This window comes from Muscardinus avellanarius, assembly GCF_963383645.1.
Source record: "Muscardinus avellanarius genome assembly, chromosome: 16".
Lineage (NCBI taxonomy): Eukaryota > Metazoa > Chordata > Mammalia > Rodentia > Gliridae > Muscardinus > Muscardinus avellanarius.
In genome coordinates this window covers 2248847-2362034 of record NC_137802.1, presented here as the reverse complement: position 1 = coordinate 2362034, position 113188 = coordinate 2248847, and the positions used below count along the sequence as shown (strand labels likewise).

The 113188-nt window shown below is 54.6% G+C and overlaps 5 protein-coding genes across 10 annotated transcripts; 1 reads left to right on the top strand and 4 right to left on the bottom strand.

Annotated features, from left to right (window-relative positions):
• Nucleotides 1-2598: 2598 nt before the first annotated feature.
• On the bottom strand, nt 2599-4639 carry RPS15 (ribosomal protein S15). Its single transcript, XM_080712551.1, has 4 exons — nt 4636-4639; nt 4353-4438; nt 2842-3076; nt 2599-2739 (listed from the first exon to the last, which is right to left on the bottom strand). The coding sequence occupies exons 1-4, from the start codon at nt 4636-4638 to the stop codon at nt 2626-2628; spliced, it is 438 nt and encodes a 145-aa protein (XP_080568677.1). The 5' UTR covers nt 4639; the 3' UTR covers nt 2599-2625.
• A 2675-nt stretch (nt 4640-7314) lies between these two features.
• On the bottom strand, nt 7315-39313 carry DAZAP1 (DAZ associated protein 1; the record flags this gene model as incomplete). Of its 6 annotated transcripts, none has more annotated exons than XM_080712353.1 (12): nt 7315-7490; nt 9178-9354; nt 11313-11453; nt 11706-11735; nt 12869-13022; nt 15464-15546; nt 18834-18882; nt 19915-20025; nt 22817-22882; nt 23151-23317; nt 24034-24074; nt 39285-39313. In XM_080712353.1, 12 exons carry the CDS (start codon nt 39311-39313, stop codon nt 7315-7317), a joined length of 1224 nt encoding a protein of 407 aa, XP_080568479.1. The 6 variants fall into 6 exon arrangements, with proteins under 6 accessions (XP_080568479.1, XP_080568480.1, XP_080568481.1 ...); XM_080712354.1 differs by having other exon boundaries at nt 7315-7487; XM_080712355.1 differs by having other exon boundaries at nt 19915-20022.
• Nucleotides 39314-44501: 5188 nt separating this feature from the next.
• On the top strand, nt 44502-47588 carry GAMT (guanidinoacetate N-methyltransferase; the record flags this gene model as incomplete). The annotated part of the gene is made up of 6 exons (XM_080713442.1): nt 44502-44682; nt 45549-45694; nt 45870-45933; nt 46548-46615; nt 46701-46811; nt 47448-47588. The coding sequence occupies 6 exons, from the start codon at nt 44502-44504 to the stop codon at nt 47586-47588; spliced, it is 711 nt and encodes a 236-aa protein (XP_080569568.1).
• A 1105-nt stretch (nt 47589-48693) lies between these two features.
• On the bottom strand, nt 48694-54519 carry NDUFS7 (NADH:ubiquinone oxidoreductase core subunit S7; the record flags this gene model as incomplete). Its single annotated transcript, XM_080713891.1, has 7 exons — nt 48694-48791; nt 49747-49835; nt 50749-50795; nt 50863-51042; nt 53707-53824; nt 54141-54212; nt 54515-54519. The coding sequence occupies 7 exons, from the start codon at nt 54517-54519 to the stop codon at nt 48694-48696; spliced, it is 609 nt and encodes a 202-aa protein (XP_080570017.1).
• A 9868-nt stretch (nt 54520-64387) lies between these two features.
• On the bottom strand, nt 64388-93876 carry PWWP3A (PWWP domain containing 3A, DNA repair factor; the record flags this gene model as incomplete). Its single annotated transcript, XM_080713890.1, has 14 exons — nt 64388-64445; nt 68524-68612; nt 69696-70132; nt 71319-71369; nt 71745-71820; nt 75342-75402; nt 76873-76949; nt 79776-79846; nt 83858-83951; nt 84933-84999; nt 85543-86437; nt 91914-91984; nt 93120-93205; nt 93820-93876. 14 exons carry the CDS (start codon nt 93874-93876, stop codon nt 64388-64390), a joined length of 2190 nt encoding a protein of 729 aa, XP_080570016.1.
• Nucleotides 93877-113188: the final 19312 nt, after the last annotated feature.

Sequence of the window (113188 nt, the reverse complement as noted above, 5' to 3'; positions counted from 1 at the left end):
TTCCTGTCTGGAGCCCAGGCAGGTCGATTCAGAGAAGAGTCATGACCCAGGGGTTCCAGCTCCTCCTCCAGGCCCCCTCAAATCCCCTGGACAACAGCACCTGTAGCTGCATAGAGCTGTCCAACTGGGCGACAGGCAAGGAACCTGTGTGCGGTGGCCTGCCAGAGCTACACACCTGTCACATCCATTGGAAAGTACCCATCCCCTGGCCCACAGCCATCTGGACATGGCGCACCAGGTCAGATAGATGCTAAGCCCGGGGCTTCCCCTGGCGCTCTGCGCACAGGCTCCTCTGGACATCTGCGTGGTTTAGTTGGGGCATGCTCCAGGCAAGGCCAGGCGCCAACCAGTTCTATTTGCAGGCGGCAGGAGGGCGGAGAAGGCTCCCGGTGGCCGTGGGTGTGGGTGGGCCTGTTCACTCGTCCCCAACCTGCTGCTCCCACCCTAGAATCGTGCTGCGCGAGCAGCCTGTCCACACAGACCTTTTGTTCCAACAGGTGGGGCTGGGGGCTCAAGATTGTGTTTCCCTGTGTGGTATCTCTTTGTGTGTGCCATCGACAAGTGAATCCAGGGACGTTCCATCTTGGAAGTATACCCCTAGCCTTATTTTTATTTTTTGCAGGTCTGGGGATGGAACCCAGGGGCATTCAACCTCCAAGCTACCTATTTTTTACCCCAGCCCTATTTTTTATTCCTTATTTTGAAACAGGGTCTCACTGAGTTGCAGAGGGCCTCACTAAGTAGCTGAGGCTGGCCGCGAAGCGATCCTCGGTCTCAGCCTCCTGAATGCTGGGATTCCAAGCGTGCGCCACCACGCCCGGTTTATTTTTAATAACAGGGTTTCACTGAGTTGCAAAGGGCCCAAGTATCTGAGGTTGTCCGAGAACCAAGATCCTCCCGTCTCAGCATCTCAAGTACTGGGATTGCAAGCGTGCGCCACCACGCCCGGCCGGGGTCTGAGGCTTTATTAATGAACACTAAAAGTAAGGTTCCAGGGCAAGCGCACCTCAGTGGCTACCCGTGTGCCTCGCAGGCGCACCCTGGACACTAGTTTCCCATCACTGCAAAACCCGAGCTCTCGAGGCGTGTTGGAACTGCGCCTGGATTCCCACTGCTCTCACGCGACAGTAGCTCCTGTCCTTCTGAAACCCGCCAAGGGTGTTTTTGAACCTGCAAACCTCCTGCCTAAGCCTCCCAAGCACTGGGATTACAGATCTGTACAACACTTCCTTGCGTATTTAAATAATGAACCAGCTTTTATTTTATTTTATTTTTGGTGGTCCTGGGGTTCCTGGAAGCCCTCCTACCTCCGGGCTACACTCCCAGACCTACTTTTACATTTTTATTTGGAAACAGGGTCTCTTAAGCCAGTGCGATCCTCCTGTCTCAGCCTCCCAAGTGCGGGGATTACAAGCGTGCGCCACCACGCCTGGCGTGAACCAGCTTTTAAAATGAACTGGAAGCCAGGCGTGGTGGTGCACACTTGTCATCCCCGCACTTGGGAGGCTGAGACAGGAGGATCGCATAGGTTCGAAGCCAGCCTCAGCTACTCAGTGAGGCTTCCAGCAACTTAGTGAGACCCTGTTTCCAAATAAAATATAAAAAAGGTCTGGGAGTGTAGCCCAGAGGCAGAAAGCCTGTGGGCTCCACCCCCAGTACCACCAAAAAAACAAATAAATAAAAAATAAAAGGAACTGGGTTTGGGAGGCTGAGACAGGAGGATCAGGATTCAGACAGCCACGGCTACTGCTTAGTGAGGCCCTTGGCAACTCAGTGAGATTGTTTCAAAAATAAAGGATTAGAGCCGGGCATGGTGGCACAGGCTTGTAATCCCAGCACTTGGGAGGCTGAGAAGAGGATTGCATCTTGAGACCCCGTAGCCTGAGGCCAGGATCAGACACACACCACCATGCCTGGCTGCTCTTCTTGCTATACTGGGGATGGAACCCAGTGACATTCTGAGCTACACTTTCAGTCCTAGTTTTTCTTCATTTTGAAACAGGGTCTCATCGAGCTGCAAGGGGCCTCACTAAGTAGCTGAAGCTGTCTGTGAACTGCAACCCTCCTGTCTCAGCCCCGCAAATCCTGGGATTCAAAGTGTGTGCCACCACGCCCGGTTTGAGCTTTTCAAAATAATTGGGGTCAGCATGTAGCTCAAAGCTAGAACATCCTTGGGTTCAAGGCCCAGCAACAACACTCCATTCTACTCGATTCCAAAGACAGCGTGTCCAGAGCCACCGTTCCCTGTACTCAGGGCGGGCTACGCTGGCCCGATGCTGTGGGACACCAGGGCCTCCTGCCTGCTCCCATCCTCCCTCCACCAGCCTCAAGGCAGCACCGCAGTACCCCGCCGGCCTGCGCCTTCCCCTCACGAAGGGGACAATCGTGTCAGGAGTAAGCGGGGTCAGACAGGCATGCCAGGACCCTGCTTCCTGGACACCCTGGTATAACAGGGGGCCACCAGAGGCCAAGCTGGAGCTTGCCAGGGGCACCCCCCACACTCACCCGGTCTGTGCCAACCAGCGCCCATCATACCGTGAGCCCCCAGGCCCTCCCAGAGACGCAGGCACTGAGGGACAGAGCACGCAGGACCAGAGCCGTGTGTCCCTTTATTACCCAGGAGGGCTACTTGAGGGGGATGAAGCGGGAGGAGTGGGTGGCGCCGATGCCAGGCCTGCCGTGCTTCACCGGCTTGTAGGTGATGGAGAACTCGCCCAGGTAGTGGCCAATCATCTCGGGCTGCGGGGGGCCAAGGACAGGGCGGCGTCAGGGGCACAGGGGCGCGGCCGGCCCCAGCACCCCACCCGGGCCGCGCTCCCCCACTCGCGCTCCCCCACTCACCTTGATCTCCACCTGGTTGAAGGTCTTGCCGTTGTAGACGCCCACCATGCTGCCCACCATCTCCGGCAGGATGATCATGTCGCGCAGGTGGGTCTTCACCACCTCGGGCTTCTCCATGGGCGGCGCCTCCTTCTTGGCCTTGCGCAGGCGCTTGAGCAGGGAGTGCTGCTTGCGCCGCAGCCCCCGGTTCAGCCTTCGCCGCTGGCGGGCGCTGTATAGCTGCATCAGCTGCTCGCTGGGGCAGAGGACAGGCGCGGTGTGGTGACCCGATCCCCCCACACCACCCCAAACCCCTGCACCCCAACACCCGGGCTCCCTATGCTGCACCTAGCAACAAGGCCACAGGGCCACCGTGGCCAACACTGCAGCTCAACCCAACTCAGGAGGCACCAGGAGGCTGCGCAGAGTCCAGGGAAGGCTTTTTGGTAGTACTGGGGATGGAGCCCAGGGGCATTCTACCTCCCAATTACACCCCTAGTCTTAGTTCTTGTTTTTTATTTTTGGTGGTACTGGGGGTGGAGCCCAGTGGCTTTTCTACCTCCGGGCTATACTCCCAGACCTATTTTATATTTTACTTGGAAACAGGGTCTCACTAAGTAGCTGAGGCTGGCCTCGAACCTGCACGATCCTCCTGTCTCAGCTTCCCAAGCGCGGGGATTACAAGCGTGCGCCACCACGCCCTGACCTTACTTTTTACTCTTAAACCAGGTTTCACTGAGTCGCATACGGCCTCACAAGGTAGCCGAGGCTGTCAGAGAACCACGATCCTCCTCAGCCTCCCGAAGGCTGGGAATACAAGTGCGCGCCACCACCATGCTCATCTTCACAGCGGGTCTTAAAACCTGCCACTCCAGCCGGGGTGGTGGCATTTGCCTGTAATTTGAGCACTTGGGGGTCTGTAACGGAAGGACCTCAAGATCTGAGGACAGCCTCAGCAAGTAGTGAGATCATGCTTCAAAATGAAAAGGGGCTAGGCGGTAAACAGCGCCTATTTCAATAACCAGTACGTTCAGATAAGTCAGTCGGGCGCAGTGGCGCACGCTCGTCATCCCAGCATTCGGGAGGCTGAGACAGGAGGAACACGGTTCGCAGGCAGCCTGGGCTACTTAGTGAGGCCGTCTGCAACTCGGTAAAACCTTGCTTCATAAAAAGAGTAGAAAATCGGGGTGGGAGGTAGAATGCCGCGGGTTCCATCCCGGGTGGCGCAAAATACAAATAAGCAAGCCTCCCACCCGAGCCTAGGCGTAGCCAGCACCCGAGGACCCCAGACCCGGGGCTGGCCCACTCGCTGCCCGTGACACTGCGCCTTGAACAAGGGGCGTTCCACCGGAGCTATGGCGCCGGCCCCTTTTATGACTTGCTTTGAAACAGGGTCTCGCTAGGTCGCAGTCTCGCTCCCCCGCCGGGGCGGGCCTCGAACCCGCGGTCTTCCCGGCTCCGCCCCACAGTGCGGGATCGCAGGCGTGCACCGGCTCGCCCAGGCTCGCAGCCGCCCATGCCGGCCCCCTTACTAGGACATGTCCAGGAGCTGGTCCAGGTCCACGCCGCGGTAGGTGAACTTGCGGAAGGTCCGCTTCTTCTTCTGCTCCACTTCGGCCTGCGCGGGCGGGTCAGGGGTGAGCGGAGGCCGGGCCCTGCGCGCCCTCCGCACACCCGGCGCCCCCCATCAGCGGCCCCGCACGTCGGGAGCGGAGCCCCGCAGCCGCCAACCACGACTCCGGCCCGCGCAGAACAGCCGGAGCTCGGATGGAGGCGGATGGGCCGGCCGCAGGCGCGCCAACCCCCCCTACTCACCATCTTGCCGGTTCTTCGGAAAAGGCCGCCCGGTCCGCGCCTGCGCAGTTATCGCGAGGCAGCCTGGCCCCGCCCCTCGGCCGCGCGCACTTCCGGCTTCCTGCGGCGGACGCGCGCCCCCTGCTGTCCGGAGGGCAAAGCGCAGGCGCGGTTGTTAAAGGGGCCGCCGCCTAGATTTGGGAACACTTTCCAAAACGCGCGGTCTTTGTAGACCACACTGCTTCGGGTGCGAGGTCGGTAATCTGCACACCAGTACGCATCTCAGTGAGTATGTATGCAGTTTACTGGTGCGACTGGGTGTGGTTTGGGCGCTCAGGGACCAGGCCGGGAGGCGGACAGGAGGAGCAGGCGGCTTGGATGAACCTTCCCAGACCAGACTCTCTGGGTATGGTGGCGCACGCTTGTGATCCTAGGAATGGAGAGACTGAGAAAGGGCGATCGCCGCTTAGCGACCTGGCCCAACAATTTATTGAGACCGTTTTAAAATAGAAAATAAAGCTGGGCGTGGTAGTGCACGCTTATGATCCCGGTACCTGGGAGGCTGAGACAGGAGGATCACATGGGTTCGAAGCCAGCCTCAGCTATTTAGTGAGGCGCTCAGCAACTTAGTGAGACCCTGTTTCCAAATAAAATATAAAATACGTCTGGGAGTATGACCTGGAGTGTAGAAAAGCCCCTGGGTTCCACCCCTAGTACCACAAATAAACAAAACTTTAAAAAATAGGGCTGGTAGTGGAGCTTAAAGGTAGAATACTCTGGGTTCAAACCCAGGACTCCCCCCACCCCACACACACACATGCACAAAAACTCACACAATTGAAAAGTCACAGCACATAAGCGGTAAGAAGAGGCAGGTATGAGAGGCAGCTGTAAACCTAGGCGGTAGCAGCAGAGGCGCCGTCTCCCCAAGGCCCCATCGCCCAGCGCCCTTTCTGCCCGTGAGCCAGCCCCTCTTGCACAAGGAACAGTACTCGGAGCTTGGCCGGAGGAAATACTCAGGGCAGGGAAGGCAAGCGGCTGCGGGGAGCTGGGGCGTCGAGAGCACCCCCAACATTGGCCACAGGTCCTTACAGCGCGTTGAGGGGGGAGCCAACCCCAGACCCGAGGCTCGGTGGTGGTGTGAAGACCTCCTGGAGCCTGGGGTGAGTGAGCCCCACTTCCAGTGCACCCCACCCTCAAGACCAGCGTTTTGGGGGACTGGCCTGGATAAAGAGAGCATAGATTAAGGGATAGGAAATGAATTTTTTTTTTCTGAATACTGAGGATGGAACCCAGGGGCATTCGACCTCCATGCTACACCTGCAGCCCTATTTTTTATTATCTTTATCTTGAAACAGTGTCTGAGTTGCAAAGGGCCTAAGAAGCCGAGGCTGGCTTCAAACCTGCGCAATTCTCTGGCCTCAGCCTCCCAAATGCTGGGACTGCATGTGTGCGCCACCACGCCCTGCTGAGTGTGGTCTCCTTTTGTTTGTGTGGTGCTGAGGCTGGAACCCAGGGGTCGTCTACCTCCGAGCTACATCTCCAGCCCTACTTTTTATTCTTGATTTTGCCACAGGCTCTAAGTAGCTGAGGCTGGTTGCGAACCTGTCTCAGCCTGAGTGTGGTCATCCACATGGACGCTGCCAAGGATGACCCATGCAAATGCCCAGATTCCGAGGGTGTGCCACCTGCCGTGGGAAAGATGTGGTACCAAGCCCAAGCGCCCCCAAGTGGGGCGATGCCGGGGCGCTAAGCTGCAGTTGGGCTGTGGCGGCCACAGCCTGCACCCTAGAGCCAGCTGAAGGAGACCCCCGATGTCGCCCACATCACACCTGCCAGAACCCCCGGCCCCAAAGCCCAGAGAGGGCTGGACACCCCTCCCTCAGGCCTCTGCCCACCATGCCCGAGGTGGGGCTGGGGTCTGGGTCCACGCACCAGGAAGACGCGCAGGCAAAGGAGAGAAAGAATGGACGCCACCGGGTTTCTAATCCAAACGCACTTTTCTTTATTCAAACCAGGGTCAAACTGGTCAGGGGCTGCCCCGGAGCCGCGGGCCCCACGGAGGGCTTCCAGCAAGGCCTGCGCGGCTCAGGTCGGGGCGCCGCACCGCACCCCCACCGCGCGCAGCCACCACTGCCAAGAGGCCAGCCGGCCAAAGCAAGGAACAAACACAAACACAAACACACGCAGTAGATTCCTCTTTAGCTCCGAGTTCGTGGACCAAGTCCCACCCTAAGCCTGGAGCGCAGGGACCAAAAACGCCCCCGCTCCACCAGTGCCGCCGGAACCCTGTGTTTAAATTAAAAAATAAGCCAGTATACATTGTAGAAAATTTCTCTTAAAAATCTCACAATTTGTAAATGTATATTTTTTCTTTAACATAAAAGTTTACAATATACGGTAAAACAAAAGACTCAGGAAAATAATTTCAAAAAAAAAAAGGAAGAAAAAGAAACCTGAAGTTTTGAATTAAAGCTGAAGACATTTTTTTAAACCCTGTTGTTGAACCAGTGACTTTTTTTTATTGTGCCGATGGGTCAGAGAAAGAAATATACTTAAAAACTTCAGTCCAGAGCCCACAGCCGCCTCCGAAGCCTCCGCCCCCCAGGTCGTGCCGCTGTTCTTTACGTCTGTGATTGTCACGAGTCCACAAGTTGGGGTCCTGGTCTCAGCCGGTGCAGGTGGCCGCGCGGCGCGCGACTAGCGTCGGTAGGGGTGGAATCCTTGCACGTTATGGTTCTGACCTCGCCCAAAGCCACTGCCGCCGGCGGGGGGGCCCCCGGACCCTGGCACCGAGGGGCCCCCGTAGGAGGGGGGCTGCTGGCTGGGGTCCGAGAAGCCCTGTCCAAAGCCACTCAAGTCCTGCCCGTAACCTGCTGGGGGAGAGAGTCGGTCAGCTCTGGGTCAGGGTGCCCCACCTGGCTGGGTCCCTCTGAGCACCCCGCTGCCTGGACTGGTCTCTGAAGAGAGAGGCGATATCCAGCGTGGGGCGGGCACCGGTGGGACCTGGAGCTCTGGCGGGGCCGCCTGGGCGGGGAACAAGCCCTGGGAGTTTTTGGTTTTCAAAACCATGTGTGCAGGACCCACCAGAAAGCAGCAGCCTCCAGTTCGCTCATGGGCCAATTGATCTGCCCCTTCGCCTACCTGAGCCTCTTCCCCACGGACTGGGAAGACACGGGCATGTGCGTGTGTGTGCGCACCTTCGGGTCTGGGACACACCGTATCTGGCGCCCAGTGGAGACCAAGGTGCTAGAGCTTGCTCACACACACGGCACACGGTTTCCAACAGACGAGGCAGGCCCTAGGTGCAGACCACAGCCCGCACCGCCCACCTGCCACTCACAGCTCTGGTGCCGGCCCCACAGGGTGCCGCCTGCGGGGAGGCTCTGACTTCACGACTATAGCCTAACTTGGTACTTAGCACCACCACCTGTGGCAGCCCCCGGGCATGGGAGCTAACTGGCAGGGGCAGGTCCTGGGCCAACCTCACAGGGACTGCATCAGCTGAGCAGCCCTTCCTCCCGAAATAAGACCCATATGCCCACACTGCGGCCCCCACAGGCAGGAGAAGTTTCTGGAAGGGGGCGCCCTGTCTTCAGGATGGACCTGGGCCCTGCAACTCGGGCTCTGGTGCTCTTGGGCCAGCTGAGCGCTGGTGGTCAACTGAGAGCCTCGGGCTGGCAAGGGGCCCATCCCGGGGGCACCGCCGATGTCCACCCCCGCCCGGGGTGGCAAAGGACGCCACGCCGGCTCCCGGGTGCAGCAGGGAGGACTGTAGAGAGGGGCGCACCTACCTAAGCCACATCACTGCTCAGCCTGACCATAAGAGTGTAAACAAAGAACGGGCCCGAAGCCCGGCGGGTCTCGAGAATAGGTACCCAGGCCTGGCGAGAGACGAGACCAGGGTGACGAACCCACGGTGGCCCGGGGAGGCGCGAGCGGCAGACACGGCAGGCGTCTCAAGCGCCCCGCAGCCGCGACGCGGGCCGTGCTGAGTGAAGAAGCAACATGGCGGGGCCCGGGCTGCCAGGCCCCCGGCCCACCAGAGCGGGCAGCCGTCCAGCCGCGAGGCTGTCCCGGGCGCAGCCTCTGCTGGGGCAGGAGCTTGGCCCTCAGGACAGGCGGCCCGCATTCTCGGCCCTACCCGTGCCAGTGCCCGAGGCGCGCAGGGAGCCACCAGGATGCGGGCAGGTCCCCTCAAGGAGGTCACTCTCCCGGGCCGTCCGTGCAGGGCAGCAACACACAGCAACGGGGCCCGGCCTGACCCAGCGCCTCCCCGGCAGCCACCTGGAGTCGGCCACAGCTCTGTCCCAGCCAGGGCCTGCTAGACCCGAGCTGCCTCCTGGCACAAGGCCACCCCCAAGGGGGGCTACTGACATGCCAGAATCAAAATAACCAAGGGCGCAGCGCCGGGGTCCCACCCTTACCAAAGGCCTCACTGAGGGCACAGGGAGAGGCGTGAGCCCCAACCGTGACCTCAGCCGTCTTGGCGTGCGGCCCCTGCTGCCGGGAGGCTAGCGAGCAGGAAGTGCGCGAGGGGAGGAGGCACTGCGGACCACTTACCATACTGACTATAGGGGAAGTCTGGCTGCGCCGCTGGCGGTTTGCTCATGTCGGGGGCAGCCTGAGACGGAGGCGGCGGGAAGGCCAGAGGAGCAGCCCCAGGAGTGGCAGGCGGAGGAGGGACCCCGGGAGGGGCAAACTGATCTGGCGGTGGGGGTGGAGGCCCATAGCCAAAACCTGCAGACACAGGAGAGCAAGGCACAAGACGGTGTGGGCACAGGCCGCGGACCCAAGGCTCAGCCCCGCAGGAGCGGCCAGATGGGAACTCCATCTAAAACCCACAGAGGCGTGGATCCTCGCCCCGGGCCACCCCTAAACCCAGTGCAGAGGCCCTCAGGCCTCGGGACCACAGCACACAGCTGCAACAGGGCGGCATCGATGCAGTGAGGACCTCCACTGCTGGGGGTTGTTCAGCTGTTCTTTAGAAAGGTGGCCAGAAAGCTCCCAGCAAATGCAGCACAGAAGGAAGGCGGGCAAACCCCCAGAGCCAGCTGCGGAGTGGGGCCGAGCACGGCAGGCTGACGGAGACCATGTGAACGAGGCGGGCCTCAGCCTCCGGTTCTGCCTGACTCGTCTTTAGAAACAGAGGGGCTTGGTCTAGGCCACGGAGCGGGCCCTTCCCCAGGGCCAGACAGCAGCCCTGAGCTGTGCAGTTCCGGCCTGGCTGCACGTGCTGTCCAAGCAGCCCAGAGAGACCGGCGCCAAGTGCGCAGGCTAAGGACTCTACAAAAGCCGCCGCCGCAGACTGCACTGGAATGACGGTCTCGGTCGATCGGGTAAAGGAGCGAATGGCGAGTTGCTGGTTTCTCTTTTCGTTTGAAATGGGAAGATAGAAAACCCAGTTAGCCATGTGGGCCCTGGGTTGCTTTCTAAGGAGGGTGCCAAGTTCCCCTACCTGGACGATGGGGAAGCGTGGCTGGTTTATTCAGGCACTAAGGATGGAACTCAGAGGCATTCTGCCTTCAAGCTACACCCCTAGCCTGGTTTTCTTATTTGGAAACAAGGTCTCACTAGGTTGCTGAGAACCTCGCTAAGTTGTCGGGGCTAGCTTCAAACCTTTGATCCTTTTGTCTCAAACTCAAATCTTCAATTACAAAACAAAGCATAGGAAAATCAATTAAAAAAAAAAGTTTTGCTTGGGCGTGGTGGCGCACACTTGTCATCCCAGCAATGGGGAGGCTGAGACCGGAGGATCACAGTTCCCGGACAGCCTCAGCTACTTAGTGAGGCCCTCTGCAACTTAGTGAGACCCTGTTTCAAAATAAAGAATAAAAAACAGGGTTGGAGAAGCCATGTGTGGTGGCGCACTCTTGTAATCCTCAGTATTTAGGAGGCTGAGACAGGAGGATTGCAGGTTCGTGGGCAGCCTCAGCTACTTAAGTGAGGCCCTCTGCAACTGAGACCCGGTTTCAAAATAATTAAAAAAAAAAAAAAAAAACAGGGCAGGGGGTGGAGCTCGGAGATCGAATGCCCCTGGGTTCCATCCCCAGACCCACCAAAACCCCCCAGACTCTCCTGGCACTGGTGGGCCCGGGCGCTCCACCTGCGCCGCGCCCCCGCCCTTTGGACTCTGTTCTGAAGTTGTGCTAGCTTGCCGGGGCTGCCTCAGACCTGCAATTCTCCTCAGCCTCAAACACACTGGAGTCACAGGCAGGCTAAAATACCTACTTCGTATGTGTGTCGCACTGGGGACGGGACGCAGGGCACTTTACTTCTGGGCTACACCTCCATCAATATTTTATTCTTTTATTTCGAAACAGGGACTCACTAAGTTGCGGAGGGCCTTAAGTTGCCAAGGCTGCCTCAAACCTGTGATCCTCCTGTCTCAGCTCGCTAAGCACGATGATTGCAGGTGTGTGAAACCACTCCCCGCTCAAATGCCCAGTTCTGATTAAAGAACAAGGGGTGAGTCCAGACCTCTGGCCTCCTGAGCGCTGCTGCTGAGGGCGAGGGCGTCAGATATCAAAGTTAGTTCCTGCAGAAACCCCGTGACCTCCTTCAGCGTCAGGAGCAGCCAAGGGCGGAGGCCCTCCGCGGGTGCCTGCGCTCGCGCTTCATTTGCCCGTCCAGGCAGGGCTCTGGCAGCAGCAGGCCGGGCAGCTGACCCTTCCCAGAGGGGCCTGGCCCAGACTTACTGAACTGCGGCGGGGCGCCATAGCCCTGTGGGAAGCCCTGAGGAGGAGGGAAGCCGCCTGGAGGGGTGGACACGATGTAGGAGGTGAACGGTGGTGGCGGTGGGGGGGCTCCTCTTCCCGCAGGCGGAGGTCCGTAGCCACCTGTAACACGTAGCATGGGGTGAGGGATGAAGAGCGCCAGAACACGCCCTGGCCACAGCCCAGACCCAGCCTGGCAGGGCCTGCGGCGCCCCCCGCCTTCCTCACCGGAGAGGAAGAGAAAGGAAACGACCTCCAGGCCCAGGACACACTGACAACAGCTTTCCCGACCGCAGCAGGAGCAGTGTAAGCCCCGCGAGTCGGCCTATGATTTCAGATTCTGCGCTTTCCCTTTCTCTAATAGCAAGGACTCACCAATTGCCTGTCCTGCTGGCACCCACATTCCTAGACAAGAAAACAGAAGAGAAGGGTTGGTGCTGAGTCCCCGAGACTTGATGCCAAATAGCTGCCAAGAGCAGGCACCACAGACGGGGCCGAGCCCGGGGGCCTCCTGAGGCTCAGAGCCCAGGGACACAGGCGGCCCAGTGCTCATGAGAGCAGCACCAGCCTGAGCCCGAGGTGGGTGAAGCCTTTCCTGAGCCTGCGCAGAGGGCGCCTCTCCAGCGGCACCCTACCTGCCGCCTGGTGCTGCTCTGCCGGTGACTGAGCAGAAGAGATCCCAGCTCGGATGGAGGGCACCAAGATACCGCTAAAGCCTCTATACACTTAAAAACACAGGGACAGAACCCATGGTGTCCTGCAACACCTGTGGCCTGCCCGGCTGAGAATGTGGTTCGGCGGTTGGCAGGTGTGCGACCCTGGCTTCCATTCCCATCAGCACAACAAAAGAAACAGAAAAGGAGGAAAGAGGAGAAAAGTTCCCAGGGGAACCCACAGGTCAAATATTTCAGAAAAACGGAGAAGACCCCATGAGCGCAGGCGAGTGGACAGGACCTATCAGAACCCTGGCGCGGCGGCACAGAGCCCAAGCACAAGCCGCCACCAAGCTCACTGGCCGGGATCTGACACAGGTGGCCACATGCCAGCTGGCCGTGGGGCACACTGGTCTGCAGGGCACACGCAAAGCTCCGAACGCACCCCACTCATGCTGCCCGGAGGTGCTGCCAGTGCATCGCTCTTCAGGACAACTGGGTCTCGCTGACTTCTGCCTGCCCACTTGGGTGGGTCGTGCCCCTTCTTACAACTGGGGGTGTGGGCAGGGTGACAGATCCACTCAACACGACATGCCCCATGACAGCAAAACCCACTGCCCAAGCCCAGGCAGGCCCTGACTGCAGCCACCCTTCTGCCCAGTCAGGGACACAGTAGGTGCCTTCAGGAGCCAGGGGACGGCCTCCCAGGGCCCGCGAGCAAGTCTCTGCCTACACCTTGGTGGGGCTCCTGGAACCCACTTGAGTGTTTGAGGGTGCCGCAGGGGAAGCGCTCCCATCTGCACCTCGGGGCCGCAGGAGCCCCGGTCCTGAGGACCCCTGGCCGGCCGGCCCGCCCGCCCTCGTGCCGCGCTCGCAGAGCCTCACCTTGCGGGCCGTATCCTTGCTGCCACGTGGGAGGGGGCTGGCCTGCCCAGCCGTTGGCGGCATTGGGCACGACTCGGCTCCCCCACTGGCTGGCACCGGGCTGTCCTGGCGCTTGGCTTTTGCTGTCCCGAGGTTCGGCTCGTTTAACTTCCACCTAAACAAACCAAGCTGTGGTTTAGGGAGAAGCTGCGGCCCAGCGCCCCTTCCCTTCAGACACACCCTCAGTAACTTATGACTAACTTAGCATCTTACAACTTAAGACTAAATACTTAAACTATAAACCTTATTTAGGCCAGTAGGGTTTTTTTTTCTTTTCTTAAAAAAAAAAAAGTCTTGCTCTTTAAATTCTTTTGTTTAAAAAATGTTTCTCAGGTACATCAGATACAACCGTGAGACGCCTGCGCCCCACTGTGGATGGCAGGAGGGCCAGGAGCCCTTGGAGGCGTGCGCGCCGGGCCTTCACCCGTCAGGACAGCAGCGCCTCCCTCATGGCCCTCAACTCACGGGACGACAGGAGGCCAGTGCCTTCCAGCCCCACCCCCGGCACTTCACCACATACCTGAGAAACACAGTTGGTTTTGACTTAGATTTTTATTTAAAATGTCTAATGGAAGATAAAGACTTACCTTCCCCAGGCTAACGCTTAAAGAATCTCAATGAACTCAAAGGAATGTCAGAGGGAATGGATGTGATAAGAAAATCTTACATTACATCTAACAAAAAAGTAACAAACATGCAATAAAATGGACATTTGAATCAGTAAGCAATCTTCATACTGTGTTGGGCAGCGGCCCGGACCTCTTCCCTGAGGGGCTGGACATCGGAAGCGGCCGGCCTTGCTTTGTGTGTCTTTAAAACATGGCAGACCAACTAAAAGCCTCCAGCTCTAGGACTGCCTCGGCTCCAGGGTCCCGAGTCTTTACTTTCATGATGGGCTTTAATGAGAGCAGAGAGACCGTGAGTCCACCCAGAGTCATCCTTGGGGTCTGCCTGGAGAGCTAAGCATTCCGCACTCAGAGTTCCTTCAGCCCGCCTGTGAGAGAACAAGCAGGAAGCGCCGCAGAGGCGCAGCGTCCCCTCCGGGCCCAGGCAGGACGCTGCGACGGGAACAGAATCCCGTCAGCGCACAGCAAGACCAGGGGGCTGTTTTAAAGAACTCAAATTAATGAGTCTTCACACATGCTCCTTAGGGGAGTTTGGATCCTGCTTACAAAGCAAAGAAGTCCTTGAAATTAAAAAAACCAAAAAACCTTTTACCCTTTCCTATCGGCTCACAGGATGCAGTCACCTGGCACTTGGGGTTTAACTGCCACACTGGATCCGAGCTCTTTGCAAGAGGAAAGCCCCTACTGAGGGTTGAATGCTGACCAGTGAAGGTCAGGGGTGGACAGACAAGCTGGCCCCCTGCACAGCCATCTAGCTTGGAGGCCGAGCCCGCTCTGAGGTCACCTCAGCCATGAGTCAGGTTTGGCTGGGGAGCCCAGGGGAGGCGCCTGAGGACAGAGTAGGCACACATACTGCATAGCCCTTTCTGCCCCACATGTCTAGGCTAGGATTTCTCCAAATTCTCAATATCAGAGGGCCTTAAAATACTGCCCAGAGTCCCTTGAACTCTGCTCCTGTCATGCTCCTTGCAATCTGCACTCCTCTTACACTAAAAGCCATAAGCAGTCAGATGCGGCTTGTCTCCTTCTGCTAGGTCCAGATGGAATCAACTAAGAGCTGGGCCATCTGTATACAAGAAGAGCCCGGCTCCTCTGCTGCCCACGGTGCTCTGTAGAGCGATGGCGGGCAGAGCAGCACGGCAAGGGCCCGCAGGAGCAGCCGTGGCCGCGGCTGAAGCCAGGGCTGGGCCCCCTGAGGGGCGGTGCGCCAGCAAGGGCGAGGCCGGCAGCCACCGAGAGCGAGTGGGGACCAGCAGAGGCGGCCGCGGAGCCTCGGCGAGCCCTGGCGCTCCACTTCTAGGCCTGCCTTCCTACGCTCCTAGGGTGGCTCTCGGGGCCCTGGCAAAGCTCGCAAGCGGGCGGGGCCCGCGACCTGTCCCAGCGTGGCTGTGGCAGCAACACAGTATGAAGATGAAACAACCAGAGGTCACTGACTGCGCGGTGTTAGGTGCTATCGAGAGCATGTGGCTGGTCCCGGAGTTTCACAGTAAGTGACCCAGTTTAAAAACCAATCCTTCATGATGTTTCACGGTGCTTTCAGTTTTAAGTGGAACCTCGGGTCTCGGAGGCCCTTGCTCATCACATTACAGGTCAGCATTGCACAAAGGGGCGGGACAGACATCTGAAGGAGTGGTCGCTGAAACCAAGCCTGAGGCAACGCTGCGATCTCACTGGAGGCGCCCGCCCGCCCGCCCGCCCGCCCCGCAACCCGCGGCCCGGGAAGGGCCTCCAGGAGTGAAGCCAAGGGATGCCACCTGCTAAGAAGGCTGGGACCCCACGGCAGAAGCAGGCCAACCCCGCACAGCCAGGGCTCATCGGACAAATTCACCCGACATTCTCTTCAACTACGGAGTTTTCCATTCCAGTGAAATCCCTAAGTTGCCTAAGACTTGGTTTGGTCTTAAGGTAAAATAAAACTACAACTACACACTTTTTTGCCCATGATGTCGTGAAAATGCATGTTGACAGCCTGGTCCACTGATTGTTCGTCCTCGAAAGTAATAAATCCAAAACCTAGCCAACGACGAAGAGTGAATCAAGGTAGCAGGGCGTTGTGACACAAAACAGGGTGATGACAGTATAGGGCGGCCGAGGTCGCCCCGGGTTTCAGCTAAGCCTGTGTGGAGGGACTACAGCCGGGCCGGCTCCTCCCCAGCCACTGAGCAGCGGACAGACAGAGCTGACTGAGGTCCCCGCCCGCGCGGGCGTGGGGGACTCCGTGCTCGGGTTCTAGTCGGGGGCAGGGACGCATGTGGAATGGGAGTGCGCGTCTTAGCAGCAGCCAAGATGCGGCTAGTGAGGCCTCCACAGGAGACGTGGCAAGTAAAGCAGCGGCCTGGGCCTCCCTGCCCTGGCTCTCACCGTGAAGACGGCTGCGAGGCCCCGGGAGGGAGGGCACCTGCAAGAGCCCGCCTCAGTCAGGGGTGTGTGTGTGCGTTTCTGCTTCTCTGAAACCCAGGGTTCTCCCCCTTGGCTTGCAATCTGCTTTGCAGCTAGTGCTGACAGCAGCCATGTATCGTTCTAAAGCGTTAAACGAAGTACAGTGTCTACACAGCGAGCCTCGCTAAGCTTACCCAACGCTGTTGGCTAAGCCCAAGGAGTCCTACCGCAAGTAATACATGTATGCTTATATGCATATACGTGTACAGGTAAATAAACAGGTAATACACAAAGATACAGGCCACAACGGGTTCCAGCAGGTCAAATTCTGCTGTCAGCAGCAAGAGCAAGAGGCACTATGTAATCAAAAAAGAAAAATTTACAGGAAAAAAAAATTTAGCATTTCCCAAACACGAGAAAGTGGCAGTATAAACGAAGTTTGGTTGGTCTGGGTGAGCACGGCCACCCGGCTAATGGAGTGTGTCTCGTCCTCTGCGCACGAGTGACTGGGTCTCCCGCCCCCAGCCTCAGCGCAGCACCCTGGAAGGCGGCCCGATGAGCCCCGCACCTCCCAACGGCCGGGCTTGGGCACTGGGAAGTGAGTGGCAGGCAGCTGCCCCAAGACCTCAGAAGAACCAAGATGGGCACGGGAAGAGCTGGGAAGAGCGGGGACCCGGACAGAGGTACCACTTGTGCAGGGGCAGGGGTGGGCACAGGGCGCCACGAAGCACCACACAGCAGAGGGGCAGCGCAGGACAGGCACCCCGTGCATTGGGACGGAGGCATGGGTCGGCGGGGGATAGGCAGGCAAGAGGGCCCTGGCAAGGTGCAGCCCACTCACGGGGCCTCTCAAGCTGATGAAATGGGGACGCTGGAGCTGCAGTGAGTGGGACCGGGAGGGGAAGGGGGGGGGACCATAAGCAAAACTATGGACAGGAAAAGGATGAAACGGAGAAGAAGGCAGCTCAGGAATGTGCGGTGACAAGATCACCAGCAAAGGACCCGGGGTTCAGGACCCTTCTGATCTGTTCTCTGAGCACACGTGTGTACCCAGGCGTGACTTTGCACACCCGCACACACTGGCAGATGTACCAGGACAGGGAGAGGGAAGGTGGAAGGAACCATGAGGACAAAGCACACAGAAGAGACACGGGCCGGAAGGGACGAAGCCCAAGAGCAAGGAGTGCGCGAGGCAGGCAAGCCGAGGCCAGCGAGCGAGCCACGGGCTGGGAACGCGCAGCACCGATCTCAACCAATTCCAACCCAGAGACGCTAGTGGGGAACACAGTACACTGTCTCCATTCAACTGAGCCAGGGAGGAGAAGAAGGGCAGAGGGAGAGAGACCAATCTTAGAGAATCAGCAAAGCCAAGAAGACAGAAACGTGCTGTCTGGAGGACCTGCTAGCCTGCCCTCTGGATCTGGCCCAACAGGGACACTCGGCAGCCCAACGGCTGAAGGCGGCCCCGGAACGTGGGTCCCTGTGCCAGGCCCGGAGCTCTCTCCATGCCAGCTCCTGCCGCTCGCCCACCAGCGTGGCCTCAGAAACACTAGCTACACCCAGTCCAGGCTGGGAAGGGACGGTCAGGAGAGCAGGCGACAGCTCTGTACAGCTGGGGTGGGGCCGGGTGCACCTAAGAGTAGCCCTCATTGCTGAGCACCCAAGTTTCACAAGATTAGAGGCGATATTCGGAACACAACACAGGTGGTGAACAACATATTAGAAAGTTGACATTTTCTCAAACAGCAGGAGTGTCTGAAGCCACAGGGCTGGCTTGGTCCGTGTACAGTGCAAGAGGCGGTGTCGTGGGTAAGGAGCCCAGGGCGGGCTGTCTAGGAACGATCTGTCAAGAGGCGGCAGCGGGACAGAAACACACTGAAACTTCGTTTACACCCCACTGGAGCAAAGCCGCTCCCTCCTCTGACTGCGGGACGGGCCTGTACCTGTGTGATATAATTTAGCACCTGGAGAAGAGAAATCTAAAGAGATATCGTTAATCACAAACAATTCACAGAGAGAAAAGGAAAACAGCTTACTTAACATTACTGTACTTTACTACGAAACACTTAAATACGTCACTAAGCATGTATGTCTATGTTAAAGTAAGACTTAACAGCTTAATCACACAGTGAGAAGTATGTTCCTTAACCATGGAGGAAGAGGAGGATGGAGGTTCAAATGGCAAACTATTCTCCAGCATGGCGGGCGCACGCTGTGGGCTGGCGCCGCTCGGCACTACGGGGTGGCCTCGCCTGGCCTCAGGCAGGCGGTGCGTGTGGGACGTGCGGCCGGCAGGCCTGCTCGCACAGCTGGCGCCAAGCGGCTGATGAACCAAAAACGAATGGGCAGCAGCACAGAGCAGCCACAAAAGGAAAGAAAAGCAAAAACGAAAACAAGAAGAAAAGGGCATGAAAGTGGGTGCGGTCGCCCGTCCCCAAGCCAGCCTGGATGTCCGTGCAGAAGCCGGGGGTGGCGCCCGGGGCCGGGGTGCTGCCGCGCCTCCTCCCACTGCCCGGCTCAAGGGGCAAAATGAGGAGAAAGAAAAAGGAAAAAAAAAGGCATGGATGGCTAAAAGGAAGCTCGGGCTGGGCTGGGCAGCGCCGCGGCTGGCACGTGAGTGGGCTGGCCACGCCACGCTGGTGAGGACCGAGATGACACAGGCGTGAGACAGGCCGAAGCACCACACTCCCCAGCACACTGGAAAACTCCACGAGAACACGCCGAAAACAAGGTGTGAGGTGGGACCTGGGAAAGCACGGCGGGCCGAATGGGGCTGGAGGGCTATGATTTGGCAGTTTGTCTCCAATTCGTCCTTCCTGAGCACCGCTCCCTATGACCACACCTAGCCTGTGTCGGGGGTGAGATAGTTTGCCATCTGAGGGGAAGGGGCACAGGCCAGGACAAACTAGATCTGCCGTTACCTCGAGGCCTCTGCTTCTCCGCGTCATAGATCATGACCACCTCGGTGACCTGGAAGGGAGGGAGAGGGCAGCGTGAACCGTGGGAGCGCCGCCGGAGTATGGGAAGTGCTAGGGCAAAGGACCCGGTGTCCCAACACAGACAGGAACAGGGCACCATCTGGCCTGGGGATGGGGAAGGCACGTGGACACAGCCCAGGAGGGGTAATCATTACTCTGGCTCATGTCCTAGCAGGGCAGGATCCGGGACCTGCAGTACCCTTCCACTCACACTTTGGATGGCCGGAGCATCCCTTCCTGGTCATAGAGAGCTGAGCCCCTGCTTTTCTCCCCTGGCCCAGTACCCTCTTGCCTGCCTGGCCACAGCAGCATAGCTCATAGCCACGCCTGCTACGCCAGGTGGTGGGAGAGGCCAGGCAGGACCACCCCCCTCAGGATGATGCCACACTCCCCCAGGCCTCCCGATGCCAGTCGGCTGAGCACCTCACACTATCGGACCCGCCAGGGTGCAGAGCTCCCATGTGATTCCCAAATCCAAGTTCCCAAGGATTTTAGTCTTTCCAGAAAACAAAACCACACTCAGGAGAGCAGGAAATGGGTCACAACATCTGCCATGCTGGGGATGCTTGAAGGACGGGACTAGCTCCCTTCCAGACGGCGAAAGTCTGAGGCAAAGGAACGGCAGGCCCCGGTCTGCAGCTTCAGGGAAGAAAAGATGCTCGCCTAGGTGGGCTGGGCTCAGGGTGGGCCTGGTCGAGGACAGTGCAGCTTCCTAGGTACAGGCTGGCACCACAGCCAAGCCGAGCTCTGTCCTCTCCCTCCAGCTAGCAGTGATGCTCCTGATTGCAACAGTTAACAATCGGAGGGCCATTTATGAGGTCAGCTCGCCTAACTTCCTGGCTAGGAAAGCCACAGAAATACTGCTGTGATCATACATGGCGTGAAGGGGAAGGCTGGGTTTTGACCTTTTACGGAGGTGAGGCCAGGGATTCAGGGGACACCACAAAGCTCCCAGCATTAGCAGTGTGCAGGTGCACCTCCGCCCCAAGGCCAGCCAGCGCGGCTGCGGTGCAAAGGAACTCACCACTCCGAACTTCTTGAAGTATTCCCTGAGCTCTGTCTCACCACAGTTGTGAGGAATCCCACCGACAAAGATCTTATTTGATTTACTGTTATCGCTCCGGGGTCCTTTCTGCTGTGTCAAGAAGGAGAGGGGTTAACTCACGGAGGGACCACAAACTTCCCCCAAACTGGGCATGCTACCATCTTTGGATCCGCTGTGAGAGCCAGCTGAAGCCAGACCAGATCACTCAGGAATGCACTGAGCCCAACGAACAACCCCAAACACTGAGCTACACTGATCCATTTCTCTGAAGACCCATGAATACAAGAACTTAGGGCATTTTTGCAAGACTGCATTTCAGAGACGTGTTAACACAAGATACCATACATCCCCCTCAGTTGCTCTGAACCACAACAGTCACAAGATATGAGAGTCCTGCGAACTGGGCGGTGGTTTAGCTCGATTCCCAGCTACTCAGGAGGCTGAAGCGACTGAAGGATCTCTGCAGTGCGAAGCTGGGGGTTTCAGAGGGGTGCGGAAAAAAGTTTCAAGGGTCACAGCTCAGCTGGGCATAGTGGCACAACGTGTCATCCCAGTACCTGGGAGACTGAGAAAGAGGATGGCAGGTTCGTGGCCAACCTCAGCAACTTAGTGAAGCCCTGTTTCAAAAGAAGAAATAAAAATTGGGCTGGGGATGTAGCTTGGAGGTAGAATGCCCCTGGGGTAATCCCCAGTGACACGACACAACACACACACACACACACACACACACACACACACGTGTCATAGCCTAGACAGCCAAGCCACCGCATAAGCACCTGCTGCCTCCCACCGCCAACCCAGCCCGATCCCCAGTGCTGGGCCTACTAGCTTTGCCCTGCAGGGTGTCTAGCGTGTCTACTCCCTCCTCCCTGCCTTCACACCTAATCTCCCCTTTATTTTTTCCAAGGATGTGTGCTTTACATTGTCCCAGATGCTTTGAATTAAGAGACTAAACTTTTGGGGGTTTCATAAGTGCACATGTAGGTCAAGAGTCATCAAGACAAGCAGTTAGAGGGCCGGGCGTGGCGGCGCACGCTTGTAATCCCCGCGCTTGGGAGGTGGAGGCAGGATTGCGCAGGTTCGAAGCCAGCCGCGCTGGCTTAGGAGACCCTGTTTCCAAATAAAAATATATATAAAATAATAGGTCTGGGAGTGTAGCCCAGAGGTAGAAGGGTTTCCAGGAACTACAGTACCCCCTACACACACACACACACACACACACACACACACACACACACACACACACACTAGTTCACAGAAGCCTCAGCTACTTAGTTGGGCCGTCTGCAACTCAGTGAGACCCTGTTTCAAAGCAAAGAATAAAAAAAAAAATAGTGCTGGGGTGTAGCTTGGAGGTAGAATGCTCCTGGAACCAAAAAGAAAAAAAAAAGCCCATTACATCTTATTTAGCTCTAAAGAAACTAGAAGAGTTAATAACCAGGCAGAACTTGATTAGATCTGGAAAGAATGGCCTGGACAGAGGCATTGTGAAGCAGTTCTAGGAACGGGAGCGCAGACTGGACGCGGGTAACGATGGGGCATCCACTTGTCAGCGAGGGCGCTATGTAGACGAGCAGACACACACGCATGCGTAGCTGGCGGAGTTCTGACAGCAAACGCAGGGAAGTACTTCGGAGTTTGCTGTGCTAGTTTTCTAACTCCCTCTCCTCGGAGCTTTCTAATAAAGCTGGGAAGAGTCTGTGGCGGGCTCCGGGCTGTGCCACGCCCTGCTGCCCAGGCTCAGTCCTGCGGAACCTCCGGGAGGCCGAGCGCGCTCCGCCTGCGCACTGTAGCTCTAGGAGGCAGAACTTGACAGAGCGCCCGCCAGCCGGGGAAAGGGGCGCTGTGGGGATCAGCAAGGCCTGGACCCTGAGCAGATGCCCCCAGAAAGCCGCCTGGCCTGCCAGCCAAGTACGGGGGGGGGGGGGGGGCACAGCTCAGAGGACCCCACGGTCACGTGAGCGTTATTAAAGTCAGTTCACCCCAGCCTTCCCTCATCTGAGGACACCGTGAGGGGAGAGCCAGCCATGACGGGCAGGCGGTGGGCATCTGGTGGCTGCAGCAAGTCACCCGGCCAAGGAGAGAGCTCAACAGTGTGTGGGGTGGGGGACATGCCTCGGCCACACAGGGGGAGTCAGGGGCAGACGTCAGCGGGGACAGAAACAAAAGTTCCTGATAAGAAATGGCATGATCTTCATTTTCTCCTTAAGGTAGTCTATTAATCTCTTCAAGCTGGGCGTGGTTGTGCACGCTTGGAATCCCAGCATCTGGGAGGCTGAGACAGAAGGATCGTGCATCGCCTCACCTACTACTTAGTGAGGCCCTTTGCAACTCAGTGAGACCCTACTTCAAAATAAAGAATAAAAAATAGGGCTGGGGGTGTAGCTCAGAGGTAAAATGCCCTGGGTCCCATCCCCAGGACTGCAAATAAATAAATAAATAAATAATAAAATAGGAAACCAGGCGTAGGGTCACACACGTACAATCCTATTACTCGAGAGGCCAAGGCCAGAGAATCACAGGTTTGTGGCCAGTCTCAGCAACTAGTGAGGCTGTTTCAAAATAGGAAGAATAAAAAACAGGGCCGTGGAGCTTGGAGGTAGACTGCTCCTGGGTTCAAACTCTAGTGCCACACATACATGCGTACACACACAGATTAGGACTGGGGGCATGGCGCAGAGCTAGAACCCGAGGTTCCATCCCTAGACCCACAAAAACAGAAAAAACAAATTCCTTGGCTACAAGATAAAACACAGCACAGGTAACTCTCAACTGTTCCTAGATGACTTCTGTTACTCTTAGTATGCAAAAGCAGCAGAAAAAGGCATATTTCCCCTTTAAATTTGGACAAAGAGGAGGACACCCAGCCCAAGCCCCTTACCCATCCTTCCTTCGGCCGTGTTCGCTCTGGCTGCATCCCCCGCGGTGTGCATGGCTTCGGGTCAATCTGCAGGAAGTTTCAAACCAGCCCACTGTGAACATGGGCTATTTTCTCTAGAAAAGAAGGCATTCCCAACAGCAGCCGGCTGCACAGCACGCTAGCCCACACCTGCCACTCAACTCAGCCCAATTTTAGTCCCAAGAGCCAGTCCAACCCTTTAAATGAACCCACGGTAAAAGAGACTCTAAAATAAGCATCAGAGTTCAATGACAGAGTGAAGGCAAAGGAACGAAAAGGAGAACCCAGGCAGCGGAGGAGGAGGCGAGGCACTTACATTCCGGCCGTCCAGGGTGTGTGGTCTGCTGGCCAGCACTGTCCCCACACAATTTGGGTCTTTAAATTTGACAAACCCAAAACCACGGGACTGGTTGGTTGTTTTATCTTTCATGATCACACAGTCTACAACTTCGCCATACTGGGAAAAGTAGCTGCGCAGAGTCTCTGCTCAGAGATTGGGAACAAAAACACAAACACACACAAACCAGGGCATTAAGCAGCCACATGGCACAGCTGGGGTGTGTGCACGCACCCTGTGGGTGCACACACGCACGCGCAGTCACGTGCTCTAAGCCAGGCCCTCAGCCTTACCTGGAAAGGCCTGTGGTGGGCCACCTGGGAACTAGCCTAGCAACTAACTGCCGGGGTTTAGGAAAGAGTCCAGGGAGGGACGTGCAGATGAACAGGGAATTCTACATGGCAGGCATGTTGCGTCCTCGAAAATTAAAAAGGGGCCAAGTGATCACAGCAATGGCAAGAGGTGACATTCTGACTCCACAGGACAGAGAGCAAAGCTCAAGGGAACGAAAAGGTGCAACTGAGACCAGTAACCCAGGAAGGCTGCCTTTATTACCAACTCTGCCCTGCTTGACCTGACTCGGCGATCTCCCCAGCAAAACCCTAGCCCTCCACCCCAAGTGCGCAGTTCTGCCTCCACAGCCTACATGTGGCTTGGAGCCTGCACACTAAGTTCTCCCCTGGAGGAGAGATTAGCACCAAGTTAACAGTTTCAAAGCAAACACGCACGCTCTCTCTAGCCCCGGCCAACTCCCAGTCAAATGTCCCCTGCCCAGAAGTCACAACAATGTCAAAGGAATTGAACAAATTCAAGACAGTAGCAAGAAATAAGGCCAAATGGCCCAGGGGCCTGCAGCACCTACCTTGCGTTGTGCTCCAGTCCAGGCCGCCCACAAAGAGCTTCCTGCAATTCAACAAAAGACTCAGAATCAACTTGGTTCTCACCTCAGAACACCCCACCCCAGCATGTCAGGCTGGGTCGGATTCCAACACAGAAGGGGCACGTGCGAGCCTGCTCCTTACTGGAGCACAGGAGCTCGGAGCAACAGGACAACGGTCCTGTCCACACTGCTCGCAGCCATGAGAAATGACCTGTCACAGAACCCACCACACAGTACCAGGAAGAAAGCATCCCGGTGACATCAATCACCACCGCCTATACAAAGCCATGTTACTTCCAAGTGGGGCCTAAGAATGCCTTCCTGCTCTCGCAAATATGAGGGGAGAAAAGAAAAAAAAAAAAAAAAACCTGAGAAAGCTAGATATACACAGTAAGCTAGAGGAAAAGCAGACACCTGAGACACCTGTCCGCTGGGTGTGATGGCACACATCTGTCATCCGAGTACTTGGGGGGAGGCATTTGTGACAGCCCAGAGGCTCAAAGTCACCCACTGATGGGCGTTGCCTGGGGTCTGCCTTTGGTTTTTGTGTGACATACAAAATGCCCTTGTGAGCCCCCTCCCCATACTGGGGGTGGAGCCCAGGGCCATTCTACCTCCAAGCTACACCCCCAGCCCTACTTTTTAGTCTTTTTTTTTTTTTTTTGGCGGGTCTGGGGATGGAACCCAGGGGCATTTGACCTCCGAGCTACACCCCCTGCCCTATTTTTTATTCTTTATTTTGAAACCGGGTCTCACTGAGTTGCAGAGGGCCTCACACAGTAGCTGAGGTTGTCCACGAACCACGATCCTCCTGTCTCAGCCTCCCGAAGGCTGGGATTACAAGCGTGAGCCACCATGCCCGGCTTAGTCTTTATTTTGAAACAGGGTCTCACTGAGTTGCAAAAGACCTCACACAGTAGCTGAGGCTGGCCGTGAACCATGTTCCTTCTGTCTCAGCCTCCCGAATGCAGGGATTACAAGTGTGCGTCATCACATCCAGCTTGCAAGGGCCAGGTGTGTGTTTGTTTTTGCGGTACTGGGGATGGAACCCAGGGACATTCTACCTCCAAGCTACACCCTTAGCCCTATTTTCTATTTATTATTATTATTATTATTATTATTATTATTAGTTGTTGTTATTACTTTGGTGGTACTGGGGATGGAACCCAGGGGCTTTTCTACCTCTGGACTATACTCCCAGACCTATTTCTTTTATATTTTATTTGAAAACAGGGTCTCACTAAGTTGCCAAGAGCGTCACTAAGTAGCTGAGGCTGGCTTTGAACCTGTGCGATCCGCGTCTCAGCCTGCCAAGCGCTTCTATTCTTTATTTTAAGACAGGGTCTCACTGGGTTGCAAAGGGCCTAAGTAGCTGAGGCTGTCTGTGAACTGTGATTCTCCTGTCTCAGACTCCCAAATGCTGGGATTACAAGCGTGTATGCCACCATGCCCAGTTGCGAGGGCCTGTTTAAAAAAAAGAAAAGAAAAAGAAAGGGCTGGGGTGTATCTTGAGGTAGAATGCCTCTCAGTTCAATCTCTAGTACAACAACAAAGACACCCGTCCCACTCAGGATTCCAGCTGTCAGGAAGGGTATCCTGTCTTCACGAACACGGTCACCAATGCCCCCGATTCGCAGCTGGCGCCCCACACCCACATCCTCACTCCAAAGAAGCCAAGTGGCCGCTTGGAACAGAGGCATGGGCCCTTTCATCAAGACTCCTGTTTCCAGCTTTCCCGCTTCCAACAGGGTTGGACGTAGCCAGGGTGAATGAAAACAGCCAGGAGCAAATGCTCCGTTGGGCTTCGCTGGAGCCAGGGCCTGACAGGAACTGCGCTTACCTTTTGTCATCACAGGCACACCTGAGACATGATGGGGCTCAGACATCATTCAAGATCCCCAAACAAGCCAGACACTGGCGCACGCTGGTAATCCCAGTACTTGGGAGGCTGAGACAGGAGGATCGCAGGTTCATGGCCAGTCTCAATTAGCGAGGCCCTCAGAAATGTGAGATCTTGTTTCAAAATAAAGAATAAAAAATAGGGAAGCCAAGCGTGGTGGCACATGCTTGTAATCCCATCACTTGGGAGGCTGAGACAGGAGGATCGCACAGGTTCAAAGCTAGCCTCAGCTACTTAGTAAGGCTCTCAGGAATTTAGTGAGACCGTTTCCAAATAAAATATAAAATAGATCTGGAAGTATAGTCCAGAGGTAGAAAAGCCCCTGGGTTGTACCCTCAGCATCACAAAATAAATAAATAAGTAAATAAAAATTAGTGCTGCTGGGGGTGTAACACACACTTGTCAACCAGTACTTGGGAGGCTGAGACAGGAGCGCAAGTTTGCGGCCAGCCTTAGCAATTTAGTGAGACCCCGTTTCAAAATAAAAGACAAAATAGGGCTGGAGACCCAATACTTGGGAGGCTGAGACAGGAGGATCACATATTCAAGGACAGCCTTAGCCAAGTAGTAAGACTCTCATCAACCTAGCAAGACCCTGTTTCCAAATAAAAATAGGACTGGGGGTGCTCAGAGGTCGAATATTCCTGGGTTCAATTCCCAGTGCCACACATACACACACACACACAGGGCCAGGGAGCTGGGCATGGTGGCCACTTTACCACTTATACCCCTAACCTGCCCTTCTTTTGGGGTACTGGAGATCGGATCCAGGGGTGCCCTACCTCTGAGTCTCTTTTTATTTTGAAACAGGGTCTTGCTAAGTTACCACACTCTGGCCTCAAACCTGTGATCGTCCCGTCTCAGCTTTCCAAGTACCCGGATTACAGGTGTGCACCACTGTGCCAGGTCCTTTTTCTTTTTGAGACAGGGTCTCCCTAAGCCCCCCACAGTAGCCTGGAACTTAAACGCTCCTTCCTCAGCTCCAGAGTAGCTGGGACTCTAGGCAGGTGTCACCACATGCAGCCACACTGGGCTCTGAGACAGTTACTGCCCGTCAGCACCCAAGAGAGCTTGGAGCCAGAGGGCGCTTCACCAGCCACACAGCTCCTGCGGGGAGCTGCCAGAGAGCCCTGCAAAGGCTCTGCACCCAGCTCTCAATCCCAAGACAGCGGGCCTATGCAAATGCCAGCCTCGCTATGTCAGCTCTTGTGTTGAAAAGGGTCCACCACAGCAAATTTTTTGTAATACTGGGGATTAAACCCAGGGGCATTCTACCTCCAAGCTATGCCCCCAACTCCATTTTTTTTTTAATTTATTTTTGGCCGGGTATGGTGGCGCATGCTTGTAATCCCCACACTTGGGAGGCGGAGACAGGAGGATCGTGCAATGTTTGAAGCCAGCTGTGCGTGCTGGCTTAGGAGACCCTGTTTCTAAATTTAAAAAAAATATAAAAAATAGGTCTGGGAGTGTATCCCAGAGGTAGAAGGGCTTCCAGGAACCCCAGTACCACACACACACACACAAATTATTTTGAAACAGGGTCTAAGTTGTGGAAGGCCTCACTAAGTAGCTGAGGCTGGCAGCAAACCCGCAATCCTCCTGTCTCAGCCTCACAAGTACTGGGATTACAAGCGTGTACTACCATGCCTGGTTCGTTGCTACTTTTTTTTTTTCCTCTAAAAAAGGGGAGTTAAGCCGGGCGTGGTGGCGCACACTTGTAATCCCCGCGCTTGGGAGGCTGAGACAGGAGAATCGCACGGGTTCGAAGCCAGCCTCAGCTACTTAGTGAGGCTTTCAGCAACCTAGTGAGACTGTTTCCAAATAAAATATAAAAAAGGTCTGGGAGTCTAGCCCGGAGGTAGAAAGCCTCTGGGTTCCACCCCCAGTACCACCAAAAAAAAAGGGGGGGAGTTAATGTTTAGTATAAGAAAACAAAAAACTTCACCAGAAATGCACCCACTACCCCCCCTTCAAAGTGTCACATAAACCGGTGACCTCGCCCACTCCCTGCATGTTGAAGCAACTGGAAAGGACAGAGCCGGCTCAGGCCTCCTTGGAGACAGAGCTGTAGGGACGCGTTCCAAGGGAGACATGCTGACCAAGCAGTCACAGGAAGCCCAGGTTTAGGCCTCATTAACTTAAAACCATGCGTCTCCCACGCAGTCTGAACTGGGCCACAGAGTGCGAGGCCAGGCCAGGTCTTGCTGCGCCCCACTCCTCACAGGCCCAGTGTAGCCCTCTGTGGGAGGGCTGCTGACATCCAAGGAAACCAAAACAGCAAAACCCCTCCACTGAGAAAGGCCAGCTCGCATTCAGCATAGCTTCAAACAAAAGGTGGCGAGGTGGTGGCGAGCGGGCGCTCCCTCCAACAGCATCCTCCCCTGCAGCAAGGAACTGGTCAGACCAGTCCAGGCTCTGAGCCTCATTTAAATTTCAAAACTTAGTATTACGGGGAAAGGCTAGGGATGCTGTTATTGGCAAAAGCAACAAAACTAGGACAGAATTTAAGGGTCAGAGAATACTGTGGCGTCAGGTGCTGTGTTCATTTAAGAGGATGTCTTTGATCCGGGCGTGGTGGGCACGCTTGTAATCCAGCATTCTGGCTTAACTCCCAAAACAGTTCTAGAAAGAATGCACACAGAGCATACAGAAGGCGCGGCAAGGCGGACACGTGCAACAGGGTCAACATTAGCCAGCAGCAATGCACCAGGCAGAGAACACCATGGGAATGTCCGCTACTGTGTAATTTTCCTGTAAATCTGAAGTGGTACACACCTGTGAGTGTGTTTACTGGAGACTGAACCCAGGAGTGCTCTCCTTAGCTACCCTAGTCCTATTCTATTTTGAAACAGGGTCTTGCTAGGTTGCTGAGGCTGGTCTTGGGCCTGTGATCTTCTAATCTCAGCCTCCCAAGTACTGGGATTACAAGTGTGAGCCACCCTGCCCATCAAATATCTATCTATAATTTTTTGGGGGGTGCTGAGGATTGAACCCAGGGGCATTCCCCCAAGTCCTATTTTTTTTATTTTGAAACAGTCTCACTAAATTGTGGAAGGCCTAAATTGCTGAGGCTGGCTCTGAACCTGCAATCCTCCTGTCTGAGACTCCCAAGTGCTGGGATTACAACTGTGCTCCACCACACCCAGCTTGTGATTGACAATTTTAAACTATGAAGACTTTAATTACTAAGAAAATGACATAATTTCAGTGTATCTGAAACAGTCTCATCACTCATGAAACCTGACAGACACAGGAGGTACTTCTGGGAACTCTGCACCACTTGCTCTGAGGGGAAGAAAACTCCCACCGGCATGTGCGAAGAAGGCCCTCCATGTTTGTCTGTCCTCTACGTCTGCTCAGAAGGGGCCCCCAGTGAGAAGGAAGCCTCCTCCCCAGTCTACAAGAGGAAGGCTCCAGAAGGTCCCACAGAGCAGATGTGCCTCTCCAGGGAAGAAACCAACTCCAAGGGTATGCCACAACGTCCAACCTCTGAGCCTCGGTGCTTTAGTTAATAAGAAGGCCCTGCTGCCAAGCCACCAGAGGTGAGCGCGAAGCTGAGGCCAGGCCAGGCCTTGGGCGTGCTGTTTCCTAGACCAGCTTGCTAGTGGCCCAGCCGCTGCTTTGCACTCATCAGCAGTGCCCAGCTTGCTCAGACTAAGCCCCTGGCACTGGGTTGTCAGGGTGTGAAGGGGGTACTTAGGAGCCGGACTACCAAGATTAAGCGATTAGCACAAAGCTGTCCTCCCAGGCTGCGCCTCTGCGGGGCCCATGGGTGGGGGCCACGGAGCAACAGTGGCCTCTCTCAATGGGAAGTCAGGGGAGTCAGCTCGGTTTCCCTGCGTGGCCCAGAGTTAGGGCTGCCGGTCCCACCGATCTGACCAATGTGTCCTGTGCCAAGCAAGCGTGGCACCCAGGCTCTGACCGTCAGAAGCCCACTGGCTCTGTGCCCCAGAATACTGTGCCCTGAATACTCAACACTGGGTTCTTAGCCCATGGCTTCTATGTGGAAAGGGCTCTGCAGCAGTGGCCCATGGCACTCGGCTAAGAGTCCTCCTCTTCTGCAGACTAAAACCGAAGCCTGTTTGAAGGTGACTTCCCTGCTTCTGCTGTGAGCTTTAGGGAGACCACACGGAATTCATGCCAGAAGACTATCACTAAGGGCTTCCCTGGCCCTGGCTGACCACAGAGAGCTCTGGTCTTTTTCTTCTGAACATGAACAAACAAAGCCAACACGTGGCCCTTCTGGCCCTCCAGGTGGAGGCTCTGGGACTTCAACTCGCAGTGTGCAGCCACTCCTTGAACCTAGTGACCTGCAGTCATTTCTCCAGAGGGAGGGAGGCAGGCTCTAGGAAGATGCAGAGCGCTGCCCAGGCACAGCCCAGCTGTCCAGTGTGGCTCCTGACACCTGAGGAAAGGCACTTCCCCCTCCTGCAGGGGCGCGTGACACGGGAGAAGCCCCAGGACCGTACAGGCGGCGACAGGCTGCCCTGAGTACTATCACGTAAGTGGCCACCCACCTAAATCACCATTCACAGCTCTCGCGTGACTTAAACACGTACAGTGGCACAACCACTTGTGACACCTTCCCAAAAAACAGGTGCCACAGGCTGGGCCTGGATGAAAAGTACAGATGACAGAGCTGCAACGGGCAAGAGACAGTGGGCTCTGTCCCAGCCTCCGTGCCCCCTGGAGAGCGAGGCCTAGGACGCCCCCGCCTAGCTCTTTCATTCTGAGGTGATCCTGTAGGACCACAGTGCTCCCATGGAGTAGGGGCGCCCCTGGCTGGCATGGGGGAGCCAGAGTGCTGGCTTTTTTTTTTCTTTTGGTGGTACTGGGAATGGAACCTCTGAGGCATTTTACCTCTGAGCTAAATCCCCAGCCCTATTTTACCTTCTTTATTTTGAAACAGGGTCCCACTAAGTTGTGGAGGACCTCAGGAAATAGCTGAGGCTGGCTGCGAACCTGCGATCCTCCTGTCTGAGCCTCCCAAGTACCAGGACTACAAGGGTACCCGGCTCAGTGCTGGCTCTTTAAGCACATGGCCTACTTCCAGTCAAAATCAGCCAGGTGAGAGCCAGGCGTGGTGAAGCACACTTGTAATCCCAGTACTTGGGAGGCTCAGACAGGAGGATCACACAGGTTTGAAACCAGTCTCGAAGCCAGCCTCAGTTTCTCAGTGAGGCTCTCAGCACTCAGACCGTTTCAAAATAAAATATAAAAGATAGGTCTGGGAGTGTAGCTCAGAGGTAGAAAAGCCCCTGGGCTCCACCCCCAGTAACACACACACACACACACACACACACACACACACGCACGCACGCACACACGCACCAGCCACACATGATGCCACATGCCTATGATTCCATACTTGGGAGGCTAAGACAGGAGGATCCCAGGTTTGAGAACAACCTCACCAAGTGGTGAGACTCTCATCAACCTAGCAAAACCTGTTTCAAAAATTAAAACTAGGGCTGGGGGTGCAGTTCAGAGGTCAAATGCCCCCCCCCCACCCGTTCAGTCTTCAGTACCAAACACATACAAAACATCAAACTAAAAGGGAAGTCAGAAGTATATTCCCTAGTTCACGAACAATTTTGCAGGATTCGAACTAGCCCAACAGAGGAAACAAAGCCTGAAACCAAAAGCAGCAAATGTGGGCATCCACTGCAGCCAGGCCACAAGGAGCAGATAACAGGGCTGCGTGCGCGGACACAAGCACACACCCGGCCAGAGCTGAAACCACAGAGGTCAGCACAGCCCCCGCGCAGAGGTGACTCGCAAAGGCGGGAGGCAGCAAGACATTTCCAATCTGTGGCTCACTCCAGGCAACTGCCACCGAGGGGCCTTGGTGTGTGGATGTGTGCAGCAGCCATGACGGGCTGCTCCTGCAGTGAGGTGGGTGGAGGCCAGGAAGCTGCTCGGCCTCCTGCAATGCCTAGGACGGTCACTCCAGAGAATGATCCAGCCCTGTGTCCGCAGTGCGTCCAAGGAGAAAGGGGAAGATCTTTCTAGATCACTCCAAAATAAGACGGGCATGGGGGGACACACTTGTGATCCCAGTACATGGGAGGCTGAGACAGCAGGACTGCAGGTCTGCGGCCAGCCTCAGCTACTTAGTGAGAGCCTGTTTCAAAATAAAGAATAAGCTGGGTGTGGTGGGGCACGCTGGTAATCCCAGCATTTGGGAGGCTGAGACTGGAGGATCAGGGTTGAGGATAAGGGTTTGCGGACAGCCTCAGCTACTTAGTGAGGCCCTCTGCAACTTACTGAGACCCTGTTTCAAAATAAAAGGAAAAAAAAAACAAGGCATGGGGTGTAACTCGGGGGTCAAATGCCCTTGGGTTTCATCCCAAGACCCTGCAAAAAAAAAAAAAAAAAAAAAAAAAAAGAATAGAAAATAGGGCTGTGGCTGTAGCTCAGAGGTAGAATGTCCCTGGGTTCCATGCCCAGTACTGCCAAAAAAAAAAAAAAAAAGAAAAAGAAAAAGAAGTCAGGTGTGGTGACACACACTTGTAATCCCAGCATCCAGGAGGCAGAGACTGGAGGATCGCGGTTCGAGGACCACCTCAGCTACTTAGTGAGGCCCTTCGCAACTCAGTGACATCATTTCAAGAATAAAAAAAAGACTAAAAAATAGATCTGGGTGTAGCTCGGAGGTACAAAGCCCCTGGATTCCATCCCCTGTACGGTACAGTAAAAAAAAAAAAAAAAAAAAAAAAAAAAAAAAAAAAAGGCCGGGCGTGTTGGTGCACACTTGTAATCCCAGCATTTGGGAGGCTGAGACTGGAGGATCACGGTTCAAGGACTGCCTCAGCTACTTAGTGAGGCCCTCCGAAACTTAGTGAGACCCTGTTTCCAAACAAAGATTAAAAAAAAAAGAGGACAGGGGGTATAGCTTGGAGGTGCAATGCCCCTAGTTTCCATTCCCAGTACCAGAAGAAAAAAAAAAAAAAAGGAAAAATAAAAACTAAAAAATAGGGATGGGGGTATAGCTCAGAGGTAGAATGCCCCTGGGTTGCATCCCTAGTACTGCAAAAAATAAATAGTGCTGGGGGCATAGCTCAGAGGTAAAATACCCCTGGATTCAATCCCCAGGACTGCCAAAAGAAAAATAAATAAATAAAAATAAAGAATAAAAAAAAAAAAAACGGGCACAGTGGTGCACACTTGTAATCCCAGTATTTAGGAGGCTGAGACAGGAGGATCAGGCAGGTTCAAAGCCAGCCTCAGCTGCTTAGTGAGGCTCTCTGCAACTTAGTGAGACTCTGTTTCCAAATAAAATAAATGCGAAAATGTTACACGAGCAACCCAAAAAGGTCATCTCTGCTTTCCACACACATTAGGTTTCCCAACATGGTTAGAACAATCTCTGAAACAGATCTGCCCTGCTTGAGGTCACAGAGACATCAAAAAGCACATCCTAAGCCCAGTGTGGTGGCGCACACCTGTAATCCCAGCAATGGGAGGCTGAGACAGGAGGATGGTGGTTTGCTGACAGCCTCAGCTACTACTTAGTGAGGCCCTTTGCAACTCAGTGAGACCCTGTTTCAAACAGTAAAGAATACTAAATTGTGCTGGGAGTGTAGCTTGGAGGTCGAATGCCCCTGGGTTCCATCCCCTGCACCTCCTCTCCACTCCCAGCCTCCCTGTGGGAGCTCAAATTCAAGGGTGTCTGCTTTCAAAGCCAACCCAAGCTTAACGTGAGAGGTTGAGACAGGAAGATCACAGGTTTGAGACCAGCCTCAGCAAGGCCCTGTTTCAAAATAAAAAGTAAGTCAGGCATGGTGGTGTATACCTGTAACTCTAATACTTGGAAAGCCCAGACGGGAGGACTGCAGGTTTAAGGCCAGCAACTTAGCGAGACCCTGTTTCAAAATAAAATATAAGACTGGGGGCTAGCCTGGAGGTAGGATTTCCCTGGGGGCACCACGAGATAAATAATGAGGCTGGGGTGTAGCTAGGAGGTGCAATGCCCCGGCTTCAATTCTAAGAACTTGGTGGGGGCACTCCAAAACAACCAAGCTCTCTGCCTGGGCGCTACTCACTGCAAGAACAGCGCTGCTGTGGGCTGAGTGAGCACCAGGGTCGCTCCTGCTGGACAAGTGTCGAGGGGTACGATCTCTGAGAGGTCTGCCAGAACCCGCGTGGCCGAACTGGTGCCTTTTTCACAGGAGTGGGCTCCCGACATAAAGGACGAGTCCGAGCTCTCCTGGCCCCTCCCTCCCCTGCTCACCCCACTGCCAGGTGCCACCTTCTGCCAGTCATGATGCCACAAGAAGGCCTCACCTGATATGGCCGCTAGACCTTGGCCGGCCAGTCTCTAGAACTGGAACAAACCAAGCTCTGTTCTTCAACAACTGCCCAGCCTCAGAATTCTGTCACAGCCGCACGACGCTCAGAGAACCTTCTCGACACTTGTCTTCTGCAACCGCCCAGCCCAGAGGGAGCCGTACCACACCCCGAGGTCTTCCACCAGGACTTTCCTTGAAGATGGCCGTGTCTATCTTACCAGGCAGATGGAGCTGCTGAATGTACCGCCGCAAGCCGTGCACACGCTCCTTGTCCCTGGGGCGGCGGGACACAGCAGCCTGCGCTCTCGAGGTGACTACTCGGAACCTTTTTTCTTTTTTTTTTTGTGGTACTGGGAATGGAACCCAGGGGCATTTTGCCTCCAAGCTACACCCCCGGCCCTAGTTTTTATTCTTTTTATTTTGAAACAGGGTCTGAGTTGCAAAGGGCCTCACTAAGTAGCTGAGGCTAGCTGCGAACCACGATCCTCCTGTCTCAGCCTCCCAAGTGCCAAGCCTGCCCCACGGCGCCCGCTTGCTCAGAACCTCTCTGTCCACCTGCAACGTGGGCACGAGTCTCCAACTCCTACCCACTAGTCGCCAGGCACCGGCAGCCACGCCGGGCATGGACGACTGTGTCCAAGAGTCTCAAGGGGAGGGACCGAAACTGAGGGTGACTTCCCTAGGGCCGGGCAGGGCAGGCTCAGACCGTGCCACCCATTGTCCTGGGCCCACGCCCGCCCACCTGGTGCACGGCGCTCAGCACAGCTAGTAAGGAGTGTGCCGCACATGAAGCTCTCACTGTCTCCACAGCTCCGTGTGCCCTCGAGAGCCAGGCCTCGGCCTTCTTAGGCTGACTGAGAACCAGATGCAGAAAACACTGGAGCTGAGCACAGTGACACAGGTGGGAGGCCGAGACAGGAGGACCACAGGTTTGAGGTCAGTACACAGCAACACAGTATGTTTCAAACTAAAAAATAAAAGAGGGCCAGGAGTGGGGGCGCACACTTGTAAGCCCTGCACTTGGGAGGCCAAGACAGGAGGATGTGGGTTCGTGGCCAGCCTCAGCTATTTAATGAGGCCGTTTGCAACTCAGTGAGACCCTGATTCAAAACAAAGAATTTTAAAAAATAGGGCTGGGGGTTGTAGATCAGAGGTAGAATGCCCCTGGGTTCCATCCCCTGGCGCCATAAAATAAATAAGTAAATAAATAAATAAAAATAGGGCAGGGTTTATACCTCAGAGGTGAATGTTCCTGGGTTCAAACCCCAGCACCACACACAAAATAAACACTAAACACACTCAAGGTGCCTCATTCCACTTCTGCTCTCACATCTGGTTCTTCTTTTCAGACCCAAACTCAAAGCGAAGCTTCTGAAAATAATGTCCCTTGACCTCCTTCCCACAGTGCTTCTGACCTAAGTGCTCAGGACACCGGGTCCTGAGGCTGACCCCGGAGCCAAGCCATTTTGTGCAGACCGCTCAGCAGGTCCCTCAGTCTCCCCTCCGCTTCCTTCCCCTCACCGAGAAGACAGACACGGTGCTCTGGCCAGAAGCAGCCGTGTCACTACAGGAGGTGCAGCCCCTTCCTGCACACATGCACGCGAGGCCGTAGGGAAGTGTGTTTCTCCAGGGACACATGGAGCCTCAAATCCTGATAGTCTGCCTCCCAGATAAAAAACGAAGACATACCAGGCATGGCAGTGCACGTTTGCAATCCCAGTACTTGGGAGGCTGAGACAGGAGGATCACAGGTTCATGGCCAGCCTCAGCTACTTAATGAGGCCCTTCCTGACTTAGTGAGACCTTGTTTCAAAAGAAAGAATAAAAAACAGGGCCGGGTGTGTAGCTTGGAGGTAGAATGCCCCTGGGTTCCATCTGCCCAAAAAAAAAAAAAAAAAAAAAAAGAAGACCTGCTTCAATCTGAGCATGCCCCGCCACACTTTCACCATCAGTCAACAACTGCGGTCTCCTCACAGGAAACTGCCAGGGACCTGTTTTCAGAGAGTGTAACAGGGTCACAGGCACTTTCCTAATGTTTAGGCCAACTGCATACAGCAGGAAGCTCAAAAGTAGACCCAGGAGCTGGGTGTGGCGGCGACCCTTGCGATCCCCGCGCTTGGGAGGCTGAGACAGGAGGACGGCAGGGTGGAGGAGTCTCAGCAGGTAGTGAGATTCGTCAACTCCTAATTACACCTTATTTCCAAGTAAAAATCAAACAGAGCTGGGGGGAGGGACGTAGCTCAGAGGTGGAATGCCCTGGGTTCAATTCCCAGTGCTATAAAAAAAAGAAAAAGAAGAAAGTAGACCTAGGACTTCCCCACAACGTGGGAACAGGTTTCCCATATACGATGCAGACCTCTTAGTGTTTCTTGGCTACAGATTTCTCCTTTCAAAGGAGCAGAAACTTCTGGGGCTATCTATGACTTAGAGCTGTAAGGCTTAGAGTGTAGTTCAGTGGTACACCTGCGTGGGATGCACGTAGCCCCAGGTTCCATCCATCTCCAGCACCATTAAAAAAAACTTTAGGCACAGCGATGCGCACCTGCAATCCCAGTACTTGGGAGGCTGAGATAGGACTGACCGCAGGATCAAGAGCAGCCTCAGCGATTTAGCAAGACCACAACTTAGCAAAACCATTTCAAAATAAAAAGGGCTAGGGGTGTAGCTCAGAGGCAGAATGACCCTGGGATCAATCTCCTGGACCACCAAAGGGGGGGATGCTGGGAGTGTAGAATGCCCGAGCTCACCCCTCAGTATCAAAAATAAATAAACTTTAAAACTCAGGTCATGAATGCCAGACGTGGTGGTACATTAATCCCTGCGCTTGGGAAGCGGAGATAGGAGGATCGCGCAGGTTCGAATAAGGCCTCGCTGGTTTAAGAGACCCTGTTTCCAAGTAAAATATAAAATAAATAGGTCTGGGAGTGTAGCCTGGGGGGTAGAAGGGTTCCATCCCCAGTACCACCAAAAAAAAAAAAAAAAGGAAAAAAAAGAAAAAAAAACCCCTCAGGTCATGAGCTGGGTGTGGTGTCAGGCACTTGTAATCCCAGCATTTGAGAGCTGAGACAGGAGGATCATGGTTTGTGGTCAGCCTCAGCTACTTAGTGAGGCCCTTTGCAACTCAGTGAAACCTTGTTTTAAAATACAGACTAAAAAGTAGGGCTGAACCAGGCGTGGTGGCGCACGCTTGTAATCCCAGCATTGGGGAGGCTGAGACAGGAGGATCGCGGTTCGCGGCCAGCCTCAGCTACTTAGCGAGCCCTCTGCAACTCAGTGAGACCCGGTTTCAAAATAAAGAATAAAAAATAGGGCAGGGGGTGTAGCTCGGAGGTCGAGTGCCCCTGGGTTCCATCTCCAGACCCGCTAAATAAATAAATAAATAAATAAATAAATAATAGGGCTGAGACTGTAAGTCAGAGGTAGAATGCCCCTGGGTTCCATCCCCAGTACCGGAAAAAAAAAAAAAAAAAAAAGAACACTCAGGTCATATGGTTAGATTCAGCAGGGTGTAGAGAGAAACATAGCCAGATTGGATCCCAAAGTCCTAATCCTCACTCTGCCACAGAGATACCACCTGGCTGCCAGCAAGGCTCCCTTGGGGCCCCGGCACCTCTCTCAAGTTCCTCATGGCTAAGACTTGGGATGCCTGGTGGAAAGGACTCAAGCAGATCAGCACCCTGAAACGACAGGGTGTCTAACCAGGCGTGGTGGTGCACCCTCTCATCCCAGCATTTGGGAGGCTGAGAAAGGAGGTTCGATGTTTGCAGACAGCCTCAGCTACTTAGGCCCTATGCATCTCAGTGAGAACCGTTTCAAAATAAAGACTAAAAAAAACAGGGCGGGGGGGAGTGTGGCTCGGAGGTAGAATGTCCCTGGGTTCCATCCCCAGTACCACAAAAAGAGAAAGAAAAAAAAAAATAACAGGGCGACTCCCTGTAGCCCTACCTCTCCTTGATCAAGTAAGCAGGGGCTAAAAAAATTCACCTGTGAGCTCCCTTCTTTCCCTTAGGCTGCTGAGTAAGACCTACACTACCCCGAGTGAAAACGGAGAGGTGCCCTCTGTCCTGAAGGCCCCAAGGCCTCTCTCCCGGGACATGGGAAAGTGACTGGCACACAGGCAGCCTCGCGGGCCCTTTTCTCCCAGCTCCCAGCTCCGCCCAGGAACGCTGCAGTTTGCCGCCCGCACAGCACACCCAACTTGCAGAGTCCTGAAGAAGTGTCTGGACACATCCCCTAACGAGAGTGTCTGGAAACCAATGGCCGCCTCCGGGGGGGCTCGGGGAGAGCCTCCCCGACACGCGTCCACAGCGTGGACCTGACTGTCCCCGCCAAGCCGAGCACTAAGAACAAAGTGCCGGCTGGACGGGGTGGCGCGGGCTCGTACTCCCGGGACTCGGCAGGCTGGCTGGACGGGAGGATCCCAGGTTCACAGCCAGCCGGGGCTATGGAGGGGGCCCTCTGCAACTTAGTGAGCCCCTGTTTCGAGATAAAGGATGAAATTAAAAGCCAGGGCTGCGGTGGAGCTCGGAGGTCGGTGTCCCTGGGTCCCTCTGCGGTGCCACAGCAGCGCTGTTGCCAGCCGCGGGCACGGCGAGGTCCACGCGAGACCCGGCATGCACCCTCCATTCCTCTTCCCGGAATGGTCGGCCGGGAACCGCAGGCGGCTGCGGGGGGCGGGCGGCCCCTGCCTGGCGCCGGCCGTAGTCACGGCGGGCTCGGGCGCACGCAGGAGGCCCGCGGCCCCGGATCTGAGCCCGCCGCCCGGGCGGGGGGGCGCCGGTGACCTTGGCCCCGGCCCTCGGCGCCCCCGGCCACGTGCGCCGCCCGCCGGCTTCCCGCCCGGGCCCGGGGCGGCGCCGGGGTCCCCGCGGCCGGGGAAACAAAGGCAGGGCGCCCCGCCGCGCCCGCGCCCGCGCCCGGCCGGCGTGACCTTGACGGGCGGCCCCGCCCGGCCCGGCCCGCCCCGGGGGCGGCGTCTGCGCCGGCGGCGGGCGGGGGCGCGGGCCCGGGGCGGCGGCGCGGGCCGGCCCGCCAGTCCTCACCCGATCTCGTCAGCGCCCGAGTTGTTCATGGCGGCGGCGGCGGCGGCGGCGGCGCTCGGCGTCCCGCGGCCCCCTGGCTCGCTCCCGCCTCCGGAAGGTCACCCGCTCGGTCGCCCAGCCGGCAGCCGCGGCCCGGATCTGCGCAACGGCGGCGGCGGCGGCGGCGGCGGCGGCTGCTGCCTCCTCCCCTCAGCGCCAACGGTCACCGCGCGTCCCCGCGCCGCCGCGCCGCCGCCCTGCGCACGCCCGGGCGCGCTCCCGCACGGGGCCTCCGGGGGCGGGGCCAGGGGCGCGCCGCGCGTGCGTGCGTGCGTGCGTGCGGCGGCGCGGCCCGCGCAGGCGCAGTCTCGGGCGGCGCGCGGCGCGCGGCGCCGGGCCGGGCCGCGGAGCGTGCCGGGAAGTGGAGTCTCCCGCCGGCCCCAGCCCCGGGAGCGGGCGCGCGGTTCCCGGCCACGTGCGGGCGTGCGCGTGCCCGGACGTGCGCGTGCGCCCCGCGCCGGCCCCCCCCCCCCGCTCGCGCCTGCGCAGGCGCGGCTGCAGTTTCCTCCTTGGGTCTGGGCCGGCAGAGCCCCGGGTTCGCGACCGGCTGCGGTGCGGAGAGCCCAGACCCGCAGCCCTCCGGTTGTGCAGGGCGCCCCGCACAGTCACGTCGCGCGCCCCGGGTTTCCCTATTACCGGGGACCGTAGAGAAGGGTCGAAGTCCGAGTCACTTGCCCAAGGTCACGCAGTAAGAACCCAATTGGGATTCACAATTAGACAAATTCTACTGTTGACCCCGCACGCTGTTAGCAACGGCCAAGGACTATTTTAGGTCTTCCCCTCCACTGTCTGCTGAGATTCTTCTCTAGGGGAACATTGGATGAGGTTTTGGCTGTCGCACGTTGGAGGAGGTGCTTGCTCCCCATTAGGTGGGGACCAGGGGCTGGCCACATGCCGCAGTGGACACGGCTCCCCATCACAGGGCGACACCTCCGGGCCCCTGTCATCAGTAGGAGGTGGACAAGCCCAGTCTGTGCTTTTTGTTTTTTTTTGTACTGGGGATGGAACCCATGGGCATTCGACCTCCGAGCTACACCCCCTGCCCTATTTCTTATTCTTTTTTTTTTTTTTTTTGTGTGTGTGTGTGTGTGTGTGTGGTACTGGGGTTCCTGGAAGCCTTCTACCTCTGGGCTACACCCCCAGCCTATTTTATATTTTTTTTATTTGGAAACAGGGTCTCTTAGGCCAGAGAGGCTGGCTCCGAACCAGTGCCATCCTCCTGTCTCTGCCTCCCAAGCGCGGGGATTACAAGCGTGCAGCACCACACCCGGCTTGTTCTTTGTTTTGAAACAAGGTCTCATTGGGTTGCAAAGGGCCTCACCAAGTAGCTGAGGCTGTCCTCGAACCGCGATCCTCCTGCTTGGGCTCTCAGACTCCCGAATGCTGGAATTACAAGCCTGAGCCACCACGCCAGGCTAGTCAGCGCTCTCCTCCTCCTCCTCCTCCTCCTCCTCCTTCTCCTCCTCGTCCTCCTCGTCCTCCTTCTCCTTTTTTTTTTTTTGGGGGGGGGTACTGGGGTTCCTGGAAACCCTTTTACCTCCGGGCTACACTCCCAGACACTTACTTTTTATATTTTCATTTGGAAACAGGGTCTCTGAAGCCAGCGCGGCTGGCTTCGAACCTGTCAGTGCTATCTTGAATAGATGTCCCCAGAGGGTTTGTTTTTCTGGTGTTGGAGATTGAACCCGGGTGCAATCTACCTAAGAGCTACACCTCCAGCCCTACTTTATTTTTATTTTGAAACAGGGTCTCGCTCGGTGTATGAGTCTCACTACTTGTTGAGGCTGTCTTTGAACCCGCGATCCTCTTGTCTCAGCTCCCCAAGTCCTGGAATTAGGTGTGCAGTACCACACCTGGTCCTATGTGGTTTTATCAAATGTGATGACTCCTGAGTCCCCCCTCAACCTTGAGGCCCATTGATAACTTGATAATTTAATTTAGTCATCATCCCCAAATTACGTAAATTGAAATCCAGACAAGGAATGAAGGAACCAGCTCACAGGAATATAGTACAAAACAAAACACATTTAAAATTCACTTTGCAAACCGGGCGTGGTGGCACACATTTCTTTCAAAATCAAGAATAAAAGCCAGGCGTGGTGGTGCACACTTGTCATCCCAGCATTTGGGAGGCTGAGACAGGAGGATCCAGGTTTGCAGCCAGCCTCAGCTACTTAGTGAGGCCCTTTGCAATTCAGTGAGACTCTGTTTCAAAATAAAGAATAAGAGCTGGTGTGGTGGCTCACGCTTGTAATCTCAGCATTTGAGAGGCTGAAAAAGGAGGATCGCAGGTTCGCGGCCAGCTTCCACTACTTAGGCCCTCCACAACTTAGTGAGACTCTATTTCAAAATAAAGAATAAAAATAGGGCTGGAGGTGGAGCTTGGAAGTAGAATGCCCCTTAGTTCCATTCCCAGTATGACAAAAATAAAAATAAAATAAAATAGGGCCGTGAATGTAGCTTGGAAGTAGAATGCTCATAGGCTAAATGCCCAGGACCAAAAATTAATAACTGATGAATAAAATAGCCAGGCATGGTGGTGCAGGCTATTCCCAGTACTTGGGAGCCTGTGACAGGATTGTCTATTCAGCTGGGCGTGGTGGCGCACACTTATAATCCCAGTACTTTGGAGGCTGAGACAGGAGGATCGCAGGTTCGAAGCCAGCCTCAGCAGCTTAGTGAGGCTCTCAGCAACTTAGTGAGACCCTTTTTCCAAATAAAATATAAAATAGGTCTGGGAGTATAGCCAAGAGGTAGAAGAGCCCCTGGGTTCCACCCCCAGTGCCAAAAAAAAAAAAAAAAAAAAAAAAAGCCAGACTCAGGAATTTAGTGAAACCTTTTAGCAACATAACAAGACCCTGTTTCAAAAAAAAAAAAAAAAAAAAAAAAAGCTGGGCATGGTGGCGCACGCTTGCAATCCCAGCATTCAGGAGGCTGGAGGCTGAGACTGGAGGATTGCAGTTCAAGGACAGCCACAGCTACTTAGTGAGGCCCTCCACAACTTAGTGAGACACTGTCTCATAATAAAGAATAAGAAATATGGCAGAGGGTGTAGCTCAGAGGTTGAATGTCCTTGGGTTCCATCCCCAGACCTGCAAAAAAAAAAAAGAAAGAAAAAAGAAAAAATTTAAAAATGGGGTGGGGAAGCTGTGGGTGTAGCTCATAGATTTCAGTCCCCTGGTTTCAATCCCCAGCAGCACCACCAAAATAAATAAATAAATTTAGTAGGGGAGGGGTGTGGCTGTCCTCTCGGGGACTTTCCCCACTGTAACATTTTGGAAGTCAAAATAATTAGTAACTAGTTACAGTTTGTTTTCTTTTTCTTTTGCAAGTCTGAGGAGGGCCCGATTCTGCCTTGCAGGTGCATGACAGTCAGAAAAGGAAGGTTTGAGTCCAGCCGTGGTGGGATCACTTGTAATCCCAGTACTTGGGGAGGCTGAGACAGGAGGATCGCAGGTTCAAAGACAGCTACTCAGTGAGACCCTGTTTCCAAGTAAAGAATTAAAAAAATAAGGCTGGGGATGTAACTCAGAAGTAGAATGCCTCTGGGTTCTAGCCCCAAAACCACACACACACACACACACACACACACACACACACACACACACACCCCATAAGGGGCCGCCTTATGGTTCTTCCAAGCAACTCCACTCTGATGAGTCTATTCCCTGAAACACAAAGCTTGCCTGCAGGCAGACTACCCCAGGGTACTCCCAGGCCATTATTAAAACACAAAATTTGTAGCAGCCCACATGCCCATCCTTCGGGGACTTGGGGGCCAGCGGATACAACCCACAGGATGTGGTTGTAAGAAGGAAGCCAGGCACAAACTGCTGATAATACTATGTTTTGAAAAATATAGACACCAAGCTAGGCGTGGTGGTCCATACCTATAATCTCAGTACTTAGGAAACTGATACAGGAGAATTATAGGTACAAGGCCAGCCTCAGCAACAGTGAGACCCTTGGTCGCTTAGCAAGACCCTATCAAAATAAAAATTAAGCCGGTCATGGTGGTGCACGCTTGGAATCCCAGCACTCAGGAGGATCGTGGTTTGTGGCCAGCCTCAGCTACTTAGTGAGGCCCTTTACAACTCAGTGAGACCCTGTTTCAAAATAAAGAATAACATATAGGGCTGGGGGTGTGGTTAGAAAGTAGAATGCCCCTGAGTTCCATCCCCAGTACCCAAAATAAATAAATAAATAAATAAATATTAAAAACCGAGCATGGTGGTACAGGTTTGTAATCCCAGTACATGGGAGGCTGAAACAGAAGGATCACAGTTTCTCGGCCAGCCTCTGCAACTTAGTGAAACCCTGTTTCAAACGAGGTATAAAAAAATAGGGCTGGGAGGCGGGCGTGGTGGCGCGTGCTTGTAATCCCAGCGCTGGGGATTCAAGCTTGCTCTCGGGGAGGCTCAGAAGGGCCGCGCGGTGCCCAACCCTCCTCCTCCGCGCTCCGGACTCCGGCCGCCAGAGGGCGCGGGGTCGCTGCGCGATGCTCCCCGTCCGCCCCACCGCCCCGGAGGCTCCGCCCCGGCCCAAAGACCACGCCTCCAAGGGCAGCGGCCCCGCCCCGGCTAGGCCACGCCCCCACAGAGACGCCACGCCTCTCCACTTTGAAGGTCCAGCCCCGGCCCAAAGACTACGCCTCCAAGGGCAGCGGCCCCGCCCCGGCTAGGCCCCGCCCCCACAAAGACGCCACGCCCCTCCACTTTGAAGGTCCAGCCCCGGCCCAAAGACTATGCCTCCAAGGGCAGCGGCCCCGCCCCGGCTAGGCCACGCCCCCACAAAGACGCCACGCCCCTCCACTTTGAAGGTCCAGCCCCGGCCCAAAGACTACGCCTCCAAGGGCAGCGGCCCCGCCCCGGCTAGGCCACGCCCCCACAAAGACGCCACGCCCCTCCACTTTGAAGGTCCCGCTCTGGTCCAAAGACTACGCTTCCAGGACAGCGGCCCCGCCCAACAAGACCACGCCCCGCGATGAGGCCACGCCCTCAACTCCGCCCAGGACCAAACACAACGCTTCCAGGACCGCGGCTCCGCCCAGAGGCCCCGCCCCCACAACAGGCCACGCCCCTCCGAGTGGCCACGCCCCGTCCGCTCCCGGCCGGCTCAGAAGGCCTCGCCCGGCTCTGAAGGCCTCGACGCAGCCCATCGCTCCGCAGCGGCCGCAGCATGAGCCGCCCCGCCGCCGGCCGGCTCTTCGCGCCGGGAGAGGACTGCAGCCCGGCATGGCGCGCGGCGCCCGCAGCCTACGACGCGTCCGACATGCACCTGCGCATCCTGGGCAAGCCCGTGATGGAGCGCTGGGAGACCCCCTACATGCACTCGCTGGCGGCCGCCGCCGCCTCCAGAGGTAGCCCTGGCCCGGGAGGCCGGTCCTGGCCCGGGGGAAACTGAGGCTGGCTGCGCTCCGGCCCGCTGTCCGCCGACTGTCGCGCGCGGTGCAGAAGCCCCGCGTGCCTCCGTTTCCTCGTTTGGGGAATGGGGCTGCGTGCTGGTGGGGCAGCTGAGTTAGTACAGGGGAGGGGAGTGGCGCGGACACAGGGAACTTCCTCTTCAGGGAAGCAGGCCCCCGGCCCCGCTTCCTGGGTCTAGTCGGGGAACAGGCCCCGGGACGCGCACGCTGGGTGGGAATTCGGTGGCAGCTCGCGGCCCGCAGCGGAGGCGGACGCCTGCCCAGGACCACCGAGGCCCCACCCCCGCGATGGCTAAGAATAGCCCGGGAAAGGCGAACCGGGGAGACAGCTGTCCAGTGCGGTGGCTGTGCACTGCGAGGCCGGGGCCCCCGGGACGCCTGGAGGTCCCCAGCCCCAAACAGGTCCCTCCAGGGGCTGAGCGTGTGGCCTCAGTGTTCCCAGCTGGCAAATGGGCTGAGCGCGCGGGTGCAGAGTGGGGCGAGGGGGCCTCTAGGCGCTGCCCTCCCGGGTGGCTGCAGGCCACAGGCCTCATCCCAGGCTTCCCCCTGGCCAATTCCACCATGCAGAGGGAGGGATGGGGACAGAAAAGTAACCAACTGGAGAGATAAGGGCCACCAGCACAAACAGCGTGGGCTCAAAGTCCAAGGCGCTGACCTCCCCGGGGCTGGCCACAAAAGCGCTGGCCAAGGCCCCCGGCCGGAGCCCACGCGGCTCTCAGGACTGCTGTTCTGCCCGCCCACGGTGGCTCGCCAGGCAGCGCCCCGGCGGCCCCCGGTGAAGCCTGGCCCCTTTGCCTGCGCAGGAGGCCGGGTCCTGGAGGTGGGGTTCGGCATGGCCATCGCGGCCTCCAAGGTGCAGGAGGCCGCCATCGAGGAGCACTGGGTCATCGAGTGTAACGACGGCGTCTTCCAGCGGCTGCAGGACTGGGCCCCGCGGCAGCCGCACAAGGTGCCCCTCTGCCTGTGGCCCCCATAGGCCCCGCGGTGAGGGCCCAGCCCAGGAGCGGGGAGGCTGGGCGGCCGCGGGGGGGGTCTTCTCCCTTAGGAGACCTCCCGCCCGTCCTCTCAGCAGGTGGGATCTTGGGGCCTCTCTGACCCTCAGCCTTTTCTTCGCCCTCTCCAAGGTGGTCCCCTTGAAAGGCTTGTGGGAGGAGGTCGCGCCCACGCTGCCAGATGGGCACTTTGACGGTAAGGGTGCTCCGGGGGCTGGCAGAGCGGCGTGGGTGCGCGCGCATGCGCCCTGCGTTCCTGCCCCTTCCAGTCCAGCGCCTGCCGGGTTCTACCATCCGCCGCCCCCTCTGTTTGCGGATGCCTCTCCTAAATATGTGTGGTGGCACACGCCGGTCACCCAGCCTTTGGGAGACTGCAAAGGGAGGATCACAGTTCGAGGACAGCCTCAGCTACTCAGTGAGGCCCTCCGCACCTCAGTGAGACTCCCTATTTCAAAATAAAAACTAAGCCGGGCATAGTGGCGCACGCTTGTCATCCCAGCGTTTGGGAGGCTGAGAAAAGGAGGATCGCAGCTCACGGCCAGCCTCAGCTACTTAGCGAGGCCCTTTGCAACCCAGTGAGACCCTGTTTCAAAATAAAGAATAAAATATATGGCAGGTGGGGGTAGCTCAGAGGTAGAATGTCTCTGGGTTCCATCCCCAGACCCGCAAAAAAAAAAAAAAAAAGCCCCTCTGGTGTGTACTTTGGGGCCAGCACGGGCTTGCACGCAGGCTCCTGTGGGAGTGCAGGCCGGCGGCGGCCCTGGCTCCCGGAGGCTGGGGCCCTGACCCGTGGCCTGTGACCCTGTGCAGGGATCCTGTACGACACGTACCCGCTGTCAGAGGAGACCTGGCACACACACCAGTTCAACTTCATCCGGGTAGGCCGCAGCCCCGGGGCAGAGGCGGGGGAGGCGGTGGGCACCCCGTGGGCACCCGCTCCCTCCTGACGCCGCCCCTCCCCAGAGCCACGCCTTCCGCCTGCTGAAGCCGGGAGGCGTCCTCACCTACTGCAACCTCACTTCTTGGGGGGAACTGCTCAAGTCCAAGTACTCGGACATCAACACCATGTTTGAGGTGCGTCCCCAGAGCCTGGCAGTGACCGCAGTGCCCTGGCCCACGCCCTTCTCCACCTGCCCGCTCTGTGGTCTCAGGGCCTCTGCCCACCTTGCTGTCTGAGCGGCTTCCCAGGGAGCCGGCTGGCCGGCCTTCTGAAAGCGAATCGGCAGCCAGTGTCCCTTTTGTCTTTTGTTGTGTACTGGGGATGGAACCCAGGGGCATTCTCCCTCCGAGCCCTATCCCCAGCCCAATCTTTTATTCTTTATTTTGAAACGGGGTCTCACTAAGCTGAGGAGGGCCTCACTGAATAGCGGAGGCTGGCCATGAACCTGCGGCCCTCCTGTCTCAGCCTCCCAGTACTGGGATGACAAGCGCGCCCCCACGCCCGGCTCCTGTGCCCCTTTTCTGTCCTGGTTCTTTTCCAGTGGCATGTGCTGCGGCGGTCCTGGGAGACAGCTCTGTGTAGGCACCCGTGGGTGGGCCTGGCATTTGAGAACGCCAGAGTCCCGTCCACCCTGGGCCAGTTCCCATGTGCCTCTGGGGAACCGTGGCCTTTGCGGCCCTGGCACTCCCAATGCTGTCCTGAGGGATGGGTCTCGGGGGTGTGGTGTGAGCCCCGTGGCCCCACGGCGGTGACTGGACCCTTCCTGCCAGGAGACGCAGGTGCCGGCGCTGCAGGAGGCGGGCTTCAAGAGAGAGAACATCCGCACGGAGGTGATGACCCTGGTGCCCCCCGCCGACTGCCGCTACTACGCCTTCCCGCAGGTGATCACGCCCCTGGTCACCAAGCAGTGAGCCGGGCCTCACCACGCCCTCAGTGCCTTCTCATCTGGGTTGCCCCTGTGCTGAACCGGCACCTTCCCAGCCTAGGCCCCTCCAGGCCTTGGGGCGAAATAAAGGCCAATCCTCAGACCACCGTGTGAACGCGGACCCTCCGGCCCAGGCCCGTGCCAGGGTGGCCAAGCTGGGAGCCAGGAAGGGAACGCCAGCGCCGACTGCAGCTGGGGTCCTGCAGGGGTGGCGGCCAGGCCTGGAGGTGGTGGGAGATGGCAAAGAACCCCAGGAAGTCCCGCCCCGCCATTGTCCCCAGGGGATACTGGCCCAGCTGGTCATCCAGGGCTGTCAACACCTCCCCACCAGCCCTTGACCTGGCACCCACATCTACCCACCATGGGACCCCATGCTGAGCACAGAGCCAGTGCCCCACGCCCTCCGACTGGGCCGCTCCTCCCTTCTCAGGGGGTCTTTGTCCTTGGGCTGCGCCAGGCACCATCTCCCACCTCTGCCGGGATCCAGGGGTCCCCCAGCCTATCCCTGGCCATCTTAACACACACTGGGAGGCGAGGAGGGTTTGGAGAACCAGGGTCTACACAATATGGGTCAACCGCACATGAATGAATGTCTCTTGAACAGGCTTCAGACAGCAGAGAGCACTTTGTGTGGGGGGGACACAGCCAGGGGACCCCCGAAGCCCTGCTGTAATGGCCCCCAAAGGGGACTAGCTGGGCCCAGGCTCTGTCCTAGGTGAGGAGGCAGCTGAGGAGGGGTGGGCTCTCTCCAGCTGCTGCCCTTGAGGGGGCGGAGACCCCACCTCCCAGCCACGGCCCCTGCTCCCAAGGTCCCCCTGCTCCCAGGGTGGGCCAGAGGGGCTGGGCGGAGGTGTGTACAAGGGCAGGCTTCCTGCAGCGACTGTGGGGCCGGGAGGAGACAGCCGGGGGCCCCAGCTTCCTGCTTCCCAAAGCACACCCTCTGGCAGGGGAATCGCTCGTGTGGCGCAGAAGCCCTGCGGGCGTGAGACCCCACTCCCCAGCCGCCTGCCCCCACACACACGGCTCGGTGACTTGAGGGCAGTTTATTCGTGATCTCGGGATGGCGGTGGCGCAGCACGGCCCGCGGCGCGCTACCTGCGGTACCAGATCTTGAGCCTCTTCTCACGCTTGATCTTCCGCTGCAGCTGCAGGATGCCGTACAGCAGCGCCTCCGCCGTGGGCGGGCAGCCTGTGGGGACCGGGCCTGAGTCCAGGGCGGCCCCTGACGGCGGGGCCCGCGCCACCTGGCCCAGCTCAGAGGGCAGAGCCCCGTGAAGGATGAGGTCCTCCCCGGCTGGGTCTCCCTGGGCGGCCTGGGGCCCCACTGAGCGAGTGATGGCACCCAGGAGGTGACCTCCCAGCCCCACACCCCACCCTCAACTCGGTGGGGGACAGATGGCACCTGCCACACACACAGATGAGAACGGGGCCGGGGAGACGGGTGCAGGCAGCAAGCGCCAAGAGGATCGGGAGGTGGGCCCTCGATGGCAGGCCGCCAGGAACCCTGACCACGGACGTGCCTGCTCTCCAGACCTGGGGTTGGCCCTGCTCCTTCCCCACAGTGGAGAACGAGAGCTAACTGGACATCTGTCCAGGATGAGCTGTTTCCTGGCCACCATCAAGGTGAAGGCCCTCAGTGCTGGGCGCACCCGCGGGTCACCCGGGGAGGCCCAGGTACATGCCAGCCTCGGCCGGGCATGGCGAGGCACGCTTGCACTTGGGAGGAAGCAGCGAGGCTCTCATCAAGCTAGCGAGAGCCCGTTTCCAAAGAAAACAAAACAGGCCGGGTGCAGCTCCGAGGTAGACTGCCCCTGGGCTCCATCCTCAGGACCACAAAAACAAAAAACTGATGGACAGCGGCCACTTCAGGGCCATCTGATTCCCAGACATAGGGCCTCATCTGCCACTTGGGGACTTTTTATTTATTTTTTGTACTAGGAATGGAATTCGGGGGCATTCTATCTGAGTATCCCTAGTCCTTTATTTTTTACTTTGAAATAGGGTCTACTAAATTGCTGAGGCTGGCCTCGAACCTGCGATCCTCCTGTTTCAGGGGGGCCGGCCTGGGGTCTTGCTGTTCCCCGGGACCCAGGAGTCTGCGCATGGTGGGGCGGTGGGCACGCTGCGGGAGGCACAGCCCTCACCTGGCACATAGATGTCCACAGGCACAATACGGTCGCAGCCCCTCACCACCGAGTAGGAGTAGTGGTAGTAGCCCCCTCCGTTGGCACAGCTGCGGGGAAGGGCGAGAGGCAGCTCCTGAGACAGCCGATCCCCAGCCCGCCGTCCACCCCAAGGCCTCCCCAGCCCCGCCTGCAGACAAGCAACCAGCAAACCACCGGCCGCCCAGAAGCTTCTGTGGCTCTCTGGGCAGGAGCCAGCGTGTGGCCTGACTGTGAACTGTTCAGAGAGGCTTCTTTTGTGTGTGTGGAACTGGGAATTGAGTCCAGGGGCGTTCTACCTCCAAGCCACACCCCGGCCCCGCTTGCTTATTTCTGCGGTAGTGGGGATGGAACCCGGTTCTGTTCATCTCTCCCTGAGCTGCGGAGGGCCTCGCCAAGCGGCCGGGGCTGGCTGCGCACCTGTGACCCGCCTGCCTCAGCTTCCTGACTCCTGAAATTACAGGCGCGCACCGTCACGTCTGGCTGGCGAGCAGCTTTTAATGATATGGGAAAGCTGGGCGTGGGGCGCACTTGTAATCCCAGTACCTGGGAGGCTGAGACAGGAGGATCGCAAGTTCACGGCCAGCCTCAGTGACTTAATAGGGCCCTCTGCATGTTAGTGAAGCCCCAAAATGAAGAATAAAAATAGGATGGGGGTGTAGCTCAGAGGTAGATTGCCTCTGGGTCCAATTTCCAGTACTGCCAAAAAAGAAAAAATATATATATGTAAGAGAAGGCTAAAGGATACAGAGTAGAAAATATGGAAGGAGACCCCCCACAGTGTGGCCCCAAAACTCACAAAGGAGAGGCAGTGGCCTGCTGTCTGCAGCCCGGCCTGGGCACTGAAGGAAGCGCTTTGCGGGTGGCAGCTGCAGCCCGGGGCACACCCAGGAAGCCGCCCGAGCAGCAGAGCAGCCCCTGCGGCTCCGTGTGAGCTGAGCCTGGGTGATGGAGCACGGGGCAAAGGCTGCGGCCCGCACTCACCTCCCCATGGACACCACGTAGCGGGGCTCCGGCATCTGGTCGTAGACCTGGAAGAGACGGGGCTGGGTCGGCGTGTGCTGGGGGCCTGGAGCCCAGGGAAGGGACAAGGCCTACCTTGCGAAGCGCCGGTGCCATCTTGTTGGTGAGTGTGCCAGCCACTATCATCACGTCGGCCTGGCGGGGGCTGGCGCGGAAGACCACGCCAAAGCGGTCCATGTCGTAGCGGGGCGCCGCCATGTGCATCATCTCCACGGCACAGCAGGCCAGGCCGAAGGTCATGGGCCACAGTGAGCTCTGGACAAGGGTGGGCGCAGATCAGGAGAGGCCCAGGCGGGCTTCCAGGCAGAACAGCCTAGGTCTAAGCCTTGCTCCCCCAGGGTGGCAGCCTGCCGACGCCATGGGGCTTTGGCCTCCCAGGCTTCTCAAGACCACCCTACGGCCCCCCAAAACGGTGCACCCTGCACGCTAAGGCACACCAGCCCCTCATGGGGGCTCAGCAGCCTCACATGGCGGACACAGGTCTAGACCCTGGGATGCTGCCCATGGCACAGGGCCACATCTTCAGCCTGCCGGAACCTCCCTTCCCCAGATCCTGCTCGCCCTGAGCCTCCATCCGAGACCCAGAAGTAGCAGCCACGCCCAGCGGGTGTTAACAAGGGTGGCACAGCCCGGGCAACAGAGTGGAGATGGGCCACCCCTCGGCCATGGGTGGACAGGTCTCAGCCTCCCAAATGCCGGGATGACAAGTGTGCGCCACCACTCCCGACTCCAGGCACCTGTTTTGAAAGGTGCAGCTCCAGCAAGATGTTCACAAGACCTGGCTGGTGGTGCCAAGGAGGATCTTGGTTCAGAGCCAGATCAGCTACTTAATGAGGCCCTCTGCAACACAGTGAGACTCTGTTTCAAAATAAAGAATAAGCCAGGCGTGATGGCACATTTGTAATCCCAGCATTCCGGAGGCTAAAACTGGAGGACCATGGTTCGGGAACAGCCTCAGCTACTGCTTAGTAAGGCCCTCTGCAACTTAGTGAGACCCTGTTTCAAAATAAAGAATAAAAAATAGGGCAGGAGGTGTAGCTTGGAGGTCAAATTCCCCTGGGTCTCTTTCATCCCAGACTAGCAAAAAAAAAAAAAAAAAAAAATAGGGCTGGGTGTGTAGCTAGAGATAGAGTGCTCCTGAGTTCCATCCCCAGTACTGGGGGAAAAAAAAAAAAAAAAGCCAGGCATGGTGGCGCACGCTTGTAATCCCCGCACTTGGGAGGTGGAGACAGAAGGATCGCACAGGTTCGAAGCCAGCCGCGATGGCTTAAGAGACCCTATTTCCAAATAAAAAAGTATAAAAATGGGTCTGGGAGTGTAGCCCGGAGGTAGAAGGGTTTCCAGGAACCCCAGGACCACCAAAAAAAAAAAAACAAAAAAAAAGAGCTGGGGGTATAGCTGGAGGTAGAACGGCCCTGGGTTCAACCCCCAGGACCACACACACACACACACGCACACCACTCATAAGGGCACTGTGTATGTGGCACAAACACACAAAGGCAGACCCGGCATCACCCATCAATGGGTGACTGTGAGCCCCGGCTGTCACGCTGAGCGCTGGGCACTGAGCCGAGCTGCCAGGCCCCATGGAGCCCGACACCCAGATGTGCACATGTGTGGGGCGCAGGGCATGGCAACGGTGCTGTGGCTGGCACCGTGGCAGCAGAGGGCTGCAGGGAGGGCACTGAGAAGGACCCACTCTTCTAGCATACATGACTTTTCCAGTTAAAGAAAATCAGCTAGCCAGGTGTGGTGGCGCACGCTGTAATCCTAGTAGTTAGGGGGCTGAGACAGGACGATAGGAGGATCGCAGGTTCGAGGCCAGCCCCAGCAGCTTAGCAAGACCCTCGGCCACCTAGCAGGGCCCTTTTGCAAAATAAAACAAAATCAAAACCAGGCATGGCGGTGCACACCTGTAATCCTAGTACTTGGGAGGCCGAGGAAGGAAGGTTGCAGGTTCATGGCCAGCCTCAGCTACTTTGTGAAGCCCTTTGCAACCTCATGAGACCCTGTTTCAAAATAAAGATTAAAGAATAGGGCTAGGCTGGGCCTGGTGGCACACACTTATAATCCCAGCATTTGGGAGAATGAGACAGGAGGATCGCAGGTTCAAAGCCAGCCTCAGCTACTCAGTGAGGCCCTCTACAACTTAGTGAGACCCTGTTTCAAAATAAAGAATAAAAAATAGGGTTGGAGGTGTTGCTCAGAGGTAGAATGCCCCTGGGCTCCATCGCCAATACTGAAAAAAAAAAAAAAAATAGGGCTGGGGTATAGCTCAGAGGTAGAGTGCCCCTGGGTTCAATCCCCAGTACTGTTAATAATAATAACAATAACAATAATAATAATAATAAAATAGAAGCCAAGTATGGTGGCACACACTTGTAATCCCAGTACTTGGGAAGCTGAGAAAGGAGGACCACAGGTTCCAGGACAACCTCAGCAAGTAATGAGTCTGTTTCAAAATACAAATAAAAGCCGGGCGTGGCGGCGCACAATTGTCATCCCCGCGCTTGGGAGGCGGAGACAGGAGGATCGCGCAGGTTCGAAGCCAGGCGCGCTGGCTTAGGAGACCCTGTTTCAAAAATAAAATAGGTCTGGGAGTGTAGCCTGGAGGTAGAAGGGTCCCATCCCCAGTACCACCAACAAAACAAAACAAAACAAATAACAAGGGCCGGGGTTGTCGCAGAGGTCAGGAGGACGGCAGACCCGCGGGCCTCCTCGCCGGGCTGAGGGAGAAGGAAGGAGAGCAGCTCCGGCTAGTGAGCAGGGCCGGGTGGCTGCGCGAGGCGGGTGAACCGGCACGGAGTCTCAGGCTGCCAAGGGCCCCGCGGAGTCCGGCCGCTCCCCTGGCCCTGGGGGCGCACGCCTCCTAGGAGGAGGCCCAGGACCGGCGGGTCGCACGGTGCGCCGGGGACTCACCCGGCGGGCCCAGTTGATGAGGTCATCCAGCTTGGTCACCACGTACTCGCCCCGGCTCCTGGGGAGGTCAGCAGGCTTGGGGACCAGGGTCTTGGCCTTGGGCACGGCAGGCTGGGTGCTGGGCGAAGGACACACAGGCACAGCGCGTCAGCTCTGTGGGCCCCACAGAGGGGGGCAGTGGCCACCCACAGCCCCGCCCAGAGGGACCGGCCAGTGGCTTCCCACAGAGACCAGGTCATAGGGAGCACCCTGGGGACAGACAGCACCAGGTGAGCCGAGGCCCACAGGCCCCGCGGGACGGAAGCAGCGCCCTTGGGCGTCTGGGGACCGCAGGCGGGCTGCCAGGGGACACGCGGCTCTGTGCGCGCGTGGCCGGCCAGGCAGCGGCAGCGAGGGTGTGGGGTGCGTGTGGCCTCCGCCGGAGGCCAGCTCACCTGCTCGGGCCCTCACTGGCCACGCTCTGATGGACTCCCCGCGCCTGCACAGCTGCGCCCACGCCGGAGCGGCTGGAAGACGGAGCAACCGTCAGAGGCAATCCAAGGCCCCAGCGAGCGCTCCCAACCAGGGCCCTCCCGCTCCGCTGCCCGCGGCGCCCGTCTCTCTCCCTCTCTTTCATCTTCCGTTGTGGTTCTAAAGTATTAAACCCAGGGCCGCTTTACCTCCAAGGTATACACCTGGCCTAATTTGCTTTATTTGGAAACAGGATGTCACTAAGTTACTGAAGGCCTTCTTAAGTTGCTCAGGCTGGCCTCGAACCTGCGCTCCTCCTGTCTCAGCCTCCTAAGGGCTGATAGGAGGTGTGTGTTACCGCATGTCGCTCAGCCCTCTTTTTTTTTCTTTTTTCTTTCTGCCACTGGGGATGGAACCCAGGGGCATTCTACCTCCGAGCTACACCCCAGCGCTATGGTACTTTGTATTTTGAAACAGTTTTGGTTTCGGAGGCTGGCTTCAAACTTGTGCTCCTTCCTGCCTCAGCCTCCCCAGTACTGGCTTCACAGGCGTGCCCAATGCACCCAGCCTCGGCCTCCATTTCCTTCCTCAGACCACTGGCCAGAGCCCCAGGGCCACAGGGCCCTGGCTCCGACCTCTTGACAATGGGCCACACTCTTACTAAGCGCTTCCTCCAGGGAATGCCCAGCTGGCCGATGGGCCGGAGCGTCCAGGCAACAATGGTCCTGGCACCACCTACAGAAGGGCACACTGAGAACCGGCCCTAAGGACACGCAGCAGCTCCCCTGGCAGGGTCCTCCCACTGTCCGAGCTGTCCAAAGCCCGGCACGTGACTGCATCCAGCCAGGGCTCGTAAGAAACCAGGCTGGCCCGGGCAGCGGTAGGAGCTGAGGGCTAGCAGGGCAAGCACGGGGCAAACCCTGGCCCTGCCAGCCTTGGCCACCCACATTCCATCCCCACAGAGGGCCCCGCAGGTCAAGTGCTGTGAACAGAGCAGCCGGTCCTGCCCCAGCTTGCTGGGGAGGGGGTGAGGAGGGCGGTCAGGCACTCACCGCAGGCCGAGGATCCGGACACACAGCAGGCTGGGGGCTGCAGAGAGAAGGACAGAGAGGGAGCAGTGAGTGGACAGCGGCAAAAGCTCAGGCCCCAGCGGTCTCGGCTGGCAGGGTCCAGCCTGCAGGGGCCTCCCTGCAGGCTCTCCTCACCCTGGGTCTGGCCTCAAATCTCACTTAACAAGTGTTTGGTAGCAGAGCATGGCGGTGCACACTTGTAATTCCAGTACTTGAGAGGCTGAGACAGGAGGATCAAGGGATCGAGGCCAGCCTCAGCAACTCAGGGAGACTGTTTCAAAATAAAAAATGAAAAAGAACTGGTGGTGTAGCTCAGTGGTAATGTTCCTAGCTTCAATCCTTAGTGCCCAAAACAAACAAACAAAAATAAGGAAAAGCAGCAGGTCAGAGCCAGGGTGCAGTGCTGCACACCACAAGCCCAGCTAATCAGGAGGCTGAGGCGGGAGAATCGCCAGACTGAGCAAGCCTGGACAATTTGGTGAAACCCTGTTGCAAGTGCAGCTCAGTGCTAGAGTGTGCCGGGATTCACTGCTGGGGGTTAAAAAAAAGAAAAAGGAGCCTGACTGGTGGCACGTGGCTTGTAACCAGGACTTGGGAGGCTGAGACAGGAGGATCGCAAGTTCGTGGCCAGCCTCAGCTACTTCGTGAGGCTTTCTGCAGCTTAGTGAGATCCTGTTTCAAAATAAAGACTAAAGAATAGGGCTGTAGCTTGGAGGTAGAATGCCTCTGGGTTCAATCCCAGCACTGCCAAAAAAAAAAAAAGGACATCAGGACACAGACACACAGGGCAGGCGACGTGAGGGCCCTGGAAGATGACACCGTGTTCAGGCCAAGGAGAGAGGCCCCGGAAGGAGCCAGCCCCACGCCGCCGCCGCCGTGACTGCCAGCCCAACACTGCAGGATGATGAGTTCTGGGGATGGGCACGCCGATGGGCACACCGCACAAACTCTGGGGCTGGGATTTGGGGCCCAACTGCGGCCGCTCACCGCCTTCTCCACTCTCATCCCGTCCCTGCAGCCTCGACCTTGACCAGGGTCTTGGTTCCCGTGGCCCCATGCGGCTGGAAGCCTGGAAGGCCGTGACTGTGGCCTTCTTAGGCCTGCACCTGCCCAGCCCTGGGTGCTAGCAGGAGCTGCCCCTCCCTAGGCCCCGATTTCCCACCTGAAAACGGGGTGCCCTGGATAAGCTCACAGAGAAGCGCCCTGCTGAGCCGGGCGTGGGCGCGCACACCTGTAATCCTGTAATCCCAACCCTTCGGAGCCTGAGACCACAGGGTTGCAGCCGAATGCCAGCCTCAGCAACAGCGTGGCCCTCAGGAACGTAGCAAGTACTTATTTCAAAATAAAGGATAACCCAGGAATGGTGGCGCACGCTTGTAATCCCAGAGCTTGGGAAGCTGAGACAGGAGGATCTCACGGGTTCTAAGCCAGCCTCAGCTACTGAGGCCCTCTGCTTTTTTTTTTTTTTTTTTTTATCGGTCTGGGGATGAAACCCGGGGCATTCGACCTCTGAGCTAAACTACCTACCCTATTTTTTTTTTTTTTTTTGGTGGTACTGGGGTTCCTGGAAGCCCGTCTATCTCCGGGCTACACTCCCAGACCTATTTTATTTTTGGAAACAGGGTCTCCTAAGCCAGCACAGCTGGCTTCGAACCTGCGCGATCCTCCTGTCTCTGCCTCCCAAGCGCAGGGATTACAAGCGTGCGCCACCACGCCCCGCCTACCTACCCTATTTTTTATTCTTTATTTTGAAATCGGGTCCCACTGAGTTGCAAAGGGCCTAAGTAGCTGAGGCTGTCCTTGAACCGCGATCCTCCGGTCTCGGCCTCCCAAATGCTGGGATTACAAGCCTGCGCCACGACGCCTGGCTGGCCCTCTGCAATTTAGTGAGATTCGGTTTCAAAATAAATACATATGAAATAAGACTGGAGGGTGTAGCTTTGATGTAGAATGCCCCTGGGCTCAATTCCCAGCACCACAAAAGACAAAATAAGATCTTGCTGGACGCGGTGCTGAAGTACTTTGGAGGCGGAGACAGGAGGATCACAGGTACCAGACCACCCTCAGGAAGTTGGCAGGACTCGCAACACCCTACCGAGACCTTGTTTCAAAATAAATACTAAAAATGGCTGGAGGTACAGCGGCTCAGAGGTAAAAAGGCCCTGGGTTCAATCTCCAGTATCAAAACAAAAAGCCTGGGGTGTAGCTCAGAGGTACAATGTCCCTGGGTTCAATCCCCATTATCAAAAAAAGAGACAAAGGAAGCACCCAGAACAGTGTAGTGCCTCTAAAGCGTAAAGATCCCACGCCTCTGATCAGACCTTTGTGGTGTGGGAGGGGGGTCTCGCTACGCTGCCCAGGCTGACCTGGGAAGCCGGGTCCTCCTACCTTGGCCTCCCAAGTAGCCGAGACAACAGGTGCACACACGATGCCTGGTTTGGGGCCAGGCTTTCTTTTTTCTCTTCTGGTATTGGAGACTGAACCAAGGGGCATTCTACTTCTGAGTGACAGCCACAACCCTATTTTATTTATTTATTTTTGTGGGTCTGGGGCATTTGACCTCCGAGCTACACCCCCTGCCCTATTTTATATTTTTATTTTGAAACAGGGTCTCACTGAGTTGCAGAAGGCCTCACTAAGTAGCTGAGGCTGGCCGCGAACCGCGATCCTCTGGTCTCGGCCTCCCAAATGCTGAGATTACAAGTGTGTGTCACCACGCCCGGCTTTTTAGTTTTTAATTGGGAACAGGGTCTTGCTAAGATGCTGAGGCTGGCCTTGAACGTGTGCTGTACTGGAATTACACTATAAGCATGCACCACCACAGCCAGCCTGGACTGGACATTTTTATTTTTATATTTGGTGGTCCTGGGGTTCCTGGAAACCCTTCTACCTCCGGGCTACACTCCCAGACCTATTTTACACTTTTTTTTTTTTTTTAAATTTGGAAACAGGGTCTCTTAAGTTCAAAGCGGCTGGCTTCGAACCTGCGCGATCCTCCTGTCACCGCCTTCCAAGCGCGGGGATGACAAGTGTGCGCCACCACGCCTGGCTGGACTGGACATTTTTACCAAATGGCCTCAGGTGAAGATTCAAAAGAGCCACGAAGGGGCAGTTTACAGAAAATAAACAACTTTTTTCTTTTCTTTTTGCCCTACTGGGGATGGAACCCAAGGGCATCCTAACTCCAAGCTACACCCCTAACATATATATATATATAAAAATTTTTTTTTTTGCCCAGTACTGGGGATTGAACTCAGGGGGTGTTCTATCTCTGCGCTACATCCCCTTTTTATTTTATTTATTTTTGCACTACTGGGGATGGAAACCAGGGGCATTCTACCTCTGACCCACTAATTTTTATTCTTTATTTGGAAAGAGGGTCTCACTTAGTAGCTGGGGCTGTCTGCGAACCACGATTCTCCTGTCTCAGCCTCCCAAATTATAAGCACGCTCGGCGATTTTTCGGCTTTTGAAATACAGTGTCACTAGGTTGCTGAGGGCCTAAGTAACTGAGGCTGTTCTCGAACCTGTGTCCCCCAAGTCTCCACCTCCCAAGTACTGGGATTTCAAGTTGTTGTTTTGCGGTACTGGGGGTGGAACCCAGCGGCTTTCTACCTCTAAGCTACACCCTCAGCCCTATTCGTAACTCTTTATTTTGAAACAGGGTCTCACTGAGTAGCAAAGGGCTACGTGGCTGAGGCTGTCCTCACCGCGATCCTCCTGTCTCAGCCTCCCGAGTGCCGGGATGACAAGCGTGCCGCCACGCCCGGCTCCGCAGTCAGATTTTGAGACAGCATCTGACAACTGCGTCTTAGTCTGCGGGCCTTCTGTGCAATCCGAGGGGTTCTATTCCATGCATTTAATGGCTTGATCTGAGGGGGTCCACAGGAGGTCAGAACGCGGCCCCGGAGGGCAGGCGGGAAGAGCGGCAGTGCGAGGGCGCGGTGCCCACGCGGCCCAGGGCTGGCGAGGAGGGCACGAGGGCAGGCGGTGGCCGGGGCCTGGGTCCCATCACTGCCCGGCCCCGCAGTCCGCAGCCAGTCGGTGGCTGACGCCCGGCTCCAGGGGTTAGAGCGCGTCCTGGCCTCGCGCGTGCAGCCCCGAGGCTGGGCCCCGACCCCACCTTCCCGCCTGGAGCCTGCCCACCCGCCCGGGCTGCAGACCAGGGCGCCGCGCCCGCCACGGCCTCGGCCAGACCCCGCGCCCCGCGCCCCCGGCCCGCGCTCACCCGCCAGCGCCGCCATGGTGCCCTCGGCCTTCAGACAACCTCTGCGGTCCGGCTTCCGTAGCGCTCCGGGCGCCCGGGGCCGTCACCCAAATCGGCCCGGAAGTCCGAGCGGAAACCAGACCTCCGGCCCTGTCGTTCCGCCGCGTTTACCGCCTCGGCGCTCGTGCCCGCGCCGCGCGCGTGCTCGACCACCCACCCACCCACCCGCGGGCACCGGGAGCTAGGACGTCAGAGGAAGGGCTGCAAAAGCAAAAAGGGAGGCTTCCTTCTTTTAAACCCAGGAAACAAAATAATTTCAGCGCGTCCCTGGGTGGGCTCGAACCACCAACCTTTCGGTTAACAGCCGAACGCGCTAACCGATTGCGCCACAGAGACGACGATGAGAAAAACCTCCCAGCAGAGTCCTACGAGGCATGCGCACTCAGCGCGCGCGCAGCAAGCTCCGCATGCGCAGAGTGATGCAGTATGGGGCGGAGTCGCAGTGAGATTACGTCCGAGTCCTCGAGCCGAAATAGCTCAGTTGGGAGAGCGTTAGACTGAAGATCTAAAGGTCCCTGGTTCGATCCCGGGTTTCGGCAGGAGTTTTTGACTCACCAGACTGATTTTGTGTCCGATCCAAATTGATCTAATACTCCCAGCAACTCCAAAGTCTGCTTTTCCTTATCCTGGAAGCACCCTGTCCATCCCACTGACTATAACTGTGTCTGGTACTAGGGACTTGAACTCTGTTCTGAACCGGCCTAAGACTCTTGCTGAATTGTTGAGGTTGGTCTTGTACCTGCAATCCTGCCTCAGCTACACAGTCCTAATCCCAGTATTTGGGGGGCTGAGCCAGGAGGATCACAGATTTGAAGCCAGCCTCAGCAATTTAGTGAGGCTACCGGTAACTCAGCAAGACCCATTTGCAAATAAAAATCAAAATGTATAGCTTGGAGGTCGAATGCCCCTGGATTTCATCCCCAGACCCCCCCCCAAAAAAAAAAACCCCACTAGGTTGCTGAGTCTGAGTTGTTGAGGCCGCTCTCAAATCTGCCATCCTCCTGTCTCCACCTCACAAGTACTGGGCTGAGAGCCGTGTGCCTCCCCGGCCTGGGCCATGTCTTTGGGTTCGCCTTCCCCTGGACAGCTGTGTGACCCCGGCCGGTTGACAGCTGTGTGATCCCGGCACGTGGCTGTCACGACGCGGGCGGTGGGGGCTGCTGTCTTCCAGGACAGACAGAGTAGAGTCAGCGCTGGGAGGTCAGGAGCTCAAGGGCCCCCAGAGAGGCCAGAGGTCAGAGGCCAAGACACAGGGGCACCGCCTGTGACCCCGGCCACCTGTGGCGTTCTGACCCACCATGAAAGGACACCTGGACGTGCTCAGCCGAGCCACAGACGCCAGGTGAGAACCCGTGTCCCACGAGATCTCGGAGTGATTCTTTACAGTGAACAGAGTCGGGTGCGGCCAGTACATGGCTGCCTGATGAGGCCTTGGGGGTCCAGGTGGACGGAGCACAGGAGGAGCCCAGCTCAAGGGTCGCCTGCCGCCCAGCGGGAGTGCTTCTGAAGGCGGGAGGACCAGCAAGGACGGAGGGAGGACGGAGAGGGATGAGAAGCACTGGGCGGCGGACAGAGGCCGAGGGTGGACCCGCAGCCTCGCACATGCCAATTTGTGTTTGGTACTGGGAATTAAACCAGGGATGCTCTGCTTCCAAGCTACAACCCCAGCGTGCGTGTGTGCGTGCGTGTGTGTGTGTGTGTGTGTGTGTGTGTGTGTGTGTTTTACTGGGCATTCTATCTCTAAGCTACACCTCCAGCCCTATTTTTTATTTTGGTGGTACTGGGGGTGGAACCCAGAGGCTTTCTACCTCAGGGCTAGCCTCCCAGACCTATTTTCTATTTTTCTGTGTGTGTGTGTGTGTGTGTGTGTGTGTGTGTGTGTGTGTGTGTGTGTGTGTGTGTGAGAGAGAGATTCTGGGGTTCCTGGAAGCCCTTCTAACTTAGGGCTACACTCTGAGACCTATTTTTATATTATTTTTTATTTGGAAACAGGGTCTCTTAAGCCAGTGCACCTGGCTTCGAACCTGCGCGATCCTCCTGTCTCCGCCTCCCAAGTGTGGGGATTACAAGCGTGCGCCACCACGCCCGGCTCTATTTTCTATTTTATTTGGAAACAGGGTCTCGCTAAGTTGCTGAGAGCCTCACTAAGTAGCTGAGGCTGGCTTCGAACCCATGCGATCCTCCTGTCTCAGCCTCCCAAGCGCGGGAATTACAAGCGTGCGCCACCATGCCCGGGTCTCAGCCTTATTTATTTATTTATTTATTTATTTATTTATTTATTTATTTATTTTACAGTACTAGGGATGGAACCCAGGGACATTGTACCTCTGAACTACACTACCAGCCCTATTTTTTATTTATTTTTTTTTGTATGTGTGTACAGTACTGGGGATGGAACCCAGAGGCATTCTACCTCTGAGCTACATCTGCAGCCCTATTTTTTAATCTTTATTTGAAAGAGGGTCTCATTAAATTGCAGAGGGCCTCACTAAGTAGCTGAGGCTAGCCACGAACGTGGGTCCTCCTATCTCAGCCTCCCAAGTACTGGGATTACAAGCGTGCGCCACCACGACCGGCGTATTTTATTTTTTATTTGAAAACAGGGTTTCACTAAATAACAGAGGGCCTGACGAAGTTGCTGAGGCTGGCCCTGAACCTGTGATCCTCCCATCTCAGCCTCCCAAGAACTGGGATGGATTACAAGCATGCGCCATTACACCTGGCTTTTTATTTTCAAATAGGCTCTCACTAAGTTGCTGAGGGCCTCTGTAAGCTGCCAAAGCTGGTCTCGAACCTGTGATCCTCCTGTCTCAGCCTCTCAAGGACTGGGATTACAGGTATATCCCACCATATCAGACCAAAAAAATTTTTTTGTGTGTGGTATTGGGAATTGAACCTCTAAGCTACAACCCCAGACCGATTTTATTTATTTGGAAACAGGGTTTCCCTGGGTTACTGGGAGCCTCACTAAATTGCTGAGGCTGTCCTCAAACCTGTGATCCTCCTGTCTCAGCCTCCCAAGTCCTAGGATTACAAGTGTGAGTTATCATGCCCGGCTAAATGTTTACTTTCTGTACTGAGGATGTGGGTTTTGAAATAGGCTTGCTCCTTGCCTGGGGCCTTGCTCGACTGCTGAGGCTGGTCTCAGCCTGCCATCTTACTGAGAGCCTCCCAGATACGGGCATCACAGGAGTGTGCCCCATTCCTGGCAGGACAAGCTCTTGCTTTCTCGTTTGTCTCACATTACAGTCGGAAAATTCACTTGGCCGGCACTGATTTCCACTCACAGCCACCAGTGTCCACTTAGAACAAATAATCTACTGCTGGCCACGGTGGTAAACACCTGTGATCTCAGCACTTGGAAGATGAAGACAGGAGGATCACAGCTTCAAGGCCAGCCTTGGCAAACCTCAGCAATTTATTGAAAATCTGTTTCAGAGCCGGGCGTGGGGGCGCACGCTTGTCATCCCAGCATTCAGGAGGCTGAGACCGGAGGATCGCGGTTCGCGGACAGCCTCAGCTACTTAGTGAGGCCCTCTGCAACTCAGTGAGACCCGGTTTCAAAATAAAGAATAAAAAATTGGGCAGGGGGTGTAGCTCGGAGGTCAAATGCCCCTGGGTTCCATCCCCAGACCCGCAAAAAAAAAAAAAAAAAAAAGTTTCAAAATAAAAAGCCCCGTGAGCCGGGCGTGGTGGCACACACTTGTAATCCTAGTACTTGGGAGGCTGAGACAGGAGGACCACAGGTTCTTGGCCAGCCTCAGCTACTCAGTGAGGCCCTCCGCAATTCAGTGAGACCTTGTTTCAATATAAAGAATAAAAACAGGGCTGGGAGTGTAGCTCCAGGTAGAATGCCCCTGGGTTCCATCCCCAGTACTACACTAAAAAAAAAAAAAAAAAAAAAAAATTCTAGTGAGACCCTGTTTCCAAATAAAATATAAAATATAGGTCTGGGAGTATAGCCCGGAGGTAGAAAAGTCTCTGGGTTCCACCCCCAGTACCACAGAAAAATAAAATAAAGAATAAAAAATAAGCCAAGCGTGGTGGCGCACACTTGTAATCCCAATACTTGGGAGGCTGAGACAGGAGGATCACGCAGGTTCGAAGCCAGCCTCAGCTACTGAGTGAGGGTCTCAGCAACTTAGTGAGACCCTGCTTTCAGAGAAAATATAAAATAGGTCTGGAGGTGGGGCATGGAGGTGGAAGGCCCCTGTGTTCCATCTGAACAGCACAAAAATAATAAATAAATAAATAAATAAATAAATAAATAAATAAGGTATAGCTCAGAGGTAGAATGCCCCTGGGTTCAATCCCAGTACTGCAAAAAATATATAAATAAATAAAATAAAATAAGGCTTGGGATGTGGCTTGGAGGTGGAAGACCCCTGGGGGTAATCCCGAATACAAAAAGAAAAAGAAAAAGAATAGGTGTGCTGGGCCTGCAGCGCAGCCTCCCAGCAAGGGGCGGCAGGAGGGCGCCGCCTGCCTGGGTCCACCTCTCCCAGAGACGGCTCCTCCTGCCCTGCATTGCGAGTGGCAGAGTCGCCTCCAGAAGGGCCAGGGGGAAGGGAGACAAGCAGAGACTAGAGAAACACATCTCTGCTCCTGGAAGGACGTGCTCACCTCAGGCTCTGTAAAAACTGTTTAATACTGGAGGTAACGCTGAACATCAAAACAAAACAAAACACGCGCCCCTCCAATCAAACCACAGTCGCGGGGAGTGACACACGAACGGGGTTGCTCTGAGGCTGAGCACGCGTAGGCCGCGGGGCGGTGAGATCACGCGGGGACGGAGGGTCCGGAGTCGGCAGGCGGGGGCCGCTGTCCGGGCCTGGCACAGTGGAGGGGCCGGGCCGCGCCCAGCTGCGAACTGAGGCCGGACTGAGCCCGGGCGTCACCGGTGACGTCGCAGCCGTTCTTCTAGCAGCTGGTTGTCAAATATTTCTTTTTCCCTTCAGGAAACAAGAGTTGATATATCATTTTAGTACTCTTTCATTCTGCTTTTTTAATTTATTTTTTTATGGTGCTGGGGATGGAACCCAGGGGCATTCGACCTCCGAGCTACAACCCCAGCCCTATCTTTTATTCTTTATTTTGAAACCGGGTCTCACAGAGTTGCAGAGGGCCTCACTAAGTAGCTGAGGCTGGCCGTGAGCCGCGATCCTCCTGTCTCAGCCTCCCAAATGCTGGGATGACAAGCGTGCGCCACCAGGCCCAGCTGTTTTATTTATTTTGGGTGTTATGTGTGGTACTAGGGATGGAGCCCAGGGGCATTCTATCTATAGGATACATCCCCAGCCCGATTTGATTTGATTGATTGATTGATTGATTGATTGATTGATTTTGCGGGTCTAGGGATGGAACCCAGGGGCATTTGACCTCCGAACTACACCCCCTGCCCTATATTATATATCTTTTTTTTTTGGGTGGTACTGGGGTTCCTGTCTCCGCCTCCCAAGCGCGGGGATTATAAGCGTGCGCCACCACACCTGGCTCCCTGCCCTATTTTTTATTCTTTATTTTGAAACCGGGTCTCACTGAGATGCAAAGGGCCTCACTAAGTAGCGGAGGCTGTCTGTGAACCGCGATCCTCCAGTCTCAGCCTCCCAAATGCTGGGATTACAGGCATGCGTCAGCACGCCCGGCTCGATTTTATTTTGTATTTGGAAAAGGGTGTTGGAAGCCATTAAGGTTTTCCCCTAAAAGAATATTTCTGACTCACTGACTGTCCTTCGCCCAGAGTCAACAAGGTTTGGGTCATAGAAGGTTCAAAGTAAAAGGTCTGAGAGAAGTCAGGTGGTGATGGCAGGAGGGTGCTGACTGACCAACTGCAATGTGTGGGCTTTGGATTGGTCTCTATTGTATTCTGGTGGTGACAGCACGAGGATACTGATTGACCTGTAACTCTAAAAATACCTCTAGAAATAAACCCATTGTCAGCCCAATAGAGAATATTGACCCGGGAGCAGGGGTCGGCCAGTAGAGATGGTAGGCTGCCCCCCACCCCCATTAGAATTAAAATATTCTTGGAATCATATTGTTTGTTTTTTTGGTGGTACGGGGGGTGGAACCCAGAGGCTTTCTACCTTCGGGCTATACTCCCAGACCTACTTTTTCTATTTTATTTGGAAACAGGGTCTCACTGAGTTTCTGAGAGCCTCACTAAGTAGCTGAGGCTGGCTTCGAACCCGTGCGATCCTCCCGTCTCAGCCTCCCCAGCGCGGGGATGACGAGCGTGCGCCCCCATGCCCGGCTGGAATCATATTCTTTAAGAGTTGAATTCTTCGTCCTCACGCCTCTCTTCGGAACCTGTACCTTTGCTGGCTCCGGCAAACGGGGCCTTTACTAAGTGCTGAGACCGGCTGGAAACGTGACGCTCCTGTCAGCCTCCTGACTGCCACGCCCTGCTCCAGCTCTCATTCACTCATTCAATCTGCGGCACTGCTGGTGGAGCCCAGAGGCAGCTGATTCCAAGACAGACCCCAAAGCCGGGCGTGGTGGCACATGCTTGCGATCCCAGCACGTTTGCGATCCCAGCATTCGGGAGGCTGAGACAGGAGGATCGCGGTTCGCGGACAGCCTCAGCTACTTAGTGGGGCCCTCTGCAACTCAGTGAGGCCTTGTTTCAAAAATAAAAACTAAAAAGTAAGCCAGGCATGGTGGTAGAAGCTCATAATCTCAGCATTTAGGAGGCTGAGACAGGAGGATCGCAGTTCGCGGACAGCCTTAGCTACTATTTAGTGAGACCCTTTGAGACTCTTTCCAAATAAAGAATAAAAATTAGAGCCTGCAGGGTGGCGCGCGCTCGTCATCCCAGCACTCGGGAGGCTGAGACCGAAGGATCGCGGTTCGCGGACAGCCTCGGCTACTTAGTGAGGGTCTCTGTAACTCAGTGAGACCCGGTTTCAAAATAAAAAATAAAAATTAGGGCAGGGGTGTAGCTCAGAGGTCAAATGCCTATGGGTTCCATCCCCAGACCCACACACACACAAAAATAGGTCTGGGGGATGTCACTAGGAGGTAGAATGTCCCTGGGTCCCACCCCTAGGGACAGCGCAAAAAAAAAAAAAAAAAAAAAAAAAAAAGTCTGGGGGTATAGCTCAGAGGCAGAACACCCTAGGATTCCATCTTCAGTACCACACACATTAAAAAAAATTAAAACAGAGCTAGGGGTGTATAGCTCAGAGGTAGAACAGTAGAATACCCCTGGGTTTAATCCCCAGTGCTAAATTAAAAAAACACAACTCTCTCGCAAAGGAAGCCACCTTTAACCTGCTTTGAATGTCTCCTTAGGAGGCTGGGATTCCTGAACCCCAAGGCCAGGCCTCCTCCCCAGCTTCTCGTCCTCAGCCCAGGGAGGACGCCCTCCGCATGGCCGCACACAGCATCCAGGTACGTGTGTGGCCGCCGACCTGCCAGCCCGGGGCAGAGCCCGTGTCTGCGGCTGCCGCTGCCCTGTGGGCCGCCTCATTCCCAAAGGCCTGGCAGCGCGCCCAGAGACGGATTAGGGGCACCAGGGGCCAAAAGCCCAGGGCGGCCAGACGCCCTGCGCGAGGAAACATCTTGATCAGATGTTCACTGCTTAATCTCCGTGTCCTTCTCAAACAGCTGTGGGGCCGGAGCGGGCCAGGAAGAGGGGTCAAAACACACAGAACGCCCGCCACCCTCAAAGGAGATTAGAGTGGGCCTGGCGAGCTCCAGGCCCGGTGGCACGCGCCTCCTGCCAGACGCAGGTCCCCAGGGCAGGGACGTGGAGTGTGGCCGCCCGGAAGTCCCCACGGCAGCCGATAAGCCTACAACCTCGCCCAGCACTCCCCACCTTGGGCCAAGAAATGGCCAGCGCCGATTCCACGGCGGCCAGGCTGCGCTTCTGTTTTGGTTTGCTTCTGAGGATTAAATCCTGGGGCATTCTACCTCGGAGCGACACTTTCAGTCCCCCCCCAAAACTTTAAAAAAAATTTTTTGATGGTGCTGGTGATTAAACCCCGCCGCATTCTAACTCTGAGCTACACACTTAGATCTATTTTATTTTTTATTTTCAACCCAGTCTCACTAATTTGCAGAGGGCCTGGCTTAATTGGCAAGGATGGCTGTAAACTTACAATAATCTTTTTTTTTTTTTTTTTCCAGTATTGAAGATGGAACCCAGCAGCATTCTACCTCTGAGCTACACTTCTAGCCCTATTTTTTTTTTTTTTTTTTGGGTGGTACTGGGGGTGGAAACCAGGGGCTTTCTTCCTCCGGGCTATTCTCCCAGACCTATTTTATATTTTATTTGGAAACAGGGTCTCACTAAGTTGCTGAGAGCCTAAGAAGCTGAGGCTGGCTTTGAACCTGTGTGATCTTCCTGTCTCAGCCTCCTAAGCACGGGGATTACAACCGTGCAACACCATGCCTGGCTCCTATTTTTTATTCTTTTTTCTTTTCTTTTCTTTTTTGGTGGTACTGGGGTTCCTGGAAGCCCTTCTACCTCCAGGCTACACTCCCAGACCTATTTAATATTTTTATTTGGAAACAGGATCTCTTAAGCCAGCGCAGGTGGCTTCGAACCTGTGCGATCCTCCTGTCTCCGCCTCCCAAGCGCGGGGATTACAAGCCGTGTTCCACCACGCCAGGCTTTTTTATTCTTTATTCTGAAACAGGGTCTCACTGAGTTGCCGAGGGCCTCACTAAGTAGCTGAGGCTGGCTGTGAACCTGGATCCTCCTGTCTCCGCCTCCAGAACGCTGGGATGACAAGTGTGCACCACCACGCCCCCTATTTTTTTATTCTTTATTTTGACACAGGGTCTCCCGAAGTTGCAGAGGGCCTCACTAAGTAGCTGAGGCTGGCTGCAAACTCCCAATTCTCCCGTCTCAGCCTCTCAAGTACTGGGATTACAAGCGTGCGCAACGCCTGGCTCTAACGTGTGTTTCTGCGTCTAGGTGACGGGCTGGACGCTCAGACACCTGCGTGGCCTTGAGCGGAAGCCTCCAAGGCGCGGGGAAAGGGAAGTGGTGACAGAAGGCCGGGAGCACCATGAGCAGCCTACCTGTAGCCGGGGGACGGTCCCTTGATGTACTTCTCCTCTGCCGTTTTATAATCAACATCATCCACCGCCGAGATCGCGCAGATGATGGCCTGCAAGAACACACAGCAAGCTGGGACGGGGCGGCCCCAGAGCTAACACGCCGCGCCCAGAAACCCGCGGAGAGCTCCCGGGGCCTGCACGCCAGCGCCAGACCCGGGCTAGGGACCGCCAAGAGCGACCAACATCAGAGCCGGGCGCCGCGGCACACACCTGTGATCCCAGCATTTGAGAGGCTGAGACGGGAGGATCTCGGTTCGCGGCCAGCCTCAGCTACTTAAGGAGACCCTTTGCAACTCAGTGAGACCCTGCTTCAAAATAACGAATAAAAAAAATAGGGCTGGGTGTGCCGGGCGTGGTGGCGCACACCTGTAATCCCCGCGCTTGGGAGGCCGAGACAGGAGGATGGCGCAGGTTCGAAGCCAGCCTCAGCTACTTAGGGAGGCTCTCAGCAACTTAGTGAGACCCTGTTTACAAATAAAGTATAAAATAGGTCTGGGAGTATAGCCCGGAGGTAGAAAGCCTCTGGGTTCCACCCCCAGTACCACAAAAATAAATAAATAAAAAATAGGGCTGGGGTATAGCTCAGAGGTAGAATGCCCCTGGCTTCCATCCCCAGTAACACACGCACACACACACACACATACACACACAGCCTCAGCTACTTATTGAGGCCATCCGCAATTTAGTGAGACCCTGTTTCAAAAAAAAAAAACAGGGCAGGAGGTGTAGCTAGAGGTCAAATGTCTCTGGGTTCCACCCCCATAACCAATAAATAAATAAATAAATAAATAAATATATATATATATAAATAAATGGGCTGGGGTATAACTCCCCAGCACCAAAAAAAAATCCACAACCGTCAGGTCAAATAGTCCCGGTTCCGGGACGTTTCCCGCCGTGCACGCCCAGCAGGCGCCTCTGGATTTATGGCCGCAGGCCTCAAGGGCAGTGTCTGCTCCTCCAGAGCCAGCTCCCAGCCCACGTTCGCGGCCAAGCTGCGTGACCGGGCGGCGTGAACTCCTCTCTGCTGACCTCTAAACAGCCACCACTGTCACGGCACCGGGCGTGGTGGGTGAGCCTGGGACCCCACAGCGCGGCCAGGGCGCCCTGGAGGAGGCCGGCGGGCCGTTCACCTCTGGCAGCAGCACTTCCAAGACGAGCCTGATGCTGTCGCCGCCGGCCGGCCGCAGCACCTCGCCGCCCAGCTCCTGGTGGACGCGCTGAAGGTACTTCACCACCAGGTCCAGCTGCTCCTCGTCCTCCAGGTAGGTCTCCACGCACGTCACGTACTGGCTGGAGCTCAGGAAGGTCTTCAGCCACCGCGACGGCTTCCTGTTGAGCAGGACGGCCCGCAGGTGGCTGTCGGCACCCTTGGTCTTCACGATGTATTCCACCAGCTTCTGGTTGGCCCGGTCGCGGGCAGCCCGAGAGCGGTCGGGCAGCACCTTCTTGCAGGGCTGCCTCCGCTCCAGGGAGCTGCCCTCCTCAGGCTCCTCGGGGTCCCCCTTGCTCAGCTGGGGAAACCGGGCTCCCAGCGTGTCCTGCCGGATGGATTTGCGGACGGGATAACCTGCGGCGGAGGTGCATGTCATGGGGACCCCGCGGGTGCTGGATGGTGTCTCTGCCCCCCGCTTTTTTTTCTTGGAACTGGCGATGAAATCCGGGGTCATTCTACCTCCCAGTTACACACCCCCAGCCCAGTTTTTTATTCTTTATTTGGAAACAGGGTCTCTGTCAGTTGCGGAGGGCCTCACAAGTTGCTAAGGCTGGCCGCGAACCTGTGATCCTTCTGCCTCAGCCTCCTAAGTACTGGCATCGCGCGCGCCACGTGGGCTCGTCTCTGGCCTCTTCATTTGGTCAAACGTGGATTCCACTCCCGGTGAGAAGGCTGTCTAGTGCTGACCGCACGGAGCAGGACCCGATGGGGCAGACCCAGGGGCCTCGGGTCCCCCGAAAGCGGCTGGCGGGGGGTTTGCAAGTTTCTAAAGGTCTTCACGACAGCCAGCACGGAGGCCCACACCTGCGATCGCGTTACTTAGGAGGCTGAGACAGGGAGATCACAGGTACACAGTCAGCCTCAGCTACTTAGCGAGGCCCTCCGCAACTTAGTGAGACCGTTTCAAAAAAAAAATCGGGCTGGGGGTTTAACTCAGAGGTAGTATGCCCCCAGATTCGATCCCCAGTACTACACAGACACAAAAAATATCCTTACACTTTGATAGGCTACCTGATTCCACACTCCTGAGCCCTTCGGCCGCGCTTTCTCTAAGCAGACAGGAGCCCCCGCTGCCCCCATAGGTCTGCTAGAAAAGAATTTTTCTATTTCTTTTTTGTTTTATTTTTGGTACTGACGGTCAAACTCAGGGGCATTCCACCTCCAAACCGGATCTCCAACCCTATTTTCTTATTTTTGGAAAAAAAAATTTTTTTTACATTCTGGGAGTCAGACAACATTCCCAAAATATCTGCCGCGTACGGCCGCCGGCCATGAGAGGGACAGCGTGGACGCGGCTCGCAGGGCGAGGGGCGCACAAAGGCAGACTGGGGGCTGGAAGGTCCCACGGGGGGGGCAGGGGCGCCCCGCTGCATCTCGGGGAGCTGCGGGGTCTGACTGAAAGCACGTGTGGGGTCACGGCTGTGCTCCCGGGAGGCGGGCTGCGCCTCACCACGGTGTCCCCCCCACACCCCGAGACGAGAGGACCCTCCTCGAGGGTTAAAGAGGAGACCTCACACCCCAAACACGCTCGCAGACTTACTTATGTCAGCAGCGAAATATTCCAGGAAGGAGCCGGCGAAGGAGCCGCAGCCTGCAGGGGAGAGAGACAGCCATGCTCACACACCCGGAGTTTTCAGCTTCACCGGATCAGAACCCTCGAGTCGGTACACTGGCCCCAGACCCCTTCCATGAAAAGCGTGCTGCGGTAGCAGGTGGCTGCTCCCGCCACCCCAGAAGGGAGCCTGTGTGGTGTGGGCGGCCGCCTGCTCAGATTCCCACCGGCCCTGCTGCTGGAGGGTCGCTTTGCTCTGTCCCATGACTTGGTCCCGCTCACCCTTTGCTTGGGAGCGGATCGTGACGGGCCTGGGCAGACCCTCGGAGGGGCTCGGGGCTGGGGATCACGTCTGCCTCGCCAGTCCTCGGGAGCCCTGCACCCCCTGCCCTCCAGGGCGCAGCCTCCACCTACCTAGCCGCACCCGGTAGTCAGTGATGAGGGAGACGCAGGAGTCTATGGCCCGGTCGAAGTCCTCTTTGGCCTTGTCCTGGGAGGGAGCAGCGGAGGTCAGATCATTAGTGGGGACGGGGGCTCCCTCACACTCCCAGGCCCAGAGGCTGCGCCCGGAGCCCTGGACCTGCGGGGCTGCCCGGGGCAAGCCTCGAATCTCCCACTATGTGTCTCCATAGTTACTGAGGTGCCAGGGGAGGGCCCCACAGGCTCCAGGAGTGGATGACGGGCAAACACCTGCAGTACAGTCAACGCTGTCATCAGTCAGAGATGGGTGTGTGTGTGTGTGTGTGTGTGTGTGTGTGTGTGTGTGTGTGTTGCTGGAGACTGAACCGGGGCACTCTACCTCAGAGCCACAGCCCCCGGGCCTATTTTGTTTTTATTTTGAAACAGGGTTTCACAAAGTTGTGGAGGGCCTCACCAAGTTGCTGAGGCTGGCCTCAAATCTGCAATTCTCCTGTCTCAACCTCTCAAGTACTGGGATTATAGGCATGTACCACCGTGCCCAGCCAGAAAGGACATTTTTTTTGTGCGTGTGTGTGGTACTGGGGATGGAACCCGGGGGAGTTCTACATCTGAACTATACTCCCAGCTCTATTTTTTATTCTTTATTTTAAAACAGGGTCTCACTGAGTTGCAAAGGGCCTCACTAAGTAGCTGAGGCTGTCTGCAAACCCCATCCTCCTGTCTCAGCCTCCCAAATGCTGGGATTACAAGCGTGCGCCACCATGCCCGGGTAAAAAAGACACACGTGTGTGTGTGTGTGTGTGTGTGTGTGTGTGTGTGTGTGTTACTAGGGACTGAACCAAGGAACATTCTGTCTCAGAGCTACACCCCCAGTCCTATTTTTTTTCTTTATTTCGAAATAGGGTCTAAATTGCGAAGTGCCTCACTATTTGCTGAGGCCGTCCTCATATTCGTGATCCTCCTGTCTCGGCCTCCCAAGTACTGGGATTACAAGCTTATGTCACAACGTCAGGCTTTGGAAAAGACGTTTTTTTTTTTTTTTTTTTTTGCGGATCTGAGAAAACCCAGGGGCATTCGACCTTCGAGCTACACCCCCTCCTCTATTTTTTATTTTTTATTTTGAAACAGGGTCTCACTGAGTTGCAGAGGGCCTCACTAAGTAGCTGAAGCTGTCTGTGAACCGTGATCTTCCTGTCTTAGCCTCCCGAATGCTGGGATGACCAGCGTGCGCCACCACATTCGGCTCAAGAAGAGAGATTTTTTTTTTTTTTTTTTTTTGGAATTCAGAAAACATTTTTTAATATTACTGACAATGGGGATGTGGATACTGTTGATGAGTAATTTCATTCAAAATAATGACATAATCAGTGATTGATAATAATAACACACTTTAGTGTTTAACAAACAACAGTCCAAAAATTTCTGGAATGGCTAGTAATCTTTAATTTTGTAAACCTAAGGTAAGAAGGATAGGCAGCAACTTTTACTAGTCAATAAAAAGCAATTCTTTCATTCATTGGTAAGTAATATACTAAACAGTTTGAAAGCATTTTTACTGAAAGCAAAATATTTAGAGAAAATAGACATTTATACAAAATTATAAAATGCTTGTAATAAGAATAAGTGCATTTCAAGGAAAGCACAAACTCATTTTAATTCATAGAGCCAATTAAGGCCTTGAAAAATCTAAGTGGAAATCGAAATATGCAAAAATGTATAAACATTCTACAAAAGATGATCATTCTTTCCTGAGTGTACTAAAGCTATGAAACACAGGAACGTAGCGGATCGAATACTCTTCAAGGGCATTTCCTTTCTACACACTGTTTCCCTCCTTCTTCATATTCTTGTCTGGAAGAAGAGAGATTTTTGGAAATGGACAAATTCAACAGTGTACAGTGAGAAACCAAGCAAAGTTATGGGGGTGGCAGCAGTGGCTTCCGGAGGAGCTACCTGTCAGCCGGGCGTGGTGGTGCACGGCTGGAACCCCAACACCGGGGAGGCGGAGACAGGAGGATCGCGCGGGCTCGAAGCCAGCCTCAGCAACCCAGTGAGGCTCTCGGCCACTCAGTGAGACCCTTTTTCCAAATAAAATATAAATAGGGTTGGGTTTGGGGTTGCAGCCCGAATATAGAAGTCCCTGTGTTCTATCCCAAGTAACACACACACACACACACACACACACACACACACACACACACGAGAGCTACCTGTCACCTGCTATTTGTGTATGTCTGGCACTGCTCCCAGAACTCAGGTCCGCTGGGCCAGGCAGGAGATCCCGGACTCCCAGGGCTTGTGGCCCAGGTCCTCCACCCCCAGAGCAGCCTCAGAACATCGGCCGAGGAGGAGCCGGCCTGTGCCGGGATCTCCCCAGCCTGTTTTGTTATCTAGGAAATGTAGAAAAGGGCTGGGCGTGGTGGCACACGCCTGTCATCCCAGTGCTTGGGAGGCTGAGACAGAAGGATTGCAGGTTTGAGGCCAGCCTCAGCACGTAGCGCAACTCTCACCAACCGAGTGAGACCTTGTTTCCAAATAAATAAAATCGGCCTAGGGGGTGATGTATCCTCTACCATCTGGTACTCCATTAAGATGTCTGGCTACAATGCACCAATAAAAACCTTAAAAACAGCAAAAGTTATCAACTTTTTACGCTTACCGGAGAATATTACCCCTAACATTTCTGATTTTATTAAAAATTAAGAAAATGTTCTAAGAAATGAAGGCTCTTTATCTAGAGTACAAACCACTGTGAAATTAAACCTATCTTTATAAATCGTAAAAGGTATAATAAGCGCTTAAAGATCAAATATATTAGCCAAAAGCCAGGCACGTGGTGGCGCACGCTCGTCATCCAGCACTCGGGAGGCTGAGACCGGAGGATCGCGGTTCGCGGCCAGCCTCAGCTACTTAGGCCCTCTGCAACTCAGTGAGACCCTGTTTCAAAAATAAAGAATAAAAAATAGGGCTGGGGGTGTAGCTCGGAGGTCCAATGCCCCTGGGTTCCAGATCCACAAAAAGAAATTAAGAAATATTATAAGAAATAGAAAAATAGAAGGCTCGGCCGGGCATGGTGGCGCACGCTTGTCATCCCCGCGCTTGGGAGGCGGAGACAGGAGGATCGCGCAGGTTCGAAGCCAGCCGCGCGCGCTGGCTTAGGAGACCCTGTTTCCAAATAAAAATGTAAAAATAGGTCTGGGAGTGTAGCCCGGAGGTAGAAGGGCTTCCAGGAACCCCAGTACCACCAAAAAAATAAAATAAAATACAAATAGAAGGCTCTTTGTATAGAGTGCTACCCACTGTGAAATTAAACCTATATTTATAAAATATAAAAAGGTATAATAAGCAAGTAAAGATCAAATATATTAACAACAACAAAAATTCAGGCTGGGGCTTAAACAGTAAGATAGAATCCTCGGGATTCCATCTCCAGTACCACAAAAATAAATAAGTAAATAAATAAAATCGGGATAGGGTATAGCTCAGAGGCAGAACGCCCTTGGGCTCAATCCCCCGTACAGACAGAGACGCAGACACACACACTCTAATGATGATAAACGCAGGGCAGCAGGCAGACGATGCTGCACCTACCAGAAGCGTCTGTTTCTCTTTACAATCAAAGTGCTTCAGTCTTTTGAAAGACACGGTGATGCTTGGGGAGGAAGAGAGAGGAAGAGATTAACACGCGCGAACCTCCGGAGCTAACGGCGAACTGCCCGCTGCCCTGGGGCCTGGGGAGCGATGGCGCACTGACGCGGGGTGCGGGTGGTGGCCAGCAACTTGGGCCTGCCCCCCAGGGGGCCTTGAGGAGGGTCGTGGCAGGGCCGCCAGGACAGGCCGAGCGGGGACCCAGAACCAGAGGAGCCGGGCGTGGGGGCGCACGCTTGGAATCCCAGCATTCGGGAGGCTGAGACAGGAGGATCGCAGTTCCTAGACAGCCTCAGCTACTTAGTGAGGCCCTCTGCAATTCAGTGAGGCCCTGTTTTAAAATAAAGAGTAAGCCGGGCGTGGTGGCGCACGGTTGTAATCCCCGCTCGAGAGGCGGAGACAGGAGATTCTCGCAGGTTCGAGACCCTGTTTCCAAATAAAATACAAAATAGGTCTGGGAGTGTAGCCTGGAGGTAGAAGGCCCCTGGGTTCCATCCCCAGTACCACCAAAACAAAAAGCAAAAAAGAATAAGAAATAGGGCTGGAGGTATAGCTTGGAGGTAGAATGCCCGTGGGCTCCATCCCCAGTACTAGAAAAAAGAAAAAAGAAGGAGCAGCAGAGGGCCGGGTGACAGGAGCCGGGCGAGCCCCGAAGGGTCCGCGCCGACTCTGGAAAGCCACCCGGAGCAGGTTCACACGGCACCTGGGGCTCGTTTCCGTTTTGGCACTGGGGACGGACCCAGGGCCATCCTCCCTCTGAGCTAAATACCCCAACCCCTTTTTCTTTTTTCTTTATTGCAGTACTGGGGATGGAGCCCTCGGGCATTCTTCCTCTGAGCTACGCACTCAGCCCTACTTTTTCTTCTTTATTTGGAAACAGGGCCTCACTGAGTTGCACAGGGCCTCAGTAAGTAGCTGAGGCTGTCCGTGAACCGCGATCCTCCTGTCTCAGTCTCCCAAATGCTGGGGTGACAAGCCTGCGCCCCCACGCCCGGCTATTCTTTTTATCTCGAGATGAGTTGCCTAAGCTGGTCTCCTACCCGCGACCCTCCAGTCTCAGCCTCTCATGTACTGGGATTACAGGCGTGCGGCCTTGTGCCCGGCTCATCACCTGTTTTCGACCCGCAAACAGGGACAGGGCCTTGAGTGCCGAGCACACGGCGCGGCCAAGTAGCCAGATGCGCGATGCGGCTGGGGTGAAGCGGGTGCCGCCTCCCCTCACATAGCACGGCTGGTTGTGGTGTCAGGGAGACGGGGTGCCATGACTAAGTTCTGATAACTAGCGGGCCCCACGGGGCCGACAACAGCCTCTTCCCGGGGAGGGGGCAGCCTCGGCCCTCCCAGGCCCTGCTGGACTCTGGGCTTGTGCTCCGGCGAGCCCCTCATTCCTCCCACCCCGCCCGGCACCCCACATCCTTCTGCAGCCACCCGGGCACCAGCCGACCGCTGGCAGAGCCGAGAGCAGGCGCCTCACCCCCGTCCTTTGGGATCCATGTCCCCTTCGATGAACAGCACGCTCGCTTTCTTATCGCGCCGCCGAATGCTCTTGACCTGCCGGAGAAACCCGGAGACACCGTCGAGCACGCGCAGCGCCCCTCGGGGTCGGGGGAGCGGCCAGCGAGGCTACCGTGCACGGTGGCCCGGGCAGAGGCCTCGGCACAGCAGGCCAAGAGCGCCACCTGCCCCGTCGCCGCTGTCCCCGCTCAAGGCAGAGCGGACAGGGCGGTTCCCTGGTTTTGTCGTTGTTGTCGTCGTCGTCTTTTTTTATTTTTTTTTTTGGTACAGTGGCTTGAATTTAAGGGCCGTCTACCTCCCAAATAAATCACCCACCCTATTTGACTTTTTCTTCTTCTACCCCGGTACTAGGGATGGAACCCAGGGGCATTCTACCTCTGAGGGACACCTCAGACCTATTTTTTATTCTTTATTTTGAAACCAAGTCTCACTAGGTTGCAGAGGGCCTAAGTAGCTGAGGCTGTCTGTGAACCGCGATCCTCCAGTCTCAGCCTCCCGAATGCTGGGATTATAGGCGTGTGCCACAATGTCCAGCTGTTTGATTTTTTTTAATTTATTTTTGCGGTACTGGGGATGGAACCCAGGGACATTCTACCTCGAGCTATACCCCTAGTCCTGTTTTTTATTCTTTATTTTGAAATGGCCTCACTAAGTAGGGGAGGCTGGCTGCGAAACTGGGATCCTCCTTTCTCAGCCTCCCAGGTACTGGGATGACAAGCATGCGCCACCACGCCCGGGTCCCTATTTGATTTTGAGATAGGGTCTCACTAAGTTGCCGAGGGTCTCACTAGGTTACCGAGGCTGGCCCCGAGCCTGCAACCTTCCTGTGCGGGCTTCCCGGGAACGGGAAAGGTATGCACCACCACATTTGGCATGTGTTGGTTTCTCAGCTGTAGGGTTCTCTCCTTGCTCGCACGCACGGGGTGGACAGGAGCAGCCCGGCCCCGCTGCGCCTCCCACACTCGCTATCTGCACATTTGCGTGGACGGCTTCTGCCCACAGCACCGCTGTGACTTCAATTCCGTTGTGTCCAGGACCACATTCAGTCACATGCGGGGGGTTCATGGAGGCAGAATTGAGGTCAGAGCCATTAAAAGAGCAGACATATAGGGAGCTTGGTGGTTGCAGAGAGAGAATTAAAAAAAAAAAAAAAAAGCCGGGTATAGTGGTGCACGCTTGGAATCCCAGTACTTGGGAGGCTGAGACAGGAGGGTCATGGTTCACAGCCAGCATCTGCTACTGCTTAGTGAGGCCCTTTGCAACTCAGTAAGACCCTCTTTCAAAATAAAGAATAAAAAAATAGGGCTCGGGGTGGAGCTAAGAGGTAGAATGTCCCTGAGTGCCATCCCTAGACCCACACACAAAAAAAAGAGAGAAGACTAAGGTGGTTTAGGAGTTAGCACCTGACGCCTCATTTGGGCAAGGCCATATTCCAATATTCCATCCCCAGCTCCACATAAAAAAATTTTAAAATAAATAACCATAGTTAGAGCCGGGCGTGATGGGCACGCTAATAATCCCACATTCGGGAGGCTGAGACCGGAGAATCGCCATTTGAGGACAGCCTCAGCTACTTAGTGAGGCCCTTTGCAAGTCAGTGAAACCCTGTTTCCAAATAAAGAATAAAAAAATAATAGGGCTGGGGTGTAGCTCGGAGGTAGAATGCCCTGGGTTTAACCCCTAGTAATCCCCCCAAAAAAGGTGGGCTTGGAGTAGAGCTCAGAGGTAGAATGCCCCTGGGTTCTATCCCCAGTACCGCAAAATACTTAAAATTAAAAATAATAAAAACAGGGCCGGGGGTGTAGCTTGGAGGTAGAATGCCCCTGGGTTCTATCCCCAGTACCACAAAATACTTAAAATTAAAAATAATAAAAACAGGGCCGGGGTGTAGCTTGGAGGTAGAATGCCCCTGGGTTCTATCCCCAGTACCACAAAATACTTAAAATTAAAAATAATAAAAACAAGCCGGGCGTGGTGGCGCACGCTTGTAATTTCAGCATTCGGGAGGCTGAGACCGGAGGATCGCGGTTCGCGGACAGCCTCAGCTACTTAGTGAGGCCCTCTGCAACTCAGTGAGACCCGGTTTCAAAATAAGGATAAAAAATAGGGCAGGGGGTGTAGCTCGGAGGTCAAATGCCCCTGGGTTCCATCCCCAGACCCGCAAAAAAAATAAAAATGAAAATAAAAAAATAAAAATAAAAATAAAAATAAAAATAAAATAAAAATAATAAAAACAGGGCCGGGGTGTAGCTTGGAGGTAGAATGCCCCTGGGTTCTATCCAAAGTACCAAAAAAAAAAAAATTTTTTTTTTTGGCCTAATCTAAACCTATCAACGGCACCAAGGAATCTCAACACAATTGCAAATACATCCTTTCGTGCACACACCCGACTCCTCCCTCCATAAATTCTACACTGTAATGGAGAAAAAAGCTTGGACTGCACAAAACACAACATGAGAAATTTTCTAACACTTTTGCAAGCAGGTTTTTCTTTTTTCTTTTATTTTGGTGGTACTGGGGTTCCTGGAAGCCCTTCTACCTCCGGGCTATGCTCCCAGACCTATTTTATATTTTTATTTGGAAACAGGGTGTCCTAGGCCAGCGCGGCTGGCTTGGAACCCGCGCCATCCTCCCGTCTCCGCCTCCCCAGCGCGGGGAAGACGAGCATGCGCCGCCTCCCACTAAATTTGACCTGCGAACCTCCCGCTAAATTGTGCCACAATGACCAGTCCCCCCTTATTAGGCAAATATATCTGCAAGTCATCTTTCTCAGAACCCAAGATCAGGACAAAGTCTGTCCTGTCCGGGTCAACGGGTCAGGAGCTGAGGGGCCTGCGGGCGGGTACAGGAGGTCCGGCTTACCACTGCTGGCCAGAAGGGGTATTTTTGGTATTTCAGCCAGACGAGCATTCCTACTTCAAACGAACGTGGTTCTAGAATAAAAAGAAAGAAAACACGAAAAAAAGACGAGTGAAATCCACATGAAGCAGCAAGGGGAACATTTTGAGAAAAAACCATAATTGTCACGGTGTTGTTTAAACCCAATTTCCACAGTCACCCAGATGCTCAGGAGAAGTCGAAAGGCAGATGTGTAACTGTGTCAATTCTGAGACTGAGTGAGTCAAACAATGGTGGTTTAGAGCGAGCAGCTCCTGTGTTCAGGGAAGGCAGGTGGGGCTCTCTGTCCTGAGCCACAACTTCCATAAATCTGAAATTATCCCAAAGCCGGGCAGGGCCACGCACGCCTGTAATCCCAGGACTTGGGAGGCTGAGACAGGAGGATGGGGGGGGGGGGTTAACAACCCAGCGAGACGGTCAGCAACCCAGCGAGACCCTGTTTGCAAACAAAACAAACGTGGAAAACGCGCTGACGTAGCTCCAAGGACACCCCTGGGTTCAGTCTGGATTCTACTCCTACCACCAAAATAGTAATAGTAAAATAAAATGCAGCAATTCCAAAATACGACTTTTTTTCCCCTTAAATTATAAAACTAAGCTGAGCTTTGTGGCACACACCCGCAATCCCAGTATTTGGGAGGCTGAGAAAGGAGGATCACGGGTTTGAATCCAGCCTCAAGAATTTAGTGGGGTGAGGCCGGGCGCGGCGGCGCCCTCGTCATCCCCACGCTGGGGAGGCGGAGACGGGAGGACCGCGCAGGTTCGAAGCCAGCCGCGCGCGCTGGCTTAGGAGACCCTTTTTACTAAATAAAAAAAATATAAAATAAAATAGGTCTGGGAGTGTAGCCCAGAGGTAGAAGGGCTTCCAGGAACCCCAGAACCACCCAAAAAAAAAAAAAAAAAATTTAGTGGGGTTGTCAGCAACTTAGTGAGACCTTGTTTCCAAATAATAAAAAGAGCTGGGGATGGAGCTCAGAGGTAGAATGCCTCTGAATTCAATCCCTGGTATCATGAAAAAATAATAAAAAATTTAAAAATTAAAAATAAATAGGGCTAGGGGTGTAGCTCAGAGGTAGAATGCCCCTGGGTTCCATCCCCAGTACTACAACAACAACAACAAAAAAAAAAGAAAATAGAAAATACAAAACAGAAACTAGATGCCGGTTCATGACAAAGGGCCAAACATAAGATCTTCATTTCAAAGATGCTTATCTGCGAAACTCTAGTCTTTCCCGTTCTTCGAACGTTGAGCCCGGGGCACGCCACCAAGCTCCATCCCCAGCCCTTTAGTACTTTTTGTTTGGAAACTGGGTCTTTGTTTGGAAACTGGGTCTCCCTGCGTTGTAAGGCTGATGACAAGGAACCTCCAATCCTCCCGTTCCAGCCCCCCAAATACTGGGGTCACTGGCGTGCGCCACCACACCCAGCTTGGAAACTTGTCTTAAAACGGGGAGAAAAAAATTCAAATCGGAACTACAAAACTGTTTTTGAACAAAACCGAGCTATGTTTTCTACCTCCGGCGCCCTCCAGAACAAGAAACCCAAATAAATGAATAGTATAAATTTTTAACAATCGAGGAATGGAGACACGGGTAGAAAACAAAGGCTATTATTTGTCATAGGGAACAGAGTCGAGTCGCACAGACTGTAAAACACCAAGCGGCGTGCGCGGTGGGAATCGAGGCCGCCCAGAAATGGAGGCGAAGGGCACTGGGCGGCGCTGGGAAGGCCGCAGGAGGCGTCCGCCTAGGGAGAAGGGGCAGCCTTTCTTTTTTTGTTTGTGGTACTGGGGATGGAACCCAAGGCACTCTACCTCCGAGCTCCACCCCCAGCCCTAAATTTTATTCTTTATTTGGAAACAGGGTCTCACTGAGTTGCAGAGGCCTCGCTAAGTAGCTGAGTCTGTCCTCGAACCGCGATCCTCCCGGCTCAGCCTCCCGAGTGCTGGGATGACAAGCATGCCCACCGCGCCCGGCTCAGGGGTCAGCCTTTCAGAGTCTCTGGGGGCCAGCGACCTATGCAGCCCTTTGGTCAGTAATCAGAAAGAGGCATAGGCTAACAGATAGAACCCCAAAAACAACTGCAAGTGAACCCCAGGAGCTACAAGGCCCAGGGTCCATCCTGGACAGAGAAGACCTGAGAAGACCCGCCGGGAGGCATGCGGTTCCTTCTCCGTTGCCAGGAAACCCTGCTACTGGGAGTTGATCCTACAGAAGCCCTTCCCTAGAACTGGTGACAGGCTCACTAGCACACCCACAATTCTAGAACAGTCTGGGGGGTGTTGGTTGGGAATGACTCATCACCCCTGCTTGCCTGACTTTCTGTGTGTGTGTGTGTGTGTGTGTGTGTGTGTGTGTGTGTGTGTGTGTGTGTGTGTCCTCCCCCGGTGCTGGGGATGAAGCCCAGGGCCTAGAAAAAGCTAGGCAAGCGCTAACCACTGAGCAGCACCCCCGCCCTAGTCGCCCCTAGTGCATGGGAACTGGCCGCCAGTGAGAGGCCGCCTATGGAGCCGGGCTCCTGGCTGCGAGCTGGGGTGTGCCCCACCAGACCTTTCAGCACTATTTCTGATACATATTTATGGGTCTATAATAATTTCCCATTGTGAAATAAGTGGACAAGCGCCAGGCACAGTGGCCCAGCTACTGAGGAGGCCGAGGCAGAAGGAGAGCGAGCTGGAAGCCAGCCTTGGGAACTCAGCAACACCCTGCCTCCAAATAAACAAAAAGGTGGGTGGACCCGGGCTTGGTGGCTCAGGCTTGTCCTCCCAGCATTCCGGAGGCTGAGACAGGAGGAGCCCAGCTTGCGGCCAGCCTCAGCTACTCAATGAGGCCCTTTGCAATTCAGTGAGGCCCTGTTTTAAAATAAGGAATAAAGCCGGGCGCGGTGGCACACGCTTGTCATCCCCGCGCTTGGGGAGGCAGAGACAGGAGGATCGCGTAGGTTTGAAGCCAGCCGCGCTGGCGTAAGAGACCCTGTTTCAAAAATATAAAATAGGTCTGGGAGTGGAGCCCGGAGGAAGGAGGGCTTCCAGGAACCCCAGTACCACAAAAAAAAAAAAAAAAAGGAATAAAAAATAGGGCTGGGAGTGTAGCTCAGAGGTAGAATGTCCCTGGGTTCCATCCCTAGTACTACAAAAAAATAAAAAAATAAAGGTGGGTGGGTGGAGCTCAGTCGTGGACTGCTCCTGGGTCCCACCCCCAGGACCATAGAACAAAGCAAAATAAAAATAAGGAGTTGGGTCAAAACTGTTAGGGGTAGCAGGGTGTGGCGGTGCACGCCTGTAACAATCCCAGCATTCAGGAAGCTGAGACAGGAGGATCGTGGTTCGCAGCCAGCCTCAGCTACTTGGTGAGGTCCTCTGCAACTCAGTAGACCCTGTTTCAAAATAAAGAATAAAAAATAGGGCTGGGGGTGTAGCTCAGAGGTAGAATGCCCTGGGTTCCATCCTCAGTAACACACACACACTCGCAAAAAAAAAAAAAAAAAAAAAAAAACTGTTGGGGGTTAATATCTTGGATCCCTGTGTTGCTAAGCTCTTCACTCAGAGCAGAGCCACCAAAATCCACATTTTCCCCTGGTATAAATGAGTCTCGGGGGAAGGGTGCTGACCCCAAGGGCTGGTCACCCGGCCTCCCTGGAAAGACGGGCACCAGAGGCGGCAGGCTGTGGCTGAGCCCGGCTAGGCAGCGTGTGGCCAAGGGAGGGCGATCTAACCCGTGTATTCACTCAGCTGTCCCCATTCCCAAGGAGGGGACAGAGGACAAGGGCTTCAGCAGACAAGGAGCCATGTTCTGACCAGGAGGACGGGCTGTCTCTTCCGAGAAGCCCCTCTCCGCTTTGTGAAGGTGTTCCCACGCATAGAGTAACAGGGAAGACCCGGCACTGCTTAGGGTTCCTTGAGATCAACAGCAAGAGGCTTTCTCTCGGTGGGACACTTAGTTGGACGCGTTCTCAGAACACTGGCCCGCGTGTCGTGCGCGTGTGTTACAACCAAAGGCACACACACACACACACACACACATACACACACACTGCTTATTTCTTACCGTGATACAGAAGGATTCTGGGTGGCTCCTCGTCTTCCTCGTCTTCTTCCAGGATGGAATTGATGGAATTAAACTGCACGGATTCTTCAGAAGACTGAGGGTCTGCCAAGAACGCGAGGTTAGACTTGACGGGGTACCGTCAGCATGACTCATCTCGGGAAAATATTTCACGTTACAAAACCATCAGTGCAGGAGAAAAAGACTGAGTATACAAGATTCAAAGAGGGTAAGGCTCTGATCGAAGGAAATTTTCTTTTTGATGCTAGGGATGGAACCCAGGGCCTCACGTGTACTAGGCAAGCGCTCTACCACCGAGCTACATTCCCAGCCCCAAAGTATATCGTAAAGAAAAATAAACATGAAGTGGGCATGCTGGTTCAGGTTTGTAATCCCAGGACTTGGGGGGCTGGCACAGGATGGTCGCAGGTTTTCGGCCAGCCTCAGCAACTTAAGTGATGCCCTCCACAACTTAGACCCTGTTTCAGACAAAAAAATAAAATAGGGCTGAGGGTCTAGCTCAGAGGTAATATGTCCCTGGGTTCAGTCCCTAGCACCAAAAAATTAAAAATAATAAACATAATAAAATAGGGCTAAGGGTACAGCTGAAAGGTAAGACCCCCTGGGTTCAACTCCCAGCACCAATATACATACATACACACACACATACACACATATATATTACTTATATATAATAAATATATGTGAATAAATATAAATAAATGTAAAAGTGAAAAATAAGAAGATAGGACTGCAAGTGTAGCTTGGAGGTAGAATACCACTGGGTTTATTCCAGGAAGGAAAGAAGAAAGAGAAAAGACAGAAGGAAGGAAAAGAGAGAGAGGTAAAGAAAAAAGAAAAGAAAGAAAGAAAGAGAGAGGAGGGAGGGAGGGAGGGAGGAGGAGACGAGCGAACACGCCTTTCAGTCCTGGGGAGAAGTGGGGCCTGGGAAGAGAGGCTGACTGAATTCTGGGTGGGAATTCCTTTGTCCTGGAGTGGCTTTTGCGCCTGAAGGACTAGGTGTATAAACAGCTACTTCGAGCTAACTATCAAACAAGGCAGGGGTGTAGCCACCTACTCGTGGGGCCAGAGTGGAGAGGCACAGACCACAGCTAGCTGCCAGGCCGTCCATGGGCAGCGCCGGCCTGGAGAAAGGTTAAGGGCTGGGACTGGTGCAGCGCACTTCTAGGGAACAGATTTCCAGGTCCCTCGAGGGGCACTGGTTAAGATTCCCGCATTAGCACTTCAAAAAAGTGAGATGCTACCAGGTTAAGCTGGGGGAAAACAAAAAATCCCAGTGTGTGCCTGCAACCACGCAAAGCCTGTGGCGGTGCGGGATTCCTGGAGGCCGGGTGGCTCTGGGTCACTTTTATGAGTCCTGCCTCATTTCCCGGGAGTGCGTTGTTAGTTCTGCAACAGCTCGGAATAAAGAGGGAATCCCGGGCACCCAGATGCCGTGGGATCCCAGCCTCACGCTTCCCGGCCTGCGGCACCATCAGCGACGCCACTGCGGGCTCCCTCCGGTTCCAAACCAAAATAAAGACACAAGTAATTCGGGAGAATTTGAGGTAATTAGAGCTCAGTGGGAAGACAAACACAAAGGAATGAGAAATCTCTGCTCTGAATCTATTTCGGTAACTGGGCTCATTAAGATCTGGTTAAAAATACCCCAGCGCCTGCCTGCAAACCTGGCCCAGCGGAGCCCGGACTCCGCCTCCGAGGCGCCACCCGTGTACTTTTTACCTTCGTCCAGCCCGTCGGGCTCCTGGAGGGGAGGTTTTCTGGCTTCCTCTCTCGGAGTCTTTGAAAGAGGCAGGCGGGGTGTATCGGCAGAGCTGCTCAAAGCCGTGTGTTCCGTGGGCCCCTGCCTGGGGGACAGCTCTGCCGTCTTGGGGTCTCTGCCTAGCCGCGGCCTCTTACACGGCCATCCTCCATCCCCCTCCGGGCCTGGGAAAGCCGTGAGGCTGCCCGATGGCAAGCCGGGGTCGCGTCCTTCGGCTTTGGCACAGGAACTGTCCTCGCTGGCCAGGGACGGCGAGGACAGGGCCGTGCAGCGGCCAGCCTGTCGCACGCTCTCTTCTCGACTCTCTGCCCCCAACAGGGCAGGCGCCTCGTGGCACGGGCTGGACTTTGGCGCTGCGTTTCTTCCCCTCTTACTTGCAAGCGTCCCATCTCTGCTGCGGTGGACCCTGGACCCGCTACCATCCTGAGCCCTGCCGATGGCTGGGATGAGCGGCAGGGCTTTCGGGGGCTCGGTTTTCCTGAGCCCCTTCTTGTGGTCCACTCTGCGCTTGGGTTCCTTTTCGGGCGCGGGTGACAGGCACTGTGGTTCACGCTCCCTCCTCCTCCTCTCGGGACTACAGCTGGCCGGCTGGTCTCCAGAGAGGAAAGACAGAGGGTCGCGGAGGGAGGAGGCCGCTTCGGTGGGCTGCTTTTCTCTTGAAGACAGAGCAGTTCCGTCTTCCCTGGAAGGGCTCTCTTGACTCGGCCCGGTTCTCTGGTTCAAAACATCCAGGGCCACTCGGAGCGACCGCCTGTAGGTCAGTTCCTGCAGGGGCGCCGCCGGGACCTCGCTCTGCGAGGCTGCAAAGAAAAAAGACAAGACAGGGCCCGATTATGTTCAGGTGCCGGACCCGGCCGCCGCGACGCGGCTGTCTGTCGAGGCTTCCCAGGCTGTGGTCCCCGGGATTCTGTCCCTCAGTGAGTGACAGGCGGGCCTAACGATTTCTCACCTACCCAAAAAGGGGACAAAGCTACCAGACCTTTCAACAACAACAAAAAAAATTGACTGACCTGAACCTGATTGGCTGCGAAGATAAATTCCTCCAAGTTACAAAACAATACTTGGAGCCAAATGTATTCAAATGTTTTGCAAATCCTCTCTCGGCCTTACAATTTCAAATTCAATCGGGGTCAATAAAAACCAAGGCCAGCTACATAAAGGAGCTCGGCTGGCAGCGGATTCTCGGATTCTCGGTGCGGGAGTGGGGGCGGCGACGATTACAGGCCTCACTGTGGCCTGCGAGTTTTTCTCACTTCCTCGCAAGGGCACTTCAAAGCCAGAAGGAGCTCACCGCGGCCTTCAGCGCATGGCCCATCCTCCCCGCTCCCACAGTTTTATTTATTCATTCCGACATACAGATAGAGCGCTACTTATTTGAACAAGATGATACATGCAATATCACAACTCAGCGGGCATAATGCCTCTATCACCACAGCATTTGGCCCCTGTTTAATATTAAAAGCACCCCCAAGTAACCTGCCCCCGACACAGTCTGACCCAATGATGTATACAGCCCGAGGAGGCCGCTCCATGCTCCGCGCTCGGCACCTGCGGGCGGGGATGGATCTCGCTCCAAACAATAGTGGGTTTTTTTTCCCTAAGACACAGGAAACCTGACCTTATTTTACAATCAGCCTAGGAAGGGAGTTTGGCTCAGGGTTTTCACAAGACAGACAACTCCTTGCCCAAGGAAACATATACGCCCGCTTTCATGAGAGAAAACACATTTTTTGCGGTTTTGGGACGGAACCCAGGGGCATTCGACCTCCGAGCTCCACCCCCAGCCCTATATTTATTCTTTATTTTGAAACTGGGTCTCACTGAGTTGCAGAGGGCCTCGCTAAGTAGCCGAGGCTGGCCTGTGATCGTCCTGTCTCAGCCTCCTGAATGCTGGGGCTAGAGGCGTGCGCCACCACACCCAGTGTGGATCTACTGAACTGGGACTAGGTGAGCGCCCGGCGGCTGATGGCTGAGTTCCCAGCCTGTGTCCACCCTCGCAGGGCCAGGGTGTAAAGTTCTCAGAAAATGCAAACGGACGATGGGCGTGGTGGCGCCACAAGCCTGTAACCACAGTATTTGGGATGCAGAGACAGGAGGACCACAGGTCGGGAACCAGACCGAGCAACTTAGTGAAGCCTCCCGCAATTAAGGGAGACCCTATTTAAAAAATAGGAGACCCTATTTAAAAAATAAAGGAGAGAGCCAGGGGGTGGTGGGCACCTTGTAATCCCCGCGCTTGGGAGGCTGAGACAGGAGGATCACACAGGTTCGAAGCCAGCCTCAGCTACTTAGTGAGGCGCTCAGAAACTCAGTGAGACCCTGTTTCCAAATAAAATATAAAAAAGGTCTGGGAGTATAGCCCGGAGGTAGGAAGCCTCTGGGTTCCACCCCCAGTACCACAAAAAAAAAAAAAAAAAAAAGAGGACTGGGGGCATAGCTCAGAGGTAAAACGCCCCTGGGTTTAATTCCCAGAACCAAATAAATAAATAGATAAATAAATAACAACAACAAAAAAAAGGGACTGGGGCTTGGCGTGGTGGCACACACTTGTCATCCCAGCATTTGGGAGGCTGAGACCGGAGGATCGTGGTTCGCGGCCAGCCTCAGCTACTTAATGAGGCCCTCGGCAACTCAGTGAGACCCTGTTTCCAAATAAAGACTAAAAAATAGGGCTGGGGGTGTAGCTTGGAGATCGAATGTCCCTGGGTTCCATCCCCAGTACCGCAAAAAAAAAAAAAAAGAAGGAAGGAAAAAGGAAAGTTTGGAGGTTACAGCATCCCTGGGTTCAACCTCTCCACCCCCCAAAAACACAAAAGAGACGAGTAGTAAGCTCAGTTCAAGGAAGGAAGCCAAAACCCACTTCCAACCTGTAACTGCGGACGATGGCCAGCCCCCACTCTTTCTTCCCTGTACTACTCTAGTCAGCAATCGTTTCTATTCTTTTTTCTTTTCTTGTACTGTGAATTGAATCCTGGGGCAGTCTACTTCCCACAACTCTATTTTAGTATTTACTTATTTATTTACTTATTTATTTGTGGCACTGGGGATAGAATTGGGGCATTCTACCTCCAAGCTACAGCCCTATTTTTTTTAATCTTTTTTTTTTGAGGGGGGGATCTGGGGATGCCCAAGGGCATTTGACCTCTGAGCTACACCCCTTGCCCTATTTTTTTTTTTTTTTTTTTTTTTTTTTTTTTTTTTTGCGGGTCTGGGGATGGAACCCAGGGGCATTCAACCTCCGAGCTACACCCCCTGCCCTATTTTTTATTCTTTATTTTGAAACTTGGTGTCACTGAGTTGCAGAGGGCCTCACTAAGTAGCTGAGGCTGGCCACAAACCTGCCACCCTCCCAAGTACTGGGATTACAGGTGTGCGCCACCACCCCCGGCTCCAGCTGCTTCTCAAACCCTGGGCTAAGAATGGACCAGCCGAGCAGCCATAGCGCAAAAAGCAGTCTCACCAAAGAAAAACAGTAAAAGACACTCTCTGCCAGGTGAGTAAACCTGCTGTGTGTTCTCTGGGTACTGGCAACCTCCACAGGAGGACAAGAAAGAATAGGAAACTGAGCGTGGTGGCGCACACTCGTCATCCCAGCATTCGGGAGGCTGAGACAGGAGGATCGCAGTTGGCGGACAGCCTCGGCTATTTAGTGAGGCCCTTTGCAACCCAGTGAGACCCTGTTTCAAAAAAAAGAATAAAAAAGCCGGGCGTGGTGGCGCACGCTTGTAATCCCCGCGCTTGGGAGGCGGAGACAGGAGGATCGCGCAGGTTCGAAGCCAGCCATGCTGGCGTAAGAGACCCTATTTCAAAAATATAAAATAGGTCTGGGAGTGTAGCCTGGAGGAAGAAGGGCTTCCAGGAACCCCGGTACCACCAAAAAAAAAAAAAAAAAAAAGAATAAAAAGTAAGGCTGGGGGTGTCACTCAGAGGTAGAATGCCCCTAGGTTCCATCCCCAGTACCACAAAAATAAACAAACAAAAAAAGAACAGGACTTGGGAGCTGGGCAAGGTGGAGTGTGTCTATAATCTCGGTACTTGGGAGGCTTAGCTAGGAGAGATACGAGTTCAAGGCCAGCCCCAGCAACATAGTGAGAATTTCTACAACTTAACAAGACCCTGTGACAAGAACAAAAAATAAAAAGGTTTGGGGGTGCAGCTTGGAGGTAGAATGCACCTGGGCTTAATCCCCAGTAAAACACACACACACACACACACACACACACACACACACACACACACACACACGGGTTTCTCCATATCTCCATAGTTCTGAAGAATCCCAGGGGTTTTTTTTGTTTTGTTTTGTTTGTGGTACCTGGGATTGAACCCAGGGCATTCTACCTCTGAGCTACATTCCCAGCCCTATTTTTTTTTTTTTTTTTCGGTACTGAGGATGGAACTCAGGGCCATTCTACCTATAAGCTACAACCCCTGCCCTATTTTTTATTCTTTATTTTCTTGAGACAGGGTCTCACTAAATTGTGGAGGGCCTCACTAAGTAGCTGTCCGCGAAGCACAATCCTCTGGTCTCAGCCTCCTGAATGCTGGGATTACAAGTGTGCACCACCATGCCCAGCTCCCAGCCCAGTCTTTTTTTTTTTTTTTTTTGGGGGGGGGTCTCTGGGGATAGAACCCAGGATCATTCAACCTCTGAGCTATACCCCAGGCCCTATTTTTTTATTCTTTGTTTTGAAACAGGGTCTCACTAAGTTGCAGAGGGCCTCACTAAGTAGCTGAGGCTGTCCATGAACCGTGATCCTCCGGTCATCCCCGAATGCTGGGATGACAAGCCTATGCCACCATGCCCGGCCTCAGCCCTATTTTTATTCTTTATTTTTGAAACAGAGTCTCACTAAGTTGTGGAGGACCTCACTAAATATCTGGGGCTGGCCACAGATCTGGGATCCTCCTGTTTTAACCTCCCAAGTACTGAGACTGAGACAGGATAGGAGATTCAAGGCCAGCCTCAGCTGCTTAGTGAGGCCCTTCACAACTTGGTGAGACCTTGTTTCAAAACAAAAAATAAAATAGGACTGGGGTGTAGCTCAGATGTAGAATGCCCCTGGATTCCATCTCCAGTACCACAAAAAAGTAAATTAATTAATCAGCTAATTAATTTAAGAATAAAACAAGAGCCGGGCGTGGTGGGCACGCTTGGCATCCCAGCATTCCAGAGGCTGAGACCCGAGGATCGCGGTTCGCGGCCAGCCTCAGCTACTTAGTGAGGCCCTCTGCAACTCAGTGAGACCCTGTTTCAAAATAAAGAATAAAATATAGGGCTGGGAGCCGGGTGGCACACACTTGTCATCCTAGTGCTTGGAAGGCGGAGACAGGAGGATCGTGCTGGTTTGAAGCCAGTCTCGCTGGCTTAAGAGACTCTGTTTCCAAGTAAAAAAAATTAAAAAAAAAAAAAGGTCTGGGAGTGTAGCACAGAGGTAGAGGGGTTTCCAGGAACCCCAGTACCACGAAAATAAATAAATAAATAAATAAATAATAATAATAATAATAATAATAATAAATAAATAAATAAATAGGGCTGGGGGATAGCTGAGAGGCAGAATGCCCCTGGCTTCCATCTCCAGTACCGCAAAAAACAAACAAATAAAATAAATAAATAAAAAATAGGGCTGGGGATGTAGCTCAGAAATAGAATGCCCCTAAGTCCCATCCCCAATACCACAAAGAAAAAAAAAAGAAAGGAAGGAAGGAAGGAAGGGAGAAAGAAAAAGAGATGCTCCTGGATTCAATCCATAGTGCCAAAAACAAAACAAAACCACCTAACGAGGGGCAGGGGGTATAGCTTAGTGGTACAGTGCTCGCCTGGGATGTATAAGGCACAGGTTCCAGCCCCAGCATTGAAAAAAAAATTTTTTTTAATTCACTACATACACACACACACACACACACACACACACAGACCGGGCCTGGGGAAATTTTCTGGAAGAGTTCATTAAGCAAGCTGACCCAGGCTTTTGCCTTTTCTTTATTCGTCCTCGTCTGTATGAAGAGAACAATCTTGCATCGGGTAAATGTGCACGAACAGAGATGGCTCTTTCTGCCCTCCCCTTACTCTGATTCCCCGCTAGGACCGGGGAATTGAACCCAGGGTGGCTGTACCACTGAGCTACATCCCCATGCCCTTTTGATTTCGTATTGTGACCTAAGGTCCTGCTGAACTGCCAGGCTGGTCTCAGAACAACGCCCACCCACCCCCGCCTCAGTCTCCCGGGTCGCTGGGTCCCTCTCGCCTCGCGGAACCAGTCACTCGGCTCTTACCTATGAAGGTGGCGATGTCCTCAATCTGAGACTTCTTCAGGGTTTCCACTTCTGTACTCTTCACCTTAATTCTGCAGAGACAGAAATAACTGTTGCAGCCGAAGCGGCGGAGACATTTTCAAACATGTTTTTCTTTAGATGACAAAAGAATTCATTTTCCTCCTCAACCTTCCGGCTTCCACCAAAAGTCACAGCCAACGAGGAATTCGTCTGCCCGAGGTTAGAGGCAACAGGGACCCTGGTGGATTTTTGTTTTGTTTTGTTTTTTTCTTTTAAGACAGAAAAGGTTGGCGGGAGTTAAGAGTAAAAATGAATTCAAATTGTGACTTTTATGAGGCAAATCCTACTTTCAACTGCACAGATAACTCCTTTGTTAGATTTTCAGAGTAGACGATAATGTCACTAAAAGCTATTTACAGCCCAGCAGGCGTGTTTTAGTTTAAAAGGATGCGCTTTTCTTTTCAACTCAAGTATTCAATTACCTTCCCAGCCGCAGGGAGAGTGTGAGCTAGGGGCCAGGCGGCTCTGAAGACTAGGAGGACTGGGGCCGGGGAACCTCCACAAGAAAGAGGGCCTGGGCGCCCGGAAAATGCTTCAGAAGCTGGAAGTCTTACGCCAGGCAGGCCAGAGCCGCAGCTCGGGGGGGCTGTCCCCATCCTTGTGTCTGACCCGCATCCTTCCATCATCTGGTGATCAAGAGCGGACGGGTACCGTGCGACCCCACAGCCCTTGATTTGCCTTTTTAAGCGCTAAAAAACAACTTCTTCTTGGAGTGACAGGTTTGAACAGCAAATATTTCAAACGCCACGGGCCTGCCGGAGAGGTTGGCTGGACTGGGGCCGGGAAGACGAACAAGCGGTTTCTGAAACAAGAAGCACTAATCTACCGGGAGGAAACAGCTCTATCTGGACCCTAAAGAACGTCGACCGGCTGCATAATTTACAGTTTCTCAAGTTTTGTACTGATCCCTCGGTGGGTGGCACAGAGAGCCTCGTCTGGATCTTCAAGTTCCAAACTGGCATAAAATGAAATCAACTGCTGTCCTAAGAAGGTTATTAGGAAAAGTAACGGGCAGTCATAAGTGAGCAGTTAATAAATTCTCAAGAGCAGATTTTATTTTTCCCCCCTTGGGGAGAGAGGGGAGGCAAGCATCAGAAACCAAAACAGAAAAAAAAAAATCACATTAAAAAAAACACAACACTTAACTTTTCCTCTAGGGACAGTATTTGAACATCTAGAAAGAATTCCTTTTTTTTCTTATTTTTCGTTGAAGTCTCTGTTCTGGCCAAAACCTGTATTTAAATAAAATGATAATCTTTGTTAATAAAAACAAGGGACAAACGGAGGAACGGATACAAATACAGCAGGTCATTCTCAAGGTCTGTGACCACAGGACTTCGGCCACCCCGTCCAATCCCCTTTAATCCAGACAGGGAAACTGAGGCATGGGAGGCCAGTGGCGATCCCACTCTCAAGTCCCAGGCTCCTGTGTTCTGATTCAGCACTTCCCACTGACTTGCTGGGAAGCCTCCCAAAACCCGGTTATTTACTATCACAGGGCTTCCTGCCAGATATTTCCTTGAGTCGGAATCTCACATGGCTTTTAATAGCTGACTCGGTTATTTTTTCCTTTTTTTTTTTTTTTTTTTTTTTTTAGTGTGGGGTAAAGAAAGAAAAAAAAAAAAGAAAAAAAAAAGAGACATTTCTGGAAGTTGAACCTTGTAAGCACTCGACCAAAACCCCATTAAGCAGAGAACAGGAATCCGTGCCAACAGATCCGGGCGCCAAGGGCTCACGTTCAACTATTTCCCCGAAACCACTCCTAGGTATCGGAGCCTGATAAAGATTTTATTTGTCACCCGAAACTCATTTCTAATTCCTGAAATTACAGAATAATGGCTGTCACCTTTGCGGGCCATAATCGCTTTCCCCATCTGCAGAGGACATACTCGGAATCCGTCATGATTTAGACGCATGTGGCAAGTGGCAATGATTTGGCACAAACAAAGTGCTCAAGGTCTGACACCGGCGATGTGCCCTGCAACAAAATTTGCACAGTGGTTTATAAAAGCCTCTGTTTGTGATGTGAACGCAGACACAACCCTCAAGGGCAAAGGTTAGTTCACCTTCTCCTCCAGTAGATGGTTCAATTCTGGAACCACGCCATTGAGATGCTCTGACAAGCGCACCCCCGGCCTCCCCTACCGAGGGAGGCAGCTCTATATTTTTCATGAATAAAACACAGCAGATTCCCTCCCCAAGGTTTCTTTCCAGATTTTTAAAAGGCTCCTGAATAAATCACCTACGTGCTGAAGGCCTGCCTCCGACCTCTGCAGAAGAGGCGTTTTCGACAATCAAAGCTTACAACCCTCCCCTGCTTGGGGAGCTAACAGTTGGCAACAGCACTCAGAAACCAGAGAGGAGACGGGCTCATCTCTTAGCTGCCATGTCCCTGAAAAGACGGGGACAGCTGCAAACCGGAGTCTCTCCTACATCCACAGCAGAGACTGCCTCGCGTGCAGACAGACATGGAAAGCCCTGGGCGGGTGGGACTTCAAAGCAGCAGGCCGGGTCCAGGCAGCAAGGGCGGGAGGGGGGTCACAGCACCAGAGAAGGCCAAAGGGTTCATGGTAAAGGCGGGGTTCGGGTGAGGGGACTTGAAGTAATCATCAAGGGTTCAGGTAGTAGAAAAAAGGTACCGGCAGCAAAAGGATCTACTGGCAGCGTGGATGGATGGGGGCTGGGGGTGCAGGCAAGGCTCCTGCAGCAGGGAGCAGGCCAGAGCGGCAGAGATAGGGGTGCGGGCGCAGATGGGGGGCTCAAGCAGCAGAGACGGGGGCTTGCGCTTGCAGGGCCGCTGGTCCAGGCAACAGAGACAGGGAGCAGAGCTGCAGAAGCGGAGGTTCAGGCCCAGGAGGGGGTGCAGGCAGCAGGGACAGGGGTTCAGGCCGCAGAGACGGAGATCGCGGCTCGGCCACGGGTGCGGGCGGGGGTTCCGGTTGCAGGAACCGGGTGAGCTAAGCACAGGTGGGGCTTCGGGCCGCGGGCCGCGGGCGCACGCCCGGGACCAGCCTCGAGGAGGTGGCCGCCCCTCCCCCAGGCCCAGCCGCCGCCTCGGCCCGGACCCGCGGCAGGGGCGCACGGGCCGCGCTCACCGGGCGCCTCGGCCTGCCCAGCGCGGCGCCGAACCCGGGCGACGAGGCCGCGGCGGCCCCGACAGCGGGCGACGGGCCCGCCAACCGCCGCCGCCGCTCGCGCCCCGCGCTCACCGCCTCCACCGCCGCGCAGCTCTCCGCGCGCCGGGGGCGGGGCCTACCTCGCGGCGGCGCCAAGCCCCGCCCAGCGCCCGCCCAATGGGACGCGCGCGCCTCGGCCACGCCCCCCGGAGGCCGCCGCGCCGGCCACGCCCCTCCGGCGGCCCCGCCTGCCCGCCGGGCCGCGCGCATGCGCAGATCCCGCCGGGGCGCCCCGCGAGCCTCCGGCCCGGGCGCCTGCCTTCCCGCGCTGCCCCCTTTTGTCTTCCATTCTGACCGCGGCCTCCGGCCACCTGAGTCCTTCTGGGAGGAGGAGCCCGTCGCGGCCTCCCTTGCGGAGACCCCGGAGCGAACCTTTCGGAACTTTCAGGGGCCTGAGGCGCCCCCCACCCCAAAGCCAGGGCGCCCGTCCGTGCCCACCACCGGGACCCTCGGTTCTGCGTGGGGCCCACGTGTTTGCACGGCCCGGCCGTGGAACGTGACCTGGGGGTGACCCGCTGTTAACTTCGGTAAAAATTGCAAAAATTAAGCCCGGCCCGGTGGTGCACACGTGTAATCCAAGCATTTGGGAGGCCGAGACAGGAGGGTGGCAGGTTCAAGGACAGCCTCAGCAAGTAGTGAGACTCTCATCAACCTAGTGAGACCTTTTGTTTCGAAATAAAATAGGGCTGGGAGTGTAGCTCGGGGGTAGAAAGTCACTGGGTTCAATCAATCTCTAGTACCAAAAAAAAAAAAAAACTGTACAAAGCCCCTTTGTGCAGCTCCTCCCTCCCCCATTTTTTAAAAATGGTACTGGGGGTGGAACTCAGGGGCTTTCTACCTCCGGGTTACACTCCCAGACCTATTTTATATTTCATTAGGAAACAAGGTCTCTCTAAGTTGCTGAGAGCCTCACTAAGCAGCGGAGGCTGGCTTTGAACCCGCGCAATCCTCCTGTCTACACCTCCCAAACGCTGGGATTACAATGCTCCCACTGATTACAAAGTTTTATTTGTTTGTTTGTTTGTTTTTGCGGGTCTGGGGATGGAACCCAGGGGCATTCAGCCTCGAGCTCCACCCCCAGCCCTAATTTTTATTCTTTATTTTGAAACAGGGTCTCACTGAGTTGCAGAGGGCCTCACTAAGTAGCTGAGGCTGTCCTCGAACCGCGATCCTCAGGTCTCAGCCTCCGAATGCTGGGATTACAAACCTGCGCCACCACGCCCGGCTGATTACAAATTTCAATCCACTCACCAGCTCATTTGCGTGCTAGGCTCCCCAGGTTTCGGTCTCCTGTTCCTGGGCTCCATCCTGCTTTCTGATTTGCCGTGTCAGGGCCAGCGATGGACAAGGAGTCATAATTGGACATTTGTAAAACTCAAGCAGGGGGCACAAAGCTCAGTGCAAGCGGGGGATGTAGCGCCGTGTTAGCAAGGTCAGGGGACAGACAAGCGCCCAGTGTGGTCCCCTTATGGCCTAATTAGGGCCTTGGATGGATCGGAGCTCTGGTCAAGTCTCAGTTCAGAGGCAATTTTGAAATTCCAGCTCAGTCGTTTTAAGAAAATATACAGCGGGGCGTGGCGGCGCAGGCTGGAAATCCCCGCGCTTGGGAGGCGGAGACAGGAGGATCGCGCGGGTTCGAAGCCAGCCTCAGCTACTTAGGGAGGCTCTTGGCAACTTAGTGAGACCCTGTTTCCAAATAAAAATATAAAAATAGGTCTGGGAGTAAAGCCCGGGGGGGTAGCCTCTGGGTTCCACCCCTGGTACCACAAAAAAAAAAAAAAAAAAAAAAAAGAGGAAAAAATGTGCTGGGTTTCATTCCCAGTACTAAAAAAAAAAAGGAAAGAAAGGATAAAAGAAAAAAAAAGAAAACGATTTCGCGCTAGGTTGATGGGAGTCTCGCTACTTGCTTGAGGCTGTCCTCAAACCGGCGGTACTCCAGTCTCAGCCTTCAAAGTACTGGGATCACAGGTGTGCCCCACCATGGACACCTTTTTATTTTTCTTTATTTGGGTATTAGGGATTGAATCCACTACTCTACCTCTGAGCCACACCCCAGACCTGTTTTTTTTTCCAGTTCTAGGAATTAAACCCAGGGGTATTCTACCTCTGAGTTACAACCCCCCAGCCCTACTTTTTTTTTTTTTTTTTTTTTTGTGGTACTGGGGGTGGAACCCAGAGGCTTTCTACCTCCGGGCTATACTCCCAGACCTGTTTTTGTACTTTATTTGGAAACAGGGTCTCACTAAGGTGCTGAGAGCCTCACTAAGTAGCCGAGGCTGGCTTCAAACCTGTGCGATCCTCCTGTCTCAGCCTCCCAAGCACGGGGATGACAAGCGTGCGCCACCACGCCCGGCTTTATTCTTTATTTGGAAACAGGGCCTCACTAAGTAGCTGAGGCTGAACTCCAACCTGTTATCCTCTGGTCTCAGCCTCCCAAATACTGGGATTACAGGCGTGGGCCATTATATGGAGCTTGCAAAATCCTTTTGCCGCCGGGCATGGTGGCACACACTTCTAATCCTGGCATTTGGGAGGCTGAGACAGGAGGATCGCACTCCCGGGACAGCCTCGGCTACTTATCGAGGCCCTCTGCAACTTAGTGAGACGCTGTGTCAAAACAAAGAATAAAAAATAGGGCCGGGGGTGTAGCTCGAGGTCTAATGCCCCTGGGTCCCATCCCCAAAACAGGTTGAAAAAAAAAAAAAGGGGGGCAGGGAGCGTAGCTCAGAGATTGAATGTCCCTAGGTTCCAGACCGCAAAAAAAAAAAAAAAAAAAAAAAAACGGCGTGGTGGCGCAACTTTTAATCCCCGCGCTTGGGAGGCTGAGACAGGAGGATCACACAGGTTCGAAGCCAGCCTCAGCTACTTAGTGAGGCTCTCGGCAACTTAGTGAGACCCTCTTTCCAAATAAAATAGAAAATGGGTCCAGGAGTATAGCCCGGAGGTAGAAAGCCTCTGGGTTCCACCTCCAGTACCACCAAAAAAAAAAAAAAAAAAACCTTTTGCCAAGTAACAGGACATATACAGTCTTCAGGGATTGGGGTCATTCTGCCCAGGTATGGAGTTTGGGGGCACAGAGGTTATGATGTAGAATACACACAACTCGAGGGGACTGAGAAGGTTTCTGTGTGTGTGTGTGTCTGTCTGTCTGTCACTGGGGATTGAACCCAGGGAATTTCACCTCTACATCTCCAACCCTTTTTTATTTTTACCTTGAAACAGAGCGTCTCCAAGTTAATGAGAGTCTCGCTACTTGCTGAGGCTGCCCTCAAGTCTGCGACCCTCCTGTCTCAGCCTCCCAAGTACTCAGATTACAGACCCCCTGGGCCACCACACCAGGTTTCTTTCTCCTAGGGGCCTTCTGGAGGAAGCTGTCCTCTCTCTGACCCCAATGGCCACTTCCTGACTGTTTTCTGCTCTCTCGAGGACGTCAGTGGAAGTGACTGGGACAGTCTCACAAGATCCCCAATGGCTGCTGGGGCAATTCCCTGCCCTAGGACTCCCCGGTTGCTTGCTATCATAGGGCAAAGGTGAAGGAACCTTCCAGACAGAATTATAGTTCCAGCCGGACGTGGTGGTGCACGCTTGTCATCCCAGCATTTAGGAGGCTGAGACAGGAGGATCGCACAGGTTCGAAGCCAGCCTCAGCTACTTAGTGAGGCTCTCAGCAACTCAGTGAGACCCTGTTTCCAAATAAAATATAAAATAGGTCTGGGAGTGTAGCCCAGAAGTAGAAAGCCCCTAGGTTCCATCCCCAGTACCACCAAAAACAAACAAACAAACAAACGTATAGTTCAGGAGCCGGGTGTGGTGGCGCAGGATTGTAATCCCAGTACCCCGGAGGCTGAGACAGGAGGATCACAGGTTTGTGACCAGCCTCAGCTACTTATTAAGGCTGCAACTCAGTGATATCTCATTTCCAAATAAAGAATAAAAAAGAGGGCTGGGGCTATCTCGAGGTAGAATGCCCCTGGGTTCCTTCCCCAGCACCACAGCAGGGGGAAAAAATTAGCATCTCTTAAAGGAGATTCTAGTGCAAGTGTCAGCCCCTCCCTCCAGCATCCCCCGTAGCTGGCCGGGAAGAGTGCGCCGCTCCCGCCAGTTGGAAAAGCCCAAGGCAGTTCTGGGTAAGGTCTAGAAAAACCATGGATTTCTTTATCAGGTGCACTCTTGCTCTCGCTCTGGCATTACTTGGGAGCACCGTTTTTTACCAAAAACAAGACAAAACAAACCACCTAAAAATAAAATTGCCAGACAATGTTCGAGTGTGTGCCTTTTTTTTTTTTTTTTTTGATTGTATGGTTGGATTGGGGGTGGAAGCCCAGAGGCTTTTCTACCTCCGGGCTACACTCCCAGACCTATTTTATATTTTGTTTGGAAACAGGGTCTCACTAAGTTGCTGAGAGCCTCACCAAGTAGCTGAGGCTGGCTTCGAACCTGCGCGATCCTCCTGTCTCAGCCTCCCCAGCGCGGGGATGACAAGCGTGCGCCACCACGCCGTCTGCAGTGAAAATTCGTTTCTAACAAAATTCACTTTGCTGTCTGTGTGTCCTCTTAGGACAATGGATCAGGACCCACTGTGCTCTCAAATGACTCATCTTAACCAATTATGTCAGCATGCTAAGGCCCTCTTTACAAATAATGTCCTATTTTGAGGCTCTAAGTGGACGTAAATTTGGGAGGGTGGCCAGGCATGGGAGTTTATAATCTTAGCATTTGGGAGACTGAGATCGGAGGATCACCGTTCAGAAGGATCACGGTTTGCAGCCAGCCACAGCTACATCGCGAGCCCCTTTGCAACTCAGTGAGACCCTGTTTCAAAGTAAAGAATAAAAAATAGGAGCCAGGCACGGTGGGCTACAGGGGGGTGTAGCTCAGAGGTCAAATGCCTCTGGGTTCCGTCTCCAGACCCACACACACACACAAAGAATAAAAAATAGGGCTGAGCATATAGTTCAGAGGTAGAATACCCCTGGGTTCCAGCCCCAGTACGCCCCCAAAAAATTTGGGAGGGGTACATGTGTGTATTACTGAATATTAATCTCAGAGACTTTCTACCTCTGAGCTAAATCTCCAGCCCTTTGGGTTTTTTGTTTGTTTTTTTTTTTTTGTTTTAGTTTGGTTTTCGGTACTAAGGATGGAATCCAAGCTACACCCCCAGCTCTATTTTTTTTTGTGTGTGTGTGGGGGGGTCTGGGGGTGGAACCCAGGGGCTTTCGACCTCTGAGCTACGCCCCCTGCCCCAGTTTTCATTCTTTATTTTGAAACTGGGTCTCACTGAATTGCAGAGAGCCTCACTCAGTAGCTGAGGCTGGCTTCAAACCTCTGTGATCCTCCTGTCTCAGCCTCCCAAGTGCTGGGATTACAGTGCGCCACCACGCCCGGCCAGATTATTCTCTTTTTTTTTTTTTTTTTTTTGTGTGTGTGTGGTACTGGGGGTGGAACCCAGAGGCTTTCTACCTCCGGGCTATACTTCCTGACCTTTTTTCCATTTTATTTGGAAACAGGGTCTCACTAAGTTGCTGAGAGCCTCACTAAGTAGCTGAGGCTGGCTTCGAACCCGTGCGATCCTCCTGTCTCAGCCTCCCAAGCGCGGGGATGACAAGCGTGCGCCACCACGCCCGGTTTATTCTTTATTTTGGAACAGGGTCTCACTGAGTTGCAGAGGGCCTCGCTAAGTAGTAGCGGAGGCTGTCCACAAACTGGGATCCTTCTGGCTCAGCTTCCAAATACTAGGATTAGCCGGGCGTGGTGGCGCACGCTTGTCATCCCCGCGCTTGGGAGGCGGAGACAGGAGGATCGCGCAGGTTCGGAGCCAGCCGCGCTGGCGTAAGAGACCCTGTTTCCAAATAAAAAGTATAAAATAGGTCTGGGAGTGTAGCCCGGAGGTAGAAGGGCTTCCAGGAACCCCAGTACCACCAAAAAAAAAGAAAAAAAAATACTAGGATTAAAAACCTGTGCCTCCAACAGCTGGGGGTACGCTAGTCCTGAGCACTGGTCACTTTGGGGACACAGTCTTCATCAGCCAGAAACGAACCTTGTCTACAGATGTGGAGCAGCTGGGACATTTGTTTCTGCCAAATCACTTTGCCCAGCGCACGGGTCTGGGACATTTTTACACTGTAATGTAATTACTGGCCCACACGCTTGTCCTTCCCCGACACCCGGCCTCCTGAATGACGCTGCTTGTCATTATTTTCATTTCAAATAAATATAAAATTCATTCTTCTCTTGCAGAGGAGAGGGAGAAAATTAATTTTACCAGCTGGCATCAGAATTCATTTTAGAGACACAACTTGGCTTGTTTAGGAAAATACCTTAATTAGTCCTAGGGGGCTGTGAGGCAGGCCCTGAGGATACGGAGATAAAAGAGTGTCCACAAAGCGCCAGCCAGCCTCCCCTGCAGGGGAAAGAGAGGCAGCTTGGGGGTAAAACCTCAGCTCTGAGAGGCGAGGACCCTGGAGACCCGGAGACAGAGACAGGCGGATGCGGCGGCGACCTCCAGAGCTGCACTGGGGGCCCCTGCACTGTGATGGGGACAGGGAGACTTTCTCTGAGCTGGATGGATCTACTCAGCTTCAAAGATGAAGCAAGAACTGGCTGAAACCGGGCGTGGTGGCGCACACTTGTCATCCCAGCGCTCGGGAGGCTGAGACAGGAAGATCGTGCACGTTCGAAGCCAGCCTCAGCTACTTAGTGAGGCCCTCTGCAACTCAGTGAGACCCTGTCTCAAAATAAAGAATAAAAAATTGCTGGGCGTCGTGGCGCACGCTTATAATCCCAGCGCTTGGGAGGCTGAGACAGGAGGATCGCGCAGGTTCGAAGCCAGCCTCGGCTACTTAGTGAGGCTCTCAGCAACTCAGTGAGACCCTGTTTCCAAATACAGAATAAAAAATAGGGCAGGGGGTGCAGCTCGGAGGTCGAATGCCCCTGGGTTCCATCCCCAGACCTGCAAAAAAAAAGAAAGAAAGAAAGAAAGAAAGAAAGAAAGAAAGAAAGAAAGAAAGAAAGAAAAGAAAAGAAAAAAGAAAGAAACAGTGCTCCGGCCCATCGGGCAGGGTCAGGGAGACACTGTCCCTGAGTCGTGGCGTGGCGTGGCGTTTCAGACCAAGAAGAAAGTCCGAACAGTGTGGAACAATAGGATGGATAGAAGACCTTGGAGGAAGGAAATAAAGGACGGTTTGTAGATTACCGATGTCTGGGGAAGAACAAGGAGAAAAGAAAAGAGAAAACAAATGCTGGCAACGGGAGTTTGAAATGCAGATAACGCAGAGAAGCCGCCCATAGTTCAAATGAAAGGCTTTTAAAAAAAAATCAAAGGCAAACAGGAGGGGAATTCAAAGGGGGCCTAATCCTTGACTCCCTGTCGAAGGGAGACTCTTGACTAGCTGCGGGTCTGGGGACAGGGACGCGGGGACGGGCTGTCCGCCAGGGAGAGGATGCGGGGATCACAGTGCCGCCGCCGAGGGGACGCGCGTGGCCAGGTCACGCTGGGCCCGGCATCTCTTCTGTCCTGGTCCCTGCGTCCCCCTCTGATCTGCAGCGCGGGAGGGAGCATCCCAGCCCGCTGGAACATCTCCCGGCTCTTGGGGCTGAGCGCTTCATAACGCTCCTCCATATTTAACAGAGGCGGATCAGAAATATCCATCATTAGAAAAGATGGGCCTCAGCCAGGCGTGGGGGGCGCACGCCTGTCATCCCCAACCCGTAGATGGGAGGCTGAGACAGGAGGATAGCAGGTTGGAGGCCAGCCTCAGCTGCTTCCACAACTTAGTGAGACCCTGTTTCAATTTTAAAAAATGTAAAAAGACCTGGAGGTGTAGCTCAGAGGTAGAACTTCCCGGTATCACAAATAGAAAAGCCCGGCATGGTGGCGCATGCTTGTAACGCCAGTACTTGGGAGGCTGAGAAGGTCTGAAGCCAGCCTCAACTACTTAGCGAGGCACTTAGCAATTTAGTGAGACTCTGTTTCTAAGTAAAATATAAAATAAGAGCCGGGCGCGGTGGCGCACGCTTGTCATCCCAGCATTCGGGAGGCTGAGACCGGAGGATCGCGGTTCACAGACAACCTCAGCTACTTAGAGAGGCCTCTGCAACTCAGTGAGACCCGGTTTCAAAATAAAGAATAAAAAATAGGGCAGGGGGTATAGCTCAGAGGTCGAATGCCCAGAAAAAAAAAAAAAAAATAGGGCAGGTAGGAGATAGAAGGGTTTCCAGGAACCCCCGTGCCACCAAAAAAAAAAAAAAAAGGGCAGGGGGTGTAGCTTGGAGGTCGAATGCCTCTGGGTTCCATCCCCAGACCAACCAAAAAATAAAAATTAAAATTAAATTTAAAAAAGCAAGCAAAACCCTTCAGCCACGCAGTGACAAGCCATGGGGGCCGGCAGTGAGCGCGCACGGGGCCGGGGCGAGGGCGCCCGCAGGTGTCTGCCAGGCGGCACCTCTGGGTCCTGATGTGCGGTCGAGCGCCCATCTTTCGGGGCTCTGGGTCCTCGTTAGGGAGCCGATCACATCAAACGCCGCTGATTCTCGGCTCGACTGCTCCATCCGCGGCCGCAGAGCCCGCAGCGTCGCTTTTGATACAGCAGAACTGTAACGTTTTGGTAAACACTATTTTTTTTCCCCCCGTCTGTTGTATGAGAATCCGAGACACTGACGCTTTCAACAGGGCCCAACGCGAGAATAGAGGGGGTGAGGAGGGAGAAGAAAAGAATGGAAACCAACTTCTGCTGTTTAGTGTACTATGTACCTGGCGTCACAAGACTCCATGGGCCTGCTGGTGGTCCCCGCCTGCCCCTGTCCCTTGCCCCCTCCTTGCTCAAGGGACGCTCCCAGATGTTGGATGGAGCCATGCTGTGTCTTAAAATAATTTTTTTTTCTTCTGTGGCACTGGGGATTGAACCCAGGGAATATTCTACCACTAAGCTACATCCCCAACACTATTTTATTATTATTATTATCATCATCATTATTATTATTAATTATTTTGGGGGGGAGAACTGGGGATGGAACCCAGGGGCATTCTACTTCCAAGCTATACCCCCAGCCCTATTTTTTAAATTTTATTTATTTATTTATTTATTTATTTATTTATTTATTTATTTGCGGTACCAGGGATGGAACCCAGAAGCATTCTACCTCCAAGGTACAACCCCAGCACTGACTTTTTGTTCTTTATTTTAAACAGGGTCTCACTGAGTTGCAGAGGGCCTCACTAAGTAGCTGAGGCTGTCTGTGAATACGGATCCTCCTGTCTCAGCCTCCCAAATGCTGGGATTACAAGTGTGCGCCATGTTGCCCAGCTTTTTTTTTTTTTTTTTTTTTTTTTTAAGTACTGGGGCCAGGGGCATTCTACCTCCAAGCTACACCCCCAGCCCTATTTTTTATTCTTTATTTTATTTTATTTGTGGTACTGGCGCTGGAACCCAGGGACATTCTATCTCCGAGCTACACCCCATACCTATTTTTTATTCTTTATTTTGAAACAGGGTCTCACTGAGTTGCAAAGGGCCTCACTAAGCAGCTGAGGCTGTCCGTGAACCGCGATCCTCCTGTCTCAGCCTCCCAAATGCTAGGATTACAAGCCTCCGCCACCACGCCTGGCCCCAGTACCACTTAAAAATAAATAAATAAATAAAGGAGGAGTAAGAGAAAGGTTCCAACTAATTCTTTGAAAAAGCACAGCTACGGCTTGGCTTGTGGAGGTGGCCGGCCCTGCTGCCCAGAGGGTGTCCCAAGGTCACTTTCTAATGGCTTGGGGCTAAAGCCATGGGCCTCATAGCTGGTCCTGGATCCCCAGAGCTGGGAAAGGGAGGCCCCCGAAGCCCCACTTCTCCCCTCCCTCCAGGCCGGGGTGGAGCCCCCAGGCCAGTGCGGAGACTTGAGGACCCTTCTGTAACCATAGCAACATCAGTGCACCCCAGCCCGGTCGGCAGCGGCCACGTGTGTCTGTCCCCCCAGGCTGACCCCACATCTATTTTGAAACTATTTACATTTTCACCTCCAAGCAAATGATGGGGTTTCTCTGGAGCTATTTGCAAACCTGCAGAGTCTGCGGTAGGGGGGAGCACGGTCCGCCCCCTCCCGGGCTGTGCAGAAGGATCGCCAATGTCACCGTCTGTAAGTCCTAAGATAGCAAAATGTGCAGAACCTTGAAGGGGTCCCACGCCCGGGCGGGGTTGGCTCCCCAGAGAAAGGCTTTCAGGCGCAACCCCCTCGTCCTGCCAGGGTGACCAGAGGACGTTCCCGGATCCCACAGTGATGCTCCAGACAGGACCGGCACCCTGCTGGCAGGGCCAAGCCCGCGCCGCACCCTCTACCTTCACGGGGAGGACGCGCCAGGACAGTCAGGGTGACCCACGGCTGACGGCCCCGGGAAGCACCCCTACCTCATCCTGATTCAGACCAGGGAAAGCCTCAGATGCAAATGAGAGAGCCGGGCGCAGTGCCGCACGCTCGCCATCCCAGTACTCTGCAGGCTGACACAGGAGGGTCACAGGTTCAAGGCCAGCCTCGGCAACTTAGTGAGATACTGTTTCCAAATAAAATATGAAAAGGGCTGGGGGTGTAGCCTGGAGGTTAGAAGGCCCCTGGGTTCCATCCCCAGTAACACACACACACACACACACACACACACACACACACACACACACACAAAGATATAGCCGGGCGTGGTGGCACACACTTGTCATCCCAGCATTTGGGAGGCTGAGACCGGAGGATCCCAGTTTGTGGACAGCCTCAGCTACTTAGGGAGGCCCTCTGCAACTCAGTGAGACCCTGTTTCAAAATAAAGATAAAAAACTGGGCAGGGGTGGAGCTCGGAGGTCAAATGCCTCTGGGTTCCATCCCCAGACCCGCAAAAAAAAAAAAATAATAAAATAAAATAAAAAATAGAGCTGGGGGTGTCAGGAGGTCGAATGCCCCTGGGTTCCATCCCCAGTACCACAAAATAAATATATAATAAATAAAAAATAAAATAGGGCTGGGGTGTAGCTCAGAGGTAGAATGCCTGTGGGTTCCATCCCAGGACTGCAATGAGAGAGAGAGAGAGAGAGAGAGAGAGAGAGAGAGAGAGAGAGAGAGAGAGAGAGAGATAAAGAGAGAGAGGGCAGGAGCTGGCAGCCACCCTTCACAGTGGGCAATCTGCGGTCCAGGCAGGGGGCCACAGCCGCCCCAAGATTCACAGCCAGGTAGCAGCAGCCAGAAGGGAGTGCCTGGGGTGTGAACACCCCTGCTCCCCTCCCACCCAGACTCGATGCCATTAGCAAGCCTCCCTTCTGCAACAAGATCCGGAAGCCAGCCCATGTGGGTGAAATGACCCCTCCCCAGGCGGGGACTCAGCGCCCCCCGGCGCAGCGCGGGGCGGCTGGTGCCTGGTCGCATCCGGGACCCTTCATCCTCCGGTGCATCCGGGCAATGAGCAGATTGGGCGATGGACCGCTGATCGTCCATGGGCATCCCTGGTCTTGGCTCCTGCACCCCTCCGCACCGTCGCCGGGGTGATTATGCATTCTCGGTGGGAGAGGAAGAGCTAACTCCAAAATTCGTGTTTTATTCATGGCTCTCGGTTCTCTGTAACCATTACAAGTTTTTAGCAGGGAAGCCAAGGCCAACATGAGCGGGGTGCAAAGTAGGGACTACCTGTCGTCTCTGCGGCTCCAGGCTCATCCTTAGAATTTAGAGGAGGGCCGGGCGTGGTGGCACAGGCTTTGAATCCCTGTACGAGGGAGGTTGAGGCAGGAGGATTGCAGGTTTGAGGACAGCCTCAATAAGTAGTGAGACTCTCATCAACCTAGTGAGACCCTGTTTCAAAATAAAAAGTAAAAGCCGGAGCCGGGCGTGGTGGTGCACGCTTGAAATCCCAGCATTTGGGAGGCCGAGATAGGGGGATGCGAGGTCGCGGACAGCCTCAGCTACTTAGCGAGGCCCTCTACAACTTAGACCCTGTTTCAAAATAAAGAATAAAAAATAGGGCTGGGGGTGTACTCAGAGGTAGCATACCCCCAGGTTCTATCTCCTGATCTGCAAAAATAAACTTAAATAAATAAACATACATTTCTTTGTAAGTCACAGCTACCTGTGCATTTTTTTTCTTTCATTTCTTTCTTTTTTTCCTTTTTTTCTTTTTTTCTTTTTTTTTTTTTTTTAAGTATTGGGGATGGCCGGGCGTGGTGGCGTACGCTTGTAAGGCTGAGACAGGAGGATCGCACGGGTTCGAAGCCAGCCTCAGCTGCGTAGTGAGGCTCTCAGCAACTTAGTGAGACCCTGTTTCCAAATAAAATATAAAAAAAAAAAGGTCTGGGAGTATAGCACGGAGGTAGAAAGCCTCTGGGTTCCACCCCCAGTACCACCAAAAAAAAAAAATAAATAAGTATTGGGGATGGAACCCAGTGGCGTTCAACCTCCGAGCTACACCCCCTGCCCTACTTTTTTAATTCTTTATTTTGAAACCAGGTCTCACTGAGTTGCAGAGGGCCTCGCTAAGTAGCTGAGGCTGTCCACGAGCCGCGATCCTCCTGTCTTAGCCTCCCAGTACCAGGATGAGCAGCGGGTGCCCACCGCGCCCGGCTTCCCACGCCCCATTTATTTTGGCGACATAAATACTGGTAGCAGCTCAGGAGGCTGCCAGGCCTGTACTGATCTCCTCGTGGGTAGAGAGATGGCTGGAGTCTGGTGTCCTACAAATGGGACCTCACAGGGCACAAGGGACCGGCACCAGGCCCCCTCTTCTTGCCCAGAGAGCCCTCGATCTCCTGCACTGAGGGTGGAGGGTGACAGCCATCAGGGAAACAGCTGTCAACCTGGCCTCGTCCAGGGGTTGATAGAGTGTCCCCTACTGACGCCTGACAAGGGCACTCAGGACATCAACAGAGGCAGGCTGCCTGGAGGAGTCTCAGCCCCCATGCCCGGCTGCCCGGGGAGCCGCGGCCACAGAGGCAGAGACGGCAGAAAACCCGGGGCGACAGGCAGCGCTGTGCCATGGCTCCCTGCGGCCGTGTCCATCCGATTTTTGGAGAACCGGAACCGGGGAGGGCTGAGCCCCGCCACGGTGAGCTCTGGCCTGGGCCGCGTCCTCGGCTCAAGGGGCCAGATGAAACCCGGGGAATGCCCGAAGCATGGCCCCTGGGGGGATCATTCGCCCCCCAAGACAGGACAGGCTCAGAGCTGGGGCCAGGGCATCTCAGGCTGCAGAGGGGACCCTGGCCTCGGGGTCCTGGGATCACAAGCAAGCGCCACCACGCCAGGCTTAATTTTTTTTTTTTTTTTTTTTTTTTGCGGTATTGGGGATGGAAACCAAGGAAATTCTACCTCTGAACTATACCCCCATAGCGAGGCTGGCTTCGAACCTGTGCGATCCTCCTCCTGTTCTGTTCTCAGCCTCCCAAGCACTGGGATTACAAGCATGCACCACCATGCCTGGCTCTTTTTTTTTTGTGGGTCTGGGGATGGAACCCAGGGGCATATGACCTCCGAGCTACACCCTCTGCCTAGTTTTTTTTTTTTTTTGGGGGGGGGTGATATTGAGGGTGGAACCCAGAGGCTTTCTACCTCCAGGCTACACTCCCAGACCTATTTTCTATTTTATTTGGAAACAGGGTCTCACTAAGTTGCTGAGAGCCTCACTAAGTAGCTGAGGCTGGCTTCGAACCCGTGTGATCCTCTTGTCTCAGCCTCCCAAGCGCGGGGATTACAAGCGTGCGCCACCACGCCCGGCTCTGCCCTAGTTTTTATTTTTTAATTTGAAACAGGGTCTCACTGAGTTGCAGAGGGCCTCACTAAGTAGCTGAGGCTGGCTTCGAACCTGCGCGATCCTCCTGTCTCCGCCACCCAAGCACGAGGATTACAAGCGCTCGCCACCGCGCCCGGCTCTTAATGAACTCTTAATTTGGAATCCTTCTAGACGCACAGGGAGGCTGCAGAGCCCAGAGCACATTTCCAGCCGCTCAGCTTCCCGGCCGCTAATCTGTGGAGTCAGGACAAACTACCAAAAACCCTCTTGTTTATTAGACTCGCTGTGTTTCCACCCAGGTCTCCCTTGTCCCTGGCCCCTATCCAGGATGGCACGAGCCACTGAATTGTGACATCTTTCCTGGCTCCTGTGGCGACAAATTACTCATGTAACAATCCCCCAAGGCTTTATTTATTTATTTTGGCGGTACTGGGATGGCACCAGGGGCATGCTACCTCCAAACTACACCCCCAGCCCTATTTTTTATTCTGTATTTGGAAACAGGGTCTCCTTGGGTTGCAGAGAGCCTCACTGAGTAGCTGAGGCTGGTCTCGAACCTGCAATCCTCCTGTCTCAGCCTCCCAAGTACTGGTATCCAAGCATGCGGCACTACACCCGGCTTCCCCATGGCTTTGACATGTATTATTTCTCATCTCTGAAACACGGCTGTGTGTGCGTGCGTGTCTGCGTGTCTGTGTTATGAGGAATTGAACCCACGGGGATTCTACCTCTGAGTTTAGCCCTGTTTTATCTTCTATTTTGAAACAGAGTCTCACTAAAGTGCAAAGAGCCTAATTTGCCAAAGCTGGCCTCAGACCTGAGATCCTCCTGTTTCAGCCTCCCGAGTACTGGGATTACCAGCATGAACCACCATGCCCGTTCTTTTTTTTTTTTTTTTTTTTTTTGGTGCCATGTATTGAACCCCAAGACTATTCTACCTCTGAGCTACATGCCCAGGCCTATTTTATTTTTTGTTTGGAAACACGGTCTCGCTCAGTTGCCGAGAGCCTCACTAAGTTGCTGAGGCTGGCCTCGAACCTGCAATCCTCCTATCTCAGCTTCCCAAGCACTGAGATTCCAGGTGTGTACCGCCACGCCAGGCTGGATGACATCATTTTTGTTTAACTACTGAAAAGCTACAACACAGAGACCTGCGGCCCCGATGACCAAGGCTGGCGTGTCCCCGACCCCAGGGTCCCCGCCCCGCCCCGTTCTTTCTGTGGAGTGGCTTCTCATCAGAAAACGTCGGATCGCCCTTCTGGGAGTCAGCTCGGCCCCTCTCTCTTACCCCGGGAGCATGCAGGGTACTTCTCCGTTCCCTGGTTATCCGGCCTCGGCCTGGGGGTCCCCACAATGTGGGCTGAACGACGTCCCATTTCACAGACAAGCACACTGAGGCCCATGGTGGTTTCAATGGGACTCTAGACCCAGCTATGGATAAAGCCAATCTGGGGCCTAGACCCCTGACTCCCCACCAGAACCCCCAGAGCCATCCAGGGGCCCAGGTCCCCAGCTCCCACCCTGGCCCCCGTCCCGGAGCCCCCCACCGGGTCCCTGACGCAGGCCTCTCCCAGAGGGAGCGCCTGTGGGCCTCAACCCCCCATCTGTAAGCCAGCCGTTGCCGTGGCAACAGCGTGAGGCTGAGATGACCTTCCGAGGCCGTCCCCTCCCGCCGCTGCCCCCCCCACCACGGAGCAGTTTAAAGGCTTCTGTCTAAACAATGCATTATGGATTTATCCGCAGGGTGTGCGCGCGCGGGGGTGGGGGGAGAGTTTCCATCCCCAAGCTCAGCGTTTCCTAAACTCGAGGAAACGCAGGGAAATTCGCGACCCCCAGAGCCCGGGCTCGGCAGACACCTCGAAGATGCACCCCATCGCTCAGGTCGGAGGAAGAGCAGAGACCCTGTCCCGGCTCCCACCTCCAGGAGGCCCTCCCCCTCGCCCCTCCTGATGGGCACGTGATACGAACCATGTTCCTCCCCTGTGGCCCCCAGGATGCCCAGGAAGCGCCCAGTGGGTTCCTGCTCCAGCCCTCTACTGGCCACCAGAACCCGCACACACAAGCACTATCCTGTCCCAGGGCCTTTGCATGTCCTGTCTCTGCTCTCTTTGTGCACCTCTTCCCAAGAAGACTGTCTCCTTCTGTTTGTTTGTTTGTTTGTTGGGTTTGATGAAACCCAGGGGCATTCTACCTCTGAGCTGCACCCCCTGCCCAATTTTTTATTCTTTATTTTGAAACAGGGTCTCACTGAGTTGCAGAGGGCCTAAGTAGCTGAGGCTGTCTGCAACCTGTGATCCTCCTGTCTCAGCCTCTCAAATGCTGGGATTACAAGGGTGGGCCACTGCGCCTGGCTTCCCTATTTTATTTTATTTATTCATTTATGGTTTTTTTTGGTGGTACTGGGGTTGAACCCAGAGGCTTCCTACCTCCGGGCTATACTTCCAGACCTTTTTTATATTTTATTTAGAAACAGGGTCTCACTAAGTTGCTGAGAGCCTCACTAAGTAGCTGAGGCTGGCTTCGAACCTGCGCGATCCTCCTGTCTCAGCCTCCTAAGCGCGGGGATGACAAGCGTGCGCCACCACGCCCGGCTCCCCTATTTTATTTTAAAACAGGGTCTCTAGCTGGGCATAGGGACACATGCTTATAATCCCAGTACTTAGGAGGCTGAGTCAGGAGGATCCCAGGCTCAAGGACAGCCTCAGCTACTTAGTGAGACCCTGTTTCCAAATAAAGTATAAAAAAGGTCTGGGAGTAGAGCCCGGAGGTAGAAAAGTCCCTGGGTTCCACCCCAGTACCACACACACATACAAAAATAGGGCTGGTGGTGTAGCTTGGCGGTAGAATGCCCCTGGCTTCCATCCCCAGTACCAAAAATAAGAATGCTTCTAGGTTCAATCCCTAGTACCAAGAAAAGAAAAATAGAATCCCAAACTCTGGGCTGCCGGACTCCCCAAGTGAACCGCGCAGGACGGCGGGCCTGGGCCTCGGCGGCCCCGGACGTCCACATACACGTCCAAAGGCACCGTGGAGCTGTCGCGGGACCCCCATCTTTTCTCTAAGCGCGCGCTGTCATGGTCAGGGCGTCCTGACACAGTCGATTTCACGGTGCTTTTATCAGAGCAGGCCGGCGGCGGGGCGGAGGCCGGCCTCCCTCACAAAGGCCCCTCTAAGCCCTCGGCGTCCATATTCTCGACGTGAGAGCCCCCCCCCCTTTTCCTATTAACTTCAAAAGTCTCAATCCTATTATGGCGGGGGGCGGAGAAACAGCCCCTTGGAAGAGATCGCCTTTATTTCCCACCCACCTCCAGCGGGGCCGGCCGGGGGGACCCTGGAGACCCTCATTAGGGGACCAACGTTTCTCTTTTTCAATTTTTTTTTCTTTTGTGGTACTGGGGATGGAGCCCAGGGATGCTCTACCTCCGATCTACACCCCCAGCCTTATTTTTGAGTCTTTATTTTGAAACAGAGTCTCGCTGAGTTGCAAGGGGCCTCACTAAGTAGCTGAGGCTGGCCCTGAACCTGTGATCCTCCCAACTCAGCCTCCCAAGTACTGGGATACTGGGGCTCCTGAAAGCCCTTCTGGGCTACACTCCTAGACCTATTTTTATATTTTTATTTGGAAATAGGGTCTCTTAAACCAGCGTGGCTGGCTTCAAACCAAAGCAATCCTCCCGTCTCCGCCTCCCAAGTGCAGGGATTACAAGCGTGCGCCACCACGCCTGGCTATTCTTTCTTTCTTTCTTTCTTTCTTTCTTTCTTTCTTTCTTTTTTTTTGCGGGTCTGGGGATGGAACCCAGGGGCATTTGACCTCCAAGCTACACCCCCTGCCCTATTTTTTATTCTTTGTTTTGAAACCGGGTCTCCCTGAGTTGCAGAGGGCCTCACTACATAGCTGAGGCTGTCCTCGAACCGTGATCCTCCGGTCTCAGCCTCCTGAATGCTGGGATGACAAGCGTGCGCCACCACGCCTGGCAGGATGTTTTAATTTTTGAAAGAGGTCATTGATAAGTTTCTAGGGTCTCCCTATGTGGCTGAGGCTGTTGAACCTTTGATCCTCGTGTCTCAGCCTCCCAAGTACGGGGCCTACCAACGTGTGCCACTCGGCCCAGCTAACCAGAAGGAGCTTCAGACGTAAAAATGAATCTGTGACGGCCCTCCCCGTCAGTCCCCCAGGCCTCCCTGCTGCCCTCGGGGTTGACCCACACTCCAGAGCCCTGGACAGGGTCCAGCCAAACAGACCACTGGTGCCCAGGGCAGGACCTCCCTCCTGGGACTGCGAGCAGGGGGCGGAGCCACCGCACGCA

Bases quoted from the DNA above. Each gene is read 5' to 3' on its own strand.
- RPS15 (XM_080712551.1), bottom strand. The intron at 3,077-4,352 runs GTAAGGGGGCCG...CCTCTGCCCCAG, and splicing joins CAGCTCCTGGACATGTCCTA to CGAGCAGCTGATGCAGCTAT. The intron at 2,740-2,841 runs GTGAGTGGGGGA...GGCCCCCCGCAG, and splicing joins TCAACCAGGTGGAGATCAAG to CCCGAGATGATTGGCCACTA.